Source organism: Salmo salar, chromosome 24 (genome assembly GCF_965601325.2).
Source record: "Salmo salar chromosome 24, fSalSal1, whole genome shotgun sequence".
In the NCBI taxonomy this organism is placed as follows: domain Eukaryota; kingdom Metazoa; phylum Chordata; class Actinopteri; order Salmoniformes; family Salmonidae; genus Salmo; species Salmo salar.
The window spans coordinates 15853407-15981043 of NC_138314.1; the positions used below are offsets into that span (position 1 = coordinate 15853407).

Genomic DNA, 127637 nt, shown 5'->3' on the forward strand with positions numbered 1-127637 from the left:
AAAAGTCAAGTGGTCTGAATACTTTCCGAATGTATGTGGTGGCTAACAGTTCCACCTTGTGATCTTATAGGTCTTTAGAGATCTACTGAAGTGCTTACAAGGATGGGCTACGGGTCAATTTGGCGCTAGGCTGTGGAAGAGCCTATTGTTTTGCTGAATAGACAGACGCTAACGCTAGGCTACGCAATGCTAGCCAAGTGTCCTTTAGAAGGCCTATTGTTGCCAGGCCAATTACACGCTGTTAGATTAGCATGCTGAAGAGCCTAGCACCCAGAGACTCACATCTCCAAGGAGAACAAACACTACGGATGGGGGGGATGGGGGTCCAAAGAGCCTCTCTTTCTCTCATTCTCATCTTCAGTCTCTCAATCTTTCAAATTCCACCGTCGTTCCCCCTCTCTCTTCATCTCTACCTCCCTCCATTCCGCTCTCTTTCCCCCTTTCTCTTTATCACCTTCCCTTTCTCTGTACGCATCTTTGGTCTAACACCCTGCCACCATTTGTTTCTGCTTTCGGACTTAATTGTGTGTAAGGCATGGTTGGACAGGACTGAGATGTCTTCAGGAAAGGTCACCTCTCTTTATATCTACATCACAGAATGTATCCTCTCCACATCTTCTGTCTCTGGAGGTGTGTGTGTGTGTGTGTGTGTGTGTCTCTCACTCTGTCATCAGAAGGACTGGGCTTGGCCTCGGATGACTCAGCATTTAATCCCCAGCACCTCACATTGTGGAGTGTTTTGACTGGCTAGCCCCTAATAACGCACAGGCAGAGCCCAAGGTATCTGTGGTTGTGTCCCAATGGGCCCTGGTCAAAAGTAGTGCTCGATAAATGGAATAGGGTGCCATTTGGGAAGCATACAGTGTGATAGTCACAGCAGACAGACAGCTTACTGGTTTCTCCTATCATATTTCATCCACAGAGGTCAGGACAGACAGACACAGGAAGTAATGGATGGGCTGGAGATGGTTATTACTGCCTGACTGTGTCCCTGAAAAGTGGCTTCCACATGGCCTGCCTTTAACACTGTCCATAGGATGTGCTCTATTAAACTGATGATGTCAGCTGTATCCATGTGTGTATGTTTACGTGTGTGCACGTGCATCAGGTTGTGTGGGTGTGTGTGACGTTGCGTGAGAGAGCTCAAGGTGCAGTGACCTACTAGAGGGACAGCTGGCCAGTGAGAGAGGGAGGGGCCTGAAGAGGTCTATTGTGATGTCACTCTAGGACCTCTGTTCTATTCAGATGAATCCCCCCTTTTTTGTTTCACTCTCAAGAGTCAAGTTTTCCGTCAATTGCTGGTATCTTATGTGTTCCTATCGCTTCCTAAAAACAATGTTCTGTGCTATATAGCCAGGCTATTTCTGCTGCCAATGCATTCATAATGTACTGTACCCTGTACTGTACCCTGCACTGCATCTCAGTGCAAGAGACATCACTATAGTCCCTGGTTCGAATCCAGGCTGTATCACATCCGGCCGTGATTGGGAGTCCCATAGGGTGGCGCACAATTGGCCCAGTGTTGTCCAGGTTTGGCTGGGGTAGGCTGTCATTGTAAATAAGAATTTGTTCTTAACTGACTTGCCTAGTTAAATACATTTTTTAAATAAAAGCTCTGTCTCCCTCATTTGAAGTAGCTTGGTATTACAGCTTCTGGAGACGTCCCATGAAGAAAGCTCCTTGGGATCCACAGTGTGTTCAGGCTTTTGTTCCAACCCTGCACTAATACATCTGATACAGCTATTCAAGAGCTTGATTAGTAGTTACACGAACATACCATAGATAGAATGTCCTCTGTAAATGTTGCCCATTCTGTCTGGGGTATCATAGCTTTCTGAGCTCCAGTTGTCCTGAAACCTGTGTCCCGTCCTGAACCCACCCACACACACACCATAGGCCAACATCTGGCAACAATTGTCCACCACGCCCTGTCTTGTTTCACAGTGTGTGGAGTAGTGGGACCTCTGGTACCACTCTGGTACCGCTACACACATTTCTAATGAGAGAACGGCTCCTTTCATTCTTTGTGTAATTTCCACAGCCATGACTTGTATGGCTGATGTGCAGTCTAGACGTTGGCTAGGTTCTTCATTTAATCATTCATCTCTGGCTAGTGTTATCCCAGGGGTGGGTTGAGAGTCCCTACTAGCTTCACTAAGCTCTATGTGACCGATTACTGACTCGTACAAGTCCACACTTGAACCACACAGAGGGTTTGTATCTCTGTTAAAGGACACTGTGTTCTTTGACAAATGATCGCTGTTATGGTCAGATATGGGCTAGATTGTTTATCCCTCTGTCTGTCTGTCTGTCTCTCTCGCTCTGGGCTGATATAGGTCGTTACTGTTGCAGTCAGTGCTTTATTTATCTAACGGTCGAAAAGGGGGAGGGACAACAGGGTGAATGAATGTCTTTTTATTCCTTCACTTTCCCCCTCCGTCCCTCACTCTCTCCCCCATCCCTCGCTTCCTCCCCTAAACTGCTACCTCTTACTACCTTTCGCGCTCTCTCTCCTCCCATTTTATTTCCTCCTGTCAACCCCCCCCCCCTTATTAGCTCTCGCTCACCTCTGTCAGTATTCCTCCCTACCTGTCTGAACAGGGAGCAGTGGGGCAGAGGAGAAAGAGAGGAAATAAAGGGAGATGAGGAGAGAAGGAGTAGGAACAAAGGAGCAGGAACAAAGGACAAAACAGGAAAGACGAGTGTGGACGAACGGAGGGTTACAGAGGAGTAGAGGGTGTGTAAGAGAAGCGTTCTGGCTGCGTGTGAAGAGGTTGCTCTGTTTTTGTCCTCCGTTGGAAAACATTTCCCCTATTGGTGTGGTGTTGGCTTGGTATGGATGCTATCATGCTGCAGGAGAAACTGGTGGAACGCTTGCTTTGCCCTCGAGTCAGAACCTCCAGGCAGAAGGTAAAAATCTGGAACAGGCGAGAGAGGGGATAGAGGGACACTGAGGAGAGAGGAAAGGGAAGGGAGAGGGGGGGTCAATGTCTCACACACTCACATCAGCTAACTCTCATAAAGACACCTTTCCCTCTCTAACATGTCATGTTAGTATAGAGGTGGATAGGACATACTGTTGTCTTATGTCATGTCCTGATGGGTTCATGACAGATTTATGGATAGTTTGTTTGTTCTGTCTGTGGGATTTGTGTTCCCACACACACCCTAGAAGTAAACCAGAAGTTCGTATTATTCCTCATAGGTTATGAATCCAGCTCTGTAGATTTCCGTGTTCTCTGTGTGTGACTTCAGCCCTGGCTCTATTCCATGTCTACGCATGCTGTGTTTTGTTTGTTTGTGTGTGTATGTGTGTGTGTGGTTAGTTAAGCCGTGCCCCAGGGGCTGTCGGAAATGCATATGACAGGTTATGACAAGTTATAATAGACCCTCACTGAGTATTTCTTTGGCATGTGTGTTTGTTTTGGGTTTAAAAAGGACCATTCAGGCCTGGTCAATACAGCCTCTGTTGGCTGGCAGACTCTGGCCTTGGTAGACTGGCAAGGCGTGTGTGTGTGTGTGTGTGTGTGTGTGTGTGTGTGTGTGTGTGTGTGTGTGTGTGTGTGTGTGTGTGTGTGTGTGTGTGTGTGTGTGTGTGTGTGTGTGTGTGTGTGTGTGGAGTCTTCAGTTCTGTACGGTCTGCATTAGGAGCAGCTTTGGATGATGTGTGAATGGTATCAGAAGGGGATGGGGAGAACAGCCAGATAGACAGCTGTGCACGCCATTGTGTAGTGGAAAAGTCATAGATCGGTTATACTTTTCTCTCACTGTGTGTGGAAAAAGCACAGCGCCAGGTCTTAGAGATTCAAAATGGAATGTTATGAATGCATTTTCCCCCTTTCCTCCCTCCTATTGTCAATGGACTTTTCCAAACTGTAATTGTAGCATGGTGGGTGGAGTTTGAATTTCAACGGTATTTTAATTTCAATGGTAGTTTTGCGCTCATTCATTCAGCTCTTGGGGATGTTGCTTTGAATTGATCTTTCTCTCTTTCTCTCTCTTTCTCTCTCTCAGGAGAAGCAGTATGTGGGTTTTGCTACCCTCCCTAACCAGGTGCACAGGAAGTCAGTGAAAAAGGGATTTGACTTCACCCTCATGGTCGCCGGTCAGTGAAAGTATTGATTGTAGCTTTCTTAAAGAAGTAAAACGACCCAGTGCTATTAAGTACTTAGTGTGTGTTCATGAATGTTCTCTCCGGCCTCCCGAGTGGCGCGGTGGTCTAAGGCACTGCATCGCAGTTGCTAGCTGTGCCACTGGAGATTTGTCGCAGCCGGCCCCGACCGGGAGACCAATGGGGCTGCGCACAATTGGCCCAGTGTTGTCCGGGTTAGGGGAGGGTTTGGCCGGCACGGCTGTCCTTGTCCCATCGCACTCTTGCGACTCCTGTGGCGGACCGGGCGCAGTGCACGCTGACATGGTCGCCAGGTGTACAGTGTTTCCTCCGACACATTAGTGCGGCTGGCTTCCGGGTTAAGCGGGCATTGTGTCAAGAAGCAGTGCGGCTTGGCTGGGTCGTGTTTCGGAGGACGCATGGCTCTCGACCTTCGCCTCTCCCGAGTCCGTACGGGAGTTGCAGTGATGAGACAAGACTGTAACTACCAATTGGATACCACGAAATTGGGGAGGAAAAGGGGTAAAAAAAATAATAAAAATGTTCACTCCGTGTTGGCTGTGTGTGCGTTGCTCACTGTTAGAAACATGTTGTATAATGCTGTATGTATGTCATGTTACAGGAGAGTCTGGTATGGGTAAATCTACTCTGGTCAACAGCCTGTTCCTCACAGACCTGTACAAGGACAGGAAACTTCTCAATGCTGAGGGTGAGTAACACACACACACACACACTCCTTCAAATGTCAACAACAGCAAAATTAAATGCCATCTCATCAGAGGTTCTCTTCCCTCCCTCCATCCCTACCTCTCACCTTCCCTTTCTCAGAGCGTATCAACCAGACAGTAGAGATCATTAAGCACACAGTGGACATTGAGGAGAAAGGAGTGAAGCTGAAGCTGACCATTGTAGACACGCCGGGCTTTGGAGACGCTGTCAACAACAATGAATGGTGGGACCTCTCTAGTCCTCAACTAATCCTGGCCTAGCCCTGCCCTGATCCTACAGACTCTTTAACCTTTTACTGCAGTGGGCTAAATCAGGGTCACACACAGAGATTCTTGGAAGTCTTAAACAAATCTACTTTGAAACAGAAGTATAAACCTCACACACATGGTTATGGGCTTAAAAAAGAAGACACCTGTACCATGTCAGATATAGAGTTAAAATGTATTCAATTTTGAGTTTGTATCCCAATATTACACTTCATAAACTGTGTGGTTTGAGCCCTGAATGCTGGTTGGCTGAAAGCCATGGTATATCAGACAGTATACCACACCTCCCCAGGCCTTATTGCTTAATTATATACATCACAGAAGACTGAAATGTAACAAAACCATCTGACATAGAAACACCTGATTTTCAGCTTTTAAAAAAAGGGTTTATTAATAACATTCCAGCCATGAGCCCACTAGAGGGCGATTTGGTCATTTTGACTGCAGGAAAGGGGTACGGCTTCTGTATGGGTTAGTAGATTGACCTAAAATAGGAATGATGGCGGCAATGAATCTTGTACGTTGTTCCTGCAAGCCTTGACTGATTGTGTCGTGTGCGAGTGCAGCTGGAAGCCCATCACCGACTACATTGACCAGCAGTTTGAGCAGTACTTCAGGGACGAGAGTGGACTGAACAGGAAGAACATCCAGGACAACAGAGTCCACTGCTGCCTCTACTTCATACCTCCATTTGGACATGGGTAACACGCATACACAGACAGAAGAATGTGATGGGCTAGTGACCGGTAGAGCTGTGATGACTAGATCGTAATAAAACATCCTTAGTGTGGAGGAGGAGGATATACCTTTAGGATACTATGTAAACAGCACCAATACAACTCAACCAGCAAACACTGTTATTATTCTCCACCTTACTCATAGTCGGTGTGCGCTTTTCCTCCATGGCACACGCACACACACACTGACCAGGTTGTCTCCTCCTATCCCTTGTAGACTGCGTCCAGTAGATGTGGAGTTTATGAAGGCTCTCCATGAGAAGGTGAACGTGGTTCCTCTCATCGCCAAGGCTGACTGTCTCACTCCCAGCGAGATCAAGAAACTCAAAGACAGGGTGAGTCCATCAGAGCAGACAGACTGCAACTGCTGAAGCAGGTCTCGCGTTATGATGGTAAGGCTGGCTGCAGGAACGTTGGGAACTTAGTCATTTTAATTTGGTTTAGTTAAGAGCAACTCCCTCAGAGCTTCTGCACTCCCCCTCCAAACAATGTCTCACCCAGTGCAATGTGGCGTGTTTGTGTGTGTGTATAGGTCCGTGATGAGATTGAGAGGTTTGGCATTAAGGTGTACCAGTTCCCAGAGTGTGACTCTGATGAGGACGAGGAGTTTAAACAACTGGACAAAGAACTGAAGGTGAGACACACAGCTGGAGCCACACAGCTGGAGACTGAACATCAATAAGACATCTACAAGTGGAACGAGACCACTAAACTCAACCATCCCTTGTCAATCTATCATGCCAAATCCTGTGTGTGCGTGTGTGCGTAGGAGTGCTGTCCGTTTGCAGTGATTGGCAGTAACACTGTGGTTGAGGCCAGGGGCCAGAGAGTAAGAGGGAGACTTTACCCATGGGGCATTGTGGAAGGTGGGTGACAACAATGGAAGACACAACAATATTACTCAGGGTTTTGACTCTAAGTTGCATGGTAGAGCATGCTTTTCCTCACATATGACAATTTTTGAAGGAAAAATTACTAACTCAAAATATGAAAAACGACCAACTATCGCTATGTCTCAACCAATGCATTATGATTAGGCTCAGGAGTTTTCTTGCTCAGAACACTTGGTCAAGTAGAAATTCATGTCCCTAATATTACACAGTGCATCAGTTCTGGTGGATACAACAGAAGGAATGTTTTATCTTAGCAAATCATGTCAGTGTAATATGACCCAGTTTGTCTGTTTTGTGTTTCAGTGGAGAACCAGTCTCACTGTGACTTTGTGAAGCTGAGGAACATATTGATCCGCTCCCACATGCACGACCTCAAAGATGTGACCTGTGACGTGCACTATGAGAACTACAGAGCGCAGTGTATACAGGACATGACCAGGTGTGTGTATGTTTGCGTGCACGGCTGTGTGTGTGTGTGTGTTATATATATTAGTCGAGGTCAGAGAGAATGCAAAAGAAAGTATGAGTAGCTTTGTTTATTGCTGGTGTTGAGATTATCTTTAGTTTTGTTTATTAATATTGCATGCCCTTGTGTATGAGTCTGTATTCATGTTCCCTGTGTCTTTTCCCCTCAGTAAACTGACGCAGGACAACCGAATGGAGAGCCCGATCCCCATGTTGCCCCTGCCCACCCCCGACGTGGAGACCGATAGACTCATCAAGATGAAAGATGAAGAGGTAATTATGGGTAACATCACCAAAACAGGCTAGTCTCCAGTTTCTAGAAAGATGTCCTGTGAGAAAAGACAAAAATGTCATTACCACTCACTCACTCTCTTTCTCTGCAGTTGGCGAGGATGCAGGAGATGCTGAATAAGATGCAGCAGCAGATCCATGATGGGAAGGACCAGTGAGCGCCTCCCTGGCAGACCAAGACTACAGCCCCATCTGCTGGCCAGCCACTGATTTACATCCACAACTTCAGACGAACAAATGGAAAAAGTACCATACATACCAACATGTTATTTACTGATATAATCAGCATTGTGTTGGGGGGGGGGGGGAACAGTTGCTGTATATTCATTGGTCATGGATTGGTGTGGATTTAGTTTTTTACTGTACCTGGTGTCCATTTTGAACCCCATTTAATATTATGAACAGTCCTCATAGCATATGACATAATATAAACATGTTATTTAAATGACCTGTTAAATGTATCTAATTTATGAATATGCTGAATACTTTTGGGATATTCTGTCAGGTTATGAATACGCATAAGATGTTTTGGAAAACGGCAATATTACTGATGTTAAGGTTTGAGTCTATTGATTTTGAGTGAGTGTGTCTGTGTGATTCGAGATGTATGACCCTGTATTACGAGAACCTTATTCTGCTTTGATACGGTGAGAATCTGTTTTCCCTTTCAGTGGCATTTCTTGTGCTTTTGGTACAGACTTAATAATAGGCTACCTAAAGAATCTAAACAAATGTAACTTATTACCTTTTTACTGCTGGTCTCTACTTCAACTTGTTGGGAAGACCCTTTTCGCTTTTCTTCTTTTAACAATGTCTTGGTGCTTGCAAGTCAGATTGAAAATGTCTTCAGCGACATTTGCTTACCTTACAGTGCATTGAGACCCTTTGACTTACATAGCTAATGAAAGGGTAGGTTCAGTAAGTGGTGCATGTGCCAGCATGCCGAAGTTACTCATAACTGCTTAGAGCTTAATTTCCACTCTCATATGATGCAATGTGTTTGTTCTTAAATGCATTTTGAGCTATGCCTCAGTACCACTATGTGACGGTAAAAATAGGCTAACTTTTAAGAGCAGCTACTGTATATGCTTTTGTCCAATATGGCATATAGTGTGTGGAGTATGCTGCCCTCTGGCTGTGTTGTTCAGGATGGTGTTTGGCTTTTTATAGTGCTTGTGCTCAGAAAACATTGGGGAACTAGTGACCTGTTTATGATGATGAATAAACAGTCTGGATTCATGTGTTTCTTTAGCTGAGTTATTTCCTAAATAAAGTATATGGTTTCTAGTACGATCTTACGGTCACTAATATTTAGGCAAGCACGGAGCCCTAAAGCACAATACAGGGAACAGGGTGCCATTTGAGACATAGCCCTGAGACATCCTGTAGGCCCCATGCAGGCAGGCCTGTGTGGGGGAAGTCTTCCTTTTGTCATGACGTGGCCCTCTTTGGGTATAGCGAGTGCCTTCCCCCTCTCTCCCTCTTATACCCAGGCTCTGTTATCTCAGGTCGTAAATGTCTAGAGGAGACTCCTCATGGACAGGCATTATAGTCAGAGAGAGTTTCAGAGTAGAACAAAGGAACTTCTTCTACATCACAGAACTTGAGAACTGAACAATATCCATGTTTTGGAGAATGTAGAAATGGTCGGTGGAAAATTCAGCTACGACCGGTCCGTTTTTGTTTTATGATTGTGACCTCAGGAAAGACAGTACAGCCACATTACCATAACTCTGTTTATACAGGAGCCTCCGTTCTGAGGCTTGCATCTAATTATTGTATAAAATGAATGAGTAAAGATAACTATTTTTTTTTAATTGTGTAATGTGATTTTAAACCGTTAATGTGAGAGAATTGTATTTCTGTTTAAAGTTTCACTAAGTCATTGGCCCGCCCACATGAGCACAGACAGGGATCAGCTTTTCCACAGTTCCTGAATAAAACCCCCACCTGGAGAAGCCCACTTTAGACCATGCGTACCTCGATTACCGAGAAGGCTAAGGTTTGAGTAGAGACCATGCATACCTTCAGTATAAGCAAAGGTTGTAATGGTTGTTAAACTCTGAGACTATCGATACCGACAGAATAAGAGCAAATCTTCGATACTAATTTCTAGTCTGCAGCTAGAATTTATGCCGACTGAATGCGAAGACCGACAACCGCCGAAACATCTATTCTATAAGAACATTTCTGAATGGGACTCTGAAGTATTCATTCAGACTTCATGGGAGATAGATAAGTTCAGATGAACTTTCCAACAGAAAGACAGACGATTCCAACAGAGATCATGACGATACACCGAGCGTAAATATATATATTGATTGCAATTATTCCCGAATGAGTGAGCATTCATGTGCAAAGGATTAGCATTTCAATTATTCTAATTATCAACTGTGTAGTGTCTTTTGTCTTTCCCGCCCTTCTCAGTCCCTTTGTCTACCAAGCCGCCATACTGGTTTAGCCCACTAGGGAACCTCCCCTATCATTTCCTTGTAACCATACCTACTGTTTGTTTGTTATGCATTTCTGTGATTATTTAGTTAGTTAGTAAATAAATGATTAAGACAATTGATGTATGGATGATTCATAGCAGAGACTGGGTTCGTGCAGATAACCAACAATTTACGAAGTTTGGAACGAGACTAACGTGAGGTAAAGAATAATTCATTAATTAGAAGACTAATTGATCAGATATTAAAATATCTGAAGAGTTATATTAGGAAAATTATAACTTTGTAATCTGAAGATTTTCCTTGGTGCCCCAACTTCCTAGTTAATTACATTTACATGATTAGTTTAATCACGTAATAATAATTACAGACTTGATAAAATAACAGTCTTCAATTTAATGATGCCAAAGACACGACACTACTGTAGCTGAATAAAGCACTGAGTCACAGTTTATCTCCTTGGACCTCACTACCCCTCTGGCCCACAGTGTTAGATCTATCACTAACTCAACTGACTGTATGGAGCTGAATGATGGGAAGGGCCTCGCTGCAACTATAGTATAGTTACTGTGGGAGATGGTGAACCTACGAGCCGTTGTAGGGACAGTTTACCCTGGGTTGTACCAAGAGAGAAGGAAGTATTAACTTTATACATAAATCCCCCTGAAACGTACATCTGGCCTCCCAGACAGGAGCATCTATGGGCAGTGATAAGGAATAAAATGCTGCTGGCATGAAATAGTTGTGTCCTTCCTGTGTCCCATCAGGGTGTTTTATCAGGGCAAGCCAGCTGTGACTTCATACACTCTCATGCCTCTGAGTGACTAGTAGCACAGTCTCACCAACCACTCCTGCCACGAACACACGCAAAGGTAAGTCACCATCTCCTAACCATAACAAGACCATTACACCTTTCAGTATGACCATAACATTACTGTTTTATTAGGCTGTCTCAGTGTCTGATTGGAGAATGGTCTCAGATGTCTGAATAACCTGTCAAAGAGAAGTTTTTCATCCAGCGGTAGTTGTAGAGAACTACTGTGGTGTATAACTGAACTGGGTAACACTTCATTTTAAGGGGTACCTATTACAGTGTAATCACATATGTAATTACACTAACAAGTATTGTAATTGTAATAACTCATAGTTACACTTTAATAACATGTTAACCGGTGGTAATTGCAGTCTGTAATTACAGGGTTGTAACAATGAATGCTTCTTCCCGTGCTTGTTACAAATGTTAAGGTTTCCGATAGCATCTCAACGCACCATATTTCCCCCTGCACAAACCACATGATAAGTGTTAGCCAACTGAAAACCGACCACCTCATTGACACAACGCTGCAATAAAGATCTGGAGTCTGATTCCCAGGCCCAATGGCAAAAACGGGTTTACAAACGGTTCACATCAATAAATACTTTAAATTGTTAAATAATGGGTCAATTACTTTAAGCACCAATTAAACATTTTTAGACAGATTACATTGTATGTCTATTAAGCTTGGTTGAATAATGGTTTCAGTGGCAATTTTAGCATGTAAATGTTGGTGGGGCAACAGAAAAAAAATTGTGGGATGCATGCCAGCAAAGCCACAACACAACACCAAACAATACATTAATTGCACTATACACTGCTACAGCAGTGTATAGTGGCAGCGAAACAGTTAATTCAGCCTCATTTACTGCCTTTTAAAAAAACATAGCTGATATGGCTGACTTGCTTAAACAAATGTGGTTTCTACTGACAACTGAGATGTACAAACTATGCATAAGGGGACGACAAGCGGATAAAAGGCTATCCGTAATTTTGATTAAGACATCAATGAGCGAGCTAGGACAGACGTAGTCATAACTATTTGTTCAGCACTTTTGACATGTACAGCGATAGAATTCAGAACATGGGCCGTTTTTACATTGTTCTCCCTGTACACCAAGTCAGAACCGTGGGATAAATAAATGGGGCATCTAAGCAGAGAATGAAAGCTTTTACAATGTTCTATGATTACATTTCTCAAAAACAGGTTACAAGCTACATGTGCACCACCAAGTCAGAACAGTAGGCAAAATTAAGAGGTGAAAATAGACCAAATTATTAGGGTGAGGCACATGGGCTACCAACAGCTTACTACACAACATGCACTTTGTATTACTTTCTTAGCTACAGTATGCATATCTCCCTGGCATATTACATCATTTATGCAGCAGCATACAATACATTTTTGGACTCACCACTCATTGTTGAATTTGCAATTTCCAACTTGTTGTCTCATGTTTATGTCCAATGGCCGATGAGCACATACACGTTTTATCTATAATTTCTCTTAATTATTTATCTTCATATGACAAGGATTAAAAAGGATTTGCCAGTAGATTCTCGACTTCATTCATGATGATGACTGCTAGCTAAGATTTTGAAAGTATGATCAGTCCAATCAAAGCTACCGTAGATATAACATGATTTGACGTCATTTTATCTGTGGCCAGTGACCTTGAGCCTTCTTGGATGGGTACTTCTAACGTAACTCTATGGCAGCACCCAAGGGGATTGCATTTTCTAAATCTACCATTAGACTTAGCGGTGACGTTGTATCCCCATGAGTGACAGAATACTGAGCCAATCACGACGCAACACTCCATATTTTCTGCTGGCTTGCCCCACCACCACAGAAGCACTGAGCTAGGCTGAAACACTTGCATTTTGGAGCTGCTTTATTCAAGAAAACAAAAAAGAGACCATGTTTGCAAGCGGCTTTATTAACTCAATGATATATTTTTTTTTTTTCATTGTTTGCAAACTGATGTGTGACACATATTAATGGCAAAATAACATGTAAAAGAGGCAAGCCCATTTTTTTTTCCAAAACATTTGGGGCAGAGCCCCACCTGTGTGGACACTGAATGGTTTATAAATGCACTTAAAATGGTCATAAGACTATAATGTAACCTTGCAAGGGTTTCACTATTGAGGAGCATTCTCACTTTTGGATGGGATGCATTGGTGCAATGATTTATTTATCCAAGAATTAAGGCGTCATGTCAAGATCTGCCCATCTGCTCAACACACTCGAAATAAAGAAGACCTCGAACCTTCCCTCAGGAGTTGACGCTGACATCATGTAACAGTCAGCAAAAACGGACAGAGAAGGTCAGTTTGCAAAATCTAGACACGATTGCTGAGAAAGTGTTGTAGGTCAAAAACGTCATCGCAGGAATGAGAAAGTAAGTTTTCCATGCAATTGGTTTAGCCTTTTTTGATACTTGAATTTAGCATAGTACGTAGTTAGTAGGTAGTTATTTAGGTATCCCTGTACCCCAAGGGTATTACCTGCACGAGAGCACCGTCTGTTCTGGATGACTGTGTGATAACGCTCTCGGTAGCCAATGTGAGCAAGACCTTTAAACAGGTCAACATTCACAGAGCCGTGGGGCCAGACGGATTACCAGGACTTGTACTCAAAGCATGCGCGGACCAACTGGCAAGTGTCTTCACTGACATTTTCAACCTCTCCCTGATTGAGTCTGTAATACCTACATGTTTCAAGCAGACCACCATAGTCCCTGTGCCCAAGGAAGCGAAGGTAACCTGCCTAAATGATTACCGCCCCCGTAGCACTCACGTCGGTAGCCATGAAGTGCTTTGAAAGGCTGGTCATGGCTCACATCAACAGCATCCTCCCGGATACCCTAGACCCACACCAATTCACATACCGCCCCAACAGATCCACAGATGACGCAATCTCAATTGCACTCCACACTGCCCTTTCCCAGCTGGACAAAAGGAACACCTACAGTATGTGAGAATGCTGTTCATTGACTACAGCTCATCATTCAACACCATAGTGGCCACAAAGCTCATCACTAAGCTAAGGACCCTGGGACTAAACACCTCCATCTGGATCCTGGACTTCCTGACAGGCTGCCCCCCAGGTGGTAAGGGTAGGCAACAACACATCTGCCACGCTGATTCTTAACACTGGGGCCCCTCAGGGGTGTGTACTTAGTCCCCTCCTGTACTCCCTGTTCACCCACGACTGCGTGGCCAAACACGACTCCAACACCATCATTAAGTTTGCTGACGACACAACAATGATAGGCCTGATCCCCGACAATGATGAGAAAGCCTATGGGGAGGAGGTCAGAGAACTGGCAGTGTGGTGCCAGGGAAACAACCTCTCCCTCAATGTGAGCAAGACAAAGGAGCTGATCGTGGACTACAGAAAAAGGCGGGCCAAACTGGCCCCCATTAACATCAACGGGGCTGTAGTGGAGCGGGTCGAGAGTTTCAAGTTCCTTGGTGTCCACATCACCAACGATCTGTCATGGTCCAAACACACCAAGACAGTCGTGATGAGGGCATGACAAAACCTTTTCCTCCTCAGGAGACTGAAAAGATTTGGCATGGGTCCCCAGATCCTCAGAAAGTTCTACAGCTGCACCATCGAGAGCATCCTGACCAGTTGTATCACCGCCTGGTATGGTAACTGCTCGGCATCTGACCGTAAGGTGCTACAGAGGGTAGTGCGTACGGCCCAGTACATCACTGGGGCCAAGCTTACTGCAATCCAGGACCTATATAATAGGCGTTGTCAGAGGAAAGCCCATAAAATTGCCAGAAACGCCAGTCATAGACTGTTTTCTCTGCTACTGCACGGCAAGCGGTACCGGAGTGCCAAGTCTTGGACCAAAGGTCTCCTTAACAGCTTCTACCTAAGCCATAAGACTGCTGAACAACTAATCAAATTGTTTTGTTCACTACTGCTACTCGCTGTTTATTATCTATGCATAGTCACTTCACCCCTACCTACATGTACAAATGACCTCTAACCTGTTCCACCGCACACTGACTCGGTACCGGTACCCCCTTTATATAGCCTCGTTATTGTTATGTTATTGTGTTACTTTTTATTATTTTTTACTTTAGTTTATTTGGTAAATATTTTCTTAACTCTTCTTGAACTGCACTGTTGGTTAAGGGCTTGTAAGTAAGCATTTCACGCTAACGTCTACACTTGTTGTGTTCGGCGCATGTGACAAATAAAGTTTGATTTGATACACACCCAGCATGTTAACGTTAGCTAGCTATATACTTGTGTCAACACAAACACTATTATTGCTAGCTGGATAACAGAACAACTGGCTAGGTAACAGCTTGGTCTAGCTAGCTGTATGCCTAAACTATAGAAATCATGATGACGATAAATAGGGCTAATGTAAAGTGTCTATGCTAAATTATCATACATTCTTTTTCTCTACCACAGATTCCCACAAGGCTTCAGACTCCATGATTGGAAAATGCTTACAAAAAAGAAACTGATGAAGACAGTCAGAGACAGAGTTGTTGATTTCTATTGTTACTTGTAATGTTAAATTAGAAGGAAAAGACATTCCCATTTTTCTAAATTAGCTAGCTATCTTGGCTACTCGCCATACTAGAGGTTACAGATTTGAGTCACCACTAAAATAGTTATTTTTATGTTATTGAGTAAGCCTTTATCTTTGCTTAATCTAATTAATCAATGTATTAATCTAGCAATAAAAATCCTTGTTATTTTGAAAGAAATGTAAGGTATTTTACATGTTGCAATAAAGTTGACTAAAGTAGAAGCTCATCTTTTGTTTGTAGGTATTTTCACTTGGTAATGAGTAATAAGTCATTATATAGAACTTGCTCACAGGTAACTATAAAGTTACACTTAACTTTAAATAGCAAAATCCTGTGTAACAACTAGCAACAACCTTGTACTTATGCAGATATTACAGATATGTACTCTGTGGTGTATTACTGTGTAGATTTTCTGACTTGGATGACGCTTTCAGAAGCTGATGATTCGATTGTCAGAATGGGTAACATACTTTGTAGGTACACAATAATTACAAGTAAGTACACATCAAGATATATTTCATTTTAACTAGCTACATCCTGTGTAACACCTAATAATTACATTATACTCTGTGGTGTACTTGTGGGTTTAACTTCTCACTTGGATGGCATGGAGGTTCAGCTTGTCATAATGGGTAATGTACACATTAATCAGAAGTTATTATTTTTCTTTATAATCTGGGATGACACCCATACGGAAGAGCCCAGTCAGTGAGGTTGACCTATATCTGATCTGTTTTTGTAAACTCAACCAAGTTAACCCAGATGGTACACTTTTTGGGAGAAAGTGCTAGCAACAACATTGAGTGGAGATTTTGAAGAGTGTGCATTCATGGATAAGTAATTTGAGGCTATTGAGCCTCCAACCGTTGTAATCTCAGACACCCAGAGCATCTGTCCACAAGGGGTTACAACCTTGTGATCGTCAGTACTGAATCAGATGCAGCTGAGAAGAAACTAAACACTAAATTTATGAATTTAGTGGAAACTTGCCCATTTGTAACAAGCATGGTAACAAGCATTTGTTGTTACACCGCTGTAATTACAGACTGCAATTACCACCAGCTACATGTTGTTATTACAGTGTAACTATGAGTTATTACAATTTACTACAATACTTGTTACAGTGTAATTACACGTGTAAATGTAGTGTTACCCTGAATTGTTATTAAGATCAAAGGTTAGATGTCATTTTCAAATCCTCAAAATATACATTCCATAGTAGTAACTCGTTCTTCTGTGCATGGTTAGATGTTAGTTATGTTTATAATATTAGGTTAACACTAACTCCAACTTTAACTGTTACATGGAGAGAGGCAAGGTGATCTGCCTGACCCTGCTACGCTGTCCCAAGTTGTGAATCCTCACTGTCCCATTTTTTCACAAGTTATTTTATTTCATTTAACAAGGGGACTACTCCAGTGGAGTTAATCGTCACTTTTTTTTCAAGAATTCAAACTAGCATCTTTGGCACCCGCTCTCCGGAAATATGTATTCCTTTGCGTGGCTATCTCCCAAGCTTGGAATGACATGTTCTCTTTTAATCACTAATTTCTCACACTAAAATGATATCTACATCCCTCACATGGCAGAGACGTCCACAGACATGAGTTGTAATTGTTTCCCCTCCACCCTTTCAGTATGACATATCCTCTCTCTCTCTCGCTCTCTCTCTCTCTCTCTCTCTCTCTCTCTCTCTCTCTCTCTCTCTCTCCAGAGTTGACAGTGAGGATGAGGGGGTTCCTGCCATGTGTTACCCCACTCCTGGGTCTTCTCCTCCTCTTGTTGACCCCAGGGAGGGTTCAAGGGTCATCAAGCTGTCCCCTGTACTGCTCCTGTCATGGTGCTCGGGTAGACTGCAGCAGCCGTGCCCTCACCACCTCTTCCTTACCCTCCCGCTTCCCTCCTGCCACCACCGAGCTCCATCTTCACGACAACCAGCTAACCACGCTTCCAAACAGCCTTCTGGACTTCCTCTCCTCCCTCCGCTCCGTGTCGCTCCATGGAAACCCCTGGGCGTGTGACTGCGGTGTGCTCTACCTGCGTGCCTGGCTGCTCCGACAACCTGCCAACTACACCAGCCACAGCAACATCACCTGCAGTTCCCCTCCCCGCCTGCGAGGGAGGCTGGTGGCCTACCTGGTTGAGGAGGAGGTGCTGGAGTCCTGTCACTACTGGTACTGTGACTTGGCAATGGCCTCCCAGGTGTGTTTGTTTGTGTTCGTGGCGGTGCAGGCGGGGCTGCTGGCTGCTGTGGTTGTGTTCCTGAGGAGGTTTGAGAGCCTGTCCCGCGAGGCCCGGATGACCACAGAGGAGAGTTTGCTGGGGGAGGGGCTTATGAGTAATGAGTATAGTGAGTATGAGCCCATGAAGGACAGCATCATCTGACGAGGGGAGGGGAGGGAAGGGCCAGGTAGGCAAGGAGAGAGAAGAGGAAGAGGAGACACTTGAAGGGGACAAGCTGGTGAGCAATAAAATGATGGAGCCCTTTCAGGTCTGTGGTAAGAAAAGAATGAGGATGAGGAGAAAAGGACTTGTTAGATTCACTGGAAACTGGAGATTTCAGAGAAACTCGCAGGACAAGAAATTAGGCTAAATCGAAGTGGTTCTGCATCTATTTTCAGAGACTTCTTGCAATGTGTTTGTTGCTTACATCAGTCAATAACGCTGTTGGAATAATATATCATGCTATGAATCAATAGTACATAGAATATAACATTTAATTTACATTTAATAATGCTGTTTTGTGTCATTGTTTTAAAGCTGCTATTTATAATTTATTTAGATAGCAATAATAAAACAAAACTGTAAATTGGTGCATTTTTAAAGGATACGGATGTATATATACTGAACAAAAATATAAACGCGACATGCAACAATTTCAAAGATTTTACTGAGTTAGAGTTCATATAAGGAATTCAGTCAATTGAAATTTCACATGACTAGGAATACAGATATGCCTCTGTTGGTCACAGATTTTTTTTAAAAGATCAGAAAACCAGTCAGTGTCTGGTGTGACCACCATTTGCCTCACGGAGCGCAACACATCTCCTTCGCATAGAGTTGATCCGGCTGTTGATTGTGTCCTGTAGAATGTTGTCCCACTCCTCTTCAATGGTTGTGAAAACTTTCTGGATATTAGCAGTAACTGGAACATGCTGTTGTACACGTCGATCCAGAGCATCCCAAACTAGCTCAGTGGTGCAATGGGTGACATGTTTGGTGAGTATGCAAGCCATGGGGCCGTGCATTATCATGCTGAAACATGAGGTGATGGCGGCGGGTGAAAGGCACGACAATGGGCCTCAGGATCTCATTACGGTATCTCTGCATTCAAATTGGCATTGATAAAATGCAATATTGTTCATTGTCCATAGTTTGTGACTGCCCTTTCCATAACCCCACCGCCACTATGGGGTACTCTGTTTACAACGTTGACATTAGCAAACCGCTCGCCCACACAACACCAGACGTGGTCTGCGGTTGTGAGGCCGGTTGGACGTACTGCCAAATTCTCTAAAATGACGTTGGAGATGGCTTTATGGTAGAGAAATTAACATAACACTTTCTGGCAACAGCTCTGGTGGACTTTCCTCCAGTCAGCATACCAATTGCACGCTCCCTCAAAACTTGAGATTGTGTTGTGTTACAAAACTGCACATTTTAGAGTGGCCTTTTAATGTTTACAGCACAAGGTGCATCTGTGTAATGATCATGCTGTTTATTCAGCTTTTGATATTCCACACCTGTCAGGTGGATGGATTATCCTGGCAAAGGAGAAATGCTCACTAACAGGGATGTAAACACATTTGTGCCCAACGTTTGAGAGAAATAAGCTTTTTGTGTGTATGGAACATTTCACTGATCTTTTATTTCAGCTAATGAAACATGGGATCAACACTTTACATGTTGCGTTTATGTTTTTGTTCAGTGTAATTACAATATGATGGTGAATCAGCACAATTTATATTTATTTGTAATACATGTTTGTGTTTATGTACTTTGATACCGCACGTTAGCTATTGGCTATTTTCTATATTTTATTTGGAGGTTTTCATTATATAACATTCCTAATCCAGCCCATTAAAAATGATATTGGAAATATGTTTGTGAATTTTCATTCCAGTCGGAATAGAAGCTTGACTAATTGCCTGCAATGACATCCGTTTTTTAGACCTAATAACTACAGCCAGAGCCATGCATTTCTACTCTATACATGGATTAAACTACAATAGGCTATTCCATATACTTCCACACAGCGCAGTGTAGTTCACCATCATACACATACACAGTATAGCTTTGTCATAATAGCTATTGTTTGTCAGTTTCATCACATAAAACATAAATATTCACTGGATCATTCAAAAATATTGTAATGCATAAAGAAATAGCTTGCGGAATAACGTTTTAAGGAAGGAACTTTCCTACTCTGTCTGTGTCAGTGTCGGAACACAACGATTCATGTTGTTTACACGTGAGATTCAGTGGAAAATTAGCTAGCATAATGGTGAACACTTTTGAACTTCTCTATCAATCATATTTGAACATATACAGTGCCAGTCAAAAGTTTGGACACACGTACTCGTTCAAGGGTTTTTCCTTATTTTTACTATTTTCTACATTGTAGAATAATAGTGAATACATCAAAACTATGAAGTAACACATATGGAATCATGTAGTACCCAAAAAAGTGTTAAACTAAATATATTTTAGATTTTAGATTCTTCAAAGTAGCCACCCTTTGCCTTGACAACAACTTTGCACACTCTTGACATTTTGTCAACCAGCTTCATGAGGAATGCTTTTCCAACAGTCTTGAAGGAGTTCCCACATATGCTGAGCACTTGTTGGCTGCTTTTCCTTCACTCTGCCGTCCAACTCATCCCAAACCATCTCAATTGGGTTGAGGTCGGGTGATTGTGGAGGCCAGGTCATCTGATGCAGCACTTCATCACTCTCCTTCTGGGTCAAATAGCCCTTACACAGCCTGGAGGTGTGTTTTGGGTCATTGTCCTGCTGAAAAACAAATGATAGTGCAAACCAGATTGGGTGGCATATCACTTCAGAATGCTGTGCTATCCATGCTGGTTAAGTGTGCCTTGAATTCTAAATTGATAACTGACAGTGTCACCAGAAAAGCATCCCCACACCATCCCACCTCCTCCTCCATGCTTCACTGTGGGAACCACACATGCGGAGATCATCCGTTCACCTACTCCGCGTTTCACAAAGACACGGCAGTTGGAACCAAAAATCTCAAATTTGGACTCATCAGACCAAAGGAGAGATTTCCAGCGGTCTAATGTCCATTGCTCGTGTTTCTTGGCCCAGGCAAGTCTGTTACTTGAACTCCGTGAAGCATTTATTTGGGCTGCAATCTGCTGTGCAGTTAACTCTAATGAACTTATCCTCTGCAGCAGAGCTAACTCTTGGTCTTCCTTTCCTGTGGCGCTCCTCATGAGAGCCAGTTTCATCACAGCTCTTGATGGTTTTTGTCACTGCACTTGAAGAAATGTTCAAAGTTCTTGACATTTTCCGGATTGACTGACCTTCATGTCTTAAAGTAATGATGGACTGTCGTTTCTCTTTGCTTATTTGAGCTGTTCTTGCCATAATATGGACTTGGTCTTTTACCGAATAGGGTAACTATTGTTCTACAATGTAGAAAATAGTAAAAATAAAGAAAAACCCTGGAATGAGTAGGTGTGTCCAAACATTTGACTGGTACTATATATCCAGTTTCAGTTGGTGTGTAATTATGAGCTGTGTAATTGGAAATAGTTCTGTCCGTAAAACACAAAGTACTCTATTCATCATCATCTCCCTCCTTTGATCCCCAGAGGGCAGACCATGCTGTGTGAGGTGCAGCTGCCTGACTGAACTAAAGCGGCTTACACCACCTTAATACTGGGCACAGGAGATAAGCAGTACCAGACCCAACACTAAGGCAGTGGGACTGTGCCATGCCATTGTAGCAGCAGCATTTGGTTTAGTAACACTTTCCATATGCTCAGGTGGGCTTGTGAACAGGGAATAGATTAGTTGGAGTGATGATGTACTGTAGGCTTGTTTATGATCCTCTGTGGTGTTCTATCTCTCTCAGGACTGCTGATGAGGTAGTTGACGGGGGCCTCGGGACCCAGGATCAGCAGCCTGCGTGGATTCAACAGGAAGAGGAAATGAAGAGCACTGGAAGAGTAGGACGAAAAGGAGAAGAGTAGTGGTTGGACTCATAATCTGATGAAAAGGTGGATGATGGAGAATGAAGGGTTGGAGGCCACTGATGTCTCTGAATCTAAAGAGCCGGCCTCCTCCTGTCAGGAGATTGAGATGGAGGAGGTGAAAAAGGAAAAGAAACAAGAGAAAAAGGAGGAGAGGAGAGAGGAGTCAGGTCCAGCCCCCAGTAAAAAGGAGGAGAGGAGAGAGGAGTCAGGCCCATCTCCCCAGTAAAAAGGAGGAGAGGAGAGAGGAGTCAGGCCCATCTCCCCAGTAAAAAGGAGGAGAGGAGTCAGGCGCATCTCCCCAGTAAAAAGGAGGAGAGGAGTCAGGCCCATCTCCCCAGTAAAAAGGAGGAGAGGGGAGAGGAGTCAGGCCCATCTCCCCAGTAAAAAGGAGGAGAGGAGAGAGGAGTCAGGCCCATCTCCCCAGTAAAAAGGAGGAGAGGAGTCAGGCCCATCTCCCCAGTAAAAAGGAGGAGAGGAGAGAGGAGTCAGGCCCATCTCCCCAGTAAAAAGGAGGAGAGGAGAGAGGAGTCAGGCCCATCTCCCCAGTAAAAAGGAGGAGAGGAGTCAGGCCCATCTCCCCAGTAAAAAGGAGGAGAGGAGAGAGGAGTCAGGCCCATCTCCCCAGTAAAAAGGAGGAGAGGAGAGAGGAGTCAGGCACATCTCCCCAGTAAAAAGGAGGAGAGGAGAGAGGAGTCAGGCCCAGCCCCCAGTAAAAAGGAGGAGAGGAGAGAGGAGTCAGGCCCATCTCCCCAGTAAAAAGGAGGAGAGGAGAGAGGAGTCAGGTCCATCTCCCCAGCAAAAAGAAGGAGAGGAGAGAGGAGTCAGGCCCATCTCCCCAGTAAAAAGGAGGAGAGGAGAGAGGAGTCAGGCCCATCTCCCCAGCAAAAAGAAGGAGAGGAGAGAGGAGTCAGGCCCATCTCCCCAGTAAAAAGGAGGAGAGGAGAGAGGAGTCAGGCCCATCTCCCCAGTAAAAAGAAGGAGAGGAGAGAGGAGTCAGGCCCATCTCCCCAGTAAAAAGGAGGAGAGGAGAGAGGAGTCAGGCCCATCTCCCCAGCAAAAAGAAGGAGAGGAGAGAGGAGTCAGGCCCATCTCCCCAGTAAAAAGGAGGAGAGGAGAGAGGAGTCAGGCCCATCTCCCCAGCAAATAGAAGGAGAGGAGAGAGGAGTCAGGCCCATCTCCCCAGTAAAAAGGAGGAGAGGAGTCAGGCCCATCTCCCCAGTAAAAAGGAGGAGAGGAGTCAGGCCCATCTCCCCAGTAAAAAGGAGGAGAGGGGAGAGGAGTCAGGCCCATCTCCCCAGTAAAAAGGAGGAGAGGAGAGAGGAGTCAGGCCCATCTCCCCAGTAAAAAGGAGGAGAGGAGTCAGGCCCATCTCCCCAGTAAAAAGGAGGAGAGGAGAGAGGAGTCAGGCCCATCTCCCCAGTAAAAAGGAGGAGAGGAGAGAGGAGTCAGGCCCATCTCCCCAGTAAAAAGGAGGAGAGGAGAGAGGAGTCAGGCCCAGCCCCCAGTAAAAAGGAGGAGAGGAGAGAGGAGTCAGGCCCATCTCCCCAGTAAAAAGGAGGAGAGGAGAGAGGAGTCAGGCCCATCTCCCCAGTAAAAAGGAGGAGAGGAGTCAGGCCCATCTCCCCAGTAAAAAGGAGGAGAGGAGAGAGGAGTCAGGCCCATCTCCCCAGTAAAAAGGAGGAGAGGAGAGAGGAGTCAGGCCCATCTCCCCAGTAAAAAGGAGGAGAGAGGAGTCAGGCCCATCTCCCCAGTAAAAAGGAGGAGAGGAGGAGTTAGGCCCAGCCCCCAGTAAAAAGGAGGAGAGGAGTCAGGACCATCCCCCAGTAAAAAGGAGGAGAGGAGTCAGGACCATCCCCCAGTAAAAAGGAGGAGAAGAGAGAAGTCAGGCCCTCCAGTAAAAAGGAGGAGAGGAGAGAGGAGTCAGGCCCTCCAGTAAAAAGGAGGAGAGGAGAGAGGAGTCAGGCCCAGGCCCCAGTAAAAAGGAGGAGAGGAGAGAAGAGTCAGGCCTTCCAGTAAAAAGGAGGAGAGGAGAGAGGAGTCAGGCCCAGCCCAGGCTATCACGACTCAGGAAATGACCCAGATGCAGACACAGGAGGCGGATTGTACAGTTCTCAGATAATTTATTATAACAAGGGGGCAGGCAAAGGGTAGGTCGAGAACAGGCAGAGGTTCGTAATCAGTTCAGAGTCAGGCAGGTACAGGACGGCAGGCAGGCTCAGCTTGTGCCATGAATTAATACGAAAAATTGAGGATTAGCTGATAACCGCAAAACAAACATTCTGGATAATATAGAGAACCTTGAACTATTTATTGATCAGCATTTTGATATGCTCGAAAAAGAATCAGATACATCAAGGCAAACAAGAGACGACCTTTCCTCAAGCTCTGCGAGCGAAACTGAAGGGAAGTCGCCATCTAAAATTAAAAAAAAACATTGGAGGGGGATGTTTTTATAACTATGTCTCCAGAAGATAGAGCATTACTTACAAGCATGAGCGAGCAGTTAAAAAAATCTGCATCTATTGCCTGGGCTACTGGGGGAGTTCGAGGCCTTAAAAACAGGAATGGATTACAGTAATAAAATGATGGAAGAAATACGAGCGGAAAATAAGATATTGAAAACTACCGTGGACTCCAGTGGCGACCCGTCATTCAGGGCAGGTGGGGCAGAGCCCACATTTTTTGCAAAAATAAATAAATAATTGCCTGTTTTACATGTCATTTTGGCATTAATACGTGTCATATATCAGTTTGCAAACAATGTAAAAAAAAAATATATATCATTGAGTGAATAAAGCCGCTTGCAAGCATGGTCTCTTTTTTGTTTTCTTGAGTAAGGCAGCTCCAAAATGCAGGTGTTTCAAATATGATGGAGTCATATTATATTATATTTTGAAAGAGGAAGCAAAATATTTAAACATATGTTGTCTTTTCTGTTTCCTCCATTTACTCAGAATGATTTATTTCCTAATAATAATAATAATAATGTAAAAGAAAAACCTGTGTGAAGGCCAACTTACAGAAGAGGAACTTTTTGAGGCAATTAACATTTTTCAGTCTGGAAAAACACCAGGGCTTGATGGTATACCAGTAGAGGTACAGTGCCTTGCAAAAGTATTCATCCCCCTTCTCCTATTTTGTTGCATTACAACCTGTAAATTAAATAGATTTTTATTTGGATTTCATGAAATGGGCATACACAAAATAGTCCAAATCGGTGAAGTGAAATGAAAAAAAATTACTTGTTTCAAAAAAGATTTAAATAAATAAAACGGAAAAGTGGTGCGTGCGTATGTATTCACCACCTTTGCTATGAAGCCCCTAAATAAGATCTGGTGCAACCAATTACCTCCAGAAGTCACATAATTAGTTAAATAAAGTCCACCTGTGTGCAATCTAAGTGTCACATGATCTGTCACATGATCTCAGTATATATACACCTGTTCTGAAAGGCCCCAGCGTCTGCAACACCACTAAGCAAGAGGCACCACCGAGCAAGCGGCACCATGAAGACCAGGAATCTCTTAAAACAGGTCAGGGACAAAGTTGTGTAGAAGTACAGATCAGGGTTGGGTTATAAAAAAATATCAGAAACTTTGAACATCCCACGGAGCACCGTTAAATCCATTATTAAAAAATGGAAAGAATATGGCACCACAACAAACCTGGCAAGAGAGGGCCGCCCACCAAAACTCACGGACCAGGCAAGGAGATCATTAATCAGAGAGGCAACAAAGAGACCAAAGTTAACGCTGAAGAAGCTGCAAAGCTCCACAGCAGAGATTAGAGTATCTGTCCATAGGACCACTTTAAGTCGTACACACCACAGAGCTGGGCTTTATGGAAGAGTGGCCAGAAAAATGCCATTGCTTAAAGAAAAAATAAGCAAACATGTTTGGTGTTCGCCAAAAGGCATGTGGGAGACTCCCAAAACATATGGAAGAAGGTCCTCTGGTCAAATATGACTAAAATTGACCTTTTTGGCCATCAAGGAAAATGCTATGTCTGGCACAAACCCAACACCTCTCATCACCTTGAGAACATCATCCCAACAGTGAAGCATGGTGGTGGCCGCATCATGCTGTGGGGATTTTTTTAATCGGCAGGGACTGGGAAACTGGTCAGAATTGAAGGAATGATGGATGGCGCTGAATATAGGGAAATTCTTGAGGGAAACCTGTTTCAGTCTTCCAGAGATTTGAGACTGGGACGGAGGTTCACCTTCCAGCAGGACAATGACCCTAAGCATACTGCTAAAGCAACACTCGAGTGGTTTTAAGGGGAAACATTTAAACGTCTTGGAATGGCCTAGACAAAGCCCAGACCTCAATCCAATTGAGAATCTGTGGTATGACTTAAAGATTGCTGTACACTATCAGAACCCATCCAATTTGAAGGAGCTGGAGCAGTTTTGCCTTGAAGAGTGGGCAAAAATCCCAGTGGCTAGATGTGCCAAGCTTATAGAGACATACCCCAAGAGACTTGCAGCTGTAATTGCTGCAAAAGGTGGCTCTACAAAGTATTGACCTTGGGGGGGGTGAATAGTTATAGACGCTCAAGTTTTTGTTTGTTTCACCCCAAAATATTTTGCATCTTCAAAATTGGTAGGCATGTTGTGTAAATTAAATGATACAAACCCCCCAAAAATCAATATTAATTCCAGGTTGTAATTCAACAAAATAGGAAAAATGCCAAGGGGGGTGAATACTTTCACAAGCCACTGTATATCAACCCTTTTTTTATGTACTCAAAGATCCATTAAAAACATGTTTTAATTACTCCTATACAAATTGTAGACTTTCAGGTACTCAACAAGAAGGACTGATTTCATTACTAGTAAAACAGGACCCAGGTGGTAAATATAAAGATCCAGTCCATTTAAAAAACTGGAGGCCTCTAACACTTCAATGTTGTGATGAAACAGATATTGTTCATCCTGATCAGACAGGTTTTTTACATGAACAATATATTGGCGATAATATCATGAAACATCAAAGTTACCAGGCCTGGTCTTCATTGCAGATTTTGAAAAGGTGTTTGATAAAGTATGACTAGAATTTAGATATAAATGCCTGGAATTACTTTAATTTCAGTGAATCTCTTATACAATGGGTTAAAGTTAAGTACAGAAATCCCAGAAATAGTAAATAACGGTTACTTCTCAGAAAGTATTGACCTTTCAAGAGGAGTACAACAAGGCGGTCCGTTGTATCCATATCTATTTATTATGGACATTGAAATTAGATCCAAGAAGAACATCAAAGGGTTAGAAATCAATGTTTGCCGATGAATCAAGTTTTTTCTTAAGTCCGCAATCTGGATCCCTGCACAGTCTCATTTAATATCTTGATCACTTCTAGCCTCTCTGGACTAAAACCTAATTATGACAAGTGTACCATATTAGGTATTGGATCGTTAAAAGACAGTGTTTACACTACCTTGTAGTTTACCAATAAAATGAGTGGATGGTGAAGTAGACATACTTGGTATTCACATCTCAAAAAATATACACTGCTCAAAAAAATAAAGGGAACACTTAAACAACACAATGTAACTCCAAGTCAATCACACTTCTGTGAAATCAAACTGTCCACTTAGGAAGCAACACTGATTGACAATAAATTTCACATGCTGTTGTGCAAATGGAATAGACAACAGGTGGAAATTATAGGCAATTAGCAAGACACCCCCAATAAAGGAGTGGTTCTGCAGGTGGGGACCACAGACCACTTCTCAGTTCCTATGCTTCCTGGCAGATGTTTTGGTCACTTTTGAATGCTGGCGGTGCTTTCACTCTAGTGGTAGCATGAGACGGAGTCTACAACCCACACAAGTGGCTCAGGTAGTGCAGCTCATCCAGGATGGCACATCAATGCGAGCTGTGGCAAGAAGGTTTGCTGTGTCTGTCAGCGTAGTGTCCAGAGCATGGAGGCGCTACCAGGAGACAGGCCAGTACATCAGGAGACGTGGAGGAGGCCGTAGGAGGGCAACAACCCAGCAGCAGGACCGCTACCTCCGCCTTTGTGCAAGGAGGAGCAGGAGAAGCACTGCCAGAGCCCTGCAAAATGACCTCCAGCAGGCCACAAATGTGCATGTGTCTGCTCAAACGGTCAGAAACAGACTCCATGAGGGTGGTATGAGGGCATAACGTCCACAGGTGGGGGTTGTGCTTACAGCCCAACACCGTGCAGGACGTTTGGCATTTGCCAGAGAACACCAAGATTGGCAAATTCGCCACTGGCGCCCTGTGCTCTTCACAGATGAAAGCAGGTTCACACTGAGCACGTGACAGACGTGACAGAGTCTGGAGATGCCGTGGAGAACGTTCTGCTGCCTGCAACATCCTCCAGCATGACCGGTTTGGCGGTGGGTCAGTTATGGTGTGGGGTGGCATTTCTTTGGGGGGCCGCACAGCCCTCCATGTGCTCGCCAGAGGTAGCCTGACTGCCATTAGGTACCAAGATGAGATCCTCAGACCCCTTGTGAGACCATATGCTGGTGCGGTTGGCCCTGGGTTCCTCCTAATGCAAGACAATGCTAGACCTCATGTGGCTGGAGTGTGTCAGCAGTTCCTGCAAGAGGAAGGCATTGATGCTATGGACCGTTCCCCAGACCTGAATCCAATTGAGCACATCTGGGACATCATGTCTCGCTCCATCCACCAACGCCACGTTGCACCACAGACTGTCCAGGAGTTGGCGGATGCTTTAGTCCAGGTGTGGGAGGAGATCCCTCAGGAGACCATCCGCCACCTCATCAGGAGCATGTCCAGGCGTTGTAGGGAGGTCATACAGGCACGTGGAGGCCACACAAACTACTGAGCATCATTTTGACTTGTTTTAAGGACATTACATCAAAGTTGGATCAGCCTGTAGTGTGGTTTTCCACTTTAATTTTGAATGTGACTCCAAATCCAGACCTCCATGGGTTGATAAATTGGATTTCCATTGATTATTTTTGTGTGATTTTTGTTGTCAGCACATTCAACTATGTAAAGAAAAAAGCATTTAATAAGATTATTTCTTGCATTCAGATCTAGGATGTGTTGTTTAAGTGTTCCCTTTATTTTTTGAGCAGTATAAATTAATTTACCACAATAAATTTAAATTGATAGTTTGCAAAAATAGATATGATTCTGCAACCATGGGTAAATACTTGTCTATTTAGGGAAAAATCACATTGATTTAACTCTTTGGTCCTATCGCAGTTTAGTAAATAAGTAATGGTGCTGCCTACACCATACGACTCGTTTTTTAAATCATATGAGCAATAAATATTTCATTTTATTTGGAATGCTAAGCCAGACAAAATTAAACGTGCCTATTTATATAATGAATATGAGTTTGGGGGGCTAAAAGTATAACATTTTAAAGCTTTAAACTTCTCACTAAAAGCTTCACTTATACAAAAGTTATACTTAAACCCAAAATGGTTCTCCAGTAGATTATTAAGAAAGGCTCATCCGTTGTTCAAAAATTGCCTTTTTGCCTTTACAGATTACAATTGAAAATGAAATGTATAAAGTATCACCGTTTCTTAAATAAGCTATTCAAACCTGGTTACAATTTCAGTTCTGTCCTCCAGAAAAGATAGAACAAATATTACAACAAATGTTTTGGTTAAACTCAAACATACTGATTAATAAAAAAAAACATTATTTATGGAAGAAAAAATAAGTTATATTTATTAATGAAATTATGAATATAAATGGTAGAGTTATGTCACATATGCAGCAATCAATCCAATCTCTAATTCTCTCTTTCTCTCTTTCTTTCTCTCAGAATGCCAGAGATACAGGTTTGTGTGTGTTTCTTGTGTTGTACATGTATCTCGTGGTATGTGTGTGTATGTTTTGCACATTCTATTTTTGTGTTTCTCACGCCATGTGCATATGTTTTTGTTTATCCTACTTTGTGTGTGTGTGCATGTGTTTTTGTGTGTTTCTCCTGCGATATGTGTGTAGGAGGCCCATGTAAAGCTGCCAGTGCTGGCCGAGGAGCAGGTGGTGAGAAAGAAAAGCTATGTAGTTCTGTGTGGAGAGACAGGAAGTGGTAAAACCACCCAGGTACCCCAGTTCCTATAGGAGGCTTGATATTCTAGGTAACACACACAAACTCCTTCATCTAATCCACCACTTGTCTTTGTGTATATTTATTTGGAAACCTTTCACTCCACTAATATCATCATAATAGCATCCCTCTCCTTACCCCTCTCCCTCCTGTTTCTCTCCAGTGGTCATTGGTGTGACAGAGCCTAGGAGAGTTGCAGCTGTCAGTATGGCCCACAGAGTGGCCAAAGAGACGAACGTGTCCACACGGTACACACACACAAACACAATGGTTAGTGTGGATTTGGTCTCCATTTGTGTTTGGTTCGGTCTGTTAGGGAACGTGACCAGTGACACCAAGATCAAGTTTATGACCGACGGAGTCCTGCTGAGGGAGATTCAGAAGGTAATCCCTCTTTCTCTCTCCTTACTTTCCATCCTTCCATTAACTTTCTCTGTTCGTCCCTCTCCCTACCTATTTGCACCCCTATCCTCCGTCTTTATTGTATGACCCCATTCTATCAGTTACTCATGCTCTGTAAGGCTGCGTCCTAAATGGCAGTCTTTATTGTATGACCCCATTCTATCAGTTACTCATGCTCTGTAAGGCTGCGTCCTAAATGGCAGTCTTTATAGTGCACTACGGCATTGCTTCTGTCTCTGCCTCTCTCCGCTGTAGGACTTCCTACTCCAGATATACAGTGTGATCATCATAGACGAGGCCCATGAGAAGAGTGTGTACACAGACATCCTGATAGGCCTGCTGTCACGCATCGTACCACTCAGAAACAAGGTGGGACTGACAGACAGACAGACAGACAGACAGACAGACAGACAGACAGACAGACAGACAGACAGACAGACAGACCAGACAGACAGACAGACAGACAGACAGACAGACAGACAGACAGACAGACAGACAGACAGACAGACAGACAGACAGACAGGATGTTTCTGATGCCTTGAGCATGTTATTTAATACATGCACAACTGATACGTAAGGATTTATAAACTCTTTACTAAATGGAAACTCTATGTTTAATAATGATTTATAAGCGGAACTTGAAAGAGCTGAGACTTCTCTACCCAACTTGCTGTTGTGTCCTTATCTCATCTTTACCCTGTTGTTTCCTATGTGTGTCAGAGAAAGGCCTCCCCGTGAAGCTGATAGTGGACAGCTACTCCGCGTGTGGAGGAGGTCACAGAAAACATAAAGCTGTTCCCACTCCCGTCATCAAGATGGAATCCCAACAGTTCCCTGTCACGTCCACTTTAACAAACGTACTCCTCTGGAGGACTACACTGGAGAGGTGTTCCACAAGACCTGTAAGATCCGCCACTTGCTGCCCCCTGGGGGTATTCTGACGGGCCAGGCTGAGGTCCACTCTGTCTGCAGGAGACAGGAGGGCCTTCCCTTTCAGGAGGTGCAACACAGCTACATGTGAGACACACACACAGTTATTAGTCAGTTATCACCATACAACACAGCTACATGTGAGACACACACACAGTTATTAGTCAGTTATCACCATACAACACAGCTACATGTGAGACACACACACAGTTATTAGTCAGTTATCACCATACAACACAGCTACATGTGAAACACACACACAGTTATTAGTCAGTTATGACCATACAACACAGCTACATGTGAGACACACACACAGTTATTAGTCAGTTATCACCATACAACACAGCTACATGTGAGACACACACACAGTTATTAGTCAGTTATCACCATACAACACAGCTACATGTGAGACACACACACAGTTATTAGTCAGTTATCACCATACAACACAGCTACATGTGAAACACACACACAGTTATTAGTCAGTTATGACCATACAACACAGCTACATGTGAGACACACACAGTTATTAGTCAGTTATCACCATACAACACAGCTACATGTGAGACACACACACAGTTATTAGTCAGTTATCACCATACAACACAGCTACATGTGAGACACACACACAGTTATTAGTCAGTTATCACCATACAACACAGCTACATGTGAAACACACACACAGTTATTAGTCAGTTATCACCATACAACACAGCTACATGTGAGACACACATTGACCTGGATAACTACTCACCGTTGGATGAGGACCGTCTGGCCGGGGTAGATGAGGAGGAGGGGTCAGACCTGGAACTAGGAGACGACCCCACAGACACAGGTAAGGGAAAAGGTCTCAGCTAGGTGGGTGTGTGTTGCCTTACAGCTCTCGGGTGTGCATTCTTTATTCATATGCTCTCTCTTCCCCTCCTCTCTTTATGTGTGTAGAGGAGAAGGTGGACCCGTCCATCTCTCTCTGTCTTCCCCCTCTACTCTCTCCTGGCTCCAGAGCAGCAGGTCAAGGTAAGATAGATCACTCAGCACAACAAACCAACTAGGAGGTAGAGGTAGTTTGAGACAGTTTTACATGGACCATCTGTGAGAGCTTGTGTATATGTGTCTAATCTGTCTTTATGCATGTATACATGTATGTGTGTGAAATCTGTCTGTGTCCAGGTGTTCCTTTCCCTGGTGCACATTTGTGTGTCTTAGCTCCCAACATAGCAGAAAGCTCTCTAACTAAACTTCGGAGATAAAGTATGTGGTCAACTGCGGTCTGGTCAAGAACCGCTTCTATGACCGCGTCACGGGAATCTCTTCCTTCAAGGTCTTCTGGACCTCACAGGCCTCAGCCAATCGGTACCGAACCTGGACACTGCAATAGGTCAGAACTGGAAAGGGGTGCTTAATGTGCAATGACTTTCATGTCTTTAGTGTAACAGATTGTGTTTGGTGTCTGTGTGTGTGTTCCAAGCTGTACTCGTCAGCTGTGTTTGGAGACTTCAGTCTGTTTACGGAGGCAGAGATTACCCACAGGCCAGTTGAAGACCTGGTACTACAGATGAAGGAGCTCAATATAGACAAGGTCCGAGAAATAACACATAATTGATTGATGATGTTAACTCTGTAAAGCTGGGGAGAAAACATTCCTGTGAATTTAGTCAGACGCTAGAGAGAGCTGTGTGTGTCTACGTTTTCAGGTGGTGAACTTTCTGTTCCCCACCCCTCCCTTTGCTGAGGCGCTGGTGTCAACCAACCAACCAATCCATCTCTCTCTCTGCTGTAGTGTCAATGAGATGGAGTGAGTGTGTCTGAGGTGTCCCATCTGCCCCCTGGGCAGGGCGATGGCGTCGTTCCCCATCGTGTCGCGCTACTCTAAGATGCTAGCACTAGGGAAGCAGCAGGGAATGTCTGCCTTACGTCACCGCCGTGGTGGCCACAATGACAGTCCGGGAGATCTTTGAGGATCTGGACAGGTGGGGGCCAGGGCAGACAGATAGGAAATGTGTGGTTATGGGATTATTTTGAAATACGTAAACAGATAAGAAATGCATGTATTGCCAATCAAACACTGGATTTTGGTTGGCTTCCGGTGCCGGTCAGTGCCATTTAAGATGAGGGAGAATTTTATTTTATTTTTTATGAGCATGGCCTTATTTCTATTACAGCATATTGAATGACTGTCATTAATATTACATTCACCCAGCTCAATCTAACATTGATAGGTTTAGGCTACTACATGATACTCACATTTTCCTTATACCCATCATGAGGTTGAGATAAAAATGTGAATAATCCAGAAAGTTACACATTCAATACCGCCTCATTAGTCCCATCGCGCTCTATCAACTCCTTGTTTTGGGTCCCGGGCACAATGCACGCTGACTTCAGTTGCCAGTTGTACGGTGTTTCCTCTGACACATTGGTGTGGCTGGCTTCCAGGTTAAGCGAGCAGTGTGTCAAGAAGCAGTGTGGCATGGCAGGGTTGTGTTTCGGAGGACGCATGGTTCTTGACCTTTGCCTCTCCAGAGTCCGTACGGGAGTTGCAGCGATGTGACAAGACTGTAACTATCAATTGGCTATCATTAAATTGGGGTAAAAGTACAAAAAAAAGGAGGGATGTTGGCCAAATGAATCACATTTATGTGTCCTTAAAAACAGCCTATTAACAATTACAAAAACATTATTCCTTGTGTTTCGATGTGTAGCATATGCAAAAATGTGTAGCCTATATTTTTTTAATCATTTTTTAGGCTACTTTCCTAAAACCATAATTGTCCACCTCACGGTTCAGCTGTCAGAGATTTGAGTACTAAATGCATCAGGGCATTGCATGCAAAGGCATATAGGCTTAGGTGTCCATGGTATGATTTTACACTGAACAAAAATATAGATGTGACATGTAAAGTGTTAGGTCCCATGTTTCATGAGCTGAAATAAAAGATCCCAGAAATGTTCCATATGCACACAAATATTATTAATCTCAAATTTTGTGCACAAATTTGTTAGTGAGTATATCTCCTCTGCCAAGATAATCCATCCACCTGACAGGTGTGGCATATCAAGAGCTGATTAAACAACATGATCATTACACAGGTGCACCTTGTGCTGGGGACAATAAACGGCAACTCTAAAATGTGCAGTTTTGTCACACAACACAATGCAACAGATGTGCAATAGGCATGCTGACTACACGAATGTCCACCCAAGCTGTTGCCAGAGAATTTAATGTTAATTTCTCTACCATAAGCCGCCTCCAATGTCGTTTTAGAGAATTTGGCAGTACGTCTAACCAGCCTCACAGCCGCAGACCATGTGTATGGCGTTGTGTGGACGAGTGGTTTGCTGATGTCAACGTTATGAACAGGGTGCCCCATGGTGGGGTTATGGTATGGGCAGGCATAAGCTACGGACAACGAACACAATTGCTACGGACAACGAACACAATACCATGACGCGATCCTGAGGCCCTTTGTGGTGCCATTCATCCCCCATCATCATGATAATGTACGGCCCCATGTTGCAAGGATCTGTACACAATTCCTGAGACCATTCCTCTGTACATAATCTTTGCAGATATCTTTCGTCTACGGTTATGGATTGCCATCTTCAATTCAAACCACAGGTTTTCAATAGGGGTTCAAGTCCAGATACTGACTTGAAATCTTTTGGGATTTGGAGGTTATTGTCTTGCTGGAAGATCCACTTGCGGCCAACTTTCAGCCTCCTGGCAGTGCCAACTAGGTTATTGGCTAAAATGTCCTGGTACTGGGTAAAGGTTGACCTTAACAAGGGCCCCAGGACCAGTGGAAGGAAAATAGACCCATAATGTCAAAGATCCACTGACTAGCAAGCTACGTTACTAAGGTGGCTGTGTTCTAAATTGGGAGTGATTTTACAGCTTGCATTGATGGTATAAATAGTTAGATTACAAATAAATAAAACATACTTTACCAGGATAGCATTTTGTCGGACAGAGATCTCTTTGGTCCTTGCTATCCGGAATCCTTGGGACATCCCTACCTGATTGATGTTGACATTTTAAATGGTTATGGTAAGGGTTAGGTAAGGGTTCTGGTTAGAGTTAGGGTAGGGGTTAGGGTTAGGGTTGAGGGTTGATCAGTAGAAATAGTACCATGGATAGTACACAGTGCCTACAGAATGTATTCACACCCATTTACTTTTTGCACATTTGGTTGTGTTACAGCCTGAATTTAAAATGGATTAATTGTATATATTTTTTGTCACTGGCCTACACACAATACCCCATAATGTCATAGTGGAATTATGTTTTTCAAAATGTATACAAATCAATACACAATGAAAATCTGAAATGTCTTGAGTCAATAAGTATTCAACTCCTTTGTTATGGTAAGCCTAAATAAGTTCAAGAGTAAAAATGTTCTTAACAAGTCACGTTATAAGTTGCATGGACTCTGTGTGTAATAATAGTGTTTAACATGATTTTTTTAATGACTACCTCATCTCTGCACCCCACACATACAATTATCTGTTAAGCCCCTCAGCCGAGCAGTGAATTTCAAACACAGATTTAACCGCAAAGACCAGGGAGGTTTCCAATGCCTCTCAAAGAAAGGCACCTATTGGTAGATGGGTAAACATTTTAAAAGCAGACATCGAATATACCTTTGAGCATGGTGAAGTTATTAATTACGCTTTGGATGGTGTATCAATACACCCAGTCACTACAAAGATACAGGCGTCCTTCCTAAGTCAGTTGCCGGAGAGGAAGGAAACCACTCAGGGATTTCACCATGAGGCCAATGGTGACTTTAAAACAGTTACAGAGTTAAATGGCTGTGATAGGAGAAAACTGAAGATGTATCAACAACATTGTAGTTACTCCACAATACTTACCTAATTGACAGAGTGAAAATAAGGAAGCCTGTACAGAATAAACATACTCCAAAATATGCATCCTGTTTGCAACAAGGCACTAAAGTAATATTGCAAAAAATGTGGCAACACAACACATTACTGAGTACCCCCCTCCATATTTTCAAGCATAGTGGTGACTGCATCTTGATATGGGTATGCTTGCAATTGTTAAGGACTGGGGAGTTTCAGGATAGAAAATGGAAAATACATGGAATGGCGCTAAGCACAGGCAAAATTCTGGAGGAAAACCTGGTTCAGTTGGCTTTCCACTAGACACTGAGAGATTATTTCACCTTTCAGCAGGACAATAACCGATAACACAAGGCCAAATCTACACTGGAGTTGCATACCAAGAAGGCAGTGAATGTTTCAGAGTGGCCAAGTTACAGTTTTGACTGAAATCTACTTTAAAATCTATGGCTAGACCTGAAAATGGTTGTCTAACAATGTTCCACAACCAATTAGAGAGAGCTTAAAGTATTAAGAAAATAGTAATGGGCAAATGTTGCAAAATCCAGGTATGGAAAGCTCTTTGAGGCTTACCCAGAATATGTATATGTGAATATGTAAATAGATATTTCTGTATTTCATTTTCAATACATTTGCAAAAATATCTAAAAACATGTTTTCATTTTGTCATTATGGGGAATTGTGTGTAAATGGGTGTAAATAACATATTTAATCAATTTTGAATTCAGGTTGTAACACAACAAAACGTGGAATAAGTCAAGGAGTATGAATACTTTCTGAAGGCACTGTATGTATTCAGAAAAAAATTGCAAGAATTGACATTGCCAACAAACATAAATGTATTCAGAAGGAATAAATATACACAGCTACTCCCTTGAAAGAGATCAATCATCTCAAAAACTAAAACAGATAGCTTGCTACTGCACACAGTCTATTTAAAAGGTTTTACTTAAAGGGATAGTTGGGTATTTATCTACTTCAGTCAGATGAACTCCTGGATACAATTTTTTTTTATCTCATTGCCAAAATCCCGAACTATCCTTTTAATAAAGGTGAACTGTGCAGCTCTCTGCATCCTGACTGTTGGCCTATTTCAGTTATTGTGTTACCTTTTTTTTTGCCTGGCCTCTTTCAGTATATCCAGAGATATGCCCAGGGCCGTCCCCAGAGTTATCTCAGCAACCTTCTGCATTGCTGCTTCTTCATTTGTAAATACCTTCATCTGTTCTTCTGGGATAGGAGGTTCATGCTCATCACACTGTTTCCACTGAATCACCTTGATTATGTCCTCCGCAAGCTCCTCCACAGCGTCAAACATCTTTTCTGCCATGTTATATCACTAGACGAGGAAGAGGTAAATAATGAAGAACAGTGTAATAACTATTTCAAATAAATTATTATTCCCAAAAAATTGCTATGATTTTTCTTTTTTTAAACAGTTTAATCTTTAATTTCAAAATGACCCCAGTTGGTAGGCTAATCCATGTACTGTAGGGTTGTTCCATCCCGAAAATAAATCACTTGTCATCCCGGGTAACCCGGTATTTCCCTCCAAAACCGTAAGTGCCATTCGAAAGCATTATAAAGCATATAAATGTCTGGATTTGATTAGAGCATCGATCAGCATGAAAATTCTAACCTGATGCTACCTGATGAGTCATATTAAATAGATTTTATAAGCCTCACATTAACGACATTTAATGAGCCCAAGCCCAAAAAAGCCCAAATGATTGTGCCATTATCCAATACATATACGGTATGATGTAGGCTACTGCACATTACACACGACAGATTATACAACAGGTGGGTCTATTTCTGAATGCTGATTGGTTAAAACCACATTCCAGCAGGTGTCTATTCCACAAGTTACCACCGGCTAAATTTATGACGTTAAAATGCCTATTTACTATGTTCCATTTGACTATGCAATACACTGTCTCATCAGCCCAGCCAAGCAATTTATAAACTTGATCTCCACTATAAAAAGCATCTAGACATTATTTCACATTTCTTTTAGACTAACATTTCATTTTGAACAGCAGAGATTTGTATAAACCTTGCTGTCTGTCTCTCCAACATTTGCAACATTGTTTCAATATTCAAATTCGATATCCAGCTGTCCTATAGTAATGAACAAGTCTGTATGAGACAGACAGGCAGGCAGCGTTTCTCAGCCAATCGAAATCATGAATCAGCTGGCATCATTTTTATGTATATATACAAATGTCAATTGAAAAAATCTAAAATGAAACGAAGTGCAGCTACTGTAGTTTGCAGTCTTTCTAGCTTCAGTTTGAAGTGATTGTGTTAGCTGTGTTGTTGGCTAGCTCTATATCTATATTTCCCCTTTGTTAGTAGCTTACCTCCTCTTCCTCGCTTTCAACAGTTACATGAAACATTCAGCAAAAAACAGCTTGCGTCCCTCTTCGAAAAGTCTATTGGTATAAGAAATGCAACAACAAAAAATGATGTCCAGCAAGCTATTCGAGTCTAGCTTTTCCTGCATGGGACTCCAAGAGCTAAGGAACGTTTTTTAAGGAGAGGCCAGCGGAAACACAAGTGCTTGCATATTGCGCAAGAGACAGAGGCTATAAATGAGAAGCTTATTATGCATGACCGATCATTGATTAGTTAAATATAAGGCTATTACTGCATTGAATTTGTTACCTGAAAGAGGTAGGCTAGGACATTTATATATAGGGTTATATATCAATCTAAAACATTATTATCTATTTTGGATGCAATTTGAATGGAGTTGATGGAGAGAGAAAGACTGCAAGAGAGACTGCTCGTGCGTGCACTGATTTAATTAAAGCAATGATATTTGAGTGATAGGCTGTTTTAAAACTGCAGCTGCAAAAAAAAAAAAACTTTACAATTAAGAAACAAGGTGACCCCGAAAGCAAGATGGAAATGGGTAAATTAGGCGCGCATTTGGTCTTTATATTACTGTAGCATAGGCTATGCTGCAGGAAATGCAGGCCTTCCTGAAAAAAAGTTTCCATGATGAGATGATAGGTCTACATGCATTGTGAACTGCACTCCTTACTTAGATGGGTCTGTCCCCACCCTGAGTGTTGGTTCATCATGCAGAGGCTGTAGAGAAGCCAGAATTAGAAATCACATATAATTTAACAGTTCAATTTTACACAATACTGTTCATATAAATAAAATATTATAATTTACTGGTTTCTCGCAGTTATTTATCCAGGGAAAAGTGAGTGGTTTTGGGCAGTAGGGTACTATGGGGCGAGATGCCCCCTGGGTTAAGACCCCCCCCACCACCACCACCCCCCACCCCCCTCCCTGTAGTTCTCACAAAACACATTCAATAAAGAAAGGAGGTTGGATATATTCCAATTAATTTGTTTGAAAAATGTATAAAATTATTGAAAACCGTTTTCTCTTGAATTTCATTGTAAGGACTGCTGGGATTTTAAATCTCGCCTTATTCAAATGATAATGAGTTTAGTTTAACTGTACATAATGGAGTATGAGGAAAAGGTAAAAGAAAATATATAATTTATGTGCAGGGGAGGTAAAAAATAGGCACACTTCTGTGAATCCCTATGGCATCATCTCTTATTGGGGCAATTTATGCCAGGGGTGGGGGCATTTTACCCAGGTAGCTGGGCAAAATGCCCCTTTCCTAAAAAATAAATGTTATTAAATAACTACCAATCTGTTAACTGTAGCCATTTATTTTCCTTTATAATTTGTTACACTCAGCATGGCCATCATCCACCTACAATTTCTTTGCTTTTTTGTGTCAGCAATTAGACATTGATCTTAGGGGGGGGGGCTTCTATTTCATGTTACCCTAAGTCCCTGCAAATCTCGGTAACGGGGTTCCCGCCATTCAACCCTAATGTACTGTGAAATATGTGGTAAGTTGAGGGTTCCCATTTCAACCTGTAACTCTTTCACCATCGAGGAAGAAGTGGACCAGTGTTGCACCAATTTTGATTTCCCTTTAAGGGTGGTTTCACTTGGTGAAAGTTTCAGGCCATTTACAATAACCCTTCATCCTTGGGAGCAATTTCCAAATGCTTGAAGGTACCACGTTCATCTGTACAGTCGTGGCCAAAAGTTTTGAGAATGACACAAATATTAATTTTCACAAAGTTTGCTGCTTCAGTGTCTTTAGATATTTTTGTCAGATGTTACTATGGAATACTGAAGCATAATTACAAGCATTTCATAAGTGTCAAAGGCTTTTATTGGCAATTACATGAAGTTGATGCAAAGAGTCAATATTTGCAGTGTTGACCGTTCTTTTTCAAGACCTCTGCAATCCGCCCTGGCATGCTGTCAATTAACTTTTGGGCCACATCCTGACTGATGGCAACCCATTCTTGCATAATCAATGCTTGGAGTTTGTCAGAATTTGTGGGGTTTTGTTTGTCCACCTGCCTCTTGAGGATTGACCACAAGTTCTCAATGGGATTAAGGTCTGGGGAGTTTCCTGGCCATGGACCCAAAATATCAATGTTTTGTTCCCCGAGCCACTTAGTTATCACTTTTGCCTTATGGCAAGGTGCTCCATCATGCTGGAAAAGGCATTGTTCGTCACCAAACTGTTCCTGGATGGTTGGGAGAAGTTGCTCTCGGAGGATGTGTTGGTACCATTCTTTATTCATGGCAGTGTTCTTAGGCAAAATTGTGAGTGAGCCCACTCCCTTGGCTGAGAAGCAACCCCACACATGAATGGTCTCAGGATGCTTTACTGTTGGCATGACACAGGACTGATGGTAGCGCTCACCTTGTCTTCTCCGGACAAGCTTTTTTCCAGATGCCCCAAACAATCGGAAAGGGGATTCATCAGAGAAAATGTCTTTACCCAAGTCCTCAGCAGTCCAATCCCTGTACCTTTTGCAGAACATCAGTCTGTCCCTGATGTTTTTCCTGGAGAGAAGTGGATTCTTTGCTGCCCTTCTTGACACCAGGACATCCTCCAAAAGTCTTTGCCTCACTGTGCGTGCAGATGCACTCACACCTGCCTGCTGCCATTCCTGAGCAAGCTCTGTACTGGTGGTGCCTCGATCCCACAGCTGAATCAACTTTAGGAGACGGTCCTGGCGCTTGCTGGACATTCTTGGGTGCCCTGAAGCCTTCTTCACAACAATTGAACCGCTCTCCTTGAAGTTCTTGATGATCCGATAAATGGTTGATTTAGGTGCAATCTTACTGGCAGCAATAATCTTGCCTGTGAAGCCCTTTTTTTGCAAAGCAATGATGACGGCACGTGTTTCCTTGCAGGTAACCATGGTTGACAGAGGAAGAACAATTATTCCAAGCACCACCCTCCTTTTGAAGCTTCCAGTCTGTTATTCGAACTCAATCAGCATGACAGAGTGATCTCCAGCCTTGTCCTCGTCAACACTCACACCTGTGTTAACGAGAGAATCACTGACATGATGTCAGCTGGTCCTTTTGTGGCAGGGCTGAAATGCAGTGGAAATGTTTTTGGGGGATTCAGTTCATTTGCATGGCAAAGAGGGACTTTGCAATTAATTGCAATTTATCTGATCACTCTTCATAACATTCTGGAGTATATGCAAATTGCCATCATACAAACTGAGGCAGCAGACTTTGTGAAAATTAATATTTGTGTCATTCTCAAAACTTTTCGCCACGACTGTAGTAAAAGAGATAGAAGATAAGTGTTTACGATGACATCATCGGGAAACACTTTTGATGTCATCTGGTGTGCATCATGTCATTAACTAACTGAGCAGGCAAAGGTTAGTAAAGTAACTTTTGCCTACCCATAGTTGGTTAAAATCACTTAGACTTGAGATAAGTTGACATAAAGCTGCAATGTGTCATTCACATAGAATTGTGAGCTATAGAACTGTCATTCTTAAAAAGCAAGTCCAAGAAGCGGAAGTGTCACACTCTGATCTGTTTCACCTGTCTTGTGCTTGTCTCCACCCCCCACCAGATGTCTCCCATTTGTTCCCATTATCCCCTGTGTATTTATACCGATGGTTTCTGTTTGTCTGTTGCCAATTTGTCTTGTCAAGCCTACCAGCGTGTTTTTCCGTGCTCCTGTTTGTCTAGTCCCTGTTTTCTAGTCCCCCGGTTCCAACATTTTCTGCCTGACCTCGAGCCTGCCTGCCATCCCGTACCCATCTGACTCTGACCTGGTTTACGAACTTCTGCCTGTCCTCGACCTGCCCTTTGTCTATTAATAAATATCAGAGACTCGAAATATCTGCCTCCTGTGTCTGCATTTGGGTCTTGTCCTGTGTCGTTATAGGTAGATTTGTTCTATGTGCGCTATTTCTATTTCTTTCTCGTTTTTTTACTCTTTTACTTTTGGTTTTGTATTCCAGCTTCAAACAGATAAAAATGCAATAGTTTGTGTTATGGAAAATATATTTCTCAGCGGTTTAGATGGTACAATGATTCACTACACTATATTTACTTTGACACATAAACTGAAATTAGGTGAAATATTTGAATTTTAGCAACCAGGAAATGGTGAAGCGATTTCTGCATATTGCACCTTTAAAACAGATTTAAGTAAATAATACATTTTATCTCAAGCCTGAACAGCGCCCATAAACAGATTAGGTGTTTCCGCTGGAGATGATGAATATGATATTTAAAAGTGGTGAAATTTACCTTTAACAGGTTTTTGTAAATGGCCTGAAACTTTCACCAAGTTGGTGGAGTTACAGGTTGAAAAAAGTACCCTCAAACTACCACATATTTCACAGCCTACCAACTGGGGTTATTTTGAGATTAAATACTAAACTGTAAAAAAAAAAAGAACAATATGGAAATTTGCCCATTCAGTAAACTCAGAACAAGTGTACAACAGGAAATGATACATTTCCTTATGGACATGAATGTGGTCATTTCTGAAGTTTTGCAAAAAAAATGTATCTAAATATCACCATTTGGCTCAATGTCTTTATATTACTATTAGTTATACTCGGAATATCCTTTTTCAACTGAAAAATTTAAAAAGTAGCCTGAAAGTTTGTTCAAACATAACAATTACTCTAACCCCCCGCCCTCCTATGTCATGGTGTTTCCTAAGTTAATAGATCAATCAATCAAATGTATTTATAAAGCGCTTCTTACATCAGCTGATGTCACAAAGTGCTGTACAGAAACCCAGTCTAAAACCCCAAACAGCAAGCAATGCAGGTGTAGAAGCTGTTACTCTCTGCCTTACTGATACTGTGAGAACAGTCTGTCAGAAAACCGTTTGAATTAAGGAAACCACAACTGCTACATCTACTATTAGCAGTTGTTTCCTTCATTCAAATGGTATGAGACAGTGAAAGAGAAAGACATCTCTGGCCTCGTTTATACCTGGTGCTAACATTGGTCCTGTGTCCTAATCTTGTCCACATTTGTGCCCACTGATTGTGCCCACATTTTCAGATATGCCTCTACACATGCCTACACTCCCAAGTAGCGCAGCGGTCTAAGGCACTGCATCTCAGTGCTAGAGGTGTCACTACAGACCCTGGTTCAATCCCAGGCTGTATCACAACGGCTGTGATTGGGAGTCCCATAGGGCGGCACACAGTTGGCCCAGTGTTGTCCGGGTTTGGCCGGGGTAGGCTGTCATTGTAAATAAGAATTTGTTCTTAACTGACTTGCCTAGTGAAAAAAAGATCCAAATTGGGGTGCCTGTGTAGAAGCAGCCTTATTCGTCCACATTGTGACCAGATTTCCTGGAAATTCAGAGTTACAGGATTATTGAAATGGAAAGGTATTGTTCCCACATTATATCGGAGACCGCATTCATGGTAAACATTGTAATGTTGGCTCTGTCCCTGAGCAAGGCAGTTAATCCACTGTTCCCTGGGCGCTGATGACGTGGGTGCTGATTAAGGCAGCCCCCCCGCACATCTCTGATTCAGAGGGGCTGAGTTAAATACAAGAAGGCACATTTCACTTGAATCCATTCATTGTACATCTGACTAGATATCCCCCTTTCCTTTCCCTTTCAATAAGAAATGACCTAAAAAGTCTAGCACGATATCACAGATTATCCATTATATTGACCAGATACTCAAGCGGCCGCTCTAACAATGAAGAGAAACGTCTTCAAAAATGGAATGCTGTCGGGACGACTCTAGCCAATGAGAGGGCAGATACACGTGTGAACAACAGGAATGGGTGCCGCCAGGGATTTTGGGCCCCATGAAAATATATCACATTGGACCCCACCACCACAGGCCACACCAACCCTTCGCAATTGCTGTAACCAGACACCTCCAGAACCCAATCAACCCATTCAAAGCTTTAAATAACTCTACCTTTGTAGTCCAATATTTACTGTATGATATTTACTGAACACTGAGCTGTGAAAATATAACACTGTGCAGACATGCATGCAACATTCTGCATACAGTGGAATTCACTATTTGATGCAAGACTGATACCCTCTATAAGAAATGTGCTAAAGGCCATCTTTTACAGTCTAAATGTAATTTTAATGGTACAATTCTTGAATGGAAAATTCTCTTAACATTGATGAATAACAAAATAAATATAACTTAAATATACATTAACCTCTTCAATTAGAATAAATGAACATTATCATCTATAGAATGAACAAAATAATAAAATCAGCAGTAGATTTTTTAACTAAGTATACATACCAACTAGAAAATAAGCAGCTGTAAAAGTGGAAATGGAAAATGGAAAACAAAATGGAAATGAAAAGGCCTGATTGTGGCGCTAGAGGAAAGGTCAAGTGGTCACCAAATCACATTGGGCCAGTAACTGAAAGGTCCCTGGTTCGAATCCTCGAGCTGGCAAGGTTGAAAAATCTGCCGTTCTTCCCTTGAGCAAGGTAGTTAACTGCCCAACAACTGTGCACCGACGATGTTGATTTAGGCAGCCCCTCTCACCAAGCGATTTGTTTTTATATGGAGGTCAATGAGTTACAAAAAATATAATGGTTTATTTGCTATGTGTGGCTTATTTGATCAAGAAAATGTTTTATAATGCATTGTACTGATATAATTAGGAGTTGTGCCTGTTGTTCACACGTGTATCTGCGCTCTCATTGGCTAGAGTAGTCCCGACTGCATTTCATTTTTGAAGACGTTTCTCTTCATTGTTAGAGCGACCACTCGATTATCCAAAATAATGGATCATCTGTGATATCGTGCTAGAAATGTTAAGGTTATTTCTTATTGAAAGGGAAAGGAGGAGACCTAGTCAGTTGTACAATTGAATGGATTCAACTGAAATGTGTCTTCCGCATTTAACCCAACCCCTCTGAATCAGAGATGTGCTGGGGGCTATCTTAAAACCTCTACAGGCTCGGTGGGTCCCCTGCGGGACGGTTGCGTTAACATACGGTAATGCGATTAGCATGAGGTTGTAAGTAACAAGAACATATCCCAGGACATAGACATATCTGATATTTGCAGAAAGCTTAAATTCTTGTTAATCTAACAGTACTGTCCAATTTACAGTAGCTATTACAGTGAAATAATATCATGCTATTGTTTGAGAGTGCACAGTAATGAACTTGAAAAGTTTTTAATAAACCAATTAGGCTCATTTGGGCAGTCTTGATTAAAAATTTTCAACAGAAATACAATGGTTCATTGGTTAAGTCTAAAACTTTTCACACACACGCTGCCATCTAGTGGCCAAACTCTAAATTGCAACTGGGCTAGAATAATACATTATGGCCTTTCTCATGCATTTCAAAGATGATGGTACAAAGAAAATAAAACAAAACGGTTGGCTTTTCCTTTGTATTATCTTTTACCAGATCTAATGTGTTATATTCTCCGATGTTCATTTCACATTTCTACAAGCTTCAATGTGGTCTGCTTGTGGTCTGTTTCCTTTCAAATGGTATCAAGAATATGCATATCCTTGCTTCAGGTCCTGAGCTAAAGGCAGTTAGATTTGGGTATGTCATTTTAGATGAAAATCGAAAAAAGGGGCGGATGCTTAAGAGGTTTTTAATTGACGTCCAGTTGTTGGGGTTAACTGCCTTGCTCAAGGGAAGAGCGGTAGATTTTCCAACCTTGCTGGCTGAGTTTCAAACCAGTGACCTTTCAGTTACTGGCCCAACACGCTTAATCGCTAGGCTACCTGCTGACATGCACCCTTTGTCCTGATTATGTCCACATTTGTAGACGATCAAAAGACGCGATCTGGTTGTGATCTTCCTTCTCCTTTCCTTCCTCCGGAGGTAGTCAGGCACGCATTGTGTCTGGATATCTCACAAGTGTAGATGGGTCTGGACAGTGAAACCATTTAAATCATTATCCCGCCTTGTAAGGGCGCTATTCAATATGTTTTAGCAGATTGAATCTGTTGACCTTTGATGATGTGGCCATTCATTTGTTCTACTGCAACAAATATTTCATTATTGATGGTTCAGTTGAAGAATAGGCAGCAGACGATGTGTAGATTTGAGTGGTTTATTAAGAAACATAATAGTAAAAGTGTGTCACCAATAAGTTCATCACAACAAATACAATCCGCCTAGTGTTAACAGGAGCAGCTTGTAGTTGTCTCCTCTACAAGCAAAGGCAGATAAGTGGAAGCTGGAAGGACACAAGCAGTAGCCTAATATTAAAACAATCCCTATACCCTGATAAAGTAGAGACTCTTCAGCAGTGGAACATGCAAGTTGGCACCACATTCATTAGTGTGCCTGAATTATCTTCACCAAAATAGATAGTGTGAAGCGTGTAAATTAAAACAATTGGGTACAATCAGTAGTCTATGGAGCAGGAACCTAGCAACTAAATCACATTTTAATTCAGCCCTAAAATGAATTACTTCATTGCAAACTGACATTACCACATAAATATGAGCTACAAAGTAAAAAACATGTACAGTTTTATCAGTAAAAGGACCAGTTATAATTTCAATACAACTTTTACACTCCTTGACAATTTCTATAACTTCAGATTCTGATTCAAAATTAAATTCAGATTAATTTATACTGACTCACTCTGCCACTTAATTCTAGAAGCAGTATGTTAGCCCGATTCCATTCTAAACACACCCTGTGTATCCTTACACAATCCACAAAACGCCACCATGTCTACAAACATTTAACCAACAATACGTTGGATGAAGTAAAAAGTCAATACAACAAGGTGGAATCAAATCTATACACATTGTAAAGTTAAATTCTATCTGATCACATTGATGTTAAACAATCAATGTAAGCGTACACAATAATGGCAAAACTTGAAAAATGCATGCGAGTCGAAGTTTCCTGAAAACCATTCCTTGATGTCAATGAGAGTTGGGTGAAGGTTCAAGTTCGACCAAGTTGGGCTTCGACCAAGTTGTTTTCTACAGACAATACTTAAGTAGAAAAAGGAAGCATACACTAAAGTATATACAGTTGAAGTCGGAAGTTTACATACACTTAGGTTGGAGTCATTAAAACTTGTTTTTCAACCACTCCACACATTTCATGTTAACAAACTATAGTTTTGGCAAGTCGGTTAAGACATCTACTTTGTGCATGACAAGTAATTTTTCCAACAATTGTTTACAGACAGATTATTTCACTGTATCACATTTCCAGTGGGTCAGAAGTTTACATACATTAAGTTGACTGTGCCTTTAAACAGTTTGGAAAATTCCAGAAAATGATGTCATGGCTTTAGAAGCTTCTGATAGGCTAATTGACATCATTTGAGTCAACTGGAGGTGTACCTGTGGATATATTTCAAGGCCTACCTTCAAACGCAGTCCCTCTTTGCTTGACATCATGGGAAAATCAAAAGAAATCAGCCAAGACCTCAGGAAGAAAATGTAGACCTCCACAAGTCTGGTTCATCCTTGGGAGCAATTTCCAAACGCCAGAAGGTACCACTTTCATCTGCACAAACAATAGTACGCAAGTATGAACACCATGGGACCACGCAGCCGTCAAACCTCACAGGAAGGAGACGCATTCTGTCTCCTAGAGATGAATTTACTTTGGTGCGAAAAGTGCAAATCAATCCCATAACAACAGCAAAGGTCCTTGTGAAGATGCTGGAGGAAACAGGTACAAAAGTATCTATATCCACAGTAAAACGAGTCCTATATCGACATAACCTGAAAGGCCACTCAGCAAGAAAGAAGCCACTGCTCCAAAACCGGCATAAAAAAGCCAGACTACGGTTTGCAACTGCACATGGGGACAAAGATCATACTTTTTGGAGAAATGTCCTCTGGTCTGATGAAACAAAAATAGAACTGTTTGGCCATAATGACCATCGTTATGTTTGGAGGAAAAAGGGGGAAGCTTGCAAGCTGAAGAACACCGTCCCAACCGTGAAGCACGGGGGTGGCAGCATCATGTTGTGGGGGTGCTTTGCTGCAGGAGGGACTGGTGCACTTCACAAAATAGATGGCATCATGAGTGAAGAAAATGATGTGGATAAATTGAAGCAACATCTCAAGACATCAGTCAGGAAGTTAAAGCTTGGTCACAAATGGGTCTTCCAAATGGACAATGACCCCAAGCATACTTCCAAAGTTGTGGCAAAATGGCTTAAGGACAACAAAGTCAAGGTATTGGAGTGGCCATCACAAAGCCCTGACCTCAATCCTATAGAAAATTTGTGGGCAGAACTGAAAAAACGTGTGCGAGCAAGGAGGCCTACAAACTTGACTCAGTTACACCAGCTCTGTCAGGGGGAATGGTCCAATTGACCTAAGACGGAATTTTTACTTGGATTAAATGTCAAGAATTTTGAAAACTGAGTTTAAATGTATCTGGCTAAGGTGTATGTACACTTCGGACTTCAACTGTATGTGCAGTACATACAATGAGTGAATAGCTTATTGGTTTAAAGAGGAATGTAAAAAATAAATAAAATATTGAACAAAGGCACACATCAGTCAGTCAGCTGTTTCTGCTGGAAACTGTTTCTTCCTCACATCCCAAACCATCTCCATCCGATTGCCTTTACTGGGGTTACTGCCATCACAGAACTGCCTCCAAAGTCCAAACATTTCAATGGTGTCAGCCATACAGCAGTTTGCATACTGGTATCAGTTTTACCAGCATCACAGAACAACTAAGTAACTTATCTGCAGAAACAACTGTACTGAACGGGAATAAATACACAGGAATACAAACAATGTAAAGCGGTGGTCACCAACCATTTCTGAGTCAAGATCACTTTCCGAGACAAAATGCAAGCTGAGATCCTACCACTCAGATTTTTTTTTTTAAACATTACTTAAAAAACATAAGCCTATGCAACATTAACCAATTGAAAGCAGTTTTGTAGCAATGAGATTTGTGCAGTAGGTTATAGGCCCAATACATTATCACTGCATATTGGCTACTCTTGAATTGCCCTGCCAATGTTGTTCTTCTCAGATCATTTTGAAATTATATTTAAAAAATGTTGGTATATGATCACACTGGTAATATATCATTTGTTGTATTACTTGTGAGACACAGCTGAGTGAGCATAATAATTGGCTTTTTCTTTTAACTGGACTAATGGCCAGCATCTGATGTTCAGTCTGAGGGGAGGCAGGGAGCAGCGGTGAGGCTGCCTCTCACCCGACTCACCATCCCTCCTCTCTCCCTCCATCCACTAAGAAAAGGGGACACAGTCTTCCAACTAATTGCGAAACTTAAGTCACACTGCATTATTTCTGCCTCATGCACCAATTCATGTTGTTACTACTTTGAGAAAGTGAAATATTCCTTGATATAAAAAAAAAACAAGCCGCAAATAATAACAATGCAAGCTTTGCTATACTCATTCATTGCAGCTGCAGTGCTGGTTGTAGCATGAGTGGAAATAGCGAGAACACACATTTTATGGATTATAAAACTGTTGAACAAAGTGTTGACAGTGCTGAATAACAATTTAAACATGAACTTACTCATAAAAACAGCAGCTCTTTGCTGTATTCGTTGAGTCTCTATAGTTATGGTTTTAAAAGTTTTGAAAATCTCACATCAACTTTGCTGTGCGTTTGAGGCTTCTTTTTACAGTCAATGGCGCAAGGAAACTGTGCAGACACGATAATCTGAGCTATCTGATTGGCCAGCGGTAGGCCTATAGGTGCACTTGATTTGCTCTCTGGGCCTGCCGGGTAGGCGGTGTTCTACATTCAGACACATGAAATGGTTAAAAATGGGAACACTTCCCGGTGCTTGGTCTGCTGAACCAAGTGCACCTACCACGAAAAGCACAAAACTAATTTAAAAAAACTAGGATTGCAAGGCTTTATTGTTGCGTTTTTTACAGAAATGTTTGGCTTGGAAATCTGATCACGATCGACCAGTTGGTGACCACTGATGTAAAGGATGAACTCTAAATGTACAAACTGTAATGTGATTCTAGGCCACTGCAATCCTAGTGTTGACACTGAACTCTACAGAAAAGTGCACCCTCACCTCCACATACATGTCTGCCTCCAAAATGGCACCCTATTCCATATACAGTGCACTACTTTTGATCAGAGCCTATAGGGCTGTGGTCAAAAGTAGTGCACTATAAATCAGACAAAACAAACAGGATATCATAATATGAGGAAAAAAATAATGAATTGCTGTGGTTAATCCAGTGTGTGCATTGAGAGGACTTTCCTACTTCCAGGGAATACAAATTATTTCAGTAGCACTGACAGCTTAGCACCTGGTACCTGGTGGGCTCAAAAATTACAGTCCCTCTCCTCCCCACTCAGGGTTAACATTTGGGCCTGGTCCCATTTCTACCACTAGTTACTCAACCACTCATTGAGTAGAGCCATCGGGGTAGTATGTAGTTGGAGATCAGTTGCCCAGATATAAAGAACCCGGGACAAAGGGGTAGTATGTAGTAGAAGTTAAAGACTACAGGGATAGTATGTAAATGGTATTTCACTAGATGGGTAGTATGTAGTTGGATTTGCACTATAGGGGTAGTATGTAGTTCGATTTGAGCTGTAACACCAACATGTTCCAAGCAGACCACCATAGTCCCTGTGGCAAAGAACACAAAGGTAACCTGCCTAAATGACTACGTAGCATTCACGTCTGTAGTCATAAAGTGCTTTGAAAGGCTGGTCATGGCTCACATCAACACCATTATCCAAGAAACCCTAGACCCACTCCAATTTGCATACCGCCCCAACAGATCCACAGATGGCGCAATCTCTATTGCACTCCACATTGCCCTTTTGTATTGAACCTTTATTTAACTAGGCAAGTCAGTTAAAAACAAATTCTTATTTACAATGAAGGCCTACCCCGGATAAACCCTAACCCGGACGACGCTGGGCCAATTGTGCACCCTATGGGATTCCAATCACGGCCAGTTGTGATACAGCCTGGAATCGAACCAGGGTCTGTAGTGACGCCTCTAGCACTGAGATGCAGTGCCTTAGACCGCTGCGCTACTCAGGAGCCCGGGAGCCCTTTCCCACCTGGACAAAAGGAACACCTACGTGAGAATGCTATTAATTGACAACAGCTCGGAGTTCAACACCACAGTGCCCTCAAAGCTCATCACTAAGCTAAGCGGAAAGGGGGATACCTATTCAGTTGTCCAACTGAAGAACCCTGGACTAAACACCTCCCTCTGTAACTGGATCCTGGACTTCCTGACAGGCCGCCCCCAGGTGGTAAGGGTAGGTAACAATACATCTCCCATGCTGATTCTCAACACGGTGGCCCTCAGGGGTGTGTGCTAAGTCCCCTCCTGTACTCCCTGTTCACCCATGACTGCATGGCCAAGCATGACTCCTACACCATCATTAAGTTTGCCGACGACACAACAGCGGTAGGCCTGATCACCGACAACAATGAGACAGCGTGGTGCCAGGATAACAACCTCTCCCTCAACGAGATCAAGACAAACGAGATGATCGTGGACTACAGGAAAAGGAGGGCCGAGCACACCCTCATTCTCATCGACGGGGCTGTAGTGGAGCAGCTTCAGGTTCCTTGGTGGCTACATCACCAACGAACTGTCATGGTCCAAACACACCAAGACAGTCGTGAAGAGGGCACGACAATGCCTATTCCCCCTCAGGAGACTGAAAAGATTTGGCATGGGTCCTCAGATCCTCAAAAAGTTATACAGCTGCACCATCGAGAGCATCCTGACTGGTTGCACCACCACCTAGTATGGCAACTGCTCGGCCTCCGACCGCAAGGTACAACAGAGAGTAGTGTGTACGGCCCAGTACATCACTGGGGCCAAGCTTCCTGCCATCCAGGACCTCTATACCAGGCAGTGCCAGAGGAAGGCCCTACAAAGTCTTCAGCCACCATAGGCATAGGCTGTTCTCTCTGCTACCTTACGGCAAGCGGTTCCGGACCGCCAAGTCTAGGTAAAAAAAAAGGGTTCTTAACAGCTTTTACACCCAAGCCATAAGACTCCCGAATAAAAAACAACAAGAGTTTAACCTTTATTTAACTAGGCAAGTAAGTTAAGAACAGATTCTTATTTACAATGACGGCCTACACCGGCCAAACCCGGACAGTGGGCCAATTGTGTGCTAGGCTGCCCTCCCCCACCCCCCTTTACCTCTACCTACATGTACATATTACCTAAATGAACTCGACTAACCTGTGCCCCAGCACATTGACTCTGTACCGGTTACTCCTGTATATAGCCTCGTTACTGTTATATTATTGTTGCTCTTTAATTATTTGTTATTTTTCTATTTTCTTTTTTCTTTTCATTTTTATTTATGTATTGTTTACTTCAGTTTATTTAGTAACTACTTTAACACTTATTTTTTCTTAAAACTGCATTGTTGGTTAAGGGCTTGTAAGTAAGCATTTCACTGTAAGGTCTACACCGGTTTTATTCGCCGCGTGCGTCAAATACAATTTGATTTGATTTCAATATATAGTTGGAGTAGAGCTATAGGGGTAGTATGTAGTTGGCCGGCTATAGGGGTAGTATGTAGTTGGAGTTGGCCAGCTTGCGTTCCTGTACAGCAGGAACAGTCTCTCTGTGGCGTAGCGGCCAGTGACAGTCAGGGTCCTGGAGGGAGGGGTAATGCTGTCTGTAGCAGAGCCAAGAGAACACCAGGCCCAGACCAGAACCCACCAACACATCTAAACACAGAGGGGACAACACACACATATACAGAAGTGACACAAAGATCTTAGCACGTCTCTCAATAGTGGATTAGAATAATATTCTCTTATACGTTTATAGCGCTTTTCAAAGTGAACATGGTTAATGGCTAGCCCTCTCACCTTGCCAGTGGTGTTTGTAGTCGCAGGTCCTGGAGAGAGCGATCATGAAGGCTAGGAGGAGGGGAGCGAGGAAGAGACATAGTCTCCAGGCCCTGCCCCGACCCCCCAGACTAAAGCATCGCAGCTTACCCCCCACATACAGCGCTGTGAAGCCCAGTCCAGTGAATGCAACTTGAACAAGACGAGAGGAGAGAGGGGATCAGAGATGGGGCAGGCACATATATCAAAGTAGGATCAACAGTTTTATTCATAATGACATGAGAAGGCTTGACATGAGAATGTTTAGGCCAGTGTCTAAATAAACACAACATTGTTTATCAAAGTTACCACCAAGTTAACACACACATATACTGCACACACACACACACACACACAGGTCCAGTCTAACTAGCTTTTAATCTGAACGAGCCCACTGTAGTCTCACGGCCAATCAGATCTGCTCTCGCAAGAGGACTAGCCAATCAGATTGGGCCTTACAGGAGGAGTGTCCACTGGGAAAGCTCTTCCTGCCCTCCATGACCACATCCGGGTCGCCGCTGCAGTGCATCTCCAGGTTCATCTGTCCATCTGGGAAACAGCGGTAGAAGAAGTCTGGCCGTGGCCTGAAGCACACACAGAACACACTCCATCACATCCAGTCAGCATAATACTGAGCTGGCCTGAAGCACACACAGAACACACTCCATCACATCCAGTCAGCATAATACTGAGCTGGCCTGAAGCACACACAGAACACACTCCATCACATCCAGTCAGCATAATACTGAGCTGGCCTGAAGCACACACAGAACACACTCCATCACATCCAGTCAGCATAATACTGAGCTGGCCTGAAGCACACACAGAACACACTCCATCACATCCAGTCAGCATAATACTGAGCTGGCCTGAAGCACACACAGAACACACACTCCATCACATCCAGTCAGCATAATACTGAGCTGGCCTGAAGCACACACAGAACACACTCCATCACATCCAGTCAGCATAATACTGAGCTGGCCTGAAGCACACACAGAACACACACTACATCACATCCAGTCAGCATAATACTGAGCTGGCCTGAAGCACACACAGAACACACACTACATCACATCCAGCCGGCATAATACTGAGCTTGTAGCAATGTAACCCTAACTGTACATCTCCAGACTAGTACTCCAGACTAGTACTCACCGGCCCACGACCAGCTTGATGGCGTTGGTGAAAACTCCGTTCAGTACCAGAGCCAGAGTCACCGCTGAGGAACAGAGGCAAACAACTGGGTCAGTATTTTTCTCTCACACACACACACACAATCTCTGTGCAGCTGCTCTGATGCCAAACAGCATGTGTAGTTCTACAGTCAGGCCTTACCTAGCGAGGCCTCTCTCACATCTCCTCTCTCAACTCTCTTCAGAAAGGTGAAAAGCAGGATCACCAGGAATGGAGTGAAACACGCCACGCTCTGATACGAGGGACATGGCAATAGAATTAGTAAAACAGAATGGTAGCACTTTACATTAAAGCACAAGATTACCTGGTAATACCATGGCAACAAGTTATTGTTGCTCTCCAGTTTATCCTGTGCTTTAATCTGAAGTACTACCGGCAGAACAAATATTCACATTCAATGTTCCAAGATTCCAGTGAATTCAGTCAGTGCCTCCCCCCTGACACACACCAGTACTCACAAACATGAGAGAGGTGGGGACATGGTCATTCTCCACTCTGTGAAATCTATACAGCCACATCTCCTCTGCCTGGATCTCACGAATAAAGGGTGGAAGCTGCTCTGTCACACTGAGGGAGATAACACACACACACACAGTTTAGCTCTTTTGAGTTGCACCAGACAAGTCCATACAGAACACATGTCAAAGTTATTGTGATGTTTCAATTTGAATTACTCACAGGAAGACAACCAGAAGCAGCAGTCGGATAGACACCTCTGGCAGTAAGCCACGCAGCAAACCCCTCTTCATCTTGTTTATCAGGTTAGTTTCCAGACAGATCACTTGGCAAATCCACTAGAATCCTCTCCAAAACTGTGAGGAAGGGGGGGTGGAAGAAAGAACATGGGTTCAAAATGATACATTTAACACACGTATAATCACAATTTATAACAAATATTTAAGTCTTGGTTGACATATGGCAGTGTGAACCAAATAAAATAAATCGATTGGTTCAAGAACAGGTACAGGAGAGAAGGCATGCTAGTCTTTCTTGTTCCATATCGAACCAAGCATCACGATAAATTGATAGGATACACTTTCCTCGTGGTGCTCTTTAAAATGACCAACTAAATCGGATAATGCATATCCTAAACAAATTATTCATAATTTATTCATCTTAAACAGTGCCCTGCTCTTGTATAGATCGCTGGCTACATCTTATATTATTGCTAGTAACGTTAGCCTAGCTACATCATCTGTCTCTAGCCACACATCTGTGAATAACATTTGGTGGCATTTCCGCATTTCCAGCGGTCTAAACCAGGAGGACCAACCTTAAACTCGGTGTTTAGCTTAGTCTTTCTCCGCATACTCACACTGCTAGCTACCGTGACCTGGGCCTCTCCATCATCATCATCATCCTCCCACCCATCCGCTAAACCGGTATAGCGAAAGATGCCCGGAGGAGAAAGCTTTGTCGGTCGTGTCGAAGTATAATGGCGCTTTCAAGACAACTGGGAACTCAGGAAAAAAACGAGGTCAAATCATGACTTTAGTGATTTTCAGAACGGAAAGTTGGAGATCTACAAAGATGCCCGAGTTTTCAACTTGGAATTCCGAGTTGGGTGACCATTCAAAACGATTTTCCCCAGTCGGAGCCCGTTTTTCACGAGTTTCCAGTTGTCTTTAACGCAGCATAAAGTGCGATGCCACGTCACGTTAACGGGACGACCTCTAGTGGGACAATGGTAAAATGACAAATGTGATTATTATGACCCAAGAGTGTCTTTGGGCTCATTGACAAAAAAATTAATACAAATGCAATTACTATCGATTATTTTAATCTGGCAATTTAAAGTGATATTCTATTTTCCATGAAGAGAGAGACAAATGACTTCCACTGAGACACAGTACAGCTTTATTTTAGTCAAACTTCAGGCATGTCTGAACTCCTCAGCTCCAACTCAACCTCCTTTAGAATGAAAAAAATAAAAAGACAGTCATGTACAAAAGAGTGGCATTCTCACAGTCACACACACATTTAGAAGCAGAATTTTACAGGCAATAGCACTCCACAGTAACATTATCCTATGCAAGTTCAATGCAATTTATGTACAAGTCTTAACATTATGCAATAATGACTGCTGAACAGTAAAACAATATGGTAACTTTGTGTTCATCCACTTTTTAATTGAAGCAACATTAAGAGATAGATACGACCCCGGCGTAATCCCCAAAGCAGTTTCACTATATGACTAGAGAAATGAGTTCCTCTGAAAACACGTTTTTTCCTAACGTCTGGGAGAGCATGTCAATCACCTGTAATGACAGAAATAACAAATAGTATTGCACAAAATCAAAAATAACTGGAAGGTGTGGAACAGAAACATATGCTTCAGAAAGGGCCCCTTCCAAAGTCTGTGTTGGAAGATAATACTTTGATAACTCACTCTTCGTAACCCTACTGTTTGACATCCTCTTCAGCGAGGAAGATCATGTAAAAACATGGTTAAAATCTATGTCTGTGGCAAACAGAATGACGACTATATGGTCATTGTACAGACTGAATGTTGTGTTCAAGTCTAACTGGCATAAAGTGAGTAAGTTTCAAAACAGGTGCAAAAAAAAATAAAAAAAAGGCTATTGGGTTGGCCTGGATAATCTTTGTGCAATACCAATAGAGGATCAAATCAGAATACAATGACAAAAAAGAGAATCCACATGTGGTTGTTTTTAACATAACAACAAATGAGCATTAAAAATGGATACAAAATATGTCCCCAACTGATAAAACAGATTCAGATTTACCTTCCCTTCAGAATGGAAGGGGTGCATCAAGTCTTGGCTGAAAATGATATAGTTCTGCACAAATTGCTTTGTGTTGGGGTAAGCATACAATGGTCCAGTTTACAATGGTCACTAATTGAAGGTTAGAGAAGGCTTAAAGACTAGGTACTCCTTTACAAACCATGACAAGACAGCCAGAGGACCTGAGATGTGGCTCAGAATGAACAGGCCTAATATCCATCATAGATATCTACCATGTCAAATCAGTTATCAGTAAACACTCATGTTTGTGAACATATTGATCTGTAGTACAAAACAATACAAAAATAATGAAATTAAAGAACAAAATATAATTCAAGTTTTAAAAGGTTGTTAAAAATATGACAGTGCCTTGATGCACCTATATGATCGTGCGCTGCGTGGACCACAGCCTAGTACTGAAATGATCTAAATCTAACACCTATCGAAAGAAAAGACTATCATTTGGCAGGTTTGAGAGCAACTGAGTCCATATTCCATTCAGTTGTGTTTACCCTTCTATATGCATTAGGAGAAATCAGCAGGCTTCAATCCCAAATGAATGTAAGATATTGGCACAATCTAATTCTATTTCGTTAAGACATGAATGTGGACACAGTTTGACACAAGACAACAAGAGGTATGGAAACATTTGACAAACGTGTATTTTCTGTGAGCTATCGTTTTAAAGGCATGGATACATAAATCAGTAATGTTCCAGAGAAGAGAATGCACAGGCTCAGACAAGATTAGCAGACTACTGTTCTAGGTTCAACATGATAATGTGAGTTTAGGCTGAATTAAGTGCTTGTTTACTTCACATCACAATGTTCAATTGCTTTTAACTGCATTAACATGAGTACAGTGAGTCACAATACAGAGAGCTTGGCCTATGAGGAGCAGCTGTTATCAAACAGTGGTACCATTACACTAATAGAAAATGTATGAAATGTAAACGACAACTACATACAGAATCATCAATTTTAAAGCTCCCTATTGTTTTATAGTCTGTTACTTAATACTTTGGGTGGGTGCTGTTTTCCAATAGGCGTTTTTGATACATAAATCAACTAGTATAAAGGGTGTGATATAATTTTAAAAATCTGTCATAGGAGGATGAGATTAAAAACACTACATTTTCTTTACTTATCTGATACCGAAGTACTCTATAACTTAATGTTGATACAAAACCAATTTGTGGAGATGTACACAATCATACAAAAAGGTGAAAATAAATACCCACCAGGGCAAAATACAGAATGTACTAAATACCTTGAATTAAGACGAGGGCGTTAGTCGTTCTACTATGATTAAAAAAAAACGGAAAATGTGATCGGCAGTAACTTGTGTGAGAGAACGTTTTCAGTCGCAAAGATATTTGGATCATGTCGTTGGACCTATAGCAGAAGTTACAAAACAGTTTCAAATTCCTACATTACCACAGAAAAGAGGTATCCACTTCAAGCATGTACAATGTCATGTATTATATACATATATGTTATGACCTACCAAAAGTATGTAGCAATAAACTGTGAAAGTGCTTTAAAAAGGTTTAGCAGAACAATTTAAAACATAACGTTTACGTGTACAGTACAGTACACACAGCATCACTTAAATTACTGCACACAGGGCCAATGAACAGCCACCTCTCTCTCAGGTCAGTATATTGGAAATGAGTCCCTCAAGGCTGACTGCATTACCGTGTACAAACAGACTGGGACCATATCTGTATAATATAACACTTCACTAATCTAATGAAGTGTAACACTAAATCCTAGGAGGAAATAATCACCAGAAAGTATGCTGCTCAACCTCTCAATTTGAATGAAATGTAACTTCCTCTCCAAAAACGCATTCCTGTCTGTTTCCATACACAGTGAAGGGGGACAGTCATAGAAGAGTGAAAATGCCTCCCTTCTCCTTCTCTTAAACACTTGTGGTTTACAATATGAACCAATTATGTCCACAATGGAGAGTGAGACTGGGGAACTGACAAATAGAACTTAAATGTAATGATGTGATGTCATACATTACACTATATGCCCTTATAATTCACCTTATTAGAAGGACTATATTCACAAGGAGATCTGCACAATTCTAAACACCTAAACAAACAATACACCATTCACCGAGATGAAGTGAGATAATCTGTTTGTAAACATAAACAAATATATATAAACTGGCCACTGAGTATGTATATATACACACACTATGTGGCCAGTTTATTAGGTACACCCATCTAGCGTATCGGACCCCCAGTTTATTAGGTACACCCATCTAGCGTATCGGACCCCACTTTGCCTCCAGAACAGCCTGAATTCTTTGAGGCATGGAAACGTTGCTCAATTGGTATCAAGGGACCTAACATGTTCCAGGAAAACATTCCCCACACCATTACACCACCAGCCTGTACCGTTGACACTAGGCTGGATGGGGCCACGGACTCATGCTGCTTATATAAAATCCTGACTCAGCATGATGCAACAGTAACCGGGACACGTCGGACCAGGCAATGTTTTTCCACTCCTCAAATTGTCCAGTGTTGGTGATTGCATGCCCACTGGAGCCACTTATTCATGTTTTTAGTTGATAGGAGTGAAATCCGGTGTGGTCGTCTGCTACAATAGCCCATCCGGATTAACAAGTTGTGTGTTCCGAGATGCTGTTTTGCACACCACTGTTGTACTGCATTATTTCCCTGTTTGAGGCCCGCCTGTTAGCTTGCACAATTCTTGCCATTCTCCTGCGACTTCTCATCAACGAGCTGTTTTATCGTCCGGAGAACTACCGCTGACTGGATGTTTTTTGTTTGTCATACCATTCTCGGTAAACCCTAGACACTCATGCATGAAAAGCCCAGGCCGGCCATTTCTGAGATACTGGAACTGGGCTTGCCTGGTACCAACAATCATACCACGCTCAAAGTCACTTAGGTCACTCGTTTTTCTCATTTAACATTTAATCAAACAGTAACTGAATGTCTCAATGCCTGTCTGCCTGCTTTATATAGCAAACCATGGTTACGTGACTCACTGTCTGTAGGAGTGAACTATTTTTGTGAACGGGGTAGTGTACCTAATAAACTGGCCACTAAGTGAATATGTGTGTGTGTGTGTATATATATTTATTACATACACACACTGAACAAAAATACAAATGTAATCTTTGCCAAGATAATCCATCCACATGACAGGGGTGGCATATCAAGAAGCTGATTAAACAGTATGATCATTACACAGGTAAACCTTGTGCTGGGGACAATAAAAGGCCACTAAAATGTGCAGTTTTGTCACAACAATGCCACAGATGTCTCAAGTTGAGGGAGCGTGCAATCGGCATGCTGACTGCAGGAATGTCCAACAGAGCTGTTGCCAGATAATTGAATGTTCATTCCCCTACCATAAGCCACCTCCAACTTCGTTTTGGAGAATTTGGCAGTACGTCCAACCGGCCTCATAACCACAAACCATGTGTAACCACGCCAGCCCAGGACCTCCACAACTGGCTTCTTCACCTGCGAGATCATCTGGACCAGCCACCCGGACAGCTGGTGAAACTGTGGGCTTGCACAACCAAAATATTTATGCACAAATTGTCAGAAACCGTCTCAAGGGGGCTCTGCGTGCTGTCATCCTCAACAGGGTCTTGACCTGACTGGAGTTTGGTGTCGTAACCGACTTCAGTGGGTAAATAATCACCTTCGATGGCCACTGGCATGCTGGAGAAATGTGCTCTTCACAGATGAATCCCGGTTTCAACTGTACCAGGCAGACAGCGTGGTGTAGGAGAGTGGTTTGCTGATGTCAACGTTGTGAACAGAGTGCCCCATGGTGGCAGTCGGGTTATGGTATGAGCAGGCATAAACTACGGACAACGAACACAATTTCATTTTAAATCAATAGCAATGTGAATGCACAGAGATACGGTGCTGAAATCCTGGAGGCCCATTGTCGTGCCATTCATCCACTGTCATCACCTCATGTTTCAGCGTGATAATGCACGGCCCCATGTCACAAGAATCTGTACACAATTTCTGGAAGCTGAAAATGTCCCAGTTCTTCAATGGTCTGCATACTCACCAGACATGTCACCCATTGAGCATGTTTGGGAGGCTCTTCATCGACGTGTATGACAGCATGTTCCAGTTCCGGCAATATCCAGCAACTTCACACAGCCACTGAAGACGAGTGGGAGAACAATCCACAGGCCATAATCAACAACCTGATCAACTATGTGAAGGAGATGTGTCGCGTTGCATGAGGCAAATGGTGGTCACACCAGATACTGACAGGTTTTCTGATCCACGCCCCCTATCTTCATTTTTTTAAGGTATTTATGAACAACAGATGCATATCTGTATTCCCAGTGAAATCCATGGATTAGGGCCTAATGAATTTATTCCTTATATGAACTGTAACTTAGAAAAATCTTTGAAATGGTTGAGTTCATATTTTTGTTCAGCATATATATATATATATCATAATATACAAATAATATATATACAATAAAAATATATATATACACACACACACAAACTGCCTTCAGAAAGTATTCACACCCGTTGACTTTTTCCACATTTTGTTATGTTACATCCTGAATTTGAAATTGATAACATTTCGATTTTTTGTGTTACTGGCCTACACACAATACCCTATAATGTCAAAGTGGAATCACGTTTTCCAAACGTTTTACTAATTAATTCAAATGAAAAGCTGAAATGCCAAGAGTCAATAAGTATTCAAAACCTTTCTTATGGCAAGCCTAGATAAGTTAAGGAATAAACATTTGCTTAACAAGTCACGATAACTTGCATGGACTCACTGTGTGCAATAATAGTGTTAACCTCATCTCTGTACCCCACACATACAATTATCTGTAAGGTCCAACAGTCGAGCAGTACATTTCAAACACAGATTCAACCACAAAGACCAGGGCGGTTTTCCAATGCCACGCAAAGAGGGGCACCTATTGGTAGATGGGTAAACATTTGAGCATGGTGAAGTTATTAATTACTCTTTGGATGACGTATCAATAAACCCAGTCGCTACAAAGACACAGGCGTCCTTCCTAACTCAGTTACCGGACTGTTCAGGGGTGGCTTTAAACCAGTTACAGAGTTAAATGGCTGTAATAGGAGAAAACTGAGGATGGATCAACAACATTGTAGTTACTCCACAATACTAACATAATTGACAGAGTGAAAAGAAGTAAGCCTGTACAGAATAAAAATCATGTTTACAATAAGGCACTAAAGTAAAACTACAAAAAATGTGGCAAAGCAATATATATTTTTGTCCTGAATAAAAAGTTATGTTTGGGGCAAATCCAACACAACACATTACGGAGTACTACTCAATATTTTCAAGCATAGTGGTGGCTGTATCATGTAATGGGTATGCTTGTCATCATTAAGGTCCGGTGAGTTTTTCAGAATAAAAAATTATCGGAATGGAGGTAAGCACAGGCACAATCCCAGAGTAAAACTGGCTCAGTCTACTTTCCACCAGACACTGGGAGATTAATTCACCTTTCAGCAGGTCAAGAACTTAAAAAACAAGGCCAAATCTACACTGGAGTTCCTAACCAAGACGGTGAATGTTCCTGAGTGGCCGAGTTACAGTTTTTACTTAAAATCTGCTTGAAAATCTATTGCAAGACATGAAAATGGTTGTTTAGCAATGATCAACCAAATTTGACAGAGCTTGAAGAATTTTGAAAATAATAAATGGGGAAAATAGTGCACAATCTAGGTGTGCAAAGCTCTTAGAGACTTACACAGAAAGACTCACAGCTGTAATCACAGCCAAAGGTGATTCTAACATGTATTGACAGTGGTGTGAATAATTATGTTAATTAAATATTTCATTTTTAATAAAGGTGTAGAAATTTCTAAAACATGTTTTCCCTTTGTCATTATGGATTATTGTGTGTAAGGTGAGAAGAAAAAATATTTAATCAATTTTGAATTCGGGCAGTAACAACAAAATGTGGAATAATTCAAGGGGTGTGAATACTTTCTGAAGGCACCAGTACCAGTCAAAGGTTTGGACAAACTTACTTAATCAATGTTTTTTCTTTATTTGTACTATTTTCTACATTGTAGAATAATAGTAAAGACATCAAAACTATGAAACAACACATATGGATTCAAATTGTATCCAAAAAAGTGTAAAACAAATCAAAATATATTTAAGATTCTACAAAGTAGCCACCCTTTGCCTTGATGACAGCTTTGCACATCCTTGGCATTCTCTCAACCAGCTTCATGAGGCAGTCACCTGGAATGCATTTCAATTAACAGGTGTGCCTTGTTAAAAGTTAATTTGTGGGATTTCTTTCCTTCTTAATGTGTTTGAGACAATCAGCTGTGTTGTGACAAGGTCGGGGTAGTATACAGAAGATAGCCCTATCTCGTGAAAGACCAAGTCCATATTATGTCAAGAACAACTCAAATAAGCAAAGAGAAACGACAGTCCATCATTACTTTAAGACATGAAGGTCAGTCAATCCGGAAAATGTCATGAACTTTGAACGTTTCTTCAAGTGCAGTCGCAAAAACCCTCAAGCGATGAACTGGCTCTCATGAGGACCGACACAGGAAAGGAAAACCCAGAGTTACCAGCCTCAGAGATTGCAGCCCAAATAAATGCTTCACAGAGTTCAAGTAACAGACACATCTCAACATCAACTGTTCAGAGAAGATTGTGTGAATCAAGCCTTCATGGTCAAATTGCTGCAAAGAAATCACTACTAAAGGACATCAATAAGAAGAAGAGACTTGCTTGGGCCAAGAAACATGAGCAATGGACATTAGACCGGTGGAAATCTGTCCTATGGTCTAATGAGTCCAAATTTGAGATTTTTGGTTCCAAACGGTGCGTCTTTGTGAGACGCAGAGTAGGTGAACGGATTATCTCTGCATGTGTGGTTACCACCGTGAAGCAAGGAGGAGGTGGTTTGATGGTACTTCTGCAACGATATACGCAATCCCATCTGGTTTGCGCTTAGTGGGACTATTTTTTTTTCAAGAGTACAATGACCCAATACATCTCCAGGCGGTTATTTGACCAATCAGGAGAGTGGTGGAGTGCTGCATCAGATGACCTGGCCTCCACAATCACCCAACCTCAACCCAATTGAGATGGTTTCGGATTAGTTGGACGGCAGAGTGAAGGAAAAAGCAGCCAACAAGTGCCCAGCATATGTGGGAACTACTTTAAGACTGTTGGAAAAGCATTCCTCATGAAGCTGGTTGAGAGAATGCCAAGAGTGTGCAAAGTTGTCATCAAAGCAAAGGGTGGCTACTTTGAAGAATAAAATATAAAATATATTTTGATTTGTTTCAAATTTATTACTTACTACATGAGTAGGTGTTTCCAAACTTTTGACTGGTACTATATATATATATATTATATATATATATTAATTTCATTCATAAGTGTATCAAAAACAGGTATAAGGAATGTCGGAATATAGTGTGATCCTGAAAATTGCACAAATCTATTTTCTTCTCGTTGTGAAAGGAGAGCAAGATAGGGATCGATGGATCATGTCTGGAGTGATGAGGGTGGTAGGAGTGTTGGGCCTGACTCTGCTGGCTCACCAACACACAGCAAAGCCTTCTGGGGACATGAAGCAGCCCCTGGCAACGGGCCACTAGCAACCCCAGTACACAGGAAGTAAACAAAGAGAAAAGCAGCATGTTGGAAAAAGGTTTAAACCCCCTCTCCATCCCCCTCACGGAGTTCTTCAAAGTGCCGGTAACCAATGACATAACACTGAGAATCCACACTTGTAGAAATGACAGAATCACACTGAAGTGGTGAAACAAACACTGGTTATTTGGGGTGATGTGCGGCACACCTCTCAATCTCCCCTTGCCCTCTCCTCCACGCCCAAAATCCTTAGATAGAGGAGCTCTGCTCCGCTCTCTGACATAGAACCACTGACTACTCACACCAAGTCTGCGCCTGTCAGTCCTTCGGTCTGTCAGTCATTCTGTCCAGCCCATGGGAATATCAGGTGTAACTGTTGGCTGCAGTTCTGGTCTCTTTCACTTTATGGCACATCTCTAATCACACCCTCTTCCCCATAGGTATAGTGCTCCATTTCTAGTGCACTATTTTAGGGAAAAGGGTGCGATTTGAGACAGCTTTACTCTCGGTCCTGCTGGCTGGGCTCCTCCTCGGGGTCCTCTGGCTCTTCTTTGATACTGACCGTACCAGGGTGGTGTGTGTGAGTATGTGGGGGGTTGGCGTTGGGGCCCAGGGGGCTGAGGGGGTTGTGGTTGGAGCAGCAGGGGCGACCCTCCAGGGTAGAGGGGGTGAGAGCTCCCCCCTCATGTTGCCGGCAGAAGGAGCGAGGGCAGAAGTCACAGAGCGCTGAGGCTGGGACACCACACACACTGCAGTCATGCCATGGGCACTCCCAACGACCTACACACACACACACACACACACACACACACACACACACACACACACACACACACACACACACACACACACACACACACACACACACACACACACACACACACACACACACAGAGACGTTATTAACGTATAGACACACACACCCCCCACACACACCCACCCCCACACACACCCACAGCATACCATATGGGGGTTTGGTGAGGTTGAGACACAGCAGGTGATAAGCTTTAAGACAGTCCTTCTTGTCACATATGACCAGCTCCCCTCCCTCTCCGCAGCAGAAACAGAAGTACTCATGTGTGCGCTTCCCTTCCGGTCGCAGCTTACGCTTCTTGGGCTTCAGCTTAGCGTTCCTCGCCTTCTCCTCCTTCTCCATCACCACTGCACTCTGACAGACAGAAAAACAACGTCATAAACAATCGGCTCAGATGATACTTTTTTATTGTGTGACTATTATAATTTGTTTTGTTATAATGGGGGCGGGGGGTTAAAAAGGTACAATATAGAAATTAATATAATTTCATATTTCGTTTGTATTCACCTGTGGGCCGCCATCTTTTTTTAAGGTACACAAAGTATTGATCATTATGATCATATTATAGAGTTAAACTCATACATTTAGTATGTAAAGGAAAATAAACTAAAAATGAGTCTCTCATCCCAATCCCGCTGATCACACATGGAGCGGTGCTTTCCGGCGCTCAACATCCTTTCCAACCGCTCTGCTAAAAACCTCTCCTCACTCAAAGCACAAAAACACTGCAGCTTCAAATTCGCTCCATTCGTTAAAATCACAATTTAACCAACACCCATCTATTTTAGTGACTACCTGGACCTACCATTTGGTTTTGAAGTAGCCTATGGAAACCAAACCATATGATTTGAATGAAAAGTATTTGAATTAACATGAAAAGGTGACTGTCAGAAGCGCTCATCATTTCATAGGCTACATGTCTTATTAAACAGCATATAAACACTCTAAATTGGGCAGGAGCCACACAGGTAGCCTAAGAAGGAACGAAAATTAATTATTTACGCTATATTATTTAAATTATTTCAAGGCTATAGCCTACAAAGAAACAAATTGGGAAGCATTTGCGAGTGCGACACACTAGGCTGGCAGGGACATTAAGAGCTCAGCATTTAAACAAAATGTTGTATTAAATCATCATAACTGCACATATAGGCTGTAACTTACTTAGAACTAAATACAAATGAAAGGAAACATGTCTTATTAGGCTCTGTCTACAGTGCCTTTGAATTCATTTTTGGAAACCTGAGTTTGGCCAGAGTCTGTGGGGGTTCAGGGTCATGTGATGGTGACTGGAGAGCAGACCAGCAGTAGAGAATATCCTCTCCTCACTTAAAGAGCCACTGGGGATGCTGAACACCCTTCAGACCACTCAGGCCAGGCTGGGCAGGGATGCAGAGTTTTATTTTTCTATAGGGAGGCCTAAAGGGCTTTAGGTAAAATAACCCTATCAAAACAGAAAGCTCCTTGAAAGAGGTAATATTTTTTTATTTAAATCAATGATGGCCTATTGTATAGTTAATAGAACGGAAATGAGCTGAACTTTTAAGAGATCAGATTTTTTGTTTATAAATACTTTGCTATAATGACACACTTAGCTAGATACCCACCTCTTTCCTTTCTGTTAGCATGTGCACATAGTAAGTACACCATCATGCTTTTGGGATACCGGTCTTTTCAAATACCACAATGACTATTTAGTTGTGGACACTACATTACCGCACTACCTCTCTTGCTCCTCCTCATCTTTGTAAGTCACCTTGATTTTTCACCTTTGTGTTTTATCAGATTATTTATGAAAATATTTAGCAAACTCCATGACAGTAGCTACAGCAACAGGCTATAACAGCACACAAGTAGACTAGACTACAAATGCATGCTGGATATGCCCAGCTCGTGAATTGAGAGCTACTGTGGTAAATTCAATTGATTGGACGTGATTTGGAAAGGCACACAGTTGACAGTGCATGTCAGAGCAAAAACCAAGCCATGAGGTCGAAGGAATTGTCCGTAGAGCTCCGAGACAGGATTGTGTCGAGGCACAGATCTGAGGAAGGGTACCAAAAACTGTCTGCAGCATTGAAGGTCCCCAGAACACAGTGGCCTCCATCATTATTAAATGGAAGTAGTTTGGAACCACCCTGACTCTTACTAGAGCTGGCTGCCCAGCCAAACTGAGCAATCAGGAGAGAAGGGCCTTGGTCAGGAAGGTGACCAAGAACCCGATGGCCACTCTGACAGAGCTCCAGAGTTCCTCTGTGGAGAATAAGGACAACCATCTCTGCAGCACTCCACCAATCATAGGAGTCCTCTTACATTTCTGAACTTTACAGTCCTATGGATCAAGCAACTATGAAAAAGGTATGTTCTCTCCCTCAGTTATGCACATAAACAACATGGTCAATAACTAATGCTTTCCAGAGCAAGATGAGATAAAATTAAATGAAGGAAAATACGATAAACTTTTATAGCTAGTTGGCCGTCAAAATTGCACTGAAACGATGGGGAATGGTAGCCTCCTCGTCTTCCTGCAGCTTGCCTGGCAATGCATGCTTGTCCCAACCAAGCACCTAAGCTAACTGGCTAAAGTTAGCTAGCTAGATACTTCCAGACACAAATGAGAGAACACCTCACTGACTATTTTACTCGCCGTAGCAGAGCTGGTTAGGCTGTTTACATGTTATCTAGAGCCTTCTTGACCATAACTTTTTTTGTTGCATGTTCGTAAATTAAATCAGGTGTTCTGAAATTGGAGTAGATAGCCTGTGTGAATTTGCGAACGCAAGAGATATGCTAACTGGATAACAGTCGTTAAAGTTTTTGCTAACTAACCAAATGACACCTGCATCTCTAGCTGTGTATAGACATGTAAAAACTATATGAGGGGAAAAAGTCAGTCACTCACCCACTTCTCCAATGGCAAGATATGACATCCTCCTTGCAGCTAGCTAGTTATTTAGCTAACGTTAGGCTCCGTGTTTTTAGCTTGCTACATAAATAGATACGCTAGCCTATTAGCCACGTTATGACTGACTTGTGATCATTGCCCTTGCTAGTTTGATTGTATTGACATTTCTAGCCTTAGTTACGTTCGTAAGTTTTTGTCAAGAATATTGAGTCATTGAAACTGCATCCATCTATTCTGCCAACATGGAATGTTGAGTCAAATATAATCTATTTTTAAAAGCTCTGATAAAGTTGGCTTTGTAGCATTTACTGGTAATTTGATATTTTTTACTGATATTATGATTGCCGATATGAAACGAACAGACAAAGTAGTTAAAATGCTGTCAGTTCCACTTTCAACTTTAGGTCACAGGTTACTTTGTGTGCTAAAGGTGAAATGTTTTTTGCAACGGGAAGTAATAGTTGTACATTTAGATTGGGAAATGGTTAATGGTTGTGTTTTTGTATTCTTATGATTGGGACCTACTGGCTTATTATGTCCGAGTTTATGGACTGCTTATCCTTTAACATTATGCTGTGTGTGACTGCTGTCTTTTCATCGGCCCTATGCAGTGGTGTAGTGTGGCCTGGAGAATTAGGTGTACAAAAATGTTGCTCAAAAGTTTCCAAATGGCCCGCCCAGCAAAGGAAAGGCACCATGTGTGAAAAATCCAGTTTTAAAAAAAATGAGTTTTCCTATTGATTTTCACTCTCAAAAATCTCGTTTTTTTCATAGAAAAGAATAATGATTGTCTAAGTCCACAACAATGCTTAAACCACATCAATCTGATTGGGTGGGCCTGTCAGGACCTGGTTTCCCAGTGGGTTGCCCTCAGTCCACCCAGGCCCATCCGTGTCTACACCCCTGATGCAAACAGGGCATGATGACAATTGCGCATCACAAATAGCCTATTAACCAACACTTTGGACTAAACTTTTTCAATACCTGGTTTGCATAGCCATTGTTGCCTTAGTTAGCATTTACTGGTAGATATAAGTTGAAACGTCTTTCCTACCCTACCGGCTACCGATGTCATTGTTCTGTGAGCTACTCCATGCCAAAACCAGCTGAGAGCTGCACACTCTTGCTGCCTGCAGATTATATTCTGCTGAAACTAGGATGTGTGCAGCCTTTGCGATTGTGTAGGCTACTCTGTGCATGATTTCCCTATTGTACTACATAATTGATAAGTCGTATACCTCCACTGCACTAGATACGCATCAGTAGGGATCAAGAAGTGAGTATATGCAATGCCCACTGAAAGAAGTGCTTATACGGTTTATTCCTGCATATAGCCTCCACAATATCACTGGCCATTTGTGTTTTACAAAAAGTGCACTCTCCTACATGAGTGCGCTGGTATTACCTAGGGCTGTTGCAGTGACCGTGTTACCACCACACAGGCGGTCACGAGTCATGATGGCAGTCAAATTCCATGTGACCTTTAGTCATGGTAATTAGGCTTCTGCAAGCTCTGATGCTGCTGATGATCATTAGTAGCCTACCAAACATGCTAACTATACAATTGTGTGAGAAAACAGATTAATAGGCTCTATTAAAAAGAGGAGGATCCGATCAGCATTCTATAGGCTAGGCCTACGATATTTATTTCTCAACTTTCCTAATATTAAGCACATTGCTTATCTTTACAGGAGTAAGCCTACCTGGCTGGCATGAAAATGAGCCACGGGAACAGCGTCCTCCATTCACTATTTAAGTGCATAGATGACATGTATTTTTTCCCCTGCCCATGTTTTTGAGACAGGGGCATGATAACGGTCCATTTTAAATCAAAACTAATTTCACACACATATTATTTAGTATATCAAGAATAGTCTGATGGGTGAAAATATTAGCCTATCACTTGTGAATGATATATTATCACTTGTGAATGATGCCCAGCTTAAGGCAAGAAACAACGCCTTTTTTTTCAAATCATAGTTCTTTTAAACGTATATTTAACTTGCCAAGTCAGTTAAGAACAAATTCGTATTTTCAATGACGGCCTAGGAACACTGGGTTAACTGCCTTGTTCAGGGGCAGAAAGACAGATTTTTACCTTGTCAGCTCGGGGATTCGATCTTGCAACCTTTCGGTTACTAGTCCAACACTCTAACCACTAGGCTACCTGCCGCCCAGGTAGCCTAGCCCATAGGCCTAATAACATCTTAAAATTAAGCACATTAATCCGCTTTACAAGAGGTGTAGAGCCTAACTGGCATAAATAAGCAGAGTGTGAATTTCAAGTTTGGGGAAGATCATTTATAAAAATAATGCACCTTTATAATAAAAGCATTACATGCATAATCGCATTTGCAGTCACTTTTAATAATTGTGTTTTCCCATTAGCACTTATACTGCCGTGTGCGCATTGCTGCGCTTATAAATGTGCAGAAATAGCCTAGTTTATCAACATTTTAAGCTAAACGTTCTTATCTGTTGCATCAGCCACATTGCATAAGAAAGTATTTTTTTATGCTAGTGGTTGAATTAATTTGGGATCTCACATCCCACAACTGTCCCAGACTATGTTTGGTATATTTATTTCTCGCACAGAATAGGTCAACGTTTGTACTATGAGTAGATTGACATAGGTTAGTGCTGTTCGTTAGGCCTACTCATCTTGTTGGCTGACGAAAAGTAAATGTGGACAGTTCTTCCAATATATTCAAAATGCATCTCAGAATTGGATAAGGACGCCCGCAGTTGCATCCCTGATGTGTCTGTCTTCACTTGTAGCCTGTGAGAAAGACCTAATCACGTGATGGAGAGCCATGTGAGTGAGAGGTGCTTTGGAGCACGCAGCACTCTGGGCCAAGGGCACAACGGCCACTGGCCGCAAAAGGTATGGATTGTTTTAGGATGCATTACGGCCACACAAAGGGGAGGCCTCTGTGAAATTCGAGGCATTATCAAGTGCTTGTCAAATTGTGAATGAGAAACTGATGATGTGTGTACAGCCTGCGCAAAGAACAAAGCAGAGCTCATGCCTTTCAAGCAACTTTTTTCATATCATCATTAGAGTCGCATCATGCAGTCTTACAATGTATTAAAAATTTAAACATATAGCCCAACGTTTGTAGAACTAAAGTCACATTAATAACTCTAAATTAAGCATATACGAGTACCTATTTCTTTGTTAAAGCTCAACACAGAAAAGCCGCATGTGCGCACTCCCTCAAATCTTTTGGAGAAAATATTTATATTTTATTCAGCTTTGTTCAATTGTATTCTTCATACTATAAAATAATGCCACAGAATTCTAAACAAATCTTGTCTGCTAAATTAACTACTTTAGCCAACAGCCATTTGGCATAGCCAGATCAGGACCTAACAAAGACAACTCAGAGTATGCTATTCTGTTCTCCTGAAATAGACTACATTTTCTTCATATCATGCTTCTTTAGATCTGTCTAAAATAAATTGTGGATTTATTGTGGCGTTGTTGGCTATATTACATGGATTTATTAAGACTTTTTAAAAATGTAGATGTTCCAAAGGTCTGCATCAGTGGCTTGTAGGCTGTATGTGGAAGCCAGGAGATGCTTAATGTGTTTATGTTAAATAACGGTCAATTATCGTGAGACTGACAGTTATTTGCTTGACAACCACCGGCTGACGAAATGTTGTTACCACCACAGCCCTAGTATTACGGTTGCAGTCCTTGCAGAATCACAAACCTGTCACACACTGAAGGCCTATAGGTTCGCCACTGCGCAAACATGTCTATAATAGATATGAAGACTGTTAAGCTACTGTAATAATGATTCAAGAATATTTGGCTTGGCTTAGAGTTTTTATGCGCTGACTGAATGGAAGCTGATAATTAATAGTTGTTTTACTCCGCTTGTCTCGGGAAGAAATGACAAGTCCTCACTGTCCGAGACCGAGTTAAGACCGAGTACAAATGTATCCGACACTGACACTCAATATGTAATATGTGGTCTCGAGACGGAACTTGAGAACAGTCTACAACACTACAATAAACCTACCGATTCTACTTGTAGAATCGCAATGCTCGTCACTGACCAACAACTTGACTTTGAGCCAATCGGAGAGCACGATCCCTCATGTGGGGGAGACAAAAAAATAAAAACATGTCAATAAAAAAGGGCATTTTCTCCGTACATCCATAGATGAGCCAGTCACACTTAATAAGCACTCTTACGGGAAAAATATTGCAGTCAGAGTGCAGAATTACTGCAGTACACTGCAGTATAACTGCAGCTAGTATGCAATTACTGTGTCCAAAATACCACAGTCGACTGCAGTTACTGCAGTTTTACTGCAGTTTCAAAACAAAAGGGGCAATGTAGGTTATGGGATGGTAGCTAGCTAAGTGCAGATGCAATGTACACAACACTAAATACTTCCTCCAAGCTAGCTAACCACTGTAGCTAGTATTGACATAATTAAATCACAATGGATTAGCTAGCTTCCATGAAACAGCTGCCTGTGTTAGCTACAGAGCTAGTTCAGTGTCGCTAGCTAGTGAATATGTTAACGTTAGCTAAATATTTGGCTATGGGGGCTGGCACTGGCAGTATGGGATTATTGCAGTATGGGATTATTGCGAGTGAATTAAATAGTTTCTTCATCATCTTGCTAGGTAGTCATCTAGCTGTGGCCATCTGGCTAGTATCAACACGGGATTTCTACAAAATACCAACATTAACGCAGATGGCTTGGAATCAGACTATAAACAATGCGCACAGATATGCAAGGCCAAACAGCGCTACTGCCACATTCTGGTTTGATTATTTTAACATGGCTGAGTGGCTGACGACTTCCAAGGTCTTTGGAAGAGATTGACTGTTGACACTCTGTTCAGAAATGCTAAGAACTGTCGGCAGGCAAACGTTTGACAATCCTACCCGTGTGTCTGAGCTATAAGATATGTAAATAGTCAACGGAGGATAAACGTTTTTTAACAAACCCACTTTGGTCTGTGTGGACCAATTTGGGTAAGTAAGTCTCGAGACGGGAAGACAACATTTTGGAAAATAGTTTAATATCAGTTTATTAAATATGCGAAATTAGCGTTGTATTCACATCTCTCCCAAATGAACCTTTGTGAACGGCTGTGTTAATCATTGAACATTAGTGGACCTAATTGATTCCAACATTTTAATTACACCTTAGGGGGAATACCCTCCCATCCAGGTGATTTGCCTTTTCATGCTATCCAATGCTCATTTGAGTTCATTGAGAACGATTTGGGCTCCCGGGGAGGTGGCTTCCTATGTTTAGGATGAACAAATCAGAGGTGTACAGTTCTTTATAGAAGTGAGAGAATCTTTGATTAATTTTGGTTCTGATAGTAATTCCCCGGTTTCAGATTCAATTGTTGCTGTATCAGCTAATTGATCATTACTGTGTAGCTTGTTGGCCAGTAAATGACTAGGACAATTACCATGGAAGTAATGGTTGAGTCTAACTCCATGGATGGCAATTTCTGCTCTCTGTCTTACCAATACATAGATGGAAATGCAGTTGTATTATCTTGAATAAAACCTTTGGTTGCATCACATAGAATCCGGGGTTCATCGACTGAATCTTTATTGATCATTAAGAATTCATTTTGTTCAATTTCAAATTGATCACAGAACGTAGGATTTTCTAGTAATGAAACGTCATCTTGTTGCTCTTTTAGGAGATTCAGAAATGTGTCATTGGCAGTAGTACTATTTTATTAATTGTGGAAAATAGATGTGTAGATAATATAAAATCGATTGGGGAGAATGTTTTATGCCTGTTTGAGTAGAAAATGTACTTGTTAGCTTTTGGATTATGTGCTTCCAACATGAGGTTGTAATCAGAGTATACTGTATGTTGGAGAGCCTTGGTTGCGTGTGGATTGTAGTTGGTCTTATTCGATTTAGCCCGCATGTCCAAAATGGCGTTCATGTCAGTCCCAATAAGCAGGTGGAATTCAGTTAATTCTAACACTATACTGTTCAGAGAATCAAAAAACATAGGATCATATGAATTTGTAGCATACACATTAATAAAGGCAATTTTCTTTCCATTATGGATACATTTAAGGAAAGTGATTCTGCCTTTTTGGTCTTCGCCTTTACCCAATTGGCCAATCTGCAGCTACATCCCACTACTGGCTTGCTTCTGAAGCTAAGCATGGTTGGTCCTGGTCAGTCCCTGGATGGGAGACCAGATGCTGCTGGAAGTGGTGTTGGAGAGCCAGTAGGAGGCACTCTTTCCTCTGGTCTAAAAACAATATCCCAGTGCCCCAGGGCAGTGATTGGGGACAGTTCCTTGTGTAGGGTGCCATCTTTCGGATGAGACATTAAACGGGTGTCCTGACTCTCTGAGGTCATTAAAGACCCCATGGCACTTATCGTAAGAGTAGGGGTGTTAACCCTGGTGTCCTGGCTAAATTCCCAATCTGGCCCTCACACCATCATGGCCACCTAATCATCCCCAGCTTACAATTGGCTCATTCATCCTCCCTCCTCTCCCCTGTAACTATTCCCCAGGTTGTTGATGTAAATGAGAATGTGTTCTAAGTCAACATACCTAGTAAAATAAAAAGATTGGGGTTGAATTTCTTATCTATGATTACACCTTTTATTTGGGGCTGATGATAAAGCAGCCAGTTTATACAAATGGTTGTGTGTTTTTTGGAGCATTGCTGTATAAATTTGGTTTATTGCTGGGATATCAAGACAGCTGGAACGTTTGATAGGACAATTTAGGCCTTTCAAATTCCAAGATAGAATAGCTAGTGTTGACATTGTTTTTCAGACAGGAAAGTTATTTTAATGATATAATTGTTAGCTTTACAGTTGATAAGCCCATGGATGTGTAACAAAAAGCAGGACCCACAGGGAAACTCACCCATCGGACGTTCCCACCCAGAACCCCCCCCCCACCGTAAAAATCCCCAACCACCTCAGCCGCCGCAGTGGCAGCCTTACACATGGAGTCTCTTAAGCAGCATATTTTTTTTAGGACTTGAGGTATTATAAAAAATAGAGAGAGAAGTGTTACAAGCCTTAAGCCAGCTTCTATAGTTCTATACAACATTGCAGACAAACCATGGACAGAAGGGTTCTACGGTGGGACACCAGAGAAACATGTTACTTGATTCCTACATGATACAGTCATAATAAGGAGAGAGAGAATGTGGGTGTGTCCCGTACCGTAGGCCGCACCCCCAGGAAGCCAGAGCAGTTCTCAGCTCCACAGTGACACGACGACCTTCTATTCCCCACCAAGTCCAGGTTGTAGTTAAACGTCAACTCAGTGCCTGCAGAACACACATGATTATAGTTAAATGTCAGCTCTGTGTCTGCGGGAGAGATGAGATGAGATCGATCAATCACCAAAATTACAGAACATGTGCGTGTCGCTCTCCTCACCAGCCTCTATGTCACACAGGGTGAAGAGCCCTATTCGTACATCTCCATTGACGGTCCATTTCTGTGTCTCACAGTTGGGGCTGCAACTGTGGTTAATGAAGCGAGAGGAGTTCCCTTTGGGCCCCGCGTCTATCACCCGGTCCTGAGGAACACACACACAGACAGACAGACAGGACAGACAGACAGACAGACAGACAGACAGACAGACAGACAGACAGACAGACAGACAGACAGAGACACACACACACACACACACACACACACACACACACACACACACACAGCAAATATATGAACACTACTGAAAAGAGAGAGATCGGAAAGCAATCGGAAAGTATTCAGACCCCTTGACTTTCTCCACATTGTTACTTTACAGCCTTATTCTAAAATTGATTACATCGTTTTTTTCGCCTCATCAATCTACACACAATACCCCATAATGACAAAGCAAAAACAGGTTATACATTTTTGCAAATGTATAATTATTATTTTTTTAAATAAATAAAATACAAAAATATATATATATATATATTTTTTTTTTTAATACATTTGCAAAAATGTATAACCTGTTTTTGCTTTGTCATATATATATATATATAATTTAAATAAGTATTCAGACCCTTTACTTAGGACTTTGTTGAAGCACCTTTGGCAGCGATTACAGCCTTGAGTCTTGTTGGGTATGATGCTACAAGCTTGGCATACCTGTATTTGGGGAGTTTGTCCCATTCTTCTCTGCAGATCCTCTCAAGCTCGGTCAGGTTGGATGGGGAGCGTCGCTGCACAGCTATTTTCAGGTCTCTCCAGAGTTGTTCGAACGGGTTCAAGTCAGAAGCCACTCCTACGTGGTCTTGGCTGTGTGCTCAGGGTCGTTGTCCTGTTGGAAGGTGAACCTTCGCCCCAGTCTGAGGTCCTGAGCACTCTGGAGGAGGATCTCTCTGTACTTTGCTCCGCTCATCTTTCCCTCGATCCTGACTAGTCTCCCAGTCCCTGCCGCTGAAAAACATTCCCACAGCATGATGCTGCCACCACCATGCTTCACCGTAGGGATGGTATTGGCCAGGTGATGAGCTGTGCCTGGTTTCCTCCAGACGTGACGCTTGGCATTCAGGCCAAAGAGTTCAATCTTGGTTTCATCAGACCAGTGAATCTTGTTTCTCATGGTCAGAGAGTCCTTTAGGTGCCTTTTTGGTGGAGTGCTGCAGAGAAGGCGGCTGACCTTCTGGAAGGTTCTCCCATCTCCATAGAGAAACTCTGGAGCTCTGTCAGAGTGACCATCGGGTTCTTGGTCACCTCCCCAACCAAGGCCCTTCTCCATCGATTGCGCAGTTTAGCCAGGCTGCTAGCTCTAGAAAGAGTCTTGGTGGTTCCAAACGTCTTCTATTTATAGACAGGTCTGTGCCTTTCCAAATCATGTCCAATCAATTGAATTTACCCCAGGTGGACTCCAATCAATTTGTAGAAACATCTCAAGGATGATCAATGGAAACAGGATCCACCTGAGCTCAATTTAGAGTCTCATAGTAAAGGGTCTGAATACTTAGGTAAAAAAAGGTATTTCTGTTTTTATTTGGAATACATTTGCAAACATTTCTAAAAACCAGTTTTTCACTTTGTCATTATGGGGGTAGTGTGTAGATTGATGAGGAATTGTTTTAATTTAATCAATTTTAGAATAAGGCTGTAATGTAACAAAGGGGGCTGAATACATTCAGAATGCACTGTATGTATTACTGGTCATGAGGTGGAGAGGTCAAGTAAAGGAGACCATTCCAGACTGTTGGGACACAGCCTGTACGTCGTTACCTTGGTGAGGGTGAGCATGTAGAAGTCAGTCACACGGTTCTCATGAGCGCGTTTGATTCGCTGCTGGCACTCTTCTGAATCTATCACCTCTCCCACGTACTCTGTCACAAAATCTCCCTGCGGAAGAGAGACAGACGACATAAGATACATTACTTACAACAAAGCATATCTGTGGTATATATATTTTAAAAAATACACATATGTTGCAGATGTTATCGCCGGTGCAGCGAAATGCTTATGTTTCTAGCACTAACAGAGCAGTTATACCTAACAATGCAAAACAATACACACAAATCCCCAAAATAAAAAGAAAGGAATTAAGAAATATCAGAATGAGAAATGTCAGAGTCCAGAATATAAATACATATGATGGTGTGTATAGACATGGACAGTATATGAATAGAAAATGTGTGTACAGTAGTAGTTATACAGGATGAGACTTGACTAGAATACAGTATAGACAAATGAAGTGGGTAAAACAGTATGTAAACATTATTAAAGTGACTAGTGTTCAATGACTATGTACATAGGGCAGCAGTCTCTAATGTACAGGGTAGAGTACCGGGTGGTAGCTGGCTAGTAACAATGACTAAGTTCAGGGCAGGGTACTGGGTGGTAGCTGGCTAGTAACAGTGACTAAGTTCAGGGCAGGGTACTGGGTGGTAGCCTGCTAGTAACAGTGACTAAGTTCAGGGTAGAGTACCGGGTGGTAGCTGGCTAGTAACAGTGACTAAGTTCAGGGCAGGGTACTGGGTGGTAGCTGGCTAGTAACAGTGACTAAGTTCAGGGCAGGGTACTGGGTGGTAGCCTGCTAGTAACAGTGACTAAGTTCAGGGTAGAGTACCGGGTGGTAGCTGGCTAGTAACAGTGACTAAGTTCAGGGCAGTAGTAACAGTGACTAAGTTCAGGGCAGGGTACCGGGTGGTAGCTGGCTAGTAACAGTGACTAAGTTCAGGGCAGGGTACCGGGTGGTAGCTGGCTAGTAACAGTGACTAAGTTCAGGGCAGGGTACTGGGTGGTAGCTGGCTAGTAACAGTGACTAAGTTCAGGGCAGGGTACTGGGTGGTAGCTGGCTAGTAACAGTGACTAAGTTCAGGGCAGGGTACTGGGTGGTAGCTGGCTAGTAACAGTGACTAAGTTCAGGGCAGGGTACTGGGTGGTAGCTGGCTAGTAACAGTGACTAAGTTCAGGGCAGGGTACTGGGTGGTAGCCTGGCTAGTAACAGTGACTAAGTTCAGGGCAGGGTACCGGGTGGTAGCTGGCTAGTAACAGTGACTAAGTTCAGGGCAGGGTACCGGGTGGTAGCTGGCTAGTAACAGTGACTAAGTTCAGGGCAGGGTACTGGGTGGTAGCTGGCTAGTAACAGTGACTAAGTTCAGGGCAGGGTACTGGGTGGTAGCTGGCTAGTAACAGTGACTAAGTTCAGGGCAGGGTACTGGGTGGTAGCTGGCTAGTAACAGTGACTAAGTTCAGGGCAGGGTACCGGGTGGTAGCTGGCTAGTAACAGTGACTAAGTTCAGGGCAGGGTACTGGGTGGTAGCTGGCTAGTAACAGTGACTAAGTTCAGGGCAGGGTACTGGGTGGTAGCTGGCTAGTAACAGTGACTAAGTTCAGGGCAGGGTACTGGGTGGTAGCTGGCTAGTAACAGTGACTAAGTTCAGGGCAGGGTACTGGGTGGTAGCTGGCTAGTAACAGTGACTAAGTTCAGGGCAGGGTACTGGGTGGTAGCTGGCTAGTAACAGTGACTAAGTTCAGGGCAGGGTACCGGGTGGTAGCTGGCTAGTAACAGTGACTAAGTTCAGGGCAGGGTACTGGGCGGTAGCTGGCTAGTAACAGTGACTAAGTTCAGGGCAGGGTACTGGGCGGAAGCTGGCTAGTAACAGTGACTAAGTTCAGGGCAGGGTACTGGGTGGTAGCTGGCTAGTAACAGTGACTAAGTTCAGGGCAGGGTACTGGGTGGTAGCTGGCTAGTAACAGTGACTAAGTTCAGGGCAGGGTACTGGGTGGTAGCTGGCTAGTAACAGTGACTAAGTTCAGGGCAGGGTACTGGGCGGTAGCTGGCTAGTAACAGTGACTAAGTTCAGGGCAGGGTACTGGGCGGAGGCCGGTCACCGGTGTCTATTTAACAGTCTGATGGCCTGGAGATAGAAGCTGTTTTTCAGTCTTTTTGTCTCAGAAATGATGCACCTGTACCGTCTCCTCCTTCTAGATGGTAGCGGGGTGAACAGGCCGTGGCTCGGGTGGCTGAGGTCCTTGATGATTTTCTTGGCCTTCCTGTGACACCGGGTGCTGTAGATGTCCTGGAGGGCAGGTGAGTGTGCCCCTGGTGATGTGTTGGAATGACCACAGTACCCTCTGGAGAGCCCTGCAGTTGCAGATGGTGCAATTGCCATACCAGGCAGTGATATAGCCTGACAGGACATCCTCAATGCTGCATCTGTAGAAGTTTGTGGGTTTCACGGGCCAAGACAAATTTCTTCATCCTCCTGAGTTTCACGAGGCGCTGCTGCGCCGCCTTCACCACGCTGTCTGTGTGGCTGGACCGTTTCAGGTTGTCAGTGAGGAACTTGAAGCTTTTCACCCTCTCCACTGCGGCCCCGTTGATGTGGATTGGGGCATGCTCTCGCTGCCGTTTCCTGAAGTCCACGATTAGCTACTTCGTTTTGTTGACGTTGCGGGAGAGGTTACTTTCCTGGCACCACTCCGCCTCGTCGTTGTTGGTAATCAGGCCTACCACAGTTGTGTCGTCTGGAAACTTGATGATTGAGTTGAAAACGTGAGCGGTCACGCAGTCATGTGTGAACAGGCAGTACAGGAAGGCTACCGTGTTAAGGATCAGCATGGAGGAGGTGTTGTTGCCTACCTTCATCACCTGGGGTCGGTCCATCAGGAAGTCCAGGACCCAGTTGCACAGGGTGGGTTTCAGACCCAGGGCCCTATGGTGTCGAAGGCTGAGCTGTAGTTGATGAACAGCATTCTTGCATAAGGATTCCTCTTGTCCAGATGGGATAGTGCAGTGCGATGGCGATTGCGTCATCCGTGGATCTGTTGTATGCAAATTGTCGTGTGTCTAGGGTGTCAGGAAAGGTGGAGGTGATATGGTCCTTAACTAGCCTCTCAAAGCACTTCATGAAGACAGAAGTGAGCGCTACGGGGCGATGGTTATTTAGTTCGGTTACCTTCGCTTTCTTAGGTACAGGAACAATGGCGGATATCTTGAAGCAAGTGGGGACAGCAGACTGGGATAAGGAGAGATTGAAAATGTCCGTAAACACTCCAGCCAGCTGGTCTGCACATGCTCTGAGGACACGGCTTGGGATGCCGTCTGGGCTGGCAGCCTTGCGAGGGTTAACACGCTTGAATGTCTTACTCGCATCAGCCTCGAAGGACGAGAGCTCACAGTCCTCTTGAGCGGCGGTTATTAACAATAATCTCTGATCTATACACAACACATTTGGGTCTCCAGCCCTCACCCTGTTCCTATATGAAAGGTCTGGATAGGTACAAACAATATGACTGGCTAGGTGGAGCCTTCACAGTATTGCTAATATCAGTTAACACCTAAAGATTAGGAGCTAAGGATAGAAATAGAGCTGGCCCCCACACTACGTCCACCCCAGCGCCCCTCACTCACCTTCCTGAGGGCCTGGTTGGTCTTGAGGCCCCAGCCACAACCCTCTGTTTTGATGACCTCTGTTTCGGAGTACAGACGTTTAGAGAAGCATTGGTTCTCACAGCTATCACCTGTCAGACACACCTAGGACAGGAGAACAGGGCTGATTTAACCTCCGCACGCACACGCACCCGCGCACGCACACACCCGCACACACACACCCACACCCACCCACCCACCCACACCAACCTGCGGGTGACACTCGTACTGCAGCATGCGGTTGAGACACTGGGAGTCCAGGCTGCAGGGGTGTTCGTCCGTGGGCTTACAGTTGCATCGTGGGATTTCAGACAGGTCGGCTATGTGCACCTGCACCTTCCCCACCGGCTTGTTGGACTGAAAGAGACATGACAACAATGTGTCAGCGAGGACACACCAAGACTCAGACCAACATACAAGGTCACATATGAGATCTAAAGGAGGTCTCATTCAGCTAAAAGAGACAATTCTCAGTTTGCTTGGCAAAGCAAGACTTTGTATTTATTATGGATTCCCATTAGCTGCTGCCAATGTAGCAGCTACTCTTCCTGGGGTCCAGCAAAATTAAGGCAGTTTATACAATTTAAAAAACATTATAATGCACTTCACAACAGATTAAGTGTGCACCCTCAGGCCATTACTCTACAACACAAAATACATGTATACGTGTGTGTATAGTGCGTATGTTATCATGTGTGTGGATATGCGTGTGTCCCTTCCTGTGTGTGCACGCGTGTGACTCTTCACAGTCCCAGAAGATTTGTAGGGAAGGTATGTGTTTGCAGGGTAGGGCTGTATACAGTATGACTGGATGTATTACCTTGATGAACTTGTAAGGCGGTGGTTTGCGTGAGTTGCGTTCCTGCTCTAGGGCCTCCCTGCTCTCCCTCTGGGCCTTGAGCTCCTGGAACCTACGAGCAGCCTCCTCCAGAGCTGACACACACACACGGAAGGGATGGAATGACCTTCTGCTTGTCTCACACATACTCAGGGTTAAGGCACTAGCATATCCCTCAAGAACCAACAGAGCCCAGAGCCCAGAATAGAGCCCAGAATAGAGCCCAGAATAGAGCCCAGAATAGAGCCCAGAATAGAGCCCACGGTGGCCTCACCTTTCTTGAAGGTCTTGTTGATGTTGATTTGGCCCGTGACAGGGGTCTTGTCGTTCTCCACGTAGGGGAACACACGGCCCTGGTTGATCCAGTAGTAGTCATGGGAACCAAAGAAGAAGACTGGGAAGGCTCCGATGTCGTGGCGGAGCGTCTGGATGTTGGGGGGCACCAGGCGAGGGTTACAGATCTCCGCTGGCCACCACCTGATGGGGACAGACAGGCGACGTGAGGAAAGAAAGAGCGCTGATCAGTCCATAAGATACCGCTAGCTATAAGTGTTGCCGTTTTCCTAACAATAAAGCCAAACCTCTGATTCTAAAACAAGTTCCTGAAATACATGAACCCTTCGTAGTGTACAGTAACGTGCCACTCTCATCCCGTTTCTGCATCCGGCAAACAATAATGTCGTTTCCACATATTCCCGAGTTGTGTTGTTCCTCGTCTGTAGCTTCACATTAAATATGCTCTCAGTAATATAAAGGGTAAACACCATTGGTGTTTATCCATTCAATTAATGGAGAATATTTGGAGTGTGCGATGATCATTATTATTTTTGTTTTACATACGTTTACTATACCATTAGTCAGCACCTCTCCAACAGCTTTTGGGTGTGCATCAACTCACCTGTAGTTTCCCAGTTTGACCCAGACGATTTGTTTGTAGTGGGGTTTCCTTCCTGATCTGCATTCCTTGCAGGACCACGGCCCCTCTGGCATCGCCATCTCCAAACACTCTGGGTGGAACGACGCCGGGCACAACGCACAGCACAGCAGCTTCTCTCCTGCATTGGGTGTGTGTGTGTGTGTGTGTATATATATATATATAGAGAAAAGAGCAGCACAGGGTTAGAGAACATACTTCCACACCTGGACACTAGGGGCCACCACACTCTAAACCTTATCCTTAGGCATGCCAGTCATTCAACCCCTTCACTATGCACTGTGAGTAATGCTTTGCCCAAGCAGAGAGGAAGAAGCGAAGCGAAAGGGTTTACTGTATGTAGGTCAGTGAGTGTCGAATTTGATCAACAAAATATCTAATTGCTAATTTGCTACGTGAGGCTTATTTGATCAAGTTTCGTAATGGTTAGGTCGCTAGGAATGCACTGATATAAGTGGAAACGTGGCATTTCGGCAAAAAAAGAAATAAAACGACTATTGGTGCTGTGCCTGTTGTTCACTCGCGTATCTGCCCTCTCATTAGCTAGAATGGTCTCCTCCTGACTGCCTTCCATCTTTGAGGACATGTCTTTCCATTGTTAGAGCGGTCACTCGACCATCTTGTCAATACAATAGAAATGATTTGGGCCAAGTAAGTAATATTGTCTTCCAGAGAGTTGGAGGAGCCATTGTGACATTGCTTACACTCATAAGCTCCTTTTCATATGTATGGGATATGTCTAAGGATAGATATTTATTTTGAACTGGACCATCAAATGGGCCGGAAGTTACCCTTTTCCAAAGGATTCACAAAGGTGGAATAACTTGTAACTCCCACAACATAATAACTTTTGCTTTATCTATTGAAAACTATGCTGTTGTGGACACCATTTTCATAAAAGAGAGTAGTCTTCACATCACTGCTGTCCTCTGCTTTTTCCTTCGCAGTCGGTCAACAATGGTGTAATGGAATGTCTGACAGGCAGGTTTAGAGTACAAGGCCCCTTGTACAATCACCACACATGCAATAGCACCGATGATAATACAAAATCAGCAAATAAACCATAAGTCACAAAAAAAATAACAAATTACCAAAATATAAGAGGAACGGCACAAAGCTGACATGCACTCCTTCTTGTAAAGGGGGTCGATCCACTTCTCTGCAACACTATACATACCCCAGACAGTCTTCATGGAATCTCACTTAAACATGTGTTTGTGGAAGTGTTTTAAATGTCAAATGAATAACATCATTGATGAGTAATAATTCCCATTGCATGTCAGCTATAAGGATGATTGTCAGCATCTTACTCAAACATTGACAGTTTTGATTTATTGATCAAATTGATGATCTTGTGAGGAATATTATACCGGTCATGAACAATAACCTATTTGAATGTACTGCATTTTAACGCAGAATCAATATTTCTTGGAACAATTAACTCCTTAACACAGCAAAACAGGACCGCCGCAGACATCCGATCACGGTAAAGGCTGATCGCGGTACAGTGAGAGCAGCAGAGAAGCGAGGGACAATTATTTTCATTCAAAAACAGAAGTGAGCAGTTAGAAAAAGTAACTCTTCGCTTTTCTCAAAGTGCTGAAGCAGAGAAGCTGTGTTCCTCCAGCAGCAACAAGACCCCCCCCCCCCCCCCCCCAATACAGACAGGGCGTAAAATAACCCTGATGACAAAACCAAATGATGTTTTATGTTGCAGTGTGCTGAGGTTCGCTTATACAAATCCCCTTTTGTGTTTGTATTGGAGAGGAGTCACATTCCACAGCTTCAAAGATGAGCTTTGCTCACTTTTAATGCCGTTAACACTTTGTCAACGTGGTTCCCGGCTGAACCAGTGCATGTTAGGGTCCCTGAAAGTTTATTTTAAGCCCTGCTGTAGCGTTAATGGCAGCAGATTGTATGTTCACACGCTAGAGGCAGAACAAAGCAATAAGGAGGAACATCAAATCAACTGTGGGGAGTCTAGACACATTCAAACACATACACACGCACCAGTGGGAAAAGGGAGAGAGAGTAAAACAGTTCTGTTACCTTTCCCAATATTCTTTTTGGTAGCTGACGAAGAAGAGGGAATCATAGGTAATTTCAACTCAGCACGATTTGACTCAGTCAGAAGGTAGTGGGACTTATAGGCATATGAACTTAATATGGTGTCAGTAAGGTCCTGCACTAACAGTCCTACACAAGACACACAGGAAGAGACTGGGTGAGCCGTAATCAGACTACAGTACCCATGATTCCACAGGAGAAAAAGAACACATACACTGTTAGAACACATAAAACGAGAGAGAAACAGAGGAGTAAAAGTAAACTAAAGAGTCGTCCAACAGAACACTCCGGTTATAAGAATCAACTGCTTTTAGTAACCATGGAGACCAAAATATTTCTACACTTACAATGTACTCTGCAATCAAATTAGTTAGAAAAGTCTAATCATCCAAAACAGATGTATTTCTTGTAAGAGGAGTGCACTGTAAAAGCACAGATCAGTACATATAAAGTGTCCTCAGAAACCCCCTTGACTTTTTCCACATTTTGTTGTATTACAGCCTGGAATTAAAATGGATGAAGTTGAAATTGTGTGTCACTGGCTTAGACATAATACCCTATAATATCAAAGTAGAATAATGTTTTCAGAAATGTTTACAAATTTGTTCAAAATGAAAAGCTGAAATGTCTTAAGTCATTAAGTATTCAAGACCTTTGTTATGGCAAGCCTAAATAAATCCAGGAGTAAAAAATGTGCTTAACAAGTCACATAATAAGTTGCATGGACTCACTCTGTGTGTAATAATAGTGTTTAACACAACTTTTTTAATGACTACTTGATCTCTGTACCCAACACATACAATTATCTGTAAGGATCCTCAGTCAAGCAATTAATTTCAAACACAGATTCAACCACAAAGACCAGGGAGGTTTTCCAGGGCTTTCGCAAAGAAGGGCACCTATTGGTAGATAAAAAAAATCTGACATTGAATATCCCTTTGAGCATGATGAAGTTATTAATTACACTTTTGATAGTGTATCAATACACCCAGGCACTACAAAGACAGCTGTCCTTCCTAACTCAGGTTCTGGAGAGGAAGGAAACTGCTCAGGGATTTCACCATGAGGCCAATGGTGACTTTAAAACAGTTACAGAGTTTAATGGCTGTGAAAGGAGAAAACTGAGGATGGATCAACAAATTAGTAGTTACTCCACAATACTAACCTAAATGACAGAGGGAAAATAAGGAAGCCTGTAAAGAATACAAATATTCCAAAACATGCATCCTATTTGCAATAAAGGCACTTACATAAAACTGAAGAAGAAAAAAAATAGGCAAAGAAATAAACTTGTCCAGATTACAAAGCGTTATGTTTGGGGTAAATCCAACACAACACATCACATCACGGAGTACCACTCAATATTTTCAAGCGTGATGGTAGCTGCATCATGATATGGGTATGCTTGTCATTGGCAAGGAGTCTTTTAGGATAAAAATACATGGAATAAAGCTAAGCACAGGCAACATCCGAGAGGAAAACTTAGTTCACTCTACTTTCCAACAGACACTGGAGACAAATTCACCTTTCAGCAGGACAATAACCTAAAACACAAGGCCAAATATATACCGGAGTGGCTTACCAAGACGACATTGAATGTTCCTGAGTGGCCTAGTTAGTTTTGACTTAAATCTACTTGAAAATCGATGGCAAGACTTGAAAATGGCTGTCTAGCAATGATCAACAACCAACTTGACAAAGCTTGAAGAATAAAAAATACAAAAAGTGAAAATATTGTACAATCCAGGTGTAAAACGTTCTTAGACTACTTACCCAGAAAGACTCACTGCTGTAATCGCTGTCAAAGGTGATTCTAACATGTATTGACTGACGGGTGTGAATACTTATGTAAATTAGATATTTCTGTATTTAATTTCAGTACATTTGCAAACATGTCTGAAAACATGTTTTTACTTTGTCATATTGGGGTATTGTGTGTCGATGGGTTGAGAAAAAAATATATTTAATCCATTTTGAATTCAGGCTGTAACACAACATGTGGAATAAGTCAAGGGGTATGAATGCTTTCTAAAGGCACTGCCACATCAGGTACAAGAGACAACAGTAATGGTCAAATGTCACAAATACATTTACAAACAGGAGAATGCATCGTAACTATCATGCAGCTAGAATGAATCTCCATCACACAACTAGACAAAGTTAGACATCCAGTTCTCTGCATAGCCACGTTCACGCTACACTTAGCCCAGGGCTAACAGCCGCCTTTCCCTGGGATAGGAGACTGCGGTTTTGAGGACTACTGAGGAGCACTGAGTTGAGAAAGATCAGCCAACACCAGTAGTCTCCTGAGCTAAGCCTCCACACACATCAATTACCACTAGGGGGATAAACAAAGTTTGATTGATAGGAGAAGACTGGATTAGAGGGGATCAGATTCAGAGAGCGAGAGGGGGGGGGGGTTCTGGCTAACCCTTACACCTGAGAGAAACAGAAGGAGTTGGAGCTAGGGCTCTATTCACTCAAACACTGTGTCCAGAAGTCTCATGGGCAGGACAAAGCCACATCCCTCTCTACTGCTTCTCCTTCTGTCCTCCAGTCAAACATTGTCAAGCCACGGGGTTGAAGCCGGAAGCTTCCCTTCGGGAGACAGTGGCTCAGGGGCCCTGGTCAAAAGTAGTGCACTATATAGGGAATAGGGTGCTATTTGGGACACAGTAAGGGTGAGTGAGTCAGGGTGGGTCCCTACAGGAGGTCTAAGGTGGGAGATAGAGCTTACCTCGGGCACAGAGGAAGCACCAGTTCACATTGACGGGTGAGGAGAGGAGGCCGTTCCTCTTGGCAATGCCATGGCTGCTGCAGATCATGATGTGGTGGGTGAGGACCATGCTACCCGCTGCCACGCAGCTGTCCCCTGTGTGGTACGCAACAGGGCAGCGCAGACAACGCATCATACGTCCTGGCGATGGGAAGGAGAGACGAGTGTTAGACAAAGAGAGACTAACACCTGCATTATGTGAGGGATCATGTCAAAAGCCTGAAGTGGCTTCCGTTCCTCTCTTTCATTTGGACCAGTGTTCTGACTCCCTACCTTGGGTGGCTTGGTGCAGGTCTCTCTCCAGACAGCAGGTGGCGCAGGTATGCTGGGGGCAGCGGAACCCCCCGCCCGTACCACCCCCCACGGTGCCAGGGAGTTTACGCACGCAGTCGTCATGGTAATACCGCCCGCAGCCAACCACTGAGCAGCACAACACCTCCCCTCCCCCTGCCTTACAGCTGAAACACAAGTGAGAGCCTAGAGAGAGCAGAGAGAGAGCAGAGAGAGAGAGCGGGAGGGGGCAGAGTGAGAAAGCGGGAGGGGGCAGAGCGAGAAAGCGGGAGGGGGGCAGAGCGAGGGGAAAGCGGGGAGGGGAGGGGGCAGAGCGAGAAAGTGGGAGGGGGCAGAGCGAGAAAGCGGTAGGGGGCAGAGCGAGAAAGCGGGAGGGTGGGCAGAGCGAGAAAGCGGGAGGGGGGCAGAGCGAGAAAGCGGGAGGGGAGGGGGCAGAGCGAGAAAGTGGGAGGGGGCAGAGCGAGAAAGCGGTAGGGGGCAGAGCGAGAAAGCGGGAGGGGGCAGAGCGAGAAAGCGGGTGGGGGCAGAGCGAGAAAGCGGGTGGGGGGCAGAGCGAGAAAGCGGGTGGGGGCAGAGCGAGAAAGCGGGAGGGGAGGGGGCAGAGCGAGAAAGCGGGAGGGGGCAGAGCGAGAAAGCGGTAGGGGCGGCGGAGCGGAGGGGGCGAGCGGAAAGCGGTAGGGGGCAGAGCGAGAAAGCGGGTGGGGGCAGAGCGAGAAAGCGGGTGGGGGCAGAGCGAGAAAGCGGGTGGGGGCAGAGCGAGAAAGCGGGAGGGGGCAGAGCGAGAAAGCGGGAGGGGGCAGACAGAGAGAGAGAGGGGAGAGAGAGAGAAAGTGTGTGTGTACAGAGGGGTGAGAAAAAGGCAAATGCCAGTCTACTCTTCATTCCTCCATCAGAGAAATCGCTCATGTCTGCCGGGTTGAAATCATACAGAAAGATTTGTCTGTAGGGTAATTTACATAATCAGGGCTTAAGCCGTCTTCTCTGTTCACACCCATAGCTTCATCAGAACTCACAAAGTAGAAGGACGTGCCCTGGAATGACTTAAATAATCCTTTCAACCATTTCAGCCAACATGATACTGTAAAGATGAAAGGAGCATTCAAAGAGAACTCGTCTAATGGTAGTGTAGGTCTAGTAATGATTAGGATGTGAGTGCATCGTGTATGTGTTGCGACATCATGCCATGTCTCACCGTTTCTACATTCCAGACAGGTAAACTTGCCCTCAGGTACGGAGGCGAGACCCAGGCACTCCAGATGGAACAGCCGACAGCAGTCTCCCTCACACGACACCAGACCCTCTCCATACACCTCACAGATCTACACATAGAGGAAGATATAAAAACACGCAACCCTCTCCATACATACACCTTACAGTTCTATACAGAGGAAGAGTGGATTATAACATACCCTGAACAAAAATATGAACGCAACATGTAAAGTGTTGGAGAATTCATCATGTTAATTTCTCTACCATAAGCCGCCTCCGACTTTGTTTCAGAGAATTTGGAAGTACGTCCAACCGGCCTCAAAACCGCAGACTACATGTAACCATGCCAGTCCAGGACCTCCACATCCGGCTTCTTCACCTGTGGGATCGTCTGAGACCAGCCACCCAGACAGCTGATGAAACTGTGGGTTTGCACAACTGAAGAATTTCTGCACAAACTGTCAGAAACCGTCTCAGGGAAGCTCATCTGCATGCTTGTCATCCTCAACAGGGTCTTGACCTGACTGCAGTTTGGTGTCGTAACCGATTTCAGTGGGCAGATTCTCACCTTCGATGGCCACTGGCATGCTGGAGAAATGTGCTCTTTACAGATGAATCCCGGTTTGAACTGTATCGGGCAGATGACAGAAGTTGTGTGGGTGAGTGGTTTGCTGATGTCAACGTTGTGAACAGAGTGCCCCATGGTGGCGGTGGGGTTAAGGTATGGGCAGGCACAAGCTACAGACAACACACACAACTGCATCTTATTGATGGCAATTTGAATGCAGAGATACCTTAATGAGATCATGAGGCCCATTGTCGTGCCATTCATCCGCCGTCATCACCATGTTTCAGTATGATAATGCGTGGCCCCATGTCGCAAGGATCTGTGCACAATTCCAGGAAGCTGAAAATGTCCCAGTTCTTCTTCTGGCCTGCACACTCACCAGACATTACCCAATGAGCATGTTTGGGATGCTCTGGATTGACAGCGCGTTCCAGTTCCCGCCAATATCCAGAAACTTCGCACAGCCATTGAAGAGAAGTGGGACAACATTCCACAATCAACAGCCTGATCAACTCCATCAGAACTAGATGAGTTGCGCTGCATGAAGCAAATGGTGGTCACACCAGATACTGACCGGTTCTCTGATCCACTTCACCACCTTTTTATTTTTAAAGGTATCTATGACCAACAGATGCATATCTGTATTCCCAGTCATGTGAAATCCATAGATTACATTAGGGCCTCATTTATTTATTTCAATTGACTGATTTTCTTATATGAACTGTAACTCAGAAAAATCTTTGAAATTGTTGCATGTTGCATTTCAATTTTAGTTCAGTGTATATTTCTTTGGCTTTCTTCTAAAATGATCACAGAGAGCAGAGAAGAGAGAAAATGAGGTGAAAAGACAGAAGAGGAGAAAGGATGAGGGGATGGGAGAGGAGGCGTGCAGTGGTGTACCTGGCAGACGGTGTCCATCTTGGCTGTGCTGCTTCCTTGTCTGGAAAGACTGGAGTCCACTGACTGGCTGTCTGACTCGTCCGCATCTGCAGCCGCTGGACTGTCCAAACTCTTCCCAAACAGACTCTACACAGGAGAGAGCATGAGTGGGTGGGCTTTGTGTGTGTGTGTGTGTGTGTGTGTGCACGTGTACCTTGCGGTCATTTAGCCTTCTAAAGTCAGGGTCTGAGGTGTGTTCGTGTTTACCTGCGGGTCGTTCAGGCCTCTAGAGTCAGAGTCGGATGTGTCTCTGTACTGAGAGGAGGCCATCTCTACGTCTGTGGAGGCTCTGCTGCGTTTCTTCAGAGGCTTACAGGCATCCGAGATCTCACTGGCTCCTACACACCACACCACAGGTTAACACGCACCTCCACACTGCTTCCCTTTTTATGACCCAACACGTTAAACAAAGCAATCATGCTTAGAGTAGGATGGGAAAGAGTGAGTCATAGGACAGAGCTGGAGTCACTACCTTTCTGTGAGCCTGTTCTCAGAGTGGTCTCAGGAGCCATCTCACCCTGCAGGGAGAGAGAGGAAGCGAGAGAAGGATGTTTCAAATCGCTCCGTTGTATTGTGATCCTCTAGAGAAGCGATCGACAGAGCCACCAGTTTGGTAAACATTACAGAGGGGAACAGTAAGTGGTAATAGCAGGTTGGTACCTGTTCTTTTTTGGTCTTCTTTTTAGGGACGGGCTCACAGCCTTTCTCTGACTCTGATCTGCTCCTCACTGACCTGCGCTGCTGCTTACGCTCCTGAGAACCTACCGGAAGGAGACACCAGGTTAAACACCTCTGCTCTGTGGGGAACACATTCCCACCAACAGAATATTCACCAGAAGACCCAGAAAACGTGCATGCACATGTACATACCTGGCGGGGTGCTGTGCTGAGACCCAGGACAGGAGGTGTGCTGTGCTGCTTCCTGGTCACTTCTCTCATCCCTGTCCTCTTTCTCCTCTCCCTCATCCCTCTTCTCCTCCTCGTCTGGACTGTGTTCTGGTTTAACTCCACAGCCCTGCTGGAGAAAAAAAACTCCACTTAGAAATAATGTTTCAATTCAGTTTAGAGCAACAACAACATTCACCACCATTGTGAACTAGGGCGTCTAGACCAATAGATAGCACCCACCTCTGGTGAGCAGTATCCCAGGTCAGCCTGTCGGCCTTCTCCCTCCTCCCTCTCCACCTCTCTCTCCCTCTCTCGCCGTGGTGAGGGCAGGGCTTTCCTCTGCAGAAGAGGCCACACTTGGTCACACTTGGTGATCTCCACATTTAGTTTCTTCATGGTAATGGAGAGAGGCAGCAGCTTCCTGGCAGCGGCTGTCTTCCAGGCCCGTACAGGTGCAGGGGACTCCTGGGTTCCCCCTGCCTTAGACAGGGCCTCCCGGGCTGGGGGGCTGGGCTGGCCAGGGTCCCGGCTCTGGTCTTTCTCTGAGGTCTGGGGGTCGGCTGGATCGTCTGCATTAGGAACACTACACTGCCTACGAGGCTGTCTTCTGGCTGGCTCTGCCCGGTCCGGTGATGTCACTGCTACTTCTTCTTTCTTACTTGTTGCGATAGAAGAGCGTTGGGTGCGACCGGCCGCCCTGGTGGGGGTCTTCTTGACGGGGGGGGGAGCATTGGGGTCGGGGTCGACGTAGATGAAGGTGTAGTTGTCGATGCGTTCCTGCTGAGTCATCAGGAAGGCGTCCTCCGCATGGCCGACGCCCACCTCCCACTGAGCACGCTCTCTCTGGGGGAAGGGCTTCATCAGCTGACACAAACGCACACATTTTATTTACATTTTGAAGACACTCTTATCAAGTCAGCGCACTCAACTAAGTTTAGTAGGCCCTTTCTTCGATATAGCCGAAAACAGCAAAACATAATCACTACACCAGCTTAATCCCATACATACCCATTACATCACCTACAATCCATATACCGGTACATATGTACACTACTACATAAATCTCATGTTTGGAGAAAAGTCATGGTGCGAGCTTTGAAACAGGCCAGCCCTTCGCCCTTTAAACTGGTGTTAAGAGTGTGAGGAGGGTATACTGTCAGGCAAGGCAGTGTCTCTACCTTGTGTCTCTCTGCGGTGTTGGTGGTCTTGCGTAGGGTCTCAGCTTGCAGCTCATCAAACTGGTGCTCTCCCTGGTACATGACCACCCTCTTCTCATGGACCCAGGCCCGCTCCGCCACGCTGCCAAAGAACTGCACATGGTACTCCCTGTGACCTGGAGGGCCAGGAAGAACACATACAGACAGCAGTTAGAGGCTTTTAAACAGTTATGTTTACAGGTTCTGGACACCTGGAAGAAGACATGAGTCTAATGATTTTTTTACCCCGGGTGTTGATGCGTGTGTGGACATTCATCTGGGGGTCACAGGAGACCATGCAGGGCCACCAGGGGTAGGTGCCCACCTTGGCCCACACCAGGTCCCCCACCTCATGGTCCTTACAGCAGCCTGTACCGGTTATCACTGTAGGGTACTGCTTCTGAACCTACAGTACAGGGGGGGGGGAAAAAAACACACTCGGTTAGTGACAGGAGTCATGCCCTACCCCCAAGACACTTTCTGTAGATCTAAAAGAATCAGATGGGTGTAAGCAATAATACGCTGATTCATTACTTTGTCTGATGTCTGAAACTGTTGAAACAGTTACTCTTTTAGTACTGAATAGTGACTCAATTTAACTGGATGACCTCAACTGACAGACTAGCAGTAAACCAACACATACCTTAGGTGTCTCGGGCTCTGCTTTGATGGGGGTCTTCTGTGGCTTCTCTGTCTGCCCCACAGGCAGCTCCTGTGGTTGGGTCTGGGCCGGGGTGTGGGTCTGGAGCTGTAGCTGGGTCTGGATGTCCCTGGCCTGCCCTACAGTGCCCTCCTGTAGCTGCTCCTGGTCCTGCCCTTCTTCTTGCTCCCTGACGGTCTTTTTCCTCTTCTCCTTCTTCCTCTCGTGTCTGCGGTGGCTCTGGGAGGCCTCGCTGGCCTGGGACTCCTGCAGCAGGTCTCCACACAGCGCAGACTCAAACAGCTCCCTCCCGTTCTGGTACGTCTTTATGATCTTTAGCTTGATCTCTGGAGAGCTGGTTTTCTTCAGGACCCCGACGGAGGGAGCAGGGGGGGTGTGACATGGGTGGGAGGAGGGGGTGCTGTCCAGCAGGGACGGGGGAGGGCTGGTGGAGGGCAGGAGTAATGGGGGAGGAGGGAGCACATGGGACATGCGGTGAGGTGGCGGGCTGAGGTGGTGTTGGGAGGGCAAGGGTGGAGGGCTGTGTGGGTGAGGGTGGGGGTGTGGGTGAAGTTGAGGGTGGTAGTGGTGAGGGTGATGGAGGTGGGGGTGGTGTGAAGGTGGAGGAGATATAGGGGAGGGGGATCTCTCCTGGAGGACAGGGGCCCTCAGGACCGTTCCCTCCCCAGGCATGAGGCAGTGTTCGCCATAGCCCCGGACGGCCCCGTAGCCATTGGCCGAGCCGTTGGAGAACTGGGGGTACATGGAAAACTTGGCCTGGGGCTCGTAGAGGCCCAGCCCAGGGGGGTAACCATTGGAGACCGGTGGCATGTCTTCGGAGGCCGAGGGCGGGTAAGAAAACTCTGCCTCCAGGGCAGCGTCGTAGGAGGGGGCTCCGTCCTCGCCCGCATCGCTGCCGGTGTCGTAGGCGCCCTCCTGCCGGATGTTGGCTGAGTCAATGAGCTGAGGGGGTTGCTGAATTGTATTTCCCATGATCCCTTGCATGAAAGAGAAGGAGAAATCCATTGTTGTGCTCCTGCATCCTTAACTGTCCTTTTCTCTGGCTGGACCTGGAGGAGGACCAAGATATGGGACAGGGGTTGATATGATGTTAAGGGGAAATGGAGAGGATGATGACTGAAAGACAACATAATCAGATCTACAACTGCATCTCTCTTTTTTGATAAGGTAAGAACATTTAATCAATCATCAGTCAGAGAAATAATGTGACATACGGTATGATAACTGAACTGTCTATTCTAATCTAATCCTACTGGTAAGGAAAGACAGACTGTTCTGAGAGCTTGTGCTATATCCCCTTGCTATATTAAATAATGAAACTGATCTCCAGTTTTACATACTAGAAATCTCTAGTCTTTCCCATAATAAGACCTAAGTGCTCCCTGCACAGTGTGCACTGAACTTAAAAAAAGGTCTGCTGAATGCGTCGCTATTGCCCATGTTTTTTTTAAGGCTGGTCATCTCTCATTCACGTTAATTTAATAGCTGTTATTCGTGTGCTTATACTCAACTGGTAAATGTTCATGTACAGATGACCAAAATGTTGATCATCACGCTAGCTATGAGATAAAAATGTCTTAAAGACATACAGGCTTACAAAATCTGTCATTACAGATTCTAGTCTCAAAACCCGTGTTGAGCAAGCTTGTCCACCCCTCGAGGAGACCACCGTTTTGGGAAACACTGACTGAGTGAGCTAGGCTGCCATGGACATCTCTGGGGCCACAGTATCTCTGTGTAATGTGTGTCTAATGGTATAGATCCCTGCCAGTGGTGTAGCGCCAACCTCAAGTGTGCCAATGGCTGTGTTTACACAAGTAGCCCAATTCTGATCTTTTGCCCAATTATTGGCAAAGGAGCTGATCTGATTGGTCAAAAGACCAATTAGTGGAAAAATATCAGATTTATAGGCTGCCTGTGTAAACACAGCCAAAGAGTTCAACTCACTCAAACAGCACAGACAATTAGCGGCTCTGAACGACTCATAAGGAATGGATTGCTAGGTAATAGGCAATGTTGTGGTTATTCAAAAATGGACCTCTGTTGTAGTTATTCTGACCCCGTGACCTGATCAGGAAAAAACATTTCATGATAGCCTATATGGGTACACTACAGTGACAGCCTACAGTATCAGAGTTTTCCCCGGGTCAGTTCACACAGTATAAATAGACTGCGTGGCCCTAATAAACGCACTTGTTTTTGCCTCTGCCAAAATAGGAAAAATCCTTCAATTCACTTTTAAAGAAATCCTATTGTTGGATCTTAAACCATCACCAATCAATACAATGTACTATTACGGTATAGGCAAGCACTAAGCATTTCACCCAGAAGTCAAACTGCTCTGGGTGTAAAGGGGTGACGGGGTAGCCTAAGGACCAAGGTGACCATGCCCTGGCTGAGACAGAAAGAAGTACAGTGATAATGCTTGAATATTTGGATTCCCAGAATTGAACAGTGTCATATTGAAATTGAAAGTGTCATAACTTTGTTATATGCACAAAATAACCTTGAATAGATGTGTCCTTTTTGACGTAGACTAGACCTTGATTTGATTCAGATTAAGCAGCGTTTACTGCCATTCACAAGGTGATTTACGGGAAAAGAACTTATTAATATGCATCACAGCTGCTGGATGAGAATATAAAGTAATGTAGATCACGCAGTCCAGGTTTGCATACACTAATTGAAACACCGTACCACTGGGGTCATTTTATTGAGGAAAACGATGCACAGACAGACAAATATCGTTACATTGTTTCACAGTGATTGAACTGCATCGTTATCAGCCGTCCTGTGCATCGTTCTGATGCTATGTGTTAAGTTAGCTAGCGTGGCTAGCTTGCATGAACACTGGCAAATCAAATATAATGTTGCTTGTCAATATCAAAACACGTATCAAACGCCGAGATGATGTTCTTGTATTCTGACACGTCCGCAATGTTAACACATTGATTTGTTGCCATTTCAATACAATGCAGAGGACTAGAAACACGATGGCAAACGAAGCTATACATTGTTACCAATATGGCTGCCATTGCACCTTTAAACAAAATTGTCTACCGTGATTATACACATCAATCATTCGTTTGAAGAAACCGAGGATATAACAATACCCTAAATCTACACGACTAAATGTACCACTACGATAATGACAGCAAGCTGATTATCAACAAAAGAGAGAGAACGTAGAACGAAATGCCGAGTCGCGAGATGTAGTAAAATAAAAATGCCAATACCTTCAGCGTGTCCCATTCTAAACACATACACCAGATATCTGCGCTTCTTTGAGCAATTTACAAAAAGAGATCAAATAAAAAATATTCGGACAGAGTGCAGGCCTCCCCGTTTCTAACGCAATTCATTAATAGGGGCAATTTACAGCCACTGCTCGGTCCCCAAGTCTTGTCTATTGGCTGTAGAACCTAAAGGGGCCTAGTATTTTGCGGAACCTTGGTGGGAATTATGTATAAATCTCGTCCCTTCTGTATTTTAATTTCACTTGCTCCCTCTTCCTCTAGCTGTAACAAAATCACCCTGCTTTGGGCCTTGTCTGTCTCGCTCAGCGCCAAATCACACGCTCTCGATTGGCGGGGGGTCACACAACCAGGCGCACATCGGGATGTGTAGTTCCATTCCATCGGCGAAAAACAGCAGCATAAAAATATATGTAGGCCTACAAAGAAACAATGAAAAATAAATGCAGTGAAATATAAGCAAATATTTTAATCATCTAGCCTAGGTTAGGTTAATTAGGTCAATTCATATAATGTCAAATTATTGGTGAAACTTCATGGTGAAAATACATAAATTATAAGAGACTACAAATGTTTATTAAAACCTGTTGAGGACAGACAATATCCAATGGAACAGCGTGGCGCGAAATACAAAACCTCAAAAATCCATTAATTTCAATTTCTCAAACATACGACTATTTTACACCATTTTAAAGATACACTTCTCCTTAATCCAACCACATTGTCCGATTTCAAAAAGGCTTTACAGCAAAAGCAAAACATTAGATTATGTTAGCAGAGTACATAGACCAAAATAACCACACAGCCATTTCCAAGCAAGGATATGTGTCAATAAAACCCAAAACATAGCTAAATGAAGCACTAACCTTTGACGATCTTCATCAGATGACACTCCTAGGACATTATGTTACACAATATATGTATGTTTTGTTCAATCAAGTTCATATTTATATCCAAAAACAGCATTTTACATTGGCGCATGATGTTCAGAAAATGTATTCCCACCAAAAACTCCCGGTGAATTTACAAAAATACTCATCATAAACGTTGACAAAGTACATAACAATTATTTTAAGAATTATAGATACAGAACTCCTTTATGCAACCGCTGTGTCAGATTTTAAAATAGCTTTATGGACAAAGCACATTTTTCAATATTCTGAGTACATAGCTCGCCCTCACAGAAAACTATACAGACACCCGCCAAGTTCGGGGCAACCTAAACTCAGAATTAAAATTAGAAATATGCTCTTACCTTTGCTGATCTTCGTCAGAATGCACTCCCAGGACTGCTACTTCCACAAGAAATATTGTTTTTGTTCGAAATAATCCATAGTTATGTCCAAATACCTCAGTTTTGTTTGTGCGTTCAGGTCACTATCCAAAGGCTAACGCGCGAGCGCAATTCGAGACACAAAAAGTAAAAATGTTCCATTACCGTACTTAGAAGAATGTCAAACGCTGTTTAAAATCAATCTTTATGGTATTTTTAATGTAAAATTGCGATAATATTCCAACCGGACAATAGCGTATTCATTCAAGGACAAAAAAAAAAAACAGCAAGCTCGCAGGAACGCGCATATCCAATCCCTTTGTTGCCAGGCAGACCACTCAGTAACTGAGCTCCTATACTCTGCCCAGTGACAGGAGAAGGCTCAAACCACTTTCTGAAGGCTTTAGACAGCCAATGGAAGCCTTAGAAAGTGCAACGTAACCCCACAGATACTGTAGTTTCGAAAGGGACTAGAAAGAAGAACTGCAATTCTCAGATCCTCCACTTCCTGGTCGACTTTTTCTCAGGTTTTTGCCTGCCATATGAGTTCTGTTATACTCACAGACACCATTCAAACAGTTTTAGAAACTTCGGAGTGTTTTCTATCCAAATCTACTAATAATATGCATATTCTCGGTTCTGGGCAAGAGTAGTAACCAGTTTAAATTGGGTACGTTTTTTCATCCGGTCGTGAAAATACTGCCCCCTATCCAGATCAGGTTTTAAACATCCGATGTCGGTTGATGATAATATGGTAGCGGCAGGTAGCCCCTATCAATTATTGCGTGAATGGATAATTGGTCTTATAAGGGCCCAGGAAGCTTTGTGGTTCACTAAACCAATAGAGTTGTATAGAGATTGCAATATTGTATCTGTCCCATGATGGTGTCTGTGAGCGCGCGGGCAGCTCTATTGAGGCCATCTCTATTTTGAAGTAGTTAATTTTCTTCTTCTACAACTTCAATGTAGTTATGGGTCGTTCGCGAACGAGTCGGCTCTAAAAGTAGCCGGATCTTGTAGGTGAACGTTGGGAGCCAGCTCGCATATCAGAAGAGCCGAATCTATTTATAAAAATATACAAAAATTAAGATATGAATAATCAAAAGATTTAAATGAATAGAATTAACTAATTCAAAGAATAAATAAATAAATAAAATAATATAGGCCTAAATGCTCAAGTTCACACACATTCGTTCTGAAAGATCTGCAGATCCTCTGAGCTGGTGGAAGAACAAGGCCTCTGTCAACCCACGGCTTACTTAAGTCATGACAGGGAGACTCTGCATAGTGGCCACATCCATACCCTCTGAGAGGGTCTTCTCGAAAACGGGACAAATAATTACTGAGAGAAGAAACCGCATCAGCCCCTCGAAAGTGAGGCAGCTTGCATTTCTGAATGCAACTCTCTCATAAAAGCAAAATATGGTCAGCATTGCTGTGTGCTGCTGGTTATAACATGGCAATAAAGAAGACAGAGAAAAGAGAGACCAGTTTAATGTTTTAAGTGGGATGTTGGAGTTTTGCACATTGTTATTAATTTTTTCTTTGATATTGTGCAATATTCTATTATTATGTTGTTCAGATTGTATTAATTTTGAATTGTTACATTTATATGCACTTTGTTTATATACATTAAAAAAGTTATACTTTAAATGCACATGTGTAATAGCATCCTTCTTTTTTACATTTATTTCAATTTGTGGGATGCTGCAGTTTTGCAAATTGTTATTTATCTTTCTTTGATATGGTGCAATATTCTATTATGCTGTTCAGATTGTATTCGTTTTGAATGTTTAGATTTATATGCTCATTAAAAAGTTATACATTAAATGCAAATGTTTAATAGCATTCATTTTCATAACAAACCAATGCATTTTTAAATACATTGTGGTTAAGATAGAGTATGACTTCATTTAATAAGTTAATTAGAATTGTTTTAACACCAATCATAGTCAAACTATCGCAAACTGTTTGACTTGAAAAAATACAAAACATATTTTTTTTAAAGAGCCGTTTGGGAGCAAAAAGAGCCAAAAGAGCCGGCTCTTTTTGGTGAGCTGAGCCGAACGAATCGGCTCACTGAAAAGAGACGGAATGCCCATCACTACTTCTATGAGTTGGTAAACAAACTGAAAGGGTGGATACTGCCCCCTGGAGTGTGTTGTTTGAACAGGTATAAAGCCAAGGCTGGCGATATACTGGCACCTGCAGTTATGGAATGTTTACTCACAAGTATAATTAATTTGTTGATCCCTCATGATGATCTGGATTGCGTTTACATTTTACTAATTTAGCAGACGCTCTTATCCAGAGCGACTTACAATAAGTAGTGAGTGCATTCATTTTCAGACTTTTTCGTACTAGTCCCCATGGGAATAAAATTAAATGAAATGTTATTTGTCACATGCTCTGAATACAACAGGTGTAGACAAGCTCTTAACCAACAATGCAGTTCAAGAAAGAGATAAGTAAATAAACTAAAGTAAAAATAGTAAAATAAAAAGTAACACAATAAAAATAACAATAATGAGGCTATATGCAGAGGGTACCGGTACTGAGTCAATGTGCGGGGGTACAGGTTAGTCGAGTGATTTTGTACATGTAGGTAGGGGTAAAATGACTATGCATAGATAATAAACAGCGAGTAGCAGCTGGGTAAAAACAAAGGGGGGGGGGGGGGGGCGTGTTAATGTAGATAGTCTGGGTGGCCATTTGATTAATTGTTAAGCAGTCTTATGGCTTGGGGGTAGAAGCTGTTAAGGAGCCTTTTGGTCCAAGACTTGGCACTCCGGTACCACTTGCCATGCGGTAGCAGAGAGAACAGTTTATAACTTAGGTGACTGGAGTGTCTGACAATTGTTTGGGCCTTCCTCTGACACCACCTGTTATATGGGTCCTGGATGGTTGGAAGCTTGGCTCCAGTGAGGTACTGGGCCGTACGCACTACCCTCTGTAGCGCCTTACGGTCAGATGTCGAGCCGTTGCCATACCAGGCAGTGATGCAACCGGTCAGGATGCTCTCGATGATGCAGCTGTAGAACTTTTTGAGGATCTGGGGACCCATGCCAAATCTTTTCAGTCTCCTAGGGGGAAAAGGTGTTGTCGTGCCCTCTTCACGGCTGTCTTGGTGTGGTTGGACCATGATAGTTCATTGGTGATGTGGACACCAAGGAACTTGAAACTCTCGACCCGCTCCACTACAGCCCCGTCGATGTCAATGGGGGCCTGTTCGGCCTGCCTTTTCCTGTAGTCCACGATTTGCTCCTTTCACTTGCTCACATTGAGGGAGAGGTTGTTTTCCTGGCACCTGACCTCCTCCCTATAGGCTGTCTCATCGTTGTCGGTGATCAGTCCTACCACTGTTGTGTCGTCAGCAAACTTAATGATGGTGTTGGAGTTGTGTTTGGCCACGCAGTTGTAGGTGAACAGGGAGTACAGGAGGGGACTAAGCACACACCCCTGAGGGGCCCCAGTGTTAAGAATCAGCATGGCAGATGTGTTGTTGCCTACCCTTATGACTTGGGGGAGGCCCGTCAGGAAGTCAAGGATCCAGTTGCAGAGGGAGGTGTTTAGTCCCAGGTTCCTTAGCTTAGTGATGAGATTTGTGGGCACTATGGTGTTGAATGCTGAGCTGTAGTCAATGAACAACATTCTTACATAGGTGTTCCTTTTGTCCAGGTGGGAAAGGGCAGTGTGGAGTACAATTGAGATTGTGTCATCTGTGGATCTGTTGGGACGGTATGCGAATTGGAGTGGGTCTAGGGTATCATTACATTACATTTAAGTCATTTATCAGACCCTCTTATCCAGAGCGACTTACAAATTGGTGCATTCACATTATGATATCCAGTGGAACAACCACTTTACAATAGTGCATCTAAATCTTTTAAGGGGGGGGGGGGGGTTAGAAGGATTACTTTATCCTATCCTAGGTATTCCTTAAAGAGGTGGGGTTTCAGGTGTCTACGGAAGGTGGTGATTGACTCCGCTGTCCTGGCGTCGTGAGGGAGCTTGTTCCACCATTGGGGTGTCAGAGCAGCGAACAGTTTTTACTGGGCTGAGCGGGAACTGTGCTTCCTCAGAGGTAGGGGGGCCAGCAGGCCAGAGGTGGATGAACGCAGTGCCCTTGTTTGGGTGTAGGGCCTGATCAGAGCCTGAAGGTATGTATCCGGGAGGATACTGTTGATGTGAGCCATGACCAGCCTTTCAAAGCACTTCATGGCTACCGACGTGAGTGCTATGGGGGCGGTAATCATTTAGGCAGGTTACATTCGCTTCCTTGGGCACATTGACTATTGTGGTCTGCTTGAAACATGTAGGTATTACAGACTCGGTCAGGAAGAGGTTGAAACTGTCAGTGAAGACACTTGCCAGTTGGTCAAACCCACAATCGAACCCATAACCCTGACGTTGCAAGCGCTATGCTTGTTTTTTCCCATCGCTTACAGCTGAAGATATTAAAATGTTATATTCATTCAATGTTTGTCGTGTTTCTGGATGATGATGTCGCTGCTACTCCAGTGCGCACTGAGTGTGCAGACATTATCTGCTTTGTTTAGCAGATGTCAACCACCACAAAACAGCATATCCGACTGTGAGTGGATTACGTTGAAAACAACAGTCTGTCATCTTGGAAACAATCTCCAGTTCATAAATATCTCAGTGGTCCCACCCAGTTGACTACTTCAAAATGGTGAAAGTCCTCAATGGCACTGCCCATGCTAAAACTGTTTTTTGGGCTCAAGAGTCCTATATACAACTCTATGACTAAACCTAACAAAACATAGGCTACGGCAGAGTTACTCTTCATACTAAACCATCTTTAGCTACAGTACCTCAGTAGGCAAACATTGAAAACTTGGAAATGTGAGACCATAGTATAGTAACTATCAGGGGCGCACCTTCGGTTTTAGAAGTAGGAAGGATATATATGATTTTTTTATCCAGTCGGATAAACACTCCAAACAGCCGACCCGACCACTCAGAGGCATCCACATGGTCCTAAAGCACCCCATTGCCTCATTTTGTATTACATTCCAATGATTAAACTAGTGGGGACAAAAATGCAATTTCAGAATGTGGGGGGGACATGTCCCGTCCCCAGTGAACGTTGCGCCTCTGGTAGCTATACTGTATAACTATAGTAGCTTTCCACTGGGCACAGACCTAAATTCAACATCTATTTCACGTTGGTTCAACGTAATTTCATTGAAATGACGTGGAAACAATGTTGATCCAACCAGTGTGGGCCCAGTGGGTTATGTGCAAATTGACCAACGACAGGAATACTACGGTCAATAAAAGTTGGTTATCAAGTAGGCCTAGTTGTAATTTACAACGTTCACATGTTTCATGGAATGAGTGCGATGGGCACTCATGTGGATGTCTGTGGGACGTGCGGGGAGGCGCTACTGTATAAAGAGTTGTTTTCCACTTTGCAAGCTAAACGGAAGCGACGTTGTGTGAACAGTTAGAATTGGCGGAAAAACAAGCAATCAAACTTTACTCGGTGTGGCGGCGGTTCGGCACAATGTGCTGTGACTGGGTTAGAGATGGTAGGAGATAGTGATGGAGAAGAAAGTGAAGCAAGTATGGAGTATAGTGGTACAAATAAAGGAGGGAGTAAGAAAGAGAAAAATAAAGCGGGAGAGAAAGGGAGTAGGGGGTTTGAAGGGGAGCAAGAGGTCTATGGAGGTAGAGAGGAGGCAGAAAAGGAAGTCTGAGAGCAACATAGTTTCTAACGCTAGCGGCAGTTCAGAGGTAGAAAGTGCCGATGAAGGGCAAGATAAGACGCATGGGGGTGAGGAGGAGCATAAAGTGATTCTGAAGTTTAGGGAGGAGGGGGGAGTAGGGGCGATGAGTCCGATAAGGTTGACGGCTGTGATAAAATAGTTGATTGGGGAAGTTGTCAATGTTAAAGTGTTAAGAGATGGGAGTTTGTTGGTGTTCTGTAGGGACATGACGCAGAACGCTCCCTCTGCAAGCAGATGGCGTGATCAAGCAGGGAAGCAGTGGATTAAGGGGGTGATAACAGGAGTGCCTGTGAGTATTAGCATTCAAGAGGTAAGGGACAATTTGACAGGAGGCGTTCTAGTGAATGCTCATAGATTGCAAGCAACAAGGGGTGGAGTTAGGGCAGATAGCCCGTCTATACTGTTACACTTCAAGGACCAGGTACTGACAAAATAAAGTAACCATAGTAACCGTACTGAATCCTTTAAGATGTTATAAATACCAGAGGTTTGGGCATGTGGCAACAGCATGTAAAGAGAAAAAGAGATGTGCCAGGTGTGGAGGGGAGCATGAGTATGGGAAATGTGGGTAGGGTGTACAACCAAAGTGTTGCAGCTGTGGGGGGGCTCATTATGTGGCATATAGTGGGTGTGAGGCTATGAAGCAGGCAGTGGAGGTGCAACAAGTGAGAGTAGAGAGAAGGGTGTCTTATGTGTAGGCAGTGAAGGTGGTCCAGGTCCAGAGAGATACAGGTTCAAATGAGAGATGGGTAGGAGCATCTAGATCGTGGATTACGGGGCAGGTATACATAGATAAGAGACAACTGGTGACGTTCATAGCAGGAGTTATAAACAGCACCGCTGAGGTAAAGTCTAAAACGGAGAAGATTAAGCTAATAGTGGATGCTGCTGGGAGACATCTGAGTATGACAGGCTTGACATGGGAGGAGGTTCAAGATGACCTCAATCAGCAGAGGGTGGAGTCATGTATTACTGGATCTTAGTTATGGTGGTAGTACTAGAATGGAATGCTCCAAGCCTGTTGGCTAATGGGCAGGAGTTCAAGAAGTTAATTGTGGATATGCCAGCTAAGCCTGACGTGATTTGTGTGCGGGAAACGTGGCTCAAACTGAATGTGGAGTTTATAATACATAGGGACAGAGGTGTAGGGGGAAGGGGTGATGTGCCACCTTCATAAAGCAAGGATTTCCCTACATGATGCTAGGTGGGGTATTGAACAGGAATGTGTGGTGGTGGAGGTGTGGTTGAGAGGAGAGGTGGGCGTGAACTACTATAATATGTGTCAGGTATTAGACCAAGAAGAGTTGGAGATGGTGGAGGGCCAGGATAGAAGTAAGGTAATATGTGGGGATTTTAATGTCCACAACACGCTCTGGGGATGGATGGATGGAAATGGCCAAGTGATGGAAAATCTGATAGAAGTTAAAGATCTGGTGTGCCTGAATGTTGGCCGAGGGACCATGATTGATGTAGTTACAGGGAAAGAATCTGGATTGGACCTCTCTGGTATCTTGTTTGATGGCAGGAATCTGTGACTGGGAGCTATGGGAGGAGTCGACAGTAGGGAGTGATCATTACCCCATAGTATGCACAGTAGGCCAGAGGGAGGAGGAGGTGTCAGTGGATGGAGTAGGCAGGTGGGTGTTTGAAAGGGCAAAGTGGGATCAGTTTCAGGAGTTAAGTGAGCGGTGATGGCTCGGGTGAATATGAGAGGGGAAGGGGATGGTATGAATAACTGGGTGAGAACAGCGTTAGTGGAGGAAGCTACTGAGGCTATACCTAAGAGATCAGGGAGGAGGAAAGCAGTCCCGTGGTGGACAGAGGAGTGTGGGGCAATGGTGAGGAGTAGGAACCGGGCATTTAGAGTAGAGGTCGCCCGATTAATCGGCATGGCCGATTTCAAGTTTTCATAACAATCGGTAATCGGCATTTTTGGACGCCGATTACATTGCACTCCACGAGGAGACTGCGTGGCAGGCTGACCACCTGTTACACGAGTGCAGCAAGGAGCCAAGGTAAGTTGCTAGCTAGCATTAAACTTATCTTATAAAAGACAATCAATCTTAACATAATCACTAGTTAATTAACTACACATGGTTGATGATATTACTAGTTTATCTAGCTTGTCCTGCGTTGCATATAATCAATGCGGTGCATGTTAATTTATCATCGAATCACAGCCTACTTCGACAAACGGGTGATAATTTATCAAGCGCATTTGCGAAAAAAGTACTGTCGTTGCACAAATGTACCTAACCATAAACATCAATGCCTTTCTTAAAATCAATACACAAGTATATTTTTTTCAAACCTGCATATTTAGTTAATATTGCCTGCTAACATGAATTTATTTTAATTAGAGAAATTGTGTCACTTCTCTTGCGTTCTGTGCAAGCAGAGTCAGGGTATATGCAGCAGTTTGGGCCGCCTGGCTTCTTGCGAACTGTGTGAAGACCATTTCTTTCTAACAAAGACCGTAATTAATTTGCCAGAATTTTACATAATTATGACATAACATTGAAGGTTGTGCAATGTAACAGCAATATCTAGACTTAGGTATGCCACCCGTTCGATAAAATACGGAACGGTTCCGTATTTCACTGAAATAATTTACGTTTTGTTTAAAGAAATGATAGTTCCCCGATTTGACCATATTAATGACCTAAGGCTCGTGTTTATTATATTATAATTAAGTCTATTATTTGATAGAGCAGTCTGACTGAGCGGTGGTAGGCAGCAGCAGCCTTGTAAGCATTCATCCAAACAGCACTTTCCTGCGTTTGCCAGCAGCTCTTCGCTGTGCTTCAAGCATTGCGCTGTTTATGATTTCAAGCCTATCAACTCCCAAGATTAGGCTGGCAATACTATAGTGCCTATAAGAACATCCAATAGTCAAAGGTATATGAAATACAAATGGTATAGAGAAAAATAATTCCTATAATAACTACAGCCTAAAACTTCTTACCTGGGAATATTGAAGACTCATGTTAAAAGGAACCACCAGCTTTCATATGTTCTGAGCAAGGAACTTAAACGTTTGCTTTTTTACATGGCACATATTGCACTTTTACTTTCTTCTCCAACACTGTGTTTTTGCATGATTTAAATCAAATTTAGCATGTTTCATTATTTATTTGAGACTAAATTGATTTTATTTATGTATTATATTAAGTAAAAATAAAAGTTAATTCAGTATTGTTGTAATTGTCATTATTACATATATATATGAAAAGGACACATACCTTCCAACATCTGATTCAGTAGAAGCAGGCTCTGGTGAAGAGAACTATTCATCAGACAAAGAGGTCATGTTGGCGTCGATTCTGTGACACCATTGGAAGGGCGACATCAGTGGGAGAAGTGTGGGGGATGATTCAGAGGATGAGTGGGAAGGATGTGGCAGTAACAGATGAGGAGAAGGCAGAGATGATGGACAAAGCCTTTGTCCAAGTGCATAGCTAGGCACTTGGACAAATTTGTCAGAGGAGGGGGAGAGAGAGAACGAGAGAGGAGCATCCTGGGGTGCTGGATAGGAGGATGTAAATGATGTGTTAAATGCACCATTTACAATGGCAGAGGTGAAAAGGGCAATAGGTAAGGTTGGGTTAACTTCACCTGAGAAAGATGTGTTATGTTGGCCCATCTTAGTGATGAGGCACTGGTTAAGGTATTGGTGTTGTACAACAGAGTGTGGGAGGAGGGGAAACTACCAGGCAGCTGGAAGGAGGCAGTAGTGGTACCAATCCGGAAGCCAGGGAAATACCTAACAAGGCCAATAGCCTTAATTAACATCACTAAGATTATGGCGCGTATGATAATGGAGAGGCTAACTTACTTCCTGGAGAGCAGTGGGTCAGTATTGCCAGATCAGAGTGGATTCAGGAAGGGTAGGGGAACAATGGACCCAGTGCTCTGCTTAGAAGCAGAGGTCAGGAAGGCTCAGCTGAACAGGGAGAGTGTTGTAGCTGTATTTTTATTTATGTGGATAAGGCATATGATATAATGTGGAAGGAGGGGTTGTTAATCAAGCTTGATATTATGGTTGTAGGAGGAATAACGTACAACTGGATAAAGTATTTCCTGTTTGGAAGATCTGTCCAGGTGAGGGTGGTGAAGTCTCTCTCAGGCGGCTACATGGTGGATAACGGTACACCACAGTGTGATTAGTCCTCTGTTGTTCTCAATCTGTCACGAATCCCACCGATGGTGGCTCCCCAGCCTGCTCGGGCGGCGCTCGGCGGTCGTCGTCGCCGGCCTACTAGCCACCGCTGATCCTTTTTTCCTTTTCTGTTTGTTTAGTCTTATTGGTTGCACCTGTTCCCTATTGTGTTCTTGATTTGTGTTTATTTAAGCCTGCTTAGCCCGCCCAGGTTTGTGCGGGATAACGTTTGCTGTTGTGTTTATTTTGGATGTGCTGGCTTACGCCTTGTATTCTCTCTCCGGACTGGTTTGCCCGTTGTACTGGGTTGGTAATTTGTTTTACGCGCCTGTTGGTTTTGGCGTTGACCATTTTGTGCCAGGAAGAATAAAGGTCGTTATACTTCACCTCTGCTCTCTGCGCCTGACTCCTACCACCACTCCTAGTATCCTGTGACACAATCATGATCAATGATTTACTCTCAGGTACAGCCGGATATTGGGAGTTTGTTATTTTCAGATGGGGCCTAATGGAAGAGGGGAAGAAATGTGCAATATATAGTCAGGAAGGTACAGGAAGCAATTGATGAGGTTGAGTGGTCGGCATTAATGTGGGGATTCAGGTTCTCTGTAGAGAACAGACAGTGTTCTTTACCAGGAGGAAGGTGGGAGATGAGTTATGCTTGAGGTTATATGGGAGAAACTTGGAGAGGGTGGGGGCCTTCAGGTTCTTTGGGGTATACTTTCATTCTAGAATGACCTGGGCAGAACACATTGAGAGAGTGGTGGGAAAGTGTAAGGTACAAAATGTGATGCGCTGTCTGACAGGGAAGGAGTTTGGGGCTGGGCATGCCTCATTGAGGACCATGTATGTTGCATTTATCTGATCTGTAATAGACTATGGAAGTATAGCGTATGGTACGGCAGCCCGGACGTCATTGGAAAGGCTAGATGTCATACAGGGACAAGGACTCAGAATATGTAGTGTGTTTCGAATGTCCCCAGTGGCTGCACTACAGGTGGAGGTACAGATTAGGAGACAGCAGCTGGCAATGTATTATCGGGTACGCCTACAGGGACATGGGGTATCTCATCCTGCGAAAGGGATTTTACAGGCATGCTGGGAACACGAGCGAAGACAGAACACAAGCTTTGGGTGTGTGGGTAATACCCAGGCGAAGGAGATGGGACTGTATGGAAGGGAGTTTAGTCCAATGGTAGCTATTCCTGTAAATCCACCATGGCTACTCCCACCTCCAGTAGTTGATCTAGAAGTATTGGAGAGACTAGGGAAAGATAGGCAGGGTGTTGATCCATCTGATTGGTTTAAGAGACGTCTGGATACTGTGTATCAGAATTTTGTGGCCATATACACAGACGGTTCAAAAGATCCAAGGACAGGATGCACTTGGTCAGCATTTGTAGTGCAGGAATGTGGTGTGAGAGTCAGGGAACGTATTACAGATCATCTGGCTGTATATTCGGCGGAGATGATGGTCATACTGTTGGCCTTGCAATGGGTGGAGGAAGTTAAGCCAGAAAGAGTAGTTATTTGCTCTGATTCATGTGCAGTGCTAAGGAGTATCCAGTCCTTTAGATCACGTAGCAGACAAAACCTGCTTTATGCGGTGCTACAAACCCATGGCAGGACTAAACAAATGGGTATACAGATAATATTTACATGGGCTCCAGCTCATGTGGGAGTGGAGGGGAACGAGGCAGTTGATGTACTGGCTAAACAAGCACCAAGTAGTTGGGATGTTGATGTGGTAGTTTCAATGAGCAAGGCAGAGGCAAAAAGCATGATATGGACAGTGATGGTGGAGAAATGGCAGGAGCAGTGGAATAGAAATACAAAGGGCAGGATTTTATTTCAAGTACAGAGGATAGTTGGGGAGGGGAGAACAGCAGGAAGGGACAGAAGAGAGGAGGCTATATTTACAACATTAAGGGTGGGACACAGCCAGTTGAATAAGACCTTACATGTGATAGGAAAGCATCCAACAGTAAAATGTGAGTATTGCCAGGAAACGGAGACAGTGGAGCATAGGCTGAGATCTAGTATGAGGGAGAAGGGGATACAGAACATTAGTTTAAAGAGTATATTGTGTAGAACGTCATTAGATATAGTCTCAAATATTTTGTTATCTTTTTTAAGAGCAATGGGGCTGGCAGGTAGGATTTCATTTCTTCCTGTTTCTGGCCCACACTCCAGTACAGTAGGTGGCGGTAATGCGCCGTAACGTTGGATGCCAACCGCCGATAAACCCCACCGAAGAAGAGCGGATGCCTGTGCACGCAGTCAGTCTGCTTACTATTGATCACCAGAGGGCGCTGTGACAAAATGAATGCACTCTACTCAAACGTCTATGCTAGTACACCAGGTCAAAGGTTACCAGCAGTAGTTTTTTTGTTGCAACAACTAACGCAGTGTCCAGATGTTTCAATCCTAAACCAAGAAATAGAACAATGGATTGATACAAAAATCGGATTTCCCTCTATGGCGAAAATGAATGGGCACCCAAGACAGTAACGACCGAAGTATGACTATTATAAAATACACAGCCGGGTTTGATAGCTACCGGTAGCCAAGATAGCTAGCTAACTACCAGCTTCCAGTCAGCTGGGCAACGTCAATAGGCAAACAGAATGTAAAAAGTGCCAGGTGGTGGCTCAGAATAGTCTGCATACCTGTGGTCAGAAACAGATGGGAGTGTTTAAACTTGCCATTCTTGTTTGCTAGCGAGGAAATATCGTTTTCATAAAGTCCCTTCCAGCGGCCACTGCTAAAAGTATTCGGATATGACATTATTTGTATGAGATTGCTAGGCTATATAACAAAGTCAACTTCTATGTTAAAATTAAAGATTTAATGCATGAGGGATCCAGTGGACGCTTGCCCCAAACAAGATGAGGAGACTAGTGTCCCGGAAGAAGGCTCTCACCCTGGTGAAGGAGCTGGACGCTTTCCCCAAGGTTCCAGAGAGCTATGTGGAAACCACAGCCACTGGTGGAACAGGTTCGTTATTAACTAGCCAATGTAAATATGAATTGCAATTCAACTATTCTTCAAATTATAGATTGGATACATTGTAAAATGTTAAATTCATGTATGAGTCCATCAACGATGTCAACCGTAGTATAAGTGCAATGGACAAACAATAACATATACTGTAGGGCAAAGTTTAGAACAGAGCATCTAGGCCAACCCTAGTATAGTTACGTACCTGTTTACCTATTTTAATCAATGAGTAGCCGACTCCAGTTGTAAACTTGGCCTTCTACATCACTCCTCCTTTGCTGTCTTTTCAGTGTCCCTGATAGCCTTCACAGCCATGGCTCTGCTGGCTTTCCTTGAGTTCTTTGTCTATCGAGACACGTGGATGCAGTATGAGTATGAAGTCGATAAAGACTTCTCCAGGTAAAAAACAACTCTCAGACCATGGTCATGTTCATTAGGCACCAAAGAGATTTTTTTAAAAGTGTTTTGCAGTGGAAAATGAAAGTGAATGTTCATTGGTCCCTACCAGTTTCAGTCCATTTGCTTCCGTTTGGTGCCTAATGAACACAACCCAACAGTCTGGCATATCATTTTTGAGTTATCTGGACAACGTCAGCAGGAAAATACTTACTGTACAGTTCCAAGTACACTACAGAGCTAACTATCACAATATTTTCTTCCTTTTGCAGTAAATTAAGAATAAACATAGACATCACAGTTGCCATGAGGTGTCAATGTGAGTATTTACACTGTTTGAAGGTTGCTCTCACAATTTAGGCTTAGACATGGACATCTAGAATGTGACTGTGTTTATGTCGGCAGTAGAATTAACATTTCAGTAGTGTTGTATGAAGCCATTGACTGTAGGCTGTCCTTGTCTTCCATCATGTCATAATGAATATATTATTCATTGATTTGCTGTTTGTCTCGGTGGCTGTATGTAGTTGTAGGTGCAGATGTCCTAGACTTGGCAGAGACCATGGTAGCTTCAGATGGCCTACATTATGAGCCAGTAAGTATGACTCTGTCTGGTACCTGCTATAGCACCCGAACCAGGCCAGTCAGTTAAGAACAGTTAAGACACAATGACAACCTGACAATGACAAGATGCAAGTGTGGTGAGAATTCAGGGTTCCATAAATTTCGTCATATTATCTTTCCAGTGACAATGCCCTTTCTTAATATGTTTTCCCATGGTCACCTTGCAGGTCACCTTTGACCTCTCTCCTCAGCAAAGGCTGTGGCACAGGTAAGATACTATATCAGCCACAAGATATGTCTCCTGAAAGTATAGAAATGCACCACCAGAATGCATCTGCACATGCATAACTAAAATAGCAATGTTGCATACAGTGAAGCAAAAGATGAGATGATTGGCTACATGTGGCACATTTAGACATTTTAATCATGATGCATAATACCTGTCAAATAAACCTAGTAAAGTAAAGACAGTATGGTGGAGTGAAGGCTATCCATTGACTGTTATAACTCCTATATAGTGATTCCCCTCTACAACACTCCCGTGTTTAATCTTTCCCTTGCTCACTCATCTCCCTTTCCTCCCCCTCTCCCCCAGAACTCTGCTGATGATCCAGGACCGCCTTAGGGAGGAACACTCGCTGCAGGATGTGATCTTCAAGACAGTCCTGAAAGGATCCCCCACTGCCCTGCCTCCCAGGTCTGGAAAAAAGAATACAGCTTTGCTGTGACACAGTGTGTGTGTTTGAGTGAAGTTAGGTATTGAAGTAATTGATCAACTGTATTTAATGATTATGGTTATGTTATTGAAGTGACTCTCCTCTCCTCCCCTCCATTCTCCTTCGAGAGAGGACAGTCCCTCCCAGTCGCCTGCGGCCTGCAGGATACACGGCCATCTTTATGTCAACAAGGTGGCTGGCAACTTCCACATCACTGTGGGCAAGTAGGTCACCGCTCCTCTCTCTACAACTAACTTCTAGCTACAGTGTGCCCTAATGAACACAATGAGTGTTTCCAGGTAGTCCCTCCCTTCTTGTCTATGTTCTCCGTTGGGTGCCTAATGAACATGACCTAGATGTTTGACTCTGGAATGTGTGATGTCATGAGTTATTATGCCATCTCCGCAAGCTTGACCTTCTCACATCACATACAGGGCTATCCCACATCCTAGAGGCCACGCCCATCTAGCGGCCCTCGTCAGCCACGATAGTAAGTTTCTTTGTTTAGAGTTTAACTCCCATACATGATACATACAAACGTCTTGAACAGATGTAAGTCATGATGGAACTATGTGATGTCTTCACAATTGAGTTAACACATTTAAACCTGACGATATCCCTAGACCTGGAGTTAATGATTGTTCTGATTTTGTTGTTGATTACAGCGTACAACTTCTCTCATCGCATCGACCACCTGTCGTTCGGAGAGGAGATCCCAGGGATCATCAACCCTCTGGACGGGACAGAGAAAGTCTGCACTGACCGTAAGTATAAAGACATCACGTCAGTGCTGGGTTCAAATATTATTCGAAATAATTCCAAAACTTACTCCGTGCTTGATTGTTTCCATTGTAACAGGCAAGCTCAATAGAAAAGTTCCAAAAGTGCAATCCCCGCACAACTGGCACTCCAGAGAATTATCAAAGCATTGGAAATATTTTAAATAGTATTTAAACCCAAGGCTTTATCATGTCACATCAAACAGGCTACATGACAGACTTCCTAAATGCACAGATAAGTCATGGGTTTTTGGGGGAAGTAGTTTGTTTACCTCAACATGTTAGTTATGAAGAAATTGTGACATTCTATAGGAATTGTAACCTTGTTAATTTCATCCTTCATTAAATAATATATCCTCATGTGTGCACTGTTTTCTCTGATCCTCGTCAGATAATCAGATGTTTCAGTACTTCATCACCATAGTGCCCACCAAACTGAACACCTACCAGATCTCAGCAGACACAAACCAGTACTCTGTCACCGAAAGGGTAGGTCCAGGATGTGCGATTGTGTGTTTGTTTGAGTGTACAAGGTGTATGCTGTGTGTGTGAATGAACTGAAGGTGTGGGTGTATCGTCATCCTTTCACCCTGTGTGTGTTTGTAGGAGCGGGTGATCAACCACGCGGTGGGCAGCCACGGAGTATCTGGGATCTTTATGAAGTATGACATCAGCTCGTTGATGGTGAAAGTCACAGAGCAGCACATGCCCCTGTGGAGGTTCCTCGTCAGGCTTTGTGGCATCATCGGAGGCATTTTCTCCACCACAGGTACCCACAAGTGTACAGGGGTGTAATTCAGTAGTGTGTAACGTTGCAATGTTTTGCAACAAAAACATGTCTCTTATTGGACAAGTTCAGGTTAGTCCCTCCCTGTTTTGTCCCATTTGCTTCCTAGGGAAAACACCCCAAGTATGTCCACCTGGGTCATTATCATTAGGGCACGTCGTAGAAAAATGTTGTGCAACGTAAAAAGTCCAGGTAGTCCCTTCCTGTTTGTCGCTTTTCTGATGTTCAATGCCTAATGAACACGACCCTGATTTACTACACAACTAACAGGACCCACACCTATCCAAAGCCCTTTAGGCAAAAAGAATCACAGAGCACTAGTTGTAAAAATCATCCTTATCATTTTGTGACGTCTAAAGGCATCTGCATGCTTTCCAGCCTAAACAGTCCGGAAGAGTTAGCGCATACAGTACCAGTCAAAGGTTTGGACACACCTGCTCATTCAAGGGCTCTTTATGTTTACTATTTTCTACATTGTAGCATATAGTGAAGACATCAAAACTATGAAATCATGTAGTAACCAAAAAAGTGTTAAACAAATAAAAATATTTTATATTTGAGATTCTTCAAAGTAGCAACCCTTTGCCTTGATGACAGCTTTGCACACTCTTGGCATTATCTCAACCAGCTTCATGAGGTAGTCACCTGGAATGCATTTCAATTAACAGGTGTGCCATGTTAAAAGTTAATTTGTGGGATTTCTTTCCTTCTTAATGTGTTTGAGCTAATCAGTTGTGTTGTGACAAGGCAGGGGTGGTATACAGAAGATAGCCCTATTTGGTAAAAGACCAAGTCCATATTATGTCATGAACAGCTCAAATAAGCAAAGAGAAACGACAGTCCATCATTACTTTAAGACATGAAGGTCAGTTAATCCGGGAAATTTCAAGGACTTTGAACGTTTCTTCAAGTGCAGTCGCAAAAACCATCAAGCGCTATGATGAAACTGTCTCATGAGGACCGCCACAGGAATGGAAGACCCAGAGTTACCTCTGCTGCAGAGGATACGTTTATTAGAGTTAGCTGCACCTCAGCTTGCAGCCTAAAATAAATGCTTCGGAGTTCAAGTAAGACATTAACATCAACTATTCAGAGGAGACTGCGTGAATCAGGCCTTCATGGTCCAATTGCTGCAAAGAAACCACTACTAAAGGACACCAATAATAAGAAGAGACTTGCTTGGGCCAAGAAACACAAGCAATGGATATTAGACCGGTGGAAATCTGTCCTTTGGTCTGATGAGTCCAAATTTGAGATATTTGGTTCCAATCGCTGTCATTGTGAGACGCGGAGTAGGTGAATGGATGATCTCTGCATGTGTGGTTTCCTCCCGTGAAGCATGTAGGAGGAGGTGTGGAGGTGCTTTGCTGGTGACAGTCTGATTTAATTATATATTTTTTAATTCAAGGCACACTTAACCAGCAAGGCTACCACAGCATTCTGCAGCGATACGCCAACACATCTGATTTGCGCTTACGGGACTATCATTTGTTATTCAACAGGACAATGACCCAACACACCTCCAGGCTGTGTAAGGGCTATTTGACCAAGAAGGAGAGTGATGGAGAGCTGCATCAAATGACCTGGCCTCCACAATCACCCGACCTCAATCCAATTGAGATGGTTTGGAATGATTTGGAGAGTGAAGGAAAAGCAGCCAACAAGTGCTCAGCATATGTGGGAACTCCTTCAAGACTGTTGGAAAAGCATTCCTCATGAAGCTAGTTGAGAGAATGCCAAGAGTGTGCAAAGCTCAAGGCAAAAGGTGGCTACTTTGAAGAATTTAAAATAATTTTGATTTGTTTAACACTTTATGGGTTTCTGCATGATTCCATAGTTTATGTCTTCACTATTATTCCACAATGTAGAAAATAGTTTAAAAAAAAGAAACCCTTGAATGAGTAGGTGTGTCAACTTTTGACTGGTACTGTATATTATCACACCTTTTTTGTTTGTTTTTGGACTTCGGGAAATGTTTTTTTTTCGGGGGGCTGTCGCACAAAAATATATTCTCCAGACAAGCCCGAAGTCTACGCCCCTTTGCTGGTGAATGGTCGAAAGTAGGGATTCTTCAATAAAGTCCGTCATTCAACAAGAGACGACTCATTTTCATGCACATTTTTTAATTGAGGAATACGGCACCAAACATCTTAGATGTAAAATTGCGCAACTAACATCTCTGCAAAAACACCAAAATGAATGAGATTTGAGTTCTCAGATTAATTCGGACTCTTTTGAGCAAGTGTATGCTGGCTACGGTATCTCAAAATGGAAAAACAGTACTATTGCCAATTTTCTACTTGTTTTTCAAGTGAATGTATTTTTAAGGGAGTCTGCAAGTGCACTCGTTCGAACTCGGCTAGGCACCAGCCGAACTGAATCATTTGGAAGCCTTAAAACTTCTCTCCATCCTCTCCATACAGGTATGATCCATGGAATGGTGGGCTTCTTGGTGGACGTCGTCTGCTGTCGCTTCCAACTAGGAGTCTACAAACCCCGGGAGGCAAGTCAACACATCAAGTCAAACACGCTTGTCACAAGCTTGTTGATTCCACAGATGTAAAGTAGATGCACAAAGTGTCAATTTCTTTAAAAAATGTAAATATATACAGGACGCAGCATAGAATACCCTCAACATATGTATTTTGATCAATATCTGAATTAGACTGTAGTTAGCGTTGGTTTTTCCTTTTCTCAACGCATGCTGCACTACTGCTTATTTAATTTGAAAATATATCAAAATAAACGTAAACTTGAAGGGGTGGTTTACCGGACAAAGATTAAAGCACGTTTGTTGAAAGTGCTTTTTATTCCAGGACTAGGTTTAATCTGTTTCTGGGAAACTGCACCTAAGTGTCCTGTTTTTTTATACACTTATCAAAAATATAAACGCAACATGTAAAGTGTTGGACTCCTAATTCATGACCTGAATTAAAAGATCCCAGCAATTTTCCATACGCACAAAAATCTTGTTTCTCTCAAACTTTGTGCACAAATTTGTTTACTTCCAAGTTAGTGATAATCCATCCACCTGACAGGTGTGGCATATCAAGCTGATTAAACAGCATGATTATTACACAAACCACTCTAAAATGTGCAGTTTTGTCACATCACACAATGTCACAGATGTCTCAAGTTGATGGAGGATGCAATTGGCATACTGACTGCAGAAATATCCACCAGAGCTGTTTCTAGAGAATTGAATGTTAATTTCTCTACCATAAGCCGCCTCCGTCGTTTTAGAGAATTTGGCAGTACATCCAACCGGCCTCACAACCGCAGACCACATATAACAACGCCAGCTCAGAACCTCCACATCCAGTTTCTTCACCTGTGGAATCATCTGAGACCAGCTGATGAAATTGTGGGTTTGCACAAACTGTGAGAAACCGTCACATCTGCTTGCTTGTCGTACTCATCGGGGTCTTGACCTGACTGCAGTTCTACGTCGTAACCGACTTCAGTGGGAAAATGCTTACCTTCGATGGCCACTGGCATGCTAGAGAAGTCTGCTCTTCACTGATTAATCCTGTACCTGACAGACAGCATGTATGGCGTTGTGTGGGCGAGCGGTTTGCTTATGTCAACGTTCTGATCAGTTGCGTCAGCCACATTGAATAAAAATGTTTTTTAGATGATAGTGGTTGTATTAATCTGGGATTTATCGCATCCCACAACTGTCCCAGACGGTTTGGAATATGTATTTCTTGCATAGAATAGGTCAACTTGTGTACTATGGGGGATAGTAGATTTACATAGTGCTGTTGGTTAGGCCTACTTATCTTGTTGGCTGACAAAGTAAATGGACAGTTAATCCAATATCTTCAATATGCACCTCGGAATTGGATAAGGACTCGCGCAGTTGCGACCCCGATATCTGTCTTAACTAGTAGCCTGTGTGAAAGACCCGATCACGTGACAGAGAGCGGTGTGATTGACAGACGCATTAGATTGCACAGCACACTCAAGGAGAAGGGCACAATGCAGCACTCCGGGCTGCAAAAGGAATAGATTTGAGGCATTATCAAGGGCTTGTCAAATTCTGAATGAGAGACTATTGGAGTGTGTACAGCCTGCGCAAAAAAAAAACAAAGCAGAGCTCATGCCTTTCAAGTGACTTTCAAATCATCATTAGTCTCATGCAGCCTTACAATGTATTAAAAATCAAAACAGTCCTTTTGTAGAACAACTAAAGTTACATTAATAACTCTAAATGAAGCATATAGGAGTACCTACAGTTGAAGTCAGAAGTTTTTCACAATTCCTGACATTTAATCCTAGTAAAAATTCCCAGTCTTAGGTCAGTTAGGATCACCACTTTATTTTAAGACTGTGAAATGTCAGAGTAATAGAGAATTATTTATTTCAGATTTTATTTCTTTCATCATTCCCAGTGGGTCAGAAGTTTACATATACTAATTGAGTGTTTGGTAGCATTGCCTTTAAATTGTTTAACTTGGGTCAAACGTTTCGGGTAGCCTTCCACAAGCTTCCAACAGAGCTGGTGTAACTGAGTCAGGTTTGTAGGCCTCCTAGCTCGCACATGCTTTTTTAGTTCTGCCCACAAATTTTCTATAGGATTGAGGTCAGGGCTTTGTGATGGCCACTCCAATACCTTGACTTTGAAAGTATGCTTGGGGTCATTGTCCATTTGGAAGACCAATTTGCGACCAAGCTTTAACATCCTGACTGATGTCTTGAGATGTTGCTACAATATATCCACATCATTTTAATTCCTCATGATGCCATCTATTTTGTGAAGTGCACCAGTCCCTCCTGCAGAAAAGCACCCCCAAAACATGATGCTGCCACCCTCGTGCTTCACGGTTGGGACGGTGTTCTTTGGCTTGCAAGCCTCCCCCTTTTTCCTCCAAACATAACGATGGTCATTATGGCCAAACAGTTCTATTTTTGTTTCATCAGACCAGAGGACATTTCTCCAAAAAGTACGGTCTTTGTCCCCATGTGCAGTTGCAAACCGTAGTCTGGCTTTTTTTATGGCGGTTTTGGAACAGTGGCTGCTTCTTGCTGAGCGGCCTTTCAGGTTATGTTGATATAGGACTCGTTTTACTGTGGATATAGATACTTTTGTACATGTTTCCTCCAGCATCTTCACAAGGTCCTTTGCTGTTGTTCTGGGATTGATTTGCACCAAAGTACGTTCATCTCTAGAAGACAGAACGTGTCTCTTTCCTGAACGGTATGATGGCTGCGTGGTCCCATGGTGTTTGTACAGATGAACTTGGTACCTTCTGGCATTTGGAAATTGCTCCAAAGGATGAACCAGACTTGTGGAGGTCTACAATTTTCTTTCTGAGGTCTTGGCTGATTTCTTTTGATTTTCCCATGATGTCAAGCAAAGAGGCACTGAGTTTGAAGGTAGGCCTTGAAAAACATACACAGGGACACCTCCAATTGACTCAAATTATGTCAATTAGCCTATCAGAAGCTTCTAAAGCCATGACACAATTTCCTGTAATTTTCCAAGCTGTTTAAAGGCACAGTCAACGTAGTGTATGTAAACTTCTGACCCACTGGAATAATCTGTCTGTAAACAATTGTTGGAAAAATGACGTGTCATGCACAAAGTAAATGTCCTAACCGACTTTCCAAAACTATAGTTTTAAGAAATTTGTGGAGTGGTTGAAAAACGAGTTTTAATGACTCCAACCTAAGTGTATGTAAACTTGAAATGTGTTTCTTTGTTAAAGCTCAACACAGAATAGCCGCATGTGCGCACTCCCTCAAATGGTTGAGAAAATATTTATATTTTATTCCATTTTGTTGAATTGTATTCTTCATACTATAAAATAATGCCACGGAATTATAAGCAAATCTTGTCTGCTAAATGAACTAGTGTAGCCCACAGCCATTTGGCATATCCACACCAGGACCTAACATGACAACTCAAAGTAGGCCATTCTTTTCTTCTGAAATAGACTGTTTTTTTTCATATCATGCTTCTTTAGACCTGTTTAAAATAAATCATGGATTTGTGGAAGTGTAGGCTATATTACATGGACTTTTTAAAATAGCTTGTAGGCTGTGTGTGGAAGCCAGGAGATGCTAAATGTGTTAATTAACGGTCAATTACTGTGAGAATGACAGTTATTTGGTTGACAATCACCATCTGACTAAATTTCATGACCGCCACAGCCGTACCAACAGATACATATCTGTATTCCCAATCATAGATTAGGGCCTAATGAATTTATTTCAAGTGACAGATTTCCTTATATGAACTGCAATTCAGTAAAATCTTTGAAATTGTTATATGTTGCATTTATATTTTAGTTCAGTGCACTTGAATGTTTTCCCTCTCTCATTCGCAGATGGGCCTGCTGGACGACCATGTAAAAAACGAAGCCCCTGTCCCACCCCTGGAAGCTACAGAAAACCACACCCACTGACAGGACTCCCTAGGGCAGGGATCATCAACTACATCAGGGCTCTCCAACCCTGTTCCCTGAGAGCTATCCTCCTGTAAGTTTTTGCTCCAACCCCAGTTAACTGACCTGGTTCAGCTTCTCAACAACAAATTATTAAGAATCAGGTGCGCTGGGTTGGAGCAAAAACCTACAGTAAGGTTTTTTTTTCTTTCTTGAGCAGATGGTCTGGGGGCGGGAACATAATTGCAAATTGACCTGAATAATAATCATTTTAAACCTCGCTTACATTTGTCTACGATCACATATCTCTATAATGCGTGGGAATACTTTGGGACCGATTTTTCAAAATTAAAATGACTTGAAGCTGATTTTCTGGTGTTTCTACAGTCTTTTTGTCCAACAATAAAATATTATTGGGGGAGGGGGACAAATAAAATCCCCCGTGTGAATTGGATCCCAATTCATGGATGCCAAGAAAGCCAGGCTTCCCACACCAAAAAAAAAAAAAGATTTTGTCTGTGTTTCATAATTTTCCTTCAATTCACAAGAGGCTGAATGTATCTCAATGAGAAAGCGAAACAGCGCCCCTCAGTGTAGGCCATCTATCTGATACTGTCTGGTCCAAACGAGTATGACATTGTTGCCGCCCGTAGCATTGAAGGCAAGGGAAGCCGGTGAGGATTTGCCAATCAGCGTTGAGCTAAAGTGAGTGAGCTCAACACTGAATGGTCCTGGCACACCAAAAAAAGTGTCAAGGGAAGCCAGCTTCGATTTTGGCGTCACTCCTATCAAATCCCAATGAGAGCATACGTCACTGACAGAAACACTTAAATTGTTGCATCTCGTTGTGTTGTCCTCCGATAGCTAGCTAGCTCAATTGGCCCTTCCCTAAATTAGCCATGGATGGAGATATGGATTTGGACTTGTGGTTTTGATATGGAGTGTGGCCTGATCTGGGGAACTCTCAGCAAGAAGGGAGCACTGGCGTGCTGCCTTGTGCCTTTGCGACTACTAAGTATATTTTAAACCTCCCGCTTTGGGCTGGATGTGTCAATGTGTAGTTCATACATGCAAAATTACTGTCTTACCTCAATTAGCCACGAAATCCCTACATTTTAGTCATTTAGCAGACGCTCTTATCCAGAGCGACTTACAGTAGTGAATTCATGCATTTTCTTTTTTTTTGTACTGGCCCCCCGTGGGAATTGAACCCACAACCCTGGCGTTGCAAACACCATGCTCTACCAACTGAGCCCCTAGTTTGAAAGCGACTTTTTCGGGAATTTGTGCTGCGCTATTTTCTCCCACATGGGCCTGCCCCCTACCAATTCGAGTTGAACCAATGAGCTTCAACCCCTCGCCATATGAGTGACAGCTGGCAAGAGGCGCATCATGCACCCACAGCAGAGCGAGAGAGCAATGACGTGGTGCACATATGTGACCTAGTACACAATTTACAGGGACCACTTTTGGCTCGTGAACACTACTTTAAGAACTACTGGCTAAAAAGTATTGGAGAATCTCTAAGTATGTAAGTAACTACACTGATATACACTGTGGACAACTGCTTGTCGAACATCTCATTCCAAAATCATGGGCATTAATATGGAGTTGGTCCCCCCCCCCTTTGCTGATATAACAGCCTCCACTCTTCTGGGAAAGCTTTCCACTAGATGTTGGAACATTGCTGCAAGGACTTGCTTCCATTCAGCCACGAGTATTAGTGATGTTTGGCGATTAGGCCTGGCTCACAGTCGGCATTCCAATTCATCCCGAAGGTGTTTGATGGGGTTGAGGTCAGGGCTCTGTGCAGGCCAGTCAAGTTCTTCCACACTGATCTTCACAAACCATTTCTGTAAGGACCTCACTTTGTGCACAGGGCATTGTCATGCTGAAACAGTTAAGGGCCTTCCTCAAACTGTTGCCACAAAGTTGGAAGCACAGAATCGTCTAGAATGTAATTTATGCTGTAGCGTAAAGATTTCCCTTCAATGGAACTAAGGGGCCTAGCCCGAACCATGAAAAACAGCCCCAGACCATTATTCCTCCTCCGCCAAACTTTATAGTTGGCACTGTACATTCGGGCAGGTAGAGTTCTGGCATCTTCCAAACCCAGACTTGTCCGTCGGACTACCAAATGGTGAAGCGTTTCCACTGCTCCGGAGTCCAATGGCGGTGAGTTTTACACCACTCCAGCCGACGCTTGGCGATCTTAGGCTTGTGTGGCTGCTCAGCCATGGAAACTCATTTCATGAAGCTCCCGACGAACAGTTATTGTGCTGACGTTGCTTCCAAAGGCAGTTTGAAACTCGGTAGTGAGTGTTGCAACTGAGGACAGACGATTTTTACTTGCCATGTGCTTTAGCACTCGGCGGTCCCATTCTGTGAGCTTGTGTGGCCTACCACTTCACAGCTAAGCCGTTGTTGCTCCTAGATGTTTCCACTTCACAATAACAGCACTTACAGTTGACCGCGGCAGCTCTAACAGGGCAGACATTTTGTTGGAAAGGTGGCATCCTATGACGGTGCCACGTTGAAAGTCACTGAGTTCTTCAGTAAGGCCATTCTACTGCTAATGTTTGTCTATGGCGATTGCATGGCTGTGTGCTCAATTTTATACACCTGTCAGCAACGGGTATGGCTGAAAATAGACGCCTCAAGTCCTCAACTGGCAGCTTCATTAAATAGTACCCGCAAAACACCAGTCTCAAAGTCAACAATGAAGAGGTGACTCCGGGATGCCGGCCTTCTAGGCAGAGTTCCTCTGTCCAGCGTCTGTGTTCTTTTGCCCATCTTAATCTTTTCTTTTTATTGGCCAGTCTGAGATATGGCTTTTTCTTTGCAACTCTGCCAAGAAGGCCAGCATCCTGGAGTCACCTCTTCCCTGTTGACGTTGAGACTGGTGTTTTGCGGGTACTATTTAATGAAGCTGCCAGTTGAGGACTTGTGAGGCGTCTGTTTCTCAAACTAGACCCTAATGTACTTGTCCTCTTGCTCAGTTGTGCACCTGGGCCTCCCACTCCTCTTTCTATTCTGGTTAGAGACAGTAGTACACAGCGTTGTACGAGATCTTCCATTTTTTGGCTATTTCTCGCATGGAATAGCCTTCATTTCTCAGAACAAGAATAGACTGACGAGTTTCAGAAGAAAGATTTTGATCCTGTAACCGAACCCACAAATGCTGATGCTCCAGATACTCAACTAGTCTAAAGAAGGCCAGTTTTATTGCTTCTTTAATCAGAACCACAGTTTTCAGCTGTGCTAACATAATTGCGAAAGGGTTTTCTAAAATGATAAGCTTGGATTAGCTAACACAACGTGCCATTGGAACACAGGAGTGATACACATATATACATATCTACTTTTGGAGATTATGTATATTACATTTTTAATTACATTTAAGAAGTTAAATGATCTTGGCCTTCCTTTGATACAGAGTTCTGGAGGGCAGATGGCACCACCCTCTGGGGAGCCATGCGGTTGAGGGCGGTGCAGTTGCCGTACCTGACAGTGATGCAGCCCAACAGAATGCACTCAATGGTGCATCTGTAGAACTTTGAGGGTCTTAGGGGCCATGGCAATTTTTTTCAGGCGCCTGAGGTTGTAGAGGCGCTGTTTCACCTTCACCACAGTGTCGGTGTGATGAGACCATTTCAGGTCCTCAGTGAAGTGCACGCAGAGGAACTTTTGACCGTATCTACTGTGGCCCTGTCGATGAGGATGGGGGCATGTTCCCTCTGTCTCCTGTAGTCCACAATCAGCTCCTTTTGTTGATGTTAAGGGAGAGGTTATTTTCCTGGCATCACTCCACCAGGGCTTTGACCTCCCTGTAGGCTGTTTCGTCATTGTTGGTAATCAGGCCTACCGCTGTCGTGTCACCAGCAAACTTGATGATTGAGTTGGAGTCCGTGGCCAAGCAGTCATGGGTGAGTACAGGAGGGGGCTGAGCGCACATCCCTGGGCGGCTCCCATCTTGAGGATTTGCATGGCGGATGTGTTGTTGCCTTCCCTCAGCACCTGTGGTTGTCTCGTCAGTAAATCTAGGACCCAGTTGCACAGGGAAGAGTTCAGATCCAAGGCCCCGAGCTTAGTGATGAGCTTGGAGGGCACTATGGTGTTAAGCTGAGCTATAGTCGATTAACAGCATTCTCACATACAGTGCATTTGGAAAGTATACAGATCCCTTGACTTTTTCCACATTGTTACGTTACAGCCTTATTCTAAAATTGATTACATTTGTATTATTCATTCTACACACAATAACCCATAATGACAAAGCAAAAACAGTTTTTTAAAAATGTTTTACACGTGTATTAAAATTTAAAAGAAATTAAATATCCCTTTACTCAGTACTTTGTTGAAGCACCTTTTGCAGCGATTACAGCCTCGAGTGTTCTTGGGTATGACGCTACAAGCTTGGCACACCTGTATTTGGGGAGTTTCTCCCATTCTTCTCTGCAGATCCTCTCAAGCTCTGTCAGGTCTCTCTAGAGATGTTTGATCGGGTTCAAGTCCGGGCTCTGGCTGGGCCACTCAAGGACTTGTCCCGAAGCCACTCCTGCATTGTCTTGGCTGTGTGCTTAGGGCCGTTGTCCTGTTGGAAGGTGAACCTTCGACCCAGTGGCTATGTGTTGTTTTCCTTGAAGCGGGCAAAAAAGGTGTTTAGATTGTCTAGGAGTGAGGTGTCGTGTCCGCCACCTGGCTGCTTTTCCTTTTATAATCCTTGATTGTCTGAAGTCCCTGGCAAATGCGTCTCATGTCTGAGCCGTTGAATTGTGATTCCACTTTGTCTCTGTACTGTCTTTTTGCCTCTGATTGTTTTACCATAGTCATAGGTGGTCTGTTTATACTCATCCAGACCTTGCCACGGGTGCTTCCTGTTTTAATTCCTGCCTTTAGTCAGGGAGGAGCAGAGAAAAATGGAAGCGTGGCGAAGGAGGGCTTTGTATTCGTCTGCAAATGAATAGATGTGTACATAATACTGCAGTGTAAATGTGTTGCTCTCTACTCCTTTTTCTCTTCTGGAATACCCTACAACCATGTACACTACCTATACATCTTGACTAGACCTTATAGTTCATTTCAATACTTACTCAATGGCGCCGGAAGAAATGGCAGCAGCCCCTAACCAATTGTGCTATTATGTTTTTTTTTCCGCATTACTTGTAACTTATTTTGTACATAATGTTTCTGCTTCTGGATAAGGACAGCTATCACTTACCTCGGATTAGACCAAGATGTTTTCTTCAACAAGCAGGACGCACAGGATTTACTTCAAACACCCGACAAGGCCAACATCCCCGTCATTGGCAAGAGAAAGAGACGCAGATACAGAGGACACAGAGCTAGGTGCCTCGTAAGGATCCGCAGACGGCGAATGGGAAAGCTGCCGTTAGCGTCAATATTACTTGCCAACGTGCAATCAGTGGACAATTAAATTAGACGAGGTACGATCACGAATATCCTACCCACGGGACATCAGAAACTGTAACATTTTATGTTTCACAGAATCGTGGCTGAATGATGACATGGATATTCAGCTAGCGGGACATACGCTACACCGGCAAGATATAACAGCACACTCCGGTAAGATGAAGGAGGGCGGTCTACATATTTGTAAACAGCTGCACGAAATCTAAGAGTCTCTAGATTTTGTTCGCCTGAAGTAGAGTATCTTATGATAAACTGTAGACCACACTATTTGCCAAGAAAGTTTTCATACATACTTTTCGTGGCTGTTTATTTACCACCACAGACGGACGCTGGCACTAAGACCTCACTGTCAGATGTTTAAGGAAATAAGCAAACTGGAAACCAGAGGCGGCACTCCTAGTGGCCGGGGGATTTTAATGCAGGGAAACTTAAATCAGTTTTACCTCATTTCTATTAACAGGTTTGATGCGCAACCAGAGGGGAAACAAATTCTAGATCACCTGTACTCCACACACAAAGACACATACAAAGCTCTCCCTCATTTTGGTAAATCTGACCACAATTCTATCCTCCTGATTCCTGCTTACATGCAAAAATTAAAGCAGGACGCACCATTGACTCGGTCTATAAAAAAAGTTGTCAGATGAAGAAGTACAGGACTGTTTTGCCAGCACAGACTGGAACATGTTCCGGGATTCTTCCGATGGCATTGAGTACACCACATCAGTCACTGGCTTTATCAATAAGTGCATCGAGGACGTCGTCCCCACAGTGACATTTTGTACATTTTAGTTATTTAGCAGACGCTCTTATCCAGAGCAACTTACAGTAGTGAACGCATACATTTTTTTTCCATACTGGCCCCCCGTGGGAATCGAACCCACGTCCCTGGCGTTGCGAACACCATGCTCTACCAACTGAGCCACACTGGACGTACATACCCCAACCAGAAGCCATGGATTACAGACAACATTCACACTGAGCTAAAGGGTAGAGCTGATTGGTGCGGGACTCTAACCCGGAAGTTTATAAGAAATACTGCTATGCCTGCCAACGAACCATCAAACAGGCAAAGCGCCAATACAGGGCTAAGATTGAATGGTACTACACCGGCTCCGATACACGTCTTATGTGGCAGAGCTTTCAAACTATTACAGACTACAAAGGGAAGCACAGCCGTGAGCTGCCCAGTGACACAAGCCTACCAGACGAGCTAAATCGCTTTGAGGCAAGCAACACTGAGGCATGCATGAGAGCATCAGCTGTTCCGGACGACTGTGTGATCACACTCTCCGTAGCCAACGTGAGTAAGACCCTTAAACAGGTCAACATTCACAACATGTCTCTGATTGAGTCTGTAATACCAACATGTTTCAAGCAGACCACCAGTCCGTGTGCCCAAGAACACTAATGCAACCTGCCTAAATGACTACAGACCCGTAGCACTCACGTCGGTAGCCATGAATTGCTTTGAAAGGCTGGTAATGGCTCACATTAACACCATTATCCCAGAAACCCTAGACCCACTCCAATTTGCATACCGCCCAAACAGATCCACAGGTGATGCAATCT

The 127637-nt window shown here is 43.4% G+C and overlaps 5 protein-coding genes, 1 non-coding gene and 1 pseudogene across 12 annotated transcripts in view; 4 read left to right on the plus strand and 3 right to left on the minus strand.

The window, feature by feature from the left end:
- Nucleotides 1-8731, plus strand: part of LOC106585048 (septin-5) — a 13973-nt gene extending 5242 nt beyond the window's left edge. The window contains exons 1-11 of one of the 2 annotated variants that reach the window (XM_014170802.3): nt 2549-2910; nt 4015-4105; nt 4734-4820; nt 4940-5063; nt 5673-5807; nt 6061-6178; nt 6376-6477; nt 6613-6709; nt 7040-7175; nt 7372-7474; nt 7585-8731. In XM_014170802.3, the coding sequence (XP_014026277.1) occupies nt 2836-2910; nt 4015-4105; nt 4734-4820; nt 4940-5063; nt 5673-5807; nt 6061-6178; nt 6376-6477; nt 6613-6709; nt 7040-7175; nt 7372-7474; nt 7585-7650 (1134 nt within the window). In that variant the 5' untranslated portion in view covers nt 2549-2835 and the 3' untranslated portion in view covers nt 7651-8731. Of the gene's footprint in view, nt 1-2548; nt 2911-4014; nt 4106-4733; nt 4821-4939; nt 5064-5672; nt 5808-6060; nt 6179-6375; nt 6478-6612; nt 6710-7039; nt 7176-7371; nt 7475-7584 lie in introns of those variants that run through there. The other variant, XM_014170803.3, reaches the window with a different exon arrangement.
- A 1909-nt stretch (nt 8732-10640) lies between these two features.
- On the plus strand, nt 10641-19424 carry LOC106585047 (platelet glycoprotein Ib beta chain). The gene is made up of 2 exons (XM_014170801.3): nt 10641-10814; nt 17040-19424. Exon 2 carries the CDS (start codon nt 17054-17056, stop codon nt 17708-17710), a length of 657 nt encoding a protein of 218 aa, XP_014026276.1. The 5' UTR covers nt 10641-10814; nt 17040-17053; the 3' UTR covers nt 17711-19424.
- Nucleotides 19425-29313: 9889 nt separating this feature from the next.
- Nucleotides 29314-43245, plus strand: LOC106584924 (putative ATP-dependent RNA helicase DHX37; annotated as a pseudogene).
- A 9224-nt stretch (nt 43246-52469) lies between these two features.
- ppc1a (Phosphatidic acid phosphatase type 2 domain-containing protein 1A) lies at nt 52470-55577 on the minus strand. The gene is given in 8 exon segments (NM_001146657.1): nt 52470-52842; nt 52987-53157; nt 53464-53588; nt 54163-54226; nt 54343-54433; nt 54660-54768; nt 54880-55013; nt 55517-55577. Coding segments are annotated over 7 exon segments (801 nt in total). The 5' UTR covers nt 54951-55013; nt 55517-55577; the 3' UTR covers nt 52470-52672.
- Nucleotides 55578-64644: 9067 nt separating this feature from the next.
- Nucleotides 64645-97141, minus strand: LOC106585046 (histone-lysine N-methyltransferase NSD3). Of its 4 annotated transcripts, none has more exons than XM_014170797.3 (24): nt 96799-97141; nt 93545-94611; nt 93148-93307; nt 92884-93038; nt 91946-92569; nt 91688-91832; nt 91478-91578; nt 91290-91335; nt 91025-91155; nt 90779-90904; nt 89294-89420; nt 88084-88287; nt 87772-87951; nt 85017-85163; nt 82932-83088; nt 82308-82510; nt 82016-82128; nt 81406-81552; nt 81178-81300; nt 77544-77660; nt 75738-75879; nt 75519-75625; nt 65564-65768; nt 64645-65380 (listed from the first exon to the last, which is right to left on the minus strand). In XM_014170797.3, exons 2-24 carry the CDS (start codon nt 94565-94567, stop codon nt 65100-65102), a joined length of 4764 nt encoding a protein of 1587 aa, XP_014026272.1. In that variant the 5' UTR covers nt 94568-94611; nt 96799-97141; the 3' UTR covers nt 64645-65099. The 4 variants fall into 4 exon arrangements, with proteins under 4 accessions (XP_014026272.1, XP_014026274.1, XP_014026271.1 ...); XM_014170799.3 differs by having other exon boundaries at nt 85017-85040; nt 91688-91835; XM_014170796.3 differs by having other exon boundaries at nt 91688-91835.
- An 8593-nt stretch (nt 97142-105734) lies between these two features.
- ergi2 (Endoplasmic reticulum-Golgi intermediate compartment protein 2) lies at nt 105735-121000 on the plus strand. Of its 3 annotated transcripts, none has more exons than XM_082968354.1 (14): nt 105735-105857; nt 110847-110998; nt 111292-111400; nt 111670-111716; nt 111925-111992; nt 112189-112229; nt 112557-112658; nt 112806-112901; nt 113112-113167; nt 113343-113441; nt 113848-113945; nt 114063-114225; nt 116667-116746; nt 120576-121000. In XM_082968354.1, the coding sequence occupies exons 2-14, from the start codon at nt 110890-110892 to the stop codon at nt 120651-120653; spliced, it is 1146 nt and encodes a 381-aa protein (XP_082824480.1). In that variant the 5' UTR covers nt 105735-105857; nt 110847-110889; the 3' UTR covers nt 120654-121000.
- A 5915-nt stretch (nt 121001-126915) lies between these two features.
- On the minus strand, nt 126916-126997 carry trnaa-cgc (transfer RNA alanine (anticodon CGC)). The gene has a single exon. It is a non-coding gene; the product is annotated as a tRNA-Ala (tRNA).
- Nucleotides 126998-127637: the final 640 nt, after the last annotated feature.

Excerpts from the sequence above, each read along its gene's own strand:
- LOC106585047 (XM_014170801.3), top strand. The coding sequence starts at position 17,054 with ATGAGGGGGTTCCTGCCATGTGTTACCCCACTCCTGGGTCTTCTCCTC.
- ergi2 (XM_082968354.1), top strand. The coding sequence starts at position 110,890 with ATGAGGAGACTAGTGTCCCGGAAGAAGGCTCTCACCCTGGTGAAGGAG. Across the intron at positions 111,993-112,188 it reads ATGGCCTACATTATGAGCCA|GTCACCTTTGACCTCTCTCC; the intron begins GTAAGTATGACT and ends GTCACCTTGCAG. Across the intron at positions 116,747-120,575 it reads GAGTCTACAAACCCCGGGAG|ATGGGCCTGCTGGACGACCA; the intron begins GCAAGTCAACAC and ends TCTCATTCGCAG.
- LOC106585046 (XM_014170796.3), bottom strand. The coding sequence starts at position 94,567 with ATGGATTTCTCCTTCTCTTTCATGCAAGGGATCATGGGAAATACAATT. Across the intron at positions 85,164-87,771 it reads GTGCTTCCTCTGTGCCCGAG|GACTGTTAGTGCAGGACCTT; the intron begins GTAAGCTCTATC and ends TGTCTTGTGTAG. Across the intron at positions 82,511-82,931 it reads GTCAAACTGGGAAACTACAG|GTGGTGGCCAGCGGAGATCT; the intron begins GTGAGTTGATGC and ends TGTCCCCATCAG.